This window comes from Notolepis coatsorum (assembly GCF_963971535.1).
Source record: "Notolepis coatsorum genome assembly, chromosome: 4".
Taxonomy (NCBI): Eukaryota; Metazoa; Chordata; class Actinopteri; order Aulopiformes; family Paralepididae; genus Notolepis; species Notolepis coatsorum.
This window is the reverse complement of record NC_140168.1, coordinates 48,461,559-48,573,494: the sequence shown is the minus strand read 5'-3', so window position 1 is coordinate 48,573,494 and position 111,936 is coordinate 48,461,559. Positions and strand designations below refer to the sequence as shown.

The window sequence follows — 111,936 nt, the reverse complement described above, 5'->3', positions numbered from 1 at the left end:
AACATAATTGCATTCGGAGGTCAAAGTGATTGCTGAGTAAACACACCACTTAATATGGCATAGACCTCTCACAGGTGACATTTCCAGCTGCTTTCTCTCCTGCAGCTATAAGAAAATGAATGGACTATAGTCGCTCCTATCTTCGTCTGTGGTCCTGTGAATGAGGCCTTCTAATATACATTTCTCTCTTCAACATCCGGTCATTTCGATATTCCATTTCTGTATTGTACTTAGGGTGACCAGGTGCGAAAAGTCCAAAAGCAGGACAACAGTACAATTTTGGCAGGACAGATGTCAAAAAAAATATTTTTTTAGTGTTGCCAACGCAAAAGATAAAATATCTTTGATATAATGAGTATCAGGCTTATCAAACACATATCGCGTCAGCAGTTTCCCACTAGTCGACGTACAGAGCTTGCTTGAATAACATTGCGGTTACAGTGTAGTCATTTAGCAGACGCTATTATACCAATGCGATTTAGATCAGTGCGATAGCCTGTGTGTGAGGGGGGGGGGGGTTGCATAATGCGAGTCTCTCTCGGAATGCAGTGGTCGCGTAATGAGTCTATCTCTCTCGGAACGCAGTGCAGATCTGCAATATGAGGTAGTGTCACGAGCAATGTGTGTGGACAAGAGGAGGGTTGCTAGGGTAACGTTTACTGTAGGGAGGGCTTTTAGACCAATGTTTTTTTTTGCTTCGAAAAGCTGGACATCATCTCAATATGCTGGACGCGGGACATTGGGTCAAATGGCTGTGCAGTACAACCAAAAGCGGGACACCTGGTCACCCTAATTGTACTGTTTAAAGAATTGAAATTAAAAAAATTAAATAAAATTAAAGATCCGGCCATTTAGTTTGTAATTGTAATTTGGACATAAAATAAAAATCCTTTTGATGAGACGGAATTTTCCCATTAAAACCCAACATGCAACATCAAGGACAACATGACTGGTGAACGGGAAAGGAAAAGACTTAATATGCAGGGGGGAAAAGGCACAGCAGCTGGTCAAGATTACAAAAGGTCTATTAGACGCCAAACGGTTTGCACTGAAGAGGTCTTCTCGAATACACCCTTCCTAACTACAAACTGTAGCCATCTTTAATAATGAAGCATAGCTGTCCGGTATAAACATTGCTGTTTTATTGTATTACCAGAATTAATCATGCCAGTGGTTAGAATGCCATGCTGTGGTCACTTTCAGGACAAAAGGTGGTTAAAACTATCATCGCTCACTCCCAAAATATCTTCAGCTCATTCCTCCTGGCCATGGTTGTCCTGCCCTGCCTTCAACATCATAGCATCATCATCAGCACTGGTTCCCAAACTTTTAAACTAATTGAGAAATAGTGAACATTGTCATCGTCATGTACAACTGATCCTCAGGTCTCCACTGAGCTACAATTGGATTGGTGAGCTGAGAAAGATTCCCAAGACATGAGATGACTGAACTTGTTGAAATATAGAAACATTCTATACTGCACTTTCAGTGTATTCATACATTGACCTAGAACAATGAGCAGATATACAAACAAAACCACATGATTTAATGCCCGATAAAAACCATTCAAATATTGAGAATATATTTGTTTAATCTAAGCTCTGTCTATATATATATATATATAGACTGAAATGAGTTTGGGAACCACTGCTAGTGCGCTATCCCAATTACCTGAGCTATGTTAATCCCCTACTGTCCAACAGGCTGCTGTTAAGACTTGGCGCTAATAATGAAATCCTCCCTCTGTCCGTTCTACTGAAGACCCTTCCCAATTGACCCATCTCAAGTCCCGCCCTCTTTTCTTGATCATCCAAATCAAACAAACATTGTCCGATGGAAAGAGACAGTTGCGAAAGGAGGTTTGAGAAAAGAGGGCAGGGTTTGAGATCTACTCCATCAACTTCCAGTAGACCAAGAGCATAAAACAGCCCCCTTGGATGATGTTATTCAGCTTTCCTGCTCCTATCCCACAGGGAGCCAACACACACCGTGCAACATTACTCACCCAATAATATCAGGGATATATTGTAAATTTCGACGACGGGTCTGAATTAGCAAATGGTGTATTTTGGTGCCAGTGGAGGCTCTGGCACTTGGGGAGTGCCAAGGGATAGGTATATATATATATATAAAAGAAAAGGCTAATGACATCAAACTAGAGTTATTGATGACAGTATATGACTCACACGGTGCATAGGCAGTTAAAACTAGCCTTAGTAATGGTAATAACCATGGAGGAAGGTACCTGATTTGTCTCTTATTTGTTCGTTATCTATTAACAAGGGGGGGGGGGGGGGGGGTTAATGGCACAGCAAAATTCTGCCTGATATTTTTGTACTATGATCTCTACCGCAACTGTCTTTTCTTTCTGTATACATGTTCAAAGGAGACTAATAAATTAAAACAACAAAAAGGAGTTTTCGTTCCCCGTCACACATACTGTAGTAGCTTCAAAACACAACAAATGCTGTAGAAAGCAAAAAAAAAAAAAAAAGGGAAAACTGTAGTAAGTTTAAAAAGAAGGAAAAAAAAAGACTTCCGAAGGACATTTTTTTTGTCAAGGTGATTCTCAATAGTAAAGTTCATCATTTAAACTTAACAGTTTGGTGAAAAGCGTGGCGATTTGAAGAGGCCGCTTTCCTTTCAGCAGAGGTGCGACATTCAGTCAGCTACAAAGTCATGAATCTCAGCTTTCAGCCTGGGAAGGACAGTTAGAAGAGGTTTGCTTTGCCAACATGTCTGCAGTCCGTCGATACCGTGTAGATTTGTGTTCCGATTCTGGAGGATACATGCTTGTGGAGCATGTGCACTTTCAGCGGTTTCCTTTTCGGATGACTTCCTAGCATTTTTAGAGTGTGTGAAAAGTATGTGGAGTTGTGTGCAATGTGAGAGGCGTGTGTGTGTGCACGTGTGTGTGTGTTGAGTCCGTATCACTGTGGTGTTGCGTCTCCATTGACCTCTATGCCATGTTGTTGTAGCTGCGCTCGAAGCAGTGCATTATCGTTCTTCAGCTCCTCGATCTGGAACATATAACAAGACATATATTAGATATAGTGTGGATAGGAACACACAGATACAAATAAAATACTTTTAAAACTAACGTAGTCTTGCTATGTTCTGAACACAACCCGGGGAGGCAGGTGACGAGCTCAGTGGCGATGATAGAGGTTTATGATTGTGGTTGCTCAACCATCCAACCCACGGTGTTGCGAACAGCCTTTAACACATTGGTTGCCAACAACGAGATTTCTCGTTATTGGCCGCCATGCGTTGGTTGCCAATAACGAGAATCGTTATTTCTTTTATTAGCGATATCCATTCATTTTTCATCCGTCCAGCCTGACATTATCATTGGGAATGGCTCTGAGCTTGAAAAGGGCAAATACCGCCCCCTATCGTCTCCCGGATGGTAATGCACATCATTGGATTGGATTGAGTGAAAGTGCATCAGAGAAAAACTCCGGTCCAGGGTTTTCCCATCTCTGGCAAGCAGTGTCGTGTTACCAGATTCACTGGCGAGGCTGGGAGCAGCTTGGATTATGTGTTTTCGGACTATAAAGTTGGATCAATAAACGCGATCAATATTTGGAATGGCAATCAGGAATTGGATTCATCTTTTTGCAGAACATCTGATCTGAGGTAAGGAATCTATGTTACCAGTTTTGGGTTAATCAGAGTCGTTTTCACAGATTTCACAACGTGTGTGTGCGTGGCGTTAGGCGCGCCACGAATAAATGATTTTTCAGCCCGCTTTTGTATCATGCATAAGAACACAAATACTCTCGATAATCTAGCGTTTATTTTAAAACGATTCATAAATCAGCCGGAAAATGACACTGCGTTTTGTGTATTCCAGTAAATGGCTATTTTCGCGGAATTTCTCTGAAATTACTAGAACTCTCCGAAACTATACTCTTAATCAAAACGGTATAAAACGGAAATGTACTGATGAAAAAACAATCCGTTTCGTACATGTTGACTGCAAGCAAGTCGTTGATAAGCGACGGTGTATTAGACACATAGCCATAATTTAAGATATAGTTTATGCATTCGCAAATGTGCTCATCCTCCCATTGATTAACGTGGTGGCATCCAAGCGATAAATCGGCATATACGGCTGGCAACCAATGTGTTAAACAGCTAATCACAATGTTCTGAAACGGCACGCTAGCAGCACAACTGCTGCCGCTTAGACAATTGATCCATTTTCAATCATTACTTAGTTAAAATACTATTTAATTAGCAGTAGGGGTGTCACAATTTCGATTTGAAAATGTAAATGACAGTTGTCAGGGCATAAAACCAATTACAAAAAAGAAAATTAAGACTCAATACTTAATCCAACAATGGCATAGTGGTCAGTGCTGAAAAAAGATTGGGACGTTAAAATCAAAAGTCAAATCAAATCATGACACCCCTAAATTTAGATCCGCGGGAACACCACGTAATACATGCTAGTCTCTCATCAAGCAGAAGTTAAACCTAGCGTTACAGAACATACTTAAACCAAGTAATTTCCCACCATTTCTCGTAGGTTCCTGGTGCATGCAAGTATTTTTTTTTTGTAAAATGTTACCTAAAAATCTAGTTTTCATGTGGACAGGAGACAGAGAAAATACTATGTTTTAAAAAATATACATATATGTGTGAACATGGCCAGGGTTAGCATAAAATTCTCTGAAGGTCATGGTCAGCATACCTGTTGTCTCAGGTTAAAGGAAAACTCCAACATTTTGGGAAATTAGCTTATTTAACATCTTCCTTGGAGTTAGACAAGAAGATACATACCTTTTTTGTCTCTGTGCATGCATTTAGCTTAGGGAACAGTCGCTCCGTTAGCGTAGCTTAGCTTAATCACTGGAAGTGGGGCAGAGTTAGAGCCTGACGTTTCCTACAGTCACGAAATACACTACAAAACGTTCCTGTAAACATGTTGTGACCTGTGTATTTACCACGTGGAGAAATAAAAAATAATTGAATTCGACAATTACGTTTTCTAAGCAAATATACTCTGAACTATTTTTTGCCTAACGACTCCTCTCTGAGTGCAGTCAGTGATTTCAACGTGTCGTCGTGATTGTTGACACTCATTCATTCAAAGGATCCGAACCGATTGAAGTTTATGGATACCATGACTTAAAATCATCTTACCTTGACGATTAAAAGCCTCCCCAATTTAGAAAACAGTAATCCAATGGCTGGTATTGATATACTGCACGCTAACGGAGCTAACCAACAACCAACCGGGCACTCAAGCAGATAACGAGGGTAACTTCCGGTCAGGGGGGTTTCAAAATAAAAGAGCGACGTCTATAGCAGCGGAATACGTTTATTTTGTACATTATCTAACGTTAACACAAACCTAAACTAACTTTAGGTTAGTTGTAACATTAGTCAATACCAGCCATTGGATTACCGTTTTCTAAATTGGAGAGGCTTTTAATCGTCAAGGTAAGAGGATTTTAAGTCATGGTATCCATAAACTTCAATCGGTTCGGATCCTTTGAATGAATGAGAATGTCAACAATCACGACGACACGTTGAAATCACTGACTGCGCTCAGAGGAGTCGAGGCAAAAAATAGTTCCCGAGTATATTTGCTTAGAAAACACAATTGTCAAATTCAATTATTTTTTATTTCTCCACGTGGTAAATACACAGGTCACAACATGTTTACAGGAACGTTTGAGTTGTATTTGGAGTGTATTTCGTGACTGTAGGGCACTGTAGGGAACGTCAGGCTCTAACTCCGCCCCACTTCCAGTGATGAAGCTAAGCTACGCTAACGGAGCGACTGTTCCCTAAGCTAAATGCACGCAAAAAAGGTATGCATCTTCTTGTCTAACTCCAGGGAAGATGTTAAATAAGCTAATTTCTAGGGATGCCCCGATCACGTTTTTTGCCACCGATACCGATCACCGATCGTCGTGAGCCATATCGGCCGATACTGATCCGATACCGATCGTTTTTGATTAAAAAGAAATTAAAAATTATTTTATATAATTTTTTTTTAAATAAAATATATATATTATATAATTAGACTTGTACTTGTATTATCTGCGAGACATCGCCACCCCGCAACAAGTCAAAATGCTCGCTATCTGCAAACAGCTCCACTGTCTGTGTGTACTCTAGTAGCCCTAGCTCCAAAAAGGATTCTCCGGCGCTGCAGCGGGACCCTATTGGTAACGTTATGCTTTGATCATTTCACATTCAGCAAGCCCTCAGCTCGAATACGCATTCAATCAATGTTATAAGACATTGATATCAGGAGCTATCTGTAGCTACTGCTAGCCGGCTAGATGACGTTAAGACAACTATTTAGTTCAATCGGACATTTAGTTTTGAACCGTGAACTAACGTCAGCTAACGCAAGCTAACGCAAGCTAACGCAAGCTAACGGAGATATCAACATGGGCTACTAGACTTCCTGGGGCATTTGTTGATATCCGGAGCTATCAGTAGCTAGCCGGCTAAATACCGTTAGACAATGCCTACTAAAAGTGAATAGTTGACTGGGTAATTTTGTTTAAACAGTAACGATAGCTAGGTAGCTAACGTTAGCTCAGGTCGAATGCACTATCTAGACTCAGCAGAGAAGGTCCGCCTCCTCTGTGTTTACAAACTCTACACGGGTACGGGCGGGGCTAGGGAGGAGGAGCAGTTTGCAGGTCCTGTGCGTCTGAGACAAGCGAGTGAGATATCCACTTGATCAGTTTCCGCGATCGGCGAATATGACTAATTATCGGAATTCCCCGATCGCATATTTATACTGATTATCGGCCGATAACGATCGGTGGCCGATCGATCGGGGCATCCCTACTAATTTCCCAAAATGTTGGAGTTTTCCTTTAAGGTTCCGGTTGTCCCAGGTTAAGGTACTGGTCATCTCAGGTTAAGGTACTGGTCGTCTCAGGTTATGGTACTGGTCGTCTCAGGTTAAGGTACTGGTAGTCTCAGGTTAAGGTTAGGGTAAACGTACCTGTTGTCTAAGCAACTCGTTGTCCACCTGGACTCGCTCCACCTCTTTGTAACTATCCTGCAGTCGCTGGTTGTTCTGACGAAGCTCCCGAATGTAGTCGCAGGCTTTGGACAGGATGCCTCCTTTACTCTGACCAATAGAACACAAAAGAGGGTTCAGGGCACTCTGAAGGACCAACATTCACTGTTCAACAACAGTCCTTTCTCAGCGCAATCCATGCTGTTCCTCATACTAGCTCCGGATAGTTAGCTACAAACCAATGCAAAGTCAATGAGGTTGAGCTCCTGTCTGTACAAGATGACTTGAGGCTCACTGAAGTTTACTCCACTGTTGCACACAAAGCATAGTTCAGTGAGTCTCAGCGTGACCCCATTGACTTTGCATTAGTTTGTAGCCAACTATCCGGAGCCAGTATGAAGAACTAGATTACACTGAGAAAGGACTCTTATCGATCAACATCATCATTAGTAAGTAAGAAATATGGCTAGAGGTCCAAAAGGGGTCATAACTATACTTTTAAGTAGGGCTGGGACTTTATCGCGTTAATTTCTATTAATTAACTGCAAAAAAAATTAAACGCTAAAAAAAGATTACGCATTTTATCGTACATCGCTGCACTTTGCTCTTGTCTGTCGGCTCCGGGCTGCATTTTCGCCGATCAACCAATACATTGTTGGAAAGTTGAATTTGCCGCCTTTCGATCGTCACCCCACTCAATCTATTGCGTGCTTCTGGTCTCGAGTTAGAAGACGAAACATCCCTCAAGCGTCATTGGACAAGCCGTTCGGACGAGGAAGTCCTTTGTTTTGACTCGAGGGGCTAAATAAAAGGCCATTTTGGATTATCACGCTGAATTATTGCGGTACACATTACAAAAACCTTTGAAATACTAATTTTCCGTGGGATTTTTATAAACTTTGGACCTGTATGACTATAAGACTTCAGGCTATGGAACAATTATGTTTTCCAGCTCCTACCTCTCAGCTGGAACTTAAAAACAGGCATCTGGCAACCACTAAACAGAAATGTGAGTACACACAACTTTTACTTCAGTGTGTTCAAACCGCTGTTACTCTATTTCATTAGCACTCAAAGTGATTTTTCTTTATGTGTAAGAAACTTCAGAATGTTACCTTTCAAAAGAGAAAAGGTCATTTGCGCTATATATATATATATTATTCCTAAAGTTTTTTGTTAAAAATTGCATTGATCTGACTGTTGGTCTGTGTAGTAGCTAATAAACAAGATTTTGCTGCTTAAACTTATGTATATTCATTGATTCACCCATATACCAAAATCCATTTTAATTGAACATTTTTGCTTTTCGCATCAAATATTGATATGCGTTTAAAATTAGATTAATTTCTATTAATTAACTATAAAGTCTTGAATTAATTCGATAATTTTTTAAAATAATTTGTATTACTTTTTAATACAAAATGTCTGTATTCAGACCTTTGCTGCAGGTACTCATCTCTGAATTGGGCAACATACCAAAACTATGTACCGGTAGTCGTCTTAAAGCACCCGCTGATTTGCCAGGTATGTTTCTTGGGAGGTTTTGGACAATAGCGTTTTCAGTGGATAATAAGCTAAAGTAAATCCGCTATGAGCAGTAAATTACCGTATGTCATAAGAGGTATTTTAGCGCAAGTGATTCAACACACTCATTCATAAAGACTGATAGCATGTAAAGTCAGATGTGTCCTACATTAGGGACAGTGTTGCCGATATAAAAACAAACATTAATTTCATTGGCTTTTTTCCATCAGACACAGATATGAACCCATTGGTTTATAGCGGATTTTAAGCTTATCAGTTAATTGTTAATAACCGGTTAAAAAAGGATCATGCGCTCGGGCCTTCAAAACAAGGTCTTTACACAGCTGGGCAGCTGACGTCTGATCACACAGAATGACCCTACCTATCGTCAACATCCACTGCAACCTAGCTTGGCCTTGCACACATTACTAAACACAAATATCAGACCAAAAGGACAGGTTGGCAAGACAATCAAAACAACATTAACTGTAGCAATCGGTTTTACTTTCACAGTAGCACTCTCATTGAACTTCAGCTGGTCATCAATCTCTCTATCCCCAAGTATTTGTAAGTATTAACTCTTCCAATGTATTCGTTGTTGACAATGGTGAGTTGGACTTCTCTACCGAGTCTAAAAACCATGTTAGGGTCTTAGTAGTTTTCCTGGCATTTCCATGCCGAATGAGTTATTTCTTGGGAAATGATAAACACACCTCTAACATCAGAATAACATTAGGACAGAGGCGGTCAACCATGTCTTTCAGATCAACCGGGTGAGCGCACAGGACCCGAGTAGATCTCCAGAGGATTTGGAAATCCCAGATAAAAGACATCCAATCATACTCGCTTTCCTTTTTAAATGTGAATCTCAACAAATCCCTGTCCTGTGTGGCTCTTTGGCCCACCTTCTTCTTTCACTGGCTTTTCCAGGGCTCCGGCCTCTGGGATGAATTTGGAGTGTTTCGTAATTACATAGCCCTGCTGGGATTAAGAATACACAGCTTTCAGCCGCTGTATTGAAAATGAATCTTGCCTTATATTAGACTACTGCGTGGCGCAGAAAGAAAAAATAAAAATACAGAAAACGCCATTTCCTCACTCACAAACCACAAAGACAGCAAACGGTGAAGTAGGAAATAACTGAAATCACAACTAGCAACAAGACCAGTTTTTACTATGCTGGGTGTGAAAGTAAAAGCTACAGCCTCCTAAGGCATAAGCCACGTTCTTCAGCCAAACACAATAACTCGTTCCAGGACAGCAGGATATTCAAGGAGGCATTTCTTTCAAGGTGCCGGCGAGTTGCGATTTTAAAAACAAGACTGACTTCTGGTGTCCAGGAGAACAGTGGTGTGCAGGTGTGAGGGGATTTCAGAGGACTTGTAAGGTGCAAATGACAGACATGAAATCCTGTGTGCGTTTTTCTCTTCAGCTCGACGAGTCAAATCTAGCACAACTGTGTATTTTAAATCAGAACGGTGTTCGCTGATGTGAGTGCAGATCCAGTGACAGAACACCACCTTGTGGCCGCTTTAAGAATTGCAACCAGCAGCTACAGCCCAGCGGCCCAGACATACATGGACTTGCTGGTAGGTCCCAGTGCCAACTGTTGCACTAAAGGAGAGCTACAAAAGACAAGATTGGACAGTAGGTTTGTGGTACTGCAATAGACCAGGCATGAGTATGGATTTCATGGCCTCTTTTTTCATACAGTCAAGATTTTTGTGCAGTCTTCATTTTATATTAAAGTGAAAATTATATATTTTTTGCCTCTGAAATAAGAAAGAATGATGTTGCTACAATATATTCATTATTTTGTGTTGTGCAATACTTGAGTTCTCAAATAAACATCTTGAAGTGAGAAATGAGTCTTCTTTCTTTCTCAATATGGAATTTTAAAGCAAAGTAGGCAAGACTGGAATATTTTGAATGCAATCAGTCATAGAATGGGGGTAATTATTAATTGTTATAATGAGCATGTGCTGTCAACAGCATTTTAAATGTATTTTATTGTAGTTTAATAATATCAATGTTTATAATACTTCTCCCCAGGTAGTCAGAACATAACAGAGTATAGACAGAATATATTTATATTGTATATTAAATTATATGTTTGCATTATTGTACATATATATGTAGATATGTTTGCATTATTCTGATTAGCAGCCTACAATAACACCTAAAAGCAGTCGTCATTCTCACTGTCTGCTTGGCAGGCGATAGTAGATCTAGAAAAAGGGCAAAGTAGATCTTGTGCCAAAAAAAAGGTTGCCCGCCACTGGATTAGGATTTTAATAGGGACTAGGGATGTTAGCAATTAATTGAAGATCGATTGATTGATCGTTAACACTTTGATCGCCATGGTTAAATTCATAATTTACCATCCCTAGCCAGCTCTATTTGTCTATGGAGAAGTTCCCCTTCTTTGCAGGGCTATAACTTTTTAAATTCTATTGCTAAATTGACATTATTATGGCCCATTCAATGTCCTATATCCATTGTTCAGGGTGTAGCAACGTTATACTTTTTCATTCACATATTCATACTAAAATATGGTCTAAAGTATAAGTATGTTTTTATCGTTTTCTGCAGCTTTCTCCAGAACTTGATTTATAGCCCCAAATGCATTATATTGATGATCAAATACAGTTTGGTAGCGATCGGTGCCAGATAAAAAATTTCAACTGGAGGTGGTTCTAGAAGTTACTACGTATCATCTGATGTTGACCGGATGGGCGGGGGGTCGTTTATAATTCCGTGGGCAACGTTATATCATTCGTCTAGTGTGGGTCATATGATCATCAGAGCAGTTTATATGGAACACGTTAGAAAATAACGCTGGATCTTACGTATCTTCCTCGCGCCGTTGGACGATCAGCTTGGAGTAGACAGTTTTCGATTATGGGATGTTGATCTAGATGAACCATTTCCAGGTTGTATAATACTATATACGTCCAAATAACGTTGTTTATTGAGTTAGGGTGAGCGATTGATTATCCAGTGTGTCGAGATGGAGTCCGGCTAACGATCGCGAGTGCCCGGACGAAATATGGATGAGCACTTCCTGTTTGGCGCGTCACTTCCTGTTGGCCGATCGGCCACCAGATGGCGCTCTTGAACCGTTAGAGAGTTGAGTGGAGATCAGCAGTATATCTCAGAGCAGTATATCTCAGGTCCCCGGAGGAGAAATATGATTTCGATCACAGATTTTTGAAATATTGATATCAAAGACGTGTTACGCCGTCTTCGGCAGAATGAGCATGGCGGGCAATGACGAATTACGGCGTTTCCGGCGATTAAAGTGTTAAGGATTTACTCGAACACATGACATTTACTCGATCAAACAATGATGTTACAATGTTGTCCGTCTCTTATTACATTGTAGCAGTCAGTAGAATGGTGTATTTTCAAAGCATGTTTCAATGAACAGATAGAGGGCGCAATATATCTATGATGAGGAGGCAACTACCCCTTTGTCTGGAAAATAAGCGAGGGAAAACGACACGAGCGACAGCAACTTGAAAAATTAAGCAGGCTAAGAGAAGCGTCGATTCTGAAAAAATAACCCAAGCCAGTCTGCGCATTTATCAAAAACGGCATGATTGATATGGTTGACGGCGAAGGATTTCGGCATTTAGTGCTTGAGCCAGCGTGCCATATCCCATCCTGAGGCACAACCACCTCGCACATCGAGGAGCACTACACCGGTGCAAAGTTCGAGTTGCTCGCGCAGCTAGCTAACGTTACAGGTGATTGCAAGGTTGCATTGACGACAGACCACCACTGCTGCTGTGTTGCCAACTAGAAGTGTGCTGGGTTTTCAGTGTTTATGCATGTTATTTAGTTAGGCCTATTGGAAATTTTTCATCGACATAAGTAGATTTTTCATTTATTTATTAAGTTAATATAAAACCGTGTTTAGAACATTGTTAAATACATGCTTTTGATTTCTTTAACCACTTAACGTTCCGATGGCCCGCCCTTGGACGGCGTCCCGCTGTTGGCTTCGTTAGTACAGTTGGTAATTTTCAGCGTTTTATGGGCGTAATCTGTTATTTAGTTAGGCCTATTGGACAAAAGTAGATTTTTTGTTTGTTTATTTATTAAGTTAATATAAAACAATGTTTAGAAATTTTTAGAATTTGTTAAATACATGCCTTTGATTTTTTCAAGTGGCGACTGGCGAGTGACATATGCAGCTCGCCCGCTTAAAGTCGACACAAATGCGTTTTAATATGTCTAGGCCTCTACGTTTCTACGTTTCATATGCCATGCACTGTTGCGAGAATGCACTATGTCGCTGCTGCGGAAATAAACGTATTGTTGGTAAATTGGGTATTTTTTGTTACAATTAATCGATTGAGATCATTAACGCTATCAATGATCGAGTAAGGAACGTGCTTACAATTTGCAACCCTAATAGGGACTTGATTTAATGAGGTCCTTCTACATGACATTGTGGGAAACACAATTTTACAGATGTCAAATAAAATCAACGATTTAAGTTGAGAGAACTTAAAGAGAGTAATAGTGGACTAAGAATAAAGAATATACCCCATTTACATCACCCACCGCTCCAGTTTTACTGCTGTCTATGTTGCAGTCAGGGATGATTTTTGACAGAGTAACGATCCAGTTGTTGATCTTGTCTCTTCTTCTTCTCTCCACTGCAAATTTATGAGGAATGGGGGTTATTGTCAAAACTATGGTATATCCTTTGTGAGAAAAACCTAAACGGTGACATTCATCTTTTTGTATAAACTGAAAAGAAATGTTATGTGTACCAATTGCTTTCCTAGCTTAACGTTTTCATGACCCTTTTTATGCATAAATGTTTATATATAGTTATAATACTAATAAGCATGCGGTCTACCTTCATTGTGCTGTGCTCGTCTCCTCTCATCCCTGGGTGCCCGTGGACCATCCATTTTCCTGTAGCCACAAAAAGACAAAGATTGAATAGGTTGACTCTCCCTTTACCTGTGGTGAGGCCCCCCACTCAAAGAGACAGTGTAAAAAAAAGAAAAGAAACGCCATTAAAAACTACAGTTATTGGTCAAGACTAGGGATGCTCGATATTGGCTTTTTTACAGATACCGATATACCGATATTGTCCAACTCTTAATTTCCGATACCGATATCAACCGATACCGATATATGCAGGGTTTCCCCCCCCCCCAAAAAACTGAATAATTTCAGGTAATTAACCTGTTAAGCTGTAGGAATATTTCACCTAAAGGTTACATACGGTATGTCTTGTTGTGGAATTAACATAACATTATGCATACTTTTGACAATAAATAAATCAGAATTTGTTCTTACTTGCTTGCCTGGGTAAATAAAGGTTATAGAAATGTAAAAATTAAATTAAAAAAAATTAAAAAATAAATATCCGATATCACATTTTAATGCCAATATCGGTAGGCCGATAATATCGGACATCCCTAGTCAAGACCGATTCTAAATGTGATAGATATTAGCATATGCTATTCAACACACCTCATGGTCTGGCACTAGTACACTTAAAACTAAGATCAGATAAAAAATAAAGTGTGTTATGGAGTTGCCCCACTCTGGTCATGGCACTGGTGAGATGCACCGACCGACAGGGCTGACCAGTCTGGAATCTTTCGACCCTCTAAATCACCACACAAGAGGATGCTAAAACACGGTTAACACTGATAACAACTAGTAGCGAGCCACCACAAGTCTGTCTCTACCACACATGATGGAAGGAGGGGGGGTGGGGTGGGGGGGGGGGGGTGAAAATTAGATCCTCACCAGTTTGAACTGCCATGCTGCAACATCTCGCTCTCACCAAGGTCTCTGGGGATGGCAGGTAAGTGGGACAGATTTGGTTTCTCAAATTCTTTTTGGTATCTTTTCGAATAAAGAATATTGTCGTCCTTTTTTTCTCTTCCTCTCTTTCTTCTCATTAAATTTTTCTCTACTGTACACACAATCACAAACCAATCATGCCAAAACAGGGGCGAGGAAGAGGCAAGGAGTATATATCCAATCCAATGTGGAGTTTTTGTGGAGGGAGGAAGGATGTAGGGTGAGAAAAGTGGGCCACATTGAGTAGTCATCTCTGATGATGATGATAATGTTGAAATGGATTGGGACTGTGTGGCCAAGTTCCATCATACTTACGCGGTGTATGTGTGTGTGCGCGGTGCGATGGTACGGGGGGTGCCGGTCTGGAGGACATCAGGTGGACTCATCATCACATAAAATTGACCTGGATGTGGGTAAAAGAAATTTACGAAAAAATTTATATATGATAGTTGTGTTTGAAGCATTCAAGCGTCTGCTCGACAATTCATTTGTAATGGGGATGATATTATTGCCGTTGATATTTGGGATGCATGATGTAAGCTGGTGTGTCTGTTGATGGTTCATGTATAGGACTCTTGGAGGACTAACTCACTGAGGGTCAGAGATCCAAATAAACTACCTCTTAACACTTTCCATGCCAGCCATGCGGTGCCTAGGAACCCTGTTGCGTGCCACCGCTATATTCAATGACAGAGCTCTCATATTTGCGAACGCATAAACTATATCTTAAATTATGTGTCTAATTTGGCCGTCGCTTATCAATGACTTGTTTGCAGTCAACATTGATGAAACGAATTTATTTTATTTTATAAATCGGTTCATTTCAGTTTTCTACCATTTTGAAAAACGCTCGTTTTTTGAAAGTTTCAGAAAAAAATAAAGATTCTGTGATAAACGCCCTTTACTGGAATACACTGGAATACACAAAACACGTTGTCATTTTTCGGCCTATTTATTAATCGTTTTCAAATAAATGCTAGATTATCGATAGTATATGTGTACTTATGCACGCTATAGAAGCGGGCTGAAAAATCTATTATCTTATTTCCTGATCGCACACACTGATATATAGGTGAAAATAGCTCCGATTATCCCAAGACTGGTAAAATAGATTCCTTACCTCAGATCAGATGTTCTCCAAAAAGATTATTCCAATTCCTGATCGCCATTCCAAATATCGATTGCGTTTATTGATCCAACGCTGGGTACTGGAAACACATATTCTCCGCTGTTCTGATGGTGGGCGATGACTCCAGTATGCTCGGATTACATGCCTGACAAGTAAAATGTGGAAGCAGGACTTTTTTTTCTCCATGCGTTACATTCAATCCAATGGGGTGCAATACCATCCGGAGAGACGATAGGGGGCGGTATTTTCCCTGTTCGAGTTCAGACAGATCCACACTGGTAAGGTGGGGCTAGATTGATGAAAAATTAATGGAAATCGATAATAAAAAAAATAACGATTAAAAACGAGATCTCTCGTCGGCTGGCACTCAACGGTTGGCATGAACTAACGAGAAATCTCATCGTTGGCACTGAAAGTGTTAACTAAAACCTGCAATGGCCATTTTAGTTTTCGTTTTTGAGGACTGCATACTTTTTTTGCAAACCAAAACAACATACTTTATACTTATAGCACATGCATGAGCCTGGTCACTTTTGAAATATGACATTCTGAAGTTTCTGATTCCAGAAAAATAATTCACTTTTAGTGCTAACGTAATAGAGTAACATAGGTCTGAACTTGAGTAGTTTTCTGTAGTAGTTAGTAGTCCAGAGGTAGTATTTCCCCAGAATGTGGTATGGCTTACAAATCTAGACGGAGCCATAGCCTGAAGCCGTATGTAGTACATATCCAAATTTCATAAAGATCCATTCAGGAATTAGTGATTGGGAGTGATGGTAAACTGTGTACAAAGAAAAACTCAGTTTTCTCATAGACTTCAATTAATTTGGCGTCCTGTTAACACTTTGAGTGCCACTCACGGCTTTTCTCTGGTTTACGACCAGACCGTTGAATGCCACGCCCCGAGTATTCTCGGGTATTTTATTTTTATTTTTTATTAGCGATCTGAAATCATATTGCATCACGCGAGCCTACCGTTGGAGATCCAGGGACCGCCGGCGCTCAGATGTGAAAAAAGCGCCCCCTATCGTCTCCCAGATGGTAAATCACCCTTTTGGAATAGACTCAATGAAAGTGAATGGGAGAACGGATTTCTGACTCCACATTTTACTTCTCACTGATGCAGCCGGGGTCATTCTGGAGCCTCTGAGCCACGGCGAATATGGGTTATACTGTACACACGATTAGGGATGGTACCGAATTCGGTACTTTTGAGGTACCGAACCGAAACACGTCAATACTACAGAGTATGGAATCAAGTGAGATACCGAGAGAGATTTTTTTTTTTTTTGTCAACGTTCACACGCACAATATATGCTTACCTAGGATTTGACTTGATTCAACAACAAAGCAGTCGGAGCAATGGCAAGCCGAAAACTGTTGAAATTGTAGTTATTTGAAGTTTGGATTCTTTTTTTTCACGACTCAGGTAAGTAAATTAAATTTCTTGAGATTAAAGTACCGAAAAAAGGTACCGTTGGGTACCGGTATCGATTCACAGGTACCGGTATCGGTTCAAATGTGAAAGGTACCCATCCCTACACACGATGGATAAATACATTTATCGATTTTTTCCAATGGCGATCGGAAATTGGAATAAACCATTTGGATACTATCCGACCTCAGGTAAGGAATCTATGTTATCAGTGTTAGGATAATCAGACTTGTTTTCACTGATATATAAGCGTTTATGTGATATGGCTGTTTTGACTGAGGAAATAAGAGCAGCGATTATCAGCGCACGGCACGAGCGTGCGCACACATATACTATCGATCATCTAGCATTTATTTGAAAACGATTGATAAATAGGCCGACAAATGACAACGTACTGGAATATTCCAGTAAAAAGGCGATTATCATAGGCATGGGTTGTTTTTCCCCGGAAAACGGGTGATTTTCAAAATGCTATCAAACGGAAATGAAGCGATAAAAATACAATCTGCCTTGCCAATGTTGACTGGAAAATGAGTCTTTGATAAGCGACGGGCAGATCAGACACATAGCCATAATTTAAAACATAGATTAGGCGATATTAACGTTAACACTTTGGCTGCCGGGAACCGTCTTTAGACGTCTTTGCTGGCCATGCTAAAGTTGCCGGAGGACGCGTTACGTCGTCCTTATATCAATATTTCAAAAATCTGCGATCGGATTCATATGTCCCCTCCGCTGGCCTGAGATCCACCAGCAGGACCCACTGAGCTCTCTGGCGGTTCAGGAGCGCCATCTGGTGGCCGATCGGCGCAATCGCCAAACAGGATGTGGCATAGAGGTTGTGCTAGACGTCCGTAGTACTTCCGGGCGCTCGCTATAGGTCATGGGACTCTGGCTCGTCACGCTACACGGTGATCGATTGGCAATAACTCGATAAACAACATGATTTGGACGTATATACCATTATACAAGCTGGAGATGGACCGGGTAAAAATATATCCCATAATGATAAGATTTCTACTCTACGATGATCGCCCAACGGCGCGCGGAGACTGGGGTGAGTTTCAGCGTGTAACGTTACCGTCTTCGATACTAACGGCTATTATCAACATTTGACCCACATTAGATGATTGGTATAACGCTGCCCACGGAATTATAAACGCCCCCTCGCCCATCCGGTCAACATCAGATGACGTGTAGTAACTTCTAGAAGTACGTCTAGTTGGAATTTTTTATATCGCGCTGATTGCCATCAAACTGTATTTCATCATCAATATAATGCATTTGGGGCTATATATCACGTTCTGGAGAAAGCTGCAGAAAGAGATGAAAACATACTTATACATTAGACCATACTTTACTATGAATATGTGAATGAAAAAGTTTAACGTTGCTACACAATGAACAATACATATAGGACTTTGAATGGGCCCTAATAATGGCAATGTAGCAATAGAATTTAAAAAGTTATAGCCCTGCAAAGAAGGGGACTTTCTCCATAGACAAATAGCGCTGGCAATCTATGGTATATCATGAATTTAACCTTAGGCAGCCAAAGTGTTAACATTGGCCGTGGATGGTGGCATTCAACGGGATAAAAAGGAAAACACGGCCCGGCACTGAAAGGTATCATTGGAAGCCACACTCATTGGCTACAGCGATCCACAATCATTTTCGATCCACAATCATTTTCGAGATCGGATCTAGATTGACGGAACTACTGCAGCTAGGGCTGGGCGATTAATAGATTGTATTTACAATACAGAACTTTGAAGGCGTTTTCCCAAAAATGAGTTTTAAGAGTTTTTCCTCATACTCTGAGCCAGAAATCTCCACTTCAGTAACACTCGCATACACCAAACCTCCCAGTTCTATTCATATCTATGTTCTGAAGGTATTTACAGAAGGGTTTGTTGATATCGCATTCATACCCTGATTTATATCACATTTTATTCCTAAAAACATGGCGAAATATGGAATTTTACCATAGAAATGGACTGAATGGAGTATTTTCTGATTTATGGAGTGATAAAAAGATATCCAAAATCCCCTCTGTAATAACCTTTGGCTCTAATATGTCAACAAAATGAAACTATAATTTTGAAAATGGCTTTATCCAATGTTCAGATTTCTGTCCCGGAATTATATGCAAATTATTGCATATTTAAGTAGATCATGCTTCATTTGCATATTTAAACATACAATTTCAGAAAACTTGTAATACAAAAAAGTCTTAAAAAAGTCTTGTCTTAATATAAGTAATCAACTGGGGAAGTTTCATTATGATATCTATTAGTTAAATGTTTTACCCTATTCACCTGTAGTGTCTCGCCTTAATTCAGTATCTATATTGTATTACAAAATATGCACACCCGAGTCACTAGGGGTCGCCAAAGTGCCGGTGGGCAAAGCGTCCCAAAAAGGTCCCCGATATGGGCTGTCGCAGGCTAAGAGGTACACTAATCAAGATACAAAGTGTAAAGTATGTATAGGGGTGCATAGGAATTAGGGCTGCAACTAACAACAATTTTTTTTATTATCATCATCTTTTTCCCCCTCCTCTGTTAGTCGTTATGCCAATTCCCAACTCCCTTCCTGGTTGTTGCGCACCCCCCCTACTATTGGTCCGAGAGGCCGGAGACTATCACATGCTATCCTCCGACACATGCGCAGCCAGCCGGCAGCCAGCCTGGCAGCTCAGATTCTCACTGGGAGAGTGTAACGTGTGGAAGGTCACACTACCTCCCTCCAGATCCTTCCTTCGCTGAGCAGGCACCCCGACCGAACTGTAGGAGTATTTTTCTATTTACAACGCCCAGGACCCACCCATCAGCTTTCCCACCCTCTAATACTGCCAATTGTATTAGTACGGACGACCAGCCAAACTGAAAACAATGTGGAGAGCTGGATTCGAACACGCGAACCCAGCCAGCATTGGTGGCGAGTGCCTTGCCCACTGCACCACCTAGCCGCCCCAACAACAATTTTGATAATCAATTAATCGGACGATTATTATTTTGATTAATTCGATAAAAAGAAAACCCCATATCCTCACCTCCGGCCTGCGTGAGTGTTGGATCTGTGGTGGCCTGCACCGAGACTGCCGTGGCCGTCCCATCGCCAACAGTGGTTGCAGGGAAGTACGCAAAGCGTGTCTCCCCTCCCACGGTCTCCCCCGCCGGACTGCCCCCATTGCTGAAGGGGTTCTGAATAACCGCCTGGCAAACGAGGACCAGAGGAAAAACAAAAACAAGAGAGCGGAAAGGATGACAGCAGGAGTCAGTGGAAACGTAGGACTGTGTCAGCATCCTCTCCATATGGTACTGTTAAGGTCTGTTTGTAGTCAAGCCATAGCCCAACCGGAACAAGGTCCATGCAGGCGCAAATGAGGTAACAGTGGACCACAGCTGGTGTCCACATAGACATGTCCACGCTCCATGGTGTAACTGGCACCTGCCGACTTGCATACCAGTGTCTTTAAAAAATATGTCTCTGCACGAATTCTGGAATACAGTTGGAGTATGAAAGGCAAATGGCAGAAGACCCATTGGCAAGTGTACGTCAAGACTATGTTAGTGCCTTTACCAGTTTAGAAGTTTAAAAACAAACAAACAAAAAAAGAATTTAGTGTGTACCTGTGCCACCGTTTGTTGGGCTCCTGTGAACGCCGTGGAGACCACACTGACCGCTCCGGTTCCATCCTGCGCCGCCTCTATCTGCTCATCTGTCACCTGAACAACACGATAGGTCACCTGGGGAGAGTAAAAAACATTTTGTTTTTATATCCAGTAGGGACACCTGTGGTTCGAAAAGCGGGGGTTCCCCAACCAGTACACCATCTCTGGGCACAAAAATAATTAAGACTAGGGAGTTATCCCGCGGGTGTGAAAACATGCCCTCACCTGTCCGCCACTGTTCTCTGTACGGAACTGGTACTGGACATTGTGGTCTGCAAACGTGGCCTGCTGGACGCTGGCAATGGTGACTGCAGTCGGCTCCTCCGTCCCCACCCCTTCTGACAAAAACATAGCTGAAGGTTTCAGAGGCTGTGCTTAAACACAGTTACTTGCAAGCATAACAAAAGAAAGTGCACACACAAACATTCATAAAGCGTTCTCCCGTGTATGAATTGGATAATATTGTGATAGGAGAAACGATAACAAAAATAATGTTTTTATTTGGATGAATGACGGCAGATGTTGGGAGTGGACGGAATCAAGATTCATACATACCTTCCTGTAACTGGACAACTTCTTCGGTTTCCTGTTTCTCGTGACTGAAAAACATTAGGAATATAAGTCAGTTTCATGTTGTCCCAAATGTAAGACATTCCTCACAACGCCTCAAACAGCCATGAAAACATTGACTGCCTACAAAGCCCCGATGATGGATCAAGAGTGCCCCCATGCGCTGGGATGAAGGGATCATCTCAGGAGTAGTATAGTAATAATAACCAATGACATAAACATGTCACATAATTTATGTTTGCCTGTGAAACGGTCAGGGAAAGTTTTATTTTAACTTTTTCAATAATTAATGCATGTTTACTTACATATATATACAATATAAATGCACACCGAGAGACAACTTTACCAAAAGCCGAACACTTTTAAATATAGCCCAGCAGGAACGCCTATTATATACGGTTATTTAGCAAACAAGCAAACCATCTTCAAGTCCAGTAAAAACCTGTAACGTTATGGGATCAGGACACTCAAATGTCCCCATTCTAAATCGATCAAATGAAATGAGTACTAATAATATGCTTCTACCCTGCAAAAGCCAAACGCCCCAGTAGTAATATTACAACTCTGCAAAAAAGGCGCCCGCTTCTGACAGCAAGCATTTGCTAGAAATATATAAAGTCCATATAAAAAAATAAATAAACATACCCATGTAATATGTGACACAAATGTTTTATAATTATGGCACGCCGCCATAGCGACTGCATTACATGTAAATAATGTAACGGAAAACAAGGTATTTTAATCATCTGCTAAACATTGCATTGCGTTGCAAAGAGAAAATGGTGACTTCGGGGCTGTAGGCCTGGTGGGAAGCCATTAGCGAGCCGCGAGCTGGGGACACATTATCTTACCTCGTAGCGCTGTCCAAACTCTGTTCAAGCATATCCATGAAGGTTGCAGTTTAAAATGTGATATTCAGCAGCGACACTGATACACGGAGATGGAAGTACTGATCACGGGGACAAACACACGGGTCATGTGAGAAAGACAGTCCAGGACACGTGAGGTACCGAGCGGGCGAGGAGTTAAAATGGAGACCGCTGCAGAACTGAGGGGGGATGTGTTTGCGACGTCTGCTCTCTAGTCGCGACCTTGTGCGATAAACCTCTCGCCTTGTTTCCCCCTTCGATTAATTCGAGGCGCTCGTTAATGTTCGACGCTTTAGTTTCAAATTTTATTCTAATTTCTATTTTCGTTGGATCTGTGTAAATCTGTAAATGTAGCTAATTCGGTTGCAGTAACGCTTTCCTCGTTGTTGTTGCTCGGCTTCTTGTATTGTTCCGCGCTCGGCCTCGGCGCACAGCTGCTATTCATCCGCGCGAGGCTGTTAACGGCTGCACGTATCAAGATATGGAGTGGAATCTATTTAATACCCGTGAAAATGTTTTGTTTTCGACGTGAAGTTTGATATTTTGTGTGTAACAAGTCCATGACTTTGCCGTGTACTCTATGCACTTATTGGTAACTGGATTTAGTTGTCGTGTTACTGTTGTTATATTGTATCAGTCTTTGCTATATACATAAACTAAATAATAAAAACAAAAAAAATCAACGTGTTCACTATTGGCCGTTTGAAGTGTTATTATTATCGGTCGTGGCAATGCATTTGGGATGGGTAACATATTTGCTAGTCACATTCCCAGCCCTCAAATAGTGCTGTCTTCAAGTCCTTCACCCAGGTGACCAAAGAGATCCAATCCGGGTTTTCCCACAAACCACATGACAATAATTGCCTTTAATGTACCAGATGCCAACCAACCAACACACAAATGGCTCACAAACAGTCCACACATAATTCATCGTTTTATCGACATATTCATAAGGTGACGTTAAAGCTCAAGCTCGCACTATAGTGTCATTTATAAGCTACCCGTGACGTGTTGTGCAGCCGATTTGCGAATAGAGGCGTTTCAAACCGTCACCGTCAATAATGTAATGGCTCACACACGCTTCAATCACACAGTACACCGTATTATCCCCCTTACAACTAGGAAGTGCCCGTACGGGCCTACCCCCAATGGCATCAACAATTTTTGTAATAGGCGATAACCTATACCATTTTAATTCTCGACATATGTCTCTTTGATAGCCCTTGGTTGTGCTTGCAGTGTACTATAACTGTAACATGTCACTTTCCACTGTAGTGGATGAGTCAGTCTCTCCACATTCTGTACCTTGGTGTTCTCAAGAAGGCTGCACACTGAGATTACTTTGTCCAAGAAAGTAGACAATGAGCACCCAATTCACGTTTAGGCTATTTTGCAATACAAAAAAAATCAATTAATCTCATTATAAAATGTAATTAGTTCAAGTTTCAATAATAATTTATTTGTTTTAAAATATCCTATTAAACATTCAGTCTGTAGGCAATGCACCGTAGCCTATAGGTAACAAATAAATATATATACGATTTTTGGGTTATATTTCTTGGGTACAGCACCATTAATTATATTTAATTTTTCAATACCACCAATTACACACACACACACACATACAGTACAGAGGAACTACAACATAGCAGTGCCCAAACTTCAGGCCAACCTCTCCCTGCTCTCCTCCCATTTCACTCCTTCCTTTGGCATAGATTCATTCTCAGACAACAGTAAGAGGGTGAACAGTGAGAGGACAGGACAGTGAGCGTGAAGACCACAGACAATTGGAATTATCTGACAGATTGTCTATTATCCCCAGACCCTACCTTTTTTAATCTGAGCATATTTTTAAAAAGGTAAATATTTCTTTCCCCTTCAATGGATCTCCTAAGGAATAGGACGTTGCTTTACATTTTTGTGGAGTTGATTGTCCCTCCCTTGTCTTTTGGTTATTGATGTATTTTACTTTTGTATTATGTCATTCCAATTGAGGAAGGTTACACTTACAAACTAATGTTGAATGTTTTTGCATATCACAGCAATAGATGTAATACTCATCCTCTTTCACTGGCCTATGTCTTTTCAATTACTGATATTATGTTATGTTACCAATATTTTATTATGCATACTCAAACATTTAGTTGTTCTCTTTATGTTATGTTACCATGTTAGGGTTCAATGGTCCTTTCTGCAAAAGTATGACACTGTTTAATCTTTACAGGTTTATGGTTTTGGAATTCTATAACTTTCAGTGTTCAGTGCATGGTTACAGCATCATTAGAAAGTTCACTTTTCACTTGAGACCTCACACCTTAAAGGGGTAAAGGACCAGTTATCTGAAGTGACAACTTTTAAAATAATTGTTTTCTGTATTATTTTATTGTTACCATGGCAGTGAAAACAAAGTTGATTATCATGTTTATGTTCCCACAAAGATAACTATTACAGGCGACATGGCGACACCCAGTCAGAAGAATGCTCCGCGGGGTGCAAGCACGCCGCTCTCCCCCAACCGTATCACTCGGTTGCAAGAGAAAGAGGACCTGTGCAACCTCAACGACCGCCTTGCCACCTACATCGACAAGGTCCGATCGCTGGAGGTTGAGAATGCAGGCCTGCGGCTTCGCATCACCGAGTCTGATACCGAGGTCACCCGCGAGCTGACTGGTATGAAAGCCGCCTACGAGGCAGAGCTGGCTGACGCCCGTCAGACCCTGGACTCGGTGGCCAAGGAGCGCGCCCGGCTGCAGCTGGAGCTGGGCAAGGTGCGAGAGGACTACAAGGAGCTCAAAGCCAGGTAGAGACCACACTGCACCACTCCTCCATGTTTCTGTTGTAGGCTCTTAACCCTTTCACTGCCACACTACCAAATGGTTTAACCCTTTCACTGCGACAATACGGAAGGTTAACCCTTTCACTGCCACACTACAGAAGGTTAACCCTTTACTATCACACTACAGACGGTTCGTAAAGGGTTAAGACATGCATGCATGGCATTTGCCACATGGTTTATTCAACACTGCATTCAGATTTTCCATGCTTCCTACCAGCCAAGTGCTGGTGGTTTGACTGTAAGACATCAAATGCTAATCAGAGAACAAACATATTGGATTGCAGAGATCATTTCCCTATACATAAACAGTTTCAGTTTCAGTTAATTTGTGGCCTGGCTCACTTTGTCTAAACAAACGGAACAGTTCTCAAAGATCCAGATGTTTTGCATCTTTGATGATATTCATGTAGGGCAAAATCTGGAAGCATTTGCAATCTCCCTTTCATTGACTAGAAATTCAATTAAACCCAAACACAATATGGTAGTTTGTATGTTCATTATTCATGAGGCCTGTCGAATGGAGGTATGATTGCACTACCTAGAGTAGCCTTGTACCATGCAAACATACTTAGTAATACACCTGATTCAGCAGAACACCATTAACACAAGCCATCCCTTCAAAAATCACAGTACATATCTGACTCTATTAAAAGTACATTTGAAAATGTGGATCCCAATATACATCAAGCTGGTGTTGAATATACTATTTTAAAGAGTGCAATATACACTGTGATTTAACAAAATTATAGCAACCTTTGCCTATACTTTCTCGGCCCCAGAGCCCTGCCCAGGCCACTCCCTTGCAACAGTCACATATTCTCCCCATTGCTCACAGCAGTTGGGACATTCAGCTTCCATCTCGACCTCTCCCTCCCAACGCTGCTCCATCTAGAGCTCGGTGACTAAGTCTTTCCCCGTTCCTCCACCTCCTCCCTCACCACCACACAACTCATTATGCACAATACGTGGCAGTGTTTAGCGAGTTCCACTCTTGCTTCCATTCTTTTTCCATAAAATATTGAGACAGCGGGGCGGCCTTGTGTTTGGCAAAAGCCAGGTCGTTGCCATGGCAGTGTCTCAGTCAAACACCAACGTCTGTGGCTTGTGGCTACCACAAGCACATCACGCTGGATAAAGAAGATTGGGGCCTATGAGTCATAGGACTGGAAAAACTGGTCTTTCCCCCTTTCTACCTCATCCAGGCTTCCCTCTTCCTAAAATAGCCCACATATGTATTTCACATGACCACGTAAAGGAAACTGCCGTGATCCAATTCCCGCTTGGTTATAATTGAGGACGTACAACTTAAATTCCACCATATCATTATCATACTGTATCCATGTACTTTTCCAGTGTTTCGTGTCCTCTAAAATTACCCTTTGATACCCAGACAGATTTGTCAATACTAGACACACAACAGCAAATAATATCCATGTACCATACTAGTGTTTGGTGTTGTCTAAAATACCCTGCGATACAGGACACACCACTAACCATGGGGGCGATAGTGGCTCAGGAGGTAGAGCGGTTGTCTGGACATCGGAAGGTTCCCAGTTAAATTCCGGCATCTCTCGGCAGCATGACAAAGTGTCCTTGAGCAAGATACTTAACTGCTCCCCTGCTCCCGATGAGCTGGTTGCCATCTTGCATGGTTGCCTCCACCGTTGATGGGTGAATGGGAGGCATAAGTTGTAAAGCGCTTTGGATAAAATTGCTATATAAATGCAGTCCATTTACCATTATGTGAACTCCTCGTCAGGAACACAAAGAAGGAGTCAGACTTGGCAACGGCATTGCTAAGGCTCAAAGATCTGGAGGCCTTGCTGAACTCTAAGGATGCTTCACTGACTACAGCCCTGGGAGAGAAACGTAACCTGGAGATGGAGATCAGGGAACTGAAGGCCCAGGTGGCGAAGGTAAATTCAACTCTCACAAGCTGAAAGTTTGAAAGAAACACATCTGATCGTATCCCTCCTATGGGTCAGCAACAAGAATGTCCTTCTATTGCTTCCTTTTTGTGATTTGATATACTTCCTTTCCTTTTGTGTATGTGTATGCCATGTTTGTTTATTTGTTTGTGTGTGTGTCTGTGTGTGTGGGTGTGTGTGTGTGTGTGTGTGTGTGCATGTATGCATTAAGTAAATGTTTGTGTGTGTATGTGTGTATGAGAGAGAGAAATAGAGAGAGAGGGAGAGAGAGAGAATAGGTATGGATGTGTGTTTGCCAAGTGTGTTTTTGTATTGTTATACACTAATAGTTACCTCCTCCTGGCTTTGTCAGCTGGAGACCGGTTTGAGTGATGCCAAGAAGCAGCTGCAGGATGAGATGCTGAGGAGAGTGGATGGAGAGAATCGCATCCAGACTCTCAAAGAAGAGCTGGAGTTCCAGAAGAGCCTCTCCTCTGAGGTCAGACCCCTTGATAGACACAAGCTCTTGTTTCTATCTTTATCATATGAAAATGAACCCATGAGTATGAGTAATCAGGAAAAGGTCGATCTCACTTGTTTTGTACTGATCACAACCCTGAATTAACCTGTTATGATCTAGGTCAGGGGTTCTCAAACTTTTTTATACTACGACCCCATTTTATAAAAAAATTAATAAAAAATGTACTTGCCAATGCGCTGTCACCTACCCACGACCCCACTTTGGGTCGTGACCCATAGTTTGAGAACCGCTGATATAGGTAGTGGTGGTGGCGGTAGTTGAATGACAATTTGTTTGCTGGTAATTGCTGCTAATAGGAACTGAGGGAGACAAAGCGACGACACGAGTCTCGTATGGTGGAGTTTGACAACGGCAACCAGCAGGACTTTGAGAGCAAGCTGGCCGAGGCCCTGATAGAGATGCGTTCCCAGCATGAACTTCAGATCAAGATGTACAAGGATGAGATCGAGAAGACCTACAATTCCAAGGTACTGTAGCCCATTCCTTTCACCCATCCATATATAAGGAACAGATAAATCAAGATTATCTGCAAAGGGGCATGGTACTGAAATATAATAAATCTTGGTTTCGCAGATCTACTCTCAGTTACTACTTAACTGACTACTTTTCAGAAAACACCTGAAAATTGCATACCCAAAGTAATCTGCAATTTATTATACTTTATACGTATAGCACATGCATGAGTCTGGTCTCTTTTGAAAGGAAACATTCAGAATTTTCATCCACAACAGGAAAAATCACTTTGAGCGCTTTTAAAAATTTGAAGTTAAGTTTTTAATTTCTTTTTTTTAACTTCCATTTGAATGATCTTGCCAACAGAGGCCTCTTACAGGTTCCAGCTGATAGGTATGACCTGGAAACCACAATGGGTCCATAGCCTAAAGCCGTACAGGTCCAAAGTTGATAACAATACCACAGAAAATGTGTGTTTTACACAACTTTCTATAATGGTATGTCTATGCGTTCTTCCAAAATGGCCACTTGGAGTCTCCAAATACAAGACACAAGATACAAGATACAAGATTAATTTATTGCCACACAACCAGGTTGGTGGTATTTGTGATCGGTGCAGAGTGTATTGAAGCTCTACATAAAACTGGAACATTTCCCCCCCCTTCCCAGAATAAAAAAGAAAGTGGCCACTTGGAGACCCTATGTCTCCAAACGTTATAACTCTTGAACGCTTCAACGTACAGTCAAAATCTCGGGCTCTAATGAAAGGTTACACATAGTTACACATTATTTATAAAAAAAGAAAAAAATAATAATATTAATTATAAAAAAATATATATAATAAAAACATATATTATTAAAATTATTTATTTTATGCAAGCACCTAATACCTTGAGTAGGGTATCAATTGAACGGTGACAATCTTAGCTTTCAAGTAATGTATTGGTTCATTGGCATAAAATGATAAAATTATTGGATCGCCTTAAAAACCACAATTCCACGTGTCCTCATAAAGGGATATTTCACTTTAGTAGAACTTGTCAAGTTTCAGCAGTCTTACCTCTATGTAAGTGGACCTACAAGTAAGCTAGTGACAACTGCTGCCTACACCACCATTCCTCCCAGGTGCTCCTCATTCACTTCCATTAATTTTGGGGACCTAGTCTAAATATCATACTTGATCTAGGTAGTAGTGGTGGTGGTTGAATGACAATGAGACATCAGTGGTCGCTAGCTTACTTGTAAATTATTATAGATTTTTGACCATTTCTAAGTGAAATATCCCTTCTTTTTATTATTGTCTATTTTTAAAACTGAATCAAACCATAAACACATAAACAAGGTGGCCTATTGGGATGCAATGTGAAACATTTATTTTATTTCAAATCTGCACTTTATGTGCTCATTTTATGCCTGTCTTTTTCTGTTGTAAAGCACTTTGAGCTGCAAATGTTGTATGAAAGGTGCTATACAAATAAAGTGTATTATTATTATTATTATTATTATTATTATTATTATTATTATTATTATTATACAAAATTATTTTCCTCTTCTGTGTCCTGAGCTTTTTTTGCATGAAGTATCTTAGTGGTGTTGAGCTTTACCGAAATGACTTTCACGCGACGTGACAAGTGATGGTGGACAAGACTCCTATAGAGGTTTTGTGTCTGTCTCTGTTGGTCCTTCCTCTCAGTTGGAGAATGCTCGCCAGTCGGCCGACAGGAGCGGTCACCTAGTGGGAGCCGCTCACGAGGAACTCCAGCAGACACGGATCCGCCTGGAGTCCATGTCTTCCCAACTCAGCCAGCTGCAGAAACAGGTACAGTATGCAGGGTTCGCACAAGGTCCTTGAAGTGCTTAACGTGCTTGATTTCTTTACAGAATTCTTTTCAAGGTCTGGAATTCCTTGAAAACAGCCAATTTTTTAACAAGGTGCTTAAAAAATAATTGAAATTCAAATCAACCACTCGCATTAAAAGTTTTTTTCATCCATGATAGAATTGTTCTTATTAAAGAAATTTAATATTTTAATTTAAAGTGTAACTAATTGTCGGAAATTGGTTTTAAGCCATACATATTGGATCAGATGTTTCTTTCCTATAAAAAACAGCATTTAAAAGTGAATTGTATCCTTTTAAATGCCCTTTTAAAATGAAAAATAGTGCTTAGGCTCATTTTGCAATGTCTGTGGGAACCCTGAGTATGACAGATAAGCAAGTTATGATATAGTATGTGTTATGGTTTGTAACCGACCCCAATCGCACAACACAAGACAGGTATGAGAGTAAGCCAAAACAGGGCAAATCTTTATTATAGAACAAAGGTGGAACAGTCCCTTTATGGGAGAACACAAAAAACACTAGAGTCAAGGAAAACTGGAAAATGCGGCACTGTGCCTTTAAGAGGCGAACAGGCTAAGAGACTAGGGCTAAGGGACAGGGCCAGGGCTAAATGTCAAGGACCAGGACCAGGGGCACTGGAGAGGGGAACAGGGGAGAACACAAAACACTAGAGTCAAGGAAAACTGGAAAATGCGGCACTGTGCCTTTAAGAGGCGAACAGGCTAAGGGACTAGGGCTAAAGGACAGGGCCAGGGCTAAATGTCAAGGACTAGGACCAGGGGCACTGGAGAGGGGAACAGGGGAGAACACAAAACACTAGAGTCAAGGAAATAAGGAAAATGCGGCACTGTGCCTTTAAGAGGCGAACAGGCTAAGGGACTAGGGCTAAAGGACAGGGCCAGGGCTAAATGTCAAGGACTAGGACCAGGGGCACTGGAGAGGGGAACAGGGGAGAACACAAAACACTAGAGTCAAGGAAATAAGGAAAATGCGGCACTGTGCCTTTAAGAGGCGAACAGGCTAAGGGACAGGGCTAAGTGTCAGGGACAAAGGCTAAGGGCCAGGGCTGCTTACAGGGATGAGGACAGGGTTCCGACGGCGGAGGCCTGGCAAGGGGACAGGGGCCCGACGGCGGGGGCCGGGCACGGAGACAGGGGCCCGACAGCGGAGGCCTGTCACGGGGACAGGGGCCTGACGGCGGAGGCGTGGTACGGAGACAGGGGCCCGACAGCGGGGGCCGGGCACGGAGACAGGGGCCCGACGGCGGAGGCCTGTCACGGGGACAGGGGCCCGACGGCGGAGGCCTGGTACGGAGACAGGGGCCCGACAGCGGAGACCGGGGGGAAGAGGCGCCATCCTCCCGTGGAAATAGGGAGCGATGACGCGCCGGCTTGACGTCTGGAGTGGGAACACTGGCAACCTCCCGTAGAGAATTAGAGAGCGAAGGCGGTGTCCCACTCCAGGCACGGAGATCCTCTTCCTCCTCCTCGGGGGGGGGCACAGAGACTTGACTTGACTTGACTTGAGACAGGGGCCCGACAGTGGAGGCCGGGGGGAAGAGGCGCCATCCTCCCGTGGAAATAGGGAGCGATGACGCGCCGGCTTGACGTCTGGAGTGGGAACACTGGCAACCTCCCGTAGAGAATTAGAGAGCGAAGGCGGTGTCCCACTCCAGGCACGGAGATCCTCTTCCTCCTCCTCGGGGGGGCCGGGCACGGAGACTTGACTTGACTTGAGACAGGGGCCCGACGCATGTTGCTTTTTCACAAGCCAGTAGTGCAAGAATGTGACAATTTGACCATGTGACCGCGGCAACGCGGGAGAGCGGCAGTGCGGAAATAGGCTGTCTCTAAGACAAACTCTAACCTTAACCAGCTCCTTAACAGCGCCTAAACTTAACCGTTCTAACCTTAACCAACTCCGAAACAATGCCTAACCTTAACCTTAACCATGCCTAACCTTAACCATAGAAAGAATATTGCCATTCTCTAAGACAAACTCTAACCTTAACCAGCTCCTTAACAGCGCCTAAACTTAACCGTTCTAACCTTAACCAACTCCGAAACAATGTCTAACCTTAACCATGCCTAACCTTAACCGGCGAAAGAATACACGTTAAAAAAAAAAGCATGTTAAAAAAAAAAATTTGATGGGATTCGAACTTGTCAACAACGGACCGCAGGACCGCAGGACCGCTGCTCTGCCAGGTGAGCTGAAGCGCAGAATGAAAATCATGGCGGATTACTAGGGCGGTTACATAATTCCGCTCGCGCTCTGCCGCTCCGCTCGCTCTGCCGCTCCGCTCGCTCTGCCGCTCTGCTCTGCGGTTGCCGCGCCTGCCGCGGGGCATGGCGCAGCCAATCAGGGAAAACGCGGAAGCAAAAGCAGCACTACTGACTTGGCATTAAGCAATAGGCGGGCCCGACAGCGGAGGCCGGGGGGAAGAGGCGCCATCCTCCCGTAGAGAATTAGGGAGCGATGACGCGCCGGCTTGACGTCTGGAGTGGGAACACTGGCAACCTCCCGTAGAGAATTAGAGAGCGAAGGCGGTGTCCCACTCCAGGCACGGAGATCCTCTTCCTCCTCCTCGGGGGGGGGGGGGGGGGGGGGGGGGGGGGCCGGGCAACGCAGAACAAAGGGGTCCCAGGGGACCGGGGCGAAGAGATGCCATCCTCTCGTGGAAAATAGGGAGCGATGACGCGCCGGCTTGACGTCTGGAGTGGGAACACTGGAAAACCTCCCGTAGAGAATTAGAGAGCGAAGACGGTGTCCCACTCCAGGCAAACGGCGACAGGTGGTGATGGCTGGCACGTCGTCTCACGCCGGAGACGCGGCAGGTGATGGTAACGTACAGGATGGTAACGTACAGAACTCCATGAACACAGAGTGAACACAGATACAGAACGACCCGACCAGGACTGGAAGGGAGGTCCAGGTATATAAAGCCCTCTGGGGCGCTAATCATAAACTATGACAGCTGCGTGAAGGTAGTCCAAGGGTGGGGGCTGGTGAAGAGTAGAGGAGAGTAAATCATCGCAAGGGTGGGGGCTGGTGAGGGAGAGTAGACAGGGAAAAGTTCAGGGAACAGGCGAACCACGAAAGCCTCAGGGGGTGATTCCAACCACACAACACGAGTGAAAGTCAGTGGGAACCTACCATGCTATGATGACCCCTTTTAATGATCTTTTCTCCACCTATCTATCATGTCATCTTCCTCACACAACCAATTTGGCGCTCATCTCCAAACCTTCCCTACATCTGTCTCTGGTTCATTACATGTAAACTCTAACTCCAACCCATATGATCAAGTAAATGAACTTTTGAAGGACCCGCCCACTACGTTGCTTCAGTCAGAAAGTGAATCTCGGGACTCATCAACATCAAACCTTTTATTCAATAATGACCCTGACACACATTGTTTTGCTCAAATGAAACAAGTCTCTGGAATATCTGATTACTTCAGTGTGAACGAATTCAATTCCACTGTTGACCCTCAAAATACTAGGAGTGACTTTCCCCTCATTCATATCAATGTCCGCAGCCTGCCAAAAAACTATGATACTTTATGCCTTTGTTTGACTAACCTTGACTTCTCTTTTAGTGTAATGGGGCTTACTGAAACATGGCTGTCTAAAGACAATGCTGATTTGTATGAATTCAATAACTATAAGCATATTCATAGATGCAGAGAAGGCCAAAAGGGTGGGGGTGTTTCTCTATATCTCAATCCGAACATGGTGTATAAAGAAAGGCATGACATCGAAAAGTATTTAACCCTTTCTGCTGAGGCTGTGTTTGTTGAAACCCACCAGGCCATTATTGCATGTATTTATAGACCTCCCAGCTTTAGCTTGTCTGCATTCAATGCTGATCTAACAAATGTTCTGGATGTCATTTCCAAAGAAGGGAAAAAATGCTATTTAATGGGTGACCTAAATATCAATTTTATAAACCATAAGAATGATAACTCAACTAAGGAGTTTATTGACACAATGTATTCCCACTACTTTCATCCTATGATTGCAGTACCAACCAGAGTGACGGAGACATCTGCCACTCTGATTGACAATATCTTTACTAATGTGTTGGATAAGAGCATGAAATCAGGAGTTCTGTGCATGGATATTGCTGATCATTGTCCAATCTTTCTCATATTATATAGGGAACATGAAAAGTCTCCAACTATGCTATATCCTAAATATAAGAGACGCTTTAATGAAGCTAGTTTGACCAGGTTTGGACTAGTGGTCGGCGAGTATCCATGGACAGATATCCTCCACTCTGTTGATGCACAAAAGTCTTTTACTTTGTTTTCTGAACGTATCTCCCAGGCCTATGACCTATGTTTTCCCCTTGTACAGGCATCTCCCAAGCCTCATCATAAACTGATCAAACCATGGATAACCCCAGCTATTATCAAATCCCTAAATACTAAACGTAGATTGTATAAAAAATATCTTCTCAATCCCACTCCATTTTATCTTGCTCAATTTAGGAACTATAGAAATAAATTAAACCACATTATCAGAGGAGCTAAAAAGCATTACTACAATATGGAATTATCTAAAAACAAAAATAACATGACTCTCTTATGGAGAACAATTAACTCTATCCTCAACAAAAAAAATAAACGTAATCAGTTGCCTAATGAATTTAAGGTTGATGGGGTTATTATCACTGACCCGCAATTAATTGCCAATAACTTTAATAACTTTTTCTCAGAAGTTGGTCCAACACTGGCTGCAAAGATTCCATTTAGTAACCATAGTCCCCTTCAGTTTATGAATCCTCCAATCAATGACAGTTTTAACTTCTTGCCGGTTACAGAGGATGAGGTTCGGGAGATCTTGATCAACCTGGGGGACTCTTCTCCGGGTTATGATGGTATTGGAGGCAGATTACTGATATCCATTCAAGAATCCATTGTGAAGCCATTATGTCATATTTTTAATACATCACTGGAGAAGGGAATCGTCCCACTGGAACTTAAAATAGCTAAGATCATCCCTATTTATAAAGATGATGACCCAGCCGTCTTCAACCATTACAGACCTATATCCATCCTTCCTACCTTGTCAAACATCTTAATAAGCACAATATTATTTACACTCACCAGTACGGGTTCAGAAAGAAACATGCAACATATATGGCAATAACACATCTAATTAATGAAATATACAAAGCTAAAGACAGAAAGGAAAACACTATAGGTATTTTTTTAGACTTATCAAAGGCATTTGATACAGTCAATCACAATATCCTCCTGCAGAAGCTCTCACATCTTGGAATAAAAAACAATGCACTGCTATGGTTCACCAGTTACCTTAAAGATAGACGTCAGTCTGTATCCTATAATGGGATAAATTCTCCTTTTCTTCCTTTACTTTGCGGTCTGCCCCAAGGTTCAATTATTGGGCCTTTGTTATTTTTGTTATATATCAATGACCTCCCTAACGTCTCAGACAGGCTGTTGAAAATTTTATTTGCAGATGACACGTGTGTATTCTATTCACATAAAGATCCTGATACCATCATTAGGGTCATAAATGAAGAACTTAACAAACTATCAATTTGGTTTAAATGCAACAAATTATCACTAAACATTAAAAAAACGAATTTCATTTTTTTTGGTCTCAAATCTGTGATTTTTAACTCTTCATCTAAAGTAGTGATCAATGACATCCCCATAGCTAGGGTGTGTTTTACACGATTCCTTGGTGTTCTGCTTGATGAATCCCTATCATGGAAACCTCATATCACAGCCATAACTACAAAAATGGCCAAGAGTATTGGTATTCTTGGAAAAACACGTCACTTGCTGAGCACCGAGGTTGCCACAATGTTATATTACTCTATGGTTTACCCATATATCAATTACTGTAATTTAGTTTGGGGTAGTACGCATCAGACCAAACTTGAGCCCATATACCGTCTGCAGAAACGAGCTCTAAAAATAATCAGCTGTGTACATCGAAGTCATTCTTCTCAGCCTCTATTCCATAAGTTAGGTATCCTCAGTGTTTATCAAGTGAATCATCTTCAGACTGGTTTATTTGTGCATAGTTCTTTAAACAGAGCCCTTCCCCCTTTTTTTCATGACATGTTTGCCCACAATCACCAAATTCATAATTACCCCACACGTAGTTCCTGTTTGCTTAGACCACCCTTTTCCCGCACTTCCCAATCTCAGTTTTGTTTGCTCTACCGAGGGTCAAAGTTGTGGAACTCTTTGCCTCCACATATTTTGGAATTTTCTTTTCTGAAATTCAAAAGAGCACTGAAATCTCATCTCCTAGATCACCAATATTTCCCATATGGACTTCCTTTACAAACTGTAGTCTGATGGCTTGATGTATTGTGTTATTGTATTTTCGTTTTATTATATATTCTTACTGTCATTGATTGTTTTCTCTATACCAGAAATCGTATGGCATGGGGTGCCTACTTCGGTGTCTATGTAGGCCTGCTTGTGTGTGTTTGTTTGTTCAGAGGGGGGGGGGGGGGGGGGGGGGGGGGATTTTATTTTATATTTTATATTTATCTTGATATAATGTAATTTTGCTTCCTGGTGAATGCCACATGCAAGCCCCTTGAGGGTTTTTAGGCAATTCTCCTACACATCCCTTGTGGACTATATTGTATTATATATGTAACTGTTTTTATATGTGTAAATAAACAAACAAACAAACAAACAAACATGACGGGGCAGAACACTAACATGACGGGGCAGAACACTAACATGACGGGGCAGAACACTAACATGACGGTCAGAACACTAACATGACGGTCAGAACACTACCATGACGGGTCAGAACACTACGGAATCAGACAGCGGGGCAGGGGACAAGACAAGACAACAAACAAAAAAAAACTGGGCCATGCTAGCAGGGGAAGCTACACCTAAAGTGGGGCTAGCAGAGGGACTGGGTAGCTCCCAGAGCATTGCTAGCTACAGGGCCTATGCTAGCTGTACTGCTACATTAGCATAGAGGCTGCGCTAGCTGCCGGAGCTAGGCTAGCAGACAGGGCTGGACTAGCAAAGGAGAACAAGCTAGCTGGAAGGACAGTCCTAGCTGTGGGGAACAGGGTAGCTAACAGGGGAGCTAACGAGGCTAACAGGGGAGCTAACAGGGGAGTCAACAGGGGAGTCAACAGGGGAACTAACAGGGGAACTAACAGGGGAACTAACAGGGGAACTAGAGGGAGCTAGAGGGAACTAGAGGGAGCTAGAGTGGGTTAGAGGGAACTAGAGGGAACTAACAGGGGCTAACTCACATACACTGTCTGTGCTGGCTGGGGTCGTCGACTGGTCGGGTCGTACTGTTATGGTTTGTAACCGACCCCAATCGCACAACACAAGACAGGTATGAGAGTAAGCCAAAACAGGGCAAATCTTTATTATAGAACAAAGGTGGAACAGTCCCTTTATGGGAGAACACAAAAAACACTAGAGTCAAGGAAAACTGGAAAATGCGGCACTGTGCCTTTTAAGAGGCGAACAGGCAGGGGAGCTCCAGTAGCTCACCGCGTATCTCGGCGCTATTTCTGCGTCGGGAGGAGCCGTGCTGCGTCACGGTTCTGGTTGACTCCGAGTTCGATTCCCGGACCCGCCGTCATTTGCCGAATGTCTTCCCCTGTTCTCCCTCCCGTTTCACTCTACAACTGTCGGTCATGCTTGACCAGAAAAGCGATAAACGCTAAAAAATAAAGTAAAAAAAAAAAAAAAAAAAAAAGAGGCGAACAGGCTAAGGGACTAGGGCTAAGGGACAGGGCCAGGGCTAAATGTCAAGGACCAGGACCAGGGGCACTGGAGAGGGGAACAGGGGAGAACACAAAACACTAGAGTCAAGGAAAACTGGAAAATGCGGCACTGTGCCTTTAAGAGGCGAACAGGCTAAGGGACTAGGGCTAAAGGACAGGGCCAGGGCTAAATGTCAAGGACTAGGACCAGGGGCACTGGAGAGGGGAACAGGGGAGAACACAAAACACTAGAGTCAAGGAAATAAGGAAAATGCGGCACTGTGCCTTTAAGAGGCGAACAGGCTAAGGGACAGGGCTAAGTGTCAGGGACAAAGGCTAAGGGCCAGGGCTACGGACCAGGGCTGCTTACAGGGATGAGGACAGGGTTCCGACGGCAGAGGCCTGGCAAGGGGACAGGGGCCCGACGGCGGGGGCCGGGCACGGAGACAGGGGCCCGACAGCGGAGGCCGGGCACGGAGGCAGGGGCCCGACGGCGGAGGCCTGTCACGGAGACAGGGGCCCGACAGCGGCTTGACGTCTGGAGTGTGAACACTGGCAACCTCCCGTAGAGAATTAGAGAGCGAAGGCGGTGTCCCACTCCAGGCACGGAGATCCTCTTCCTCCTCCTCGGGGGGGGGGCACAGAGACTTGACTTGACTTGAGACAGGGGCCCGACAGCGGAGGCCGGGGGGAAGAGGCGCCATCCTCCCGTGGAAATAGGGAGCGATGACGCGCCGGCTTGACGTCTGGAGTGGGAACACTGGCAACCTCCCGTAGAGAATTAGAGAGCGAAGGCGGTGTCCCACTCCAGGCACGGAGATCCTCTTCCTCCTCCTCGGGGGGGCCGGGCACGGAGACTTGACTTGACTTGACTTGAGACAGGGGCCCGACAGCGGAGGCCGGAGGGAAGAGGCGCCATCCTCCCGTAGAGAATTAGGGAGCGATGACGCGCCGGCTTGACGTCTGGAGTGGGAACACTGGCAACCTCCCATAGAGAATTAGAGAGCGAAGGCGGTGTCCCACTCCAGGCACGGAGATCCTCTTCCTCCTCCTCGGGGGGGGGCACAGAGACTTGACTTGACTTGAGACAGGGGCCCGACAGCGGAGGCCGGGGGGAAGAGGCGCCATCCTCCCGTGGAAATAGGGAGCGATGGCGCGCCGGCTTGACGTCTGGAGTGGGAACACTGGAAAACCTCCCGTAGAGAATTAGAGAGCGAAGACGGTGTCCCACTCCAGGCAAACGGCGACAGGTGGTGATGGCTGGCACGTCGTCTCACGCCGGAGACGCGGCAGGTGATGGTAACGTACAGGATGGTAACGTACAGAACTCCATGAACACAGAGTGAACACAGATACAGAACGACCCGACCAGGACTGGAAGGGAGGTCCAAGTATATAAAGCCCTCTGGGGCGCTAATCATAAACTATGACAGCTGCATGAAGGTAGTCCAAGGGTGGGGGCTGGTGAAGAGTAGAGGAGAGTAAATCATCGCAAGGGTGGGGGCTGGTGAGGGAGAGTAGACAGGGAAAAGTTCAGGGAACAGGCGAATCCTCACAGTATGGTTCCTTTTAGAAGAGTGAAATCTAGTTATAATAGAATAGAAGAGAATATAATAGAAATATTTTATTCATCCCGAGGGAAATTTGGCACTACAAATCGCTCACAGTAAACAGTAAACATTTAGGTAGACAAAAACAAAAGTCACGAATAAGAATAAAGATAATTACTAAGAATAAAATACAGTCTGGGATATACATTTTCTATGTTATGTATATACATTCTAATATAAAATATACAATATAGAATATAATATAGTATGGTTCCAAACATCCAGTCGATCAAGATTCAAGAGTCAAGATGACTTTATTTGTCCCTAGGGAAATTTGTCTTGGTCATAAATGCTGCCACAAAAAAAGAAGAAGAAAAAAACAGTTATAGTGCAGTAACAGTAAAAGACAGTTTAATTAATAACAAATAATGTGATCCTTCCATCTATCCCAGTTGGCGGCCTGTGAGGCGAAGGTGAGGGACCTGGAGGAGGCATTGTCTCGCCAGCGGGAGACATCGCGCCGTATGCTGGGAGAGAAGGAAAGAGAGATGGCTGAGATGAGACAGCGAATGCAGCAGCAGCTAGATGAATACCAGGAGCTCCTGGATGTCAAGCTGGCCCTGGATATGGAGATATGTGCCTACAGGAAACTCCTGGAGGGAGAGGAGGAGAGGTATAGAAATAGAAAAGACCTTTTTTATATACAAAAATTATATTTATATAATATATATGATATACAGTATATGTGTATACATTTTACATATATATATATATACAGCTATATATGTGTGTGTATAAATGTTTTGTTAGTCCCATTGCGAGTACATTTTATACTATACAATACAAAACACAAAATGGGTTATGTTAGACACATAAGACCGCATAACTAATGGTTACAATTATATCCCTGATCGACAGTGTCATTAATTTGCTGCTTTCATTCAAATCTTTTTAAATTTGCAGTGCACATTTATGACCTCTAGAGGAGGAACTCTATTGATTCTGGTGACCCCATGACCTTTCCTCTAATGTGTATGACACTAAGGAACATCTGGAAGCTGAATGGGCAGAGCATGGCACCAACAATTATACACTGCGAGTTCAACACGGGAACTCCCACAGGGTCCACTGAAATGATTATAAATGCATGCACTTAGGGTTTTGGAAAGCACTTTGGATAAGAGCATGCACTAAATGGTATGTTATGTCATACTGTATATCTATAGTATCAACAGAAGAAATAAAACAAATACAAATAAAAAGGAAGCAGGGTGCTCTCCAATTGTTTACCAAAAAATAAACAAAAACAAAAGCAACAGGATCGGTAGCTTAACTCTTTGGACACCACGGACTTGAGCATCGTTTGTTCCTACCATGCCAACACTCTAAGAGATAGGAATAAGTGTTTGCAGGGCTATATCTATATTCTATATTATAGCTATGGATACAATACTATGGCCCATTTGACATCAACTATCTATCGTTCAATATGTGAAAAAGAATATTTTTTTTCATCCATACGTTCGCGTGTTATACCGTGGTGAATATAAGTATAGTTTTAGAGTGATCCTGTCTAATCCCAGAAAACGATGATATGCAGCAATACGTGAATTTCACTAAAAGCGTTGGCGTTTCTTGCCTGGACACACTACTATTTCCAAATCAAATGGGTATTATGTTTTATCATAAATGCATGAAGGGGGGTAATTTTTTGATGCTTTGATCGTCACCAACGGCATACGTTGTGGAGTAACGTTACACACACGTTGCGATCGAGGTGAAATCATGGTTGGATCAAAGCAGGATTGATGTCATATAGTCCTTACCTTCACTAGGAGGTACCCCAAAAGGAATATTCCAATTGTCTGATTGTGAGTCCCAGTATTGGTGTCCATTGTGTCGCCAACATAATCCACCACAACAGATGCATCGGGGGCATTTGACGCTTCTCAATGCGATCGGGATAACCTCGCGACTCGCCTGACAAAAAAAAAATGCGCCGGGGGGCATTTGAACGTAACACAGGCCAAGATATAAGGTTTCAAAGGGTGCTCGATACTGCTACCTGGTAGGAGGCGGCCGGTATTGCACTTTGGCGATCTCAGGATGATTCCCCATGTTAACCCCGATGTCCGTGTGCCTGTAATGAATAGAAATATCGAATAAAAGAAATAACGATGAAAACCCGACTATACTCTGGTCTGGCGCTGAGCGGTTGGCGAGATAACCCGACTATCCTCGGGTCTGGCGCTGATTGAGTTAAAAGAAAAGAGTCAGGGGGGAAGGGGGTGAAGGGTGTGGGCTACATTTTTGTATAATAATAATAAATGGGAATATATAGGGCATTTCTAGAACTCAACGTCACCTTACAATAAGGGGAGGGAGGGGGGAATGGTTGTATACAAAATTCACATACGCAAAAAGCTGCCAATTGTCTGTATGCCAAACAGTCACACTGAAATGCTCCCCCCCTGCCTCCTAATCTACCCCTCCCCTCAATAAATCAACACCATCCCTCTCTCATGGGTCACTTGTGTCCCTGCAGGCTTCGTCTCTCCCCCAGCCCTCCCCCAACCAGAGTGTCAGGAAGCCGGTCCTCTGGTTCGATGGCACAGTCTCGTACAGTCCACTGCAGTGCTCAGAGTTCCTCCAGCAAGAGGCGTCGGCCCAATGACACGGACAGTGAAGCCTCTAGCTTCGCAGGGGGCGCTGTGGCCCGTATGCGCATATCCCAGCAGGCCTCAGCCAGCGGACGGGTCACTGTGGACGAGGTAGACCTGGAAGGGAAATATGTCAGGCTCAGCAACAAAGCAGACGAGGTGAGAGAATGTAGTGTATACGGTGGCACTGTAGACAAAAAGCAATTGTGCATCAGAGACCCAGGCTTTTTAAAGTCTTTGTTAAGACTGGGTAGGATGACAAAGCTCACACGTTAAACACATTTACACCTAGGAGCCTGTCCAGTACAAACAACAAGGCCATCTTTTTTACCATATTCACACGGTGGCCATTTTGCTCTTATGTCATGCTCAGGTTGGTATTCTTTGAAAGTGGTCACTCCCACTTTAAATCATACGTGCGTCGTTATTCTCTCCCAGTGTTTTTACGTGTCTGGGTGGTGTGTCGCATGATATTAGACTAGGTCTAGTTTCCCATTTCCCAAAATCACTGGCTGAAGAAGTCTGTTCATCAGTAACAGACCCGGAAATTGAATTGGAGAACTATTCTTTAGTCCGCAATGACAGGAACAGGCATGGAGGAGGTGTCTGCATGTACATTCATAAAGACACCAAATTTATTAACCGTACAGACCTAGATCATGAGGCTATTGAAACTGTTTTTGTAGAAATTCTATTTGAAAGGGCTAAATCTGTTCTAGTCGGCACAATTTACAGACCGCCAGACCAAAATGCCTTTTATGATGTGTTGGATGCGTGCTTAGCTGGAGCTGAGGATGCAGAACTTATTCTTATTGGGGATTGGAACACGGATATGCAACAAAAAGATGCACCCGTCTTCAAATCCTACAATAGGTTTTGTGATCTGCACGGCCTCAGCCAGCTAATCACACAACCCACACGTGTATGTGAGTCAACTCAGACTACCATTGACCTCATCCTGACCTCTGACAAGTCCAAGATCGCCAATAAAGGGGTTATAGCATGCGGGTTAAGTGATCATTATATGATATTCTGCACCCGCAAAAAGCTAAAACAAAAGGCTGGCTGTCACAAAACAGTCACATCTAGAGACCTCAAAACCTACTCTAGCGAGGCCTTTAACCTTGAACTGGAGAGTCTGGACTGGTCAGATGAGCTCAATGGTACACTGGTTGAAGAAACATGGCTTGGCTTCAAAACCAAATTTTCAACGATACTAAACAACATGGCCCCCCTAAGAACCACCAGGGTAAAAAATCGCGCGGAGCCGTGGATGCACGCTGAAATACTGACCGCTATGAAAACCAGAGACAAAAAATGCTCTGAGTTTCGTAAAAGTCAGTCAAAGCTTACCATAACCACGAGCAGTGAACTCCAAGCCCACGTGACTGAACTCAAACTGGAAAGAAACAGACTAAGAAATGACGTAAACTCCATGATCAAAACAGCACAAAAAAAATTCATCAATGACAAAACCGAGGAAAACTAAAACAAACCATGTGAACTTTGGAAATTACTCAATAACCAACTAGGCTGCAGTAAAAAACTTAAAACCAGATTCTCAAACATAAACATAAAGACGGACAACACGCTCATCACAGACAAGCTGGATGTAGCCAATTACTTAAATAGTTTCTTCACAAACATAGCCACAACACTGGTAAACAAACTACCCTCCCACTCAGGGCATTATGGGGTAGAACACATAGTAGCATACTACAAGAACCTAGGGGTCCACAAAGATGACTTCAAACTGGAAATGGTAACAACAGATGAGGTACTCAAAAAACTGAGCGCCCTCCAACCTAACAAGGCCACTGGCCATGACAACATCCCCTCCAAATTCCTCAGAGACTCAGCAGCCGCCATCACCCCAGTCATCACACACATAATAAACCTCTCCATAAAACAGGGACACGTCCCCAAGGACTTCAAAATTGCGAGAGTAACACCCCTGCACAAAAAAGGCAGTAAATTAGACCCAGGCAACTACCGCCCTGTTTCTATCCTTACCTCCATCTCGAAAGTCATGGAAAAAATTGTATACGAACAGGTCGAAAAATATCTCGCGGAAAAAAATCTAATCTACGAATTCCAATCTGGCTTCAGAACATCCCACTCCACTGACACATGCCTTCTCTATTTAAACGACCACATCAAACAAGAGGCAAATACTGCGGCAAATCATGCTGGACCTACAAAAGGCCTTCGACACTGTCAATCACACCATTTTGATTGACAAGCTAAAAGCAATTGGTTTTGATAGTCTATCAGTGAGCTGGATGCAATCCTACCTGGAGGGGAGAGAGCAGATGGTGGAGGTAAACGGTACCCTATCCCCCCCCCTCACAGTAAGCTGTGGTGTTCCACAAGGAAGCATACTAGGTCCGCTACTGTTCCTAATTTATGCAAATGACATGTCGTCAGCTTGTGACTGCAACTTGTTCCTATTTGCGGACGACTCAGCCCTGCTGGTCTCTGACAAGAACAAGTTACAGGTTGAAAAAACCCTCAGCTCGGAACTAGGCAAAATCTGCATATGGCTCGCTGATAACAAACTATCATTACACATGGTCAAAACAGAGTCCATTCTCTTCAGTTCAAATAACAAACTCAGCAAGACCGACGGCTTCTCAGTTACAGTGGGTGACAATATTGTCACAAGGAAAGAAGATATTACCTACCTGGGTTCAATCCTAGAGGCAAATCTTTCCTGTGACAAAATGGCATCCAATGTAATAAAAAAAGTCAACCAACGAACTCGATTCTTGTACCGGATATCCTCACTGGTAAACAAGAATACCCTGAAGACTCTGGCAGGAGCACTCATTCAAGGGTACTACGACTATGCTTGCACCTCATGGTACCAAAGCACCTCAAAGGCGCTAAAAACAAAATTACAAACATCTCAAAACAAACTGGTCAGACTACTGCTTGACCTTACTCCTAGAACCCACCTCACCCCTGCCCACTTTGACAACCTAGGATGGCTTAGAGTAGACGACAGAGTACAGCAATGCAAACATACACTTGCAATGGGCCTGGTCTACAAGATACACTACACGACCAAGGTACCCATGTACATGTCAAAATACTTCCCAAAGGTCAGTGAATACCACGATCACAACACCAGAGGGAGCTCCACAAATCATGTTAAACCCAGATTCGACTAAAACAAGGGACTAAACACGTTTCACAATTATGCCACATCAATGTGGAACGCACTACCCAAAGCTGTAAAGGAATGTGAATCACTACCCACTTTCAAAAACACTCTCAAAAAACACCTACGGGAGACTGCAATTCGAAACTGGCCCCTGTAAATGTCCTAACACAACCCCCTCCAATGTACAGTAAAAATGACCAAGTATGGTCTTGTCAATATTCCAATGTACAGTGTTGCTTGTACAGTTGTACAGTGTCCCCCACCCACCCCTCCTACCCAACCTCCCCCCACCCACCCAACCACCTCCAATGTACAGTACCCCCCCACCTACCCAACCTCCTCCAATGTATAGTTTCTACGTCAAATGTATATACTTCTTTTCTGGACTCTTTTCGTATCACAAACAGTACTGTATTTGCAAATCTGGTATGTCATAAATGTATAGATGTAGCAGTACTGTCTATCTGTATGTCATATATGTTACGATGAATTGAAAATGGGGGACCCTGATGTAAACAAGACGAAAGTCTTTCTCTGGTCTGCATCCCCTTAACAATTGTATGTATTGAGCTGTACTGTACTGTACCCATTCTGCAATCTGTTAATAAAGTTTTCAATCAATCAATCAATCAATCAACCCTTTCACTACCACACCACAGACGGCTAAACGCCATCGTTTTGTTTTTAACCCTTTCACTACCACACTACAAAGGGTTAACAATCTGTAGTGCGGTAGCGAAAGCGTTAACCTTCTGTAGTGTGGTAGCGAAAGCGTTAACCCTTTGCAGTGTGGTAGTGAAAGTGTTAAGAGCCCTTTATCTATCTGACCGTCACGTTGCTCCCACAGGATCAGAACTTGGGGAGCTGGCAGTTGAAGCGGCAGGTTGGATCTGGAACACCGACCACCTTCAAGTTCCCCACCAAGTTCACCCTGAAGGCAGGCCAGAGGGTCACGGTAACTATATACTGTATATAAACCTACTAACATCCATATCACTACCTCACATGGCGAGGAACACCCTCATGGATACCTTATATCCCTCTTCATGGTGGCCAAAGATCTGGGCGTCTGCTGGCGGTGGAAGCCACAGCCCTCCTTCTGACCTGGTGTGGAAGACCCAGGCCTCATGGGGCACCGGTGATCTGTTCCAGACCACCCTCATCAGTGCCAGTGGAGAGGTGGGTACAATATGTTTTTATTTATATATAAACAAATATTTAACTTGTTTTTTTTGTTCTTGTTCTTGCCTTTCTTATGTTTTCTCTGAATTCTATGTTGGAATTCTTGTGACATCATTGAATTTGAATGTTCAGTTCTCTAAATTTGAATCCCTCATGTGAGATCCTCATACTAGAAAGGGTTAGATATATGATTTTGAATCTCACAAAATAACAGTACGGTGACATCCCGTGTTGCATTGTCAGCTTGTGATGAATGTCTTGTTTTGTCATCATCCAGGAAATGGCAATGAGGAAGGTCACACGCACACAGTTTGATGATGATGATGAGGACATGGTGAGAAATTCAAATTCCTTACTGTGTTCACTGTATAAAATGTTGCATGCTGCCAAGTACTGTCATCCAAATGTCACAATAAGGGCTCTCTCCACACACTCACACGATGCCAAAGTCAAAGTGGAAGACTTAGTGGAACACCAATCGACTCTGGGAGAGACTTTTAGCGAGTCCACAATAATGACATGTACTGTATACACAGATTCATTATGAATTGAAAATGGGGGTCCCTGATGTAAACAAGACGAAAGTCTTTCTCTGGTCTGCATCCCCTTAACAATTGTGTGTATTGAGCCGTACTGTATTGTACCCATTCTGCAATCTGTTAATAAAATCTTCAATCAATCAATCAATCAATGGTAAACGGACAGAAAGCACTCTTCCCAGTGTGTCGTGGTAATTGACCAATCTCAAACCCCACCCTCTTTTCTTGATCCTCCAATCACAACTGTTACTTTCCGTTTGCTCGAGGGAAGCAGCAGTTGTGATTGGGCTTGAGTTAGGTAAATTTCCTGAGATACTGAGGATAACTTGTATAATGTTCTCATTGAAATGAGCATTGTTTTCTGTGTGTTACGGTGCTTGAGACTCACAAGAGAGTCACAGAAGTTGAATCGATAGAATGGTCGTTCTAGTTGTGTGGTGTGAATGTTCGTCATAACTATCACTGGAATGTTCATTCAACTAATGCCTTTGCTGTGCAAATATACCAACCCTCAGTCCTGTGCGCCAAACCAACGGCGACTCCCACGACGACATTACCAAATGTAATGTAAATGACTGTTCTATCAACTCCAACCCTGTGACTTAATACCTCTCTCTCTGCCCCTCCAGGTGGCTCACAGCACGTGCGGGGACAGTGAGTACAATCTGCGGAGCCGGACGGTGATGTGTGGCTCTTGTGGACTGCCCTCAGATAAATCCAGCAGCTGCTCCGTCACCTCTCCTTCCCGCTCCTTCCGCAGTGGGGGGATCGCTGAGGGTCTGCTCCCACACTCCTATGTGATCAGCAGCAGTACACCTCGCAAGGTGGGCAGCGCATGTGGTGCAATCAGATCAATAAACCACACACACTTCTTCAATCAATATCTGAAAGAAGAAAGGAAAAAAAAAACCTTCTTACTGTCTTCTACTATCATGCACTCTTCCACTAAATAATCGTCCTTCTTACTACCTACTATACTAATATGTCTCTACTACTGTGCACTCAACACTGCAGCACCCAAGTTTCAACACTGTTTGATGAACATTGTTACTCAGCTGAAATAGTTGTACTCTTCCTGCTGACTTGTCGTACAGAACTTGTAAGTCGCTTTGGATCAAATGACTAAATGTAAATGTGAACCAAAATTTTAATAATTGATGCTGTAAATATTACAATGCAGTAACGGTGAAGTTGTGTTGATGTCTTTTCTCTTAGAGTGGATCGAGAGTGGAGACGTGTCCGATCATGTGAGGCTGTGGCTCCATGTTGCAGCGCCTTCATTCAGTTACAATTCAATGATATTCATATACTTTTGATCATTATCAAGACAATGTATGCAATAAAGATGTATACTATTTAGTTTTATGTACATAAGCATGCTGAATATTTTCAGGTGTCAGTCAAATTGAATGTTGACTGACACATTCAAGCATTGATTTATTTGTTAGTTATATAAGGGTTCTGTGATTTATTTTCATTATCCTCCATAGATATTATCCTTTAGGCAGGCAGCCATTCCTATATGAAATTATACAGACAGTTTGTACTTGATTCATGTATTTTACAAAAATAATTAAACTTTTTTTTTTTTTTCATAAATCTGTCTGGTCTTGTCTGGATTAAAAACTGTTGTCCATGAGAAAGCACTATAATAATAATAATAATAATAATAATAATAATAATAATAATAATAATAATAATAATAATAATAATAATAATAATAATAATAATAATAATAAATTTAATTGAATGGCAATTACTGTAAATGACTGAACATGATGAGATTTCAGCACCACTCCACTGTCCACACATAACCATTGCTGCTGTTCTCTAATGCAGCCATAACGTTTAAATACTCTAGACCAGTGGTAGTCAGACTTCAGGAGCCACATTGACAAAAAATATTTTTGGAAAGAGCTATATTTGATATTGTGCCTGTCTGTAGCCTACTACAGTATTATATTTGGTTATGGACAGTTGTTTTGGAGACGTAACATTATATACATGGACTTTGTGCTTGGCTGTCTGTAGCCTAAGCTACTACATGACACTTGAGGCATTTAAATTGTCAGGGGAAACCATTATGACAATAATTATGTGATCTCCACCTTGGCTTATTGCACAAATGTTATGAAATAAAGGCTACTATACGTTTTCCAATTCACTGGCAGTGGTTAATTATGCGCCATTATGCTACTGTCACCTGAATTATACTTGTAGCAGGGTGGATTATCCCTGCTTTATGGGAGTGGTTGTACACAGCCACCTGGTAGCGAGAACGCAGCAGAGCTGAGTCCAGCTGGGTCCCCGACTGTAGGCCAGGAATGTTGAAGTGGAGGTCGAGCAGCAGGAGTGGATGGGGCCTAGGATTCACTGACCTAGGAATGGTACTCTGGTCCTTCTTGCCCTCCAGGGTGATCAGCAGTAGCTCCCCACACTTCCCCCAATACTTCCTGAGCCCTCCCACACCCAATGGCAGTAAGATGGATGATATATTCGCTCCCCAAAGAGGTACTCTTCCTTAATGATGAGTGGAGACCTTTCACAATGTACTATAGGCAGGGGGTGGGGAAAGGGTTAAACAATAATGAGCATTACCCGGAGAGAAAAGGGTTAGACAAAATGCACATTAAAGACACACACAGTGCTCCCATTTACGTCTCCTTTACTGAAGCTTATTCACGTTACACGTTATCACATACCTATCAAGAGTTCAATGGGAATTTTTATAAAGAACCACACGTTATTAGTACACTCAAAAGAAATTGACAGTGGGCCCACCGCGTTAGCAAATAAAAGTCCTATCTACAGCCGGCTTTTCCCCAAAACAATAAATGGTTGGGGCGCCCCTAGACACTGCTGCCAGCGTTAGTTCAAAGCACTGTTTATCTTCGCCCTTAGAGAGCCTGCGCCACACAGTGGAAATGTCTACCGATAAACTTTCAGCACTCTGAGCGCCGCTGTACTTATCCAAGATGGCGGGCCTGCTCTCACCACCAACCGTCAGTGTGGTAAGATGGCCGTCGGGAGATCCCGCGATAACAGGCAGCGGGGCGGGGTAGACGCTGGGCAGGTGACTGCTGGGGTAACGGCTTGGAGGGGCTGGAGGAGCGTGCAGTGTAGTGACGTCCGCTGCTGGGCTGAAGAGGTGGCCGACACGCGGGCTAAACTGTGGTGCTAGCCTATAACTGAAGCTAAGCTGTTGGTCGTGGTGAACCCCCTGTCATGACGCCTATACACAGCTAACGCAAGGTGGACAATATCTACCACCTGGTCTTCGGCAGTCGCTCGTCTGCTGGTTCATTCACAATGTCTCTTCCGCATTAACCAAACGCTAAACTATTGCATACTTCTATAATAACCCGCTTTGTAACTGAGTTTATCTCTCGCATGCTGAATCTCCGGAGCTCCCGTTCCGTGCGTCCTCCTCACTCTGTGGAAAACGATGAAGAGGAAGCCCCTCCCTCGGCACCGCGCTCTGAACCCATCCTTCTTCACCTGTGTCTCCCTGCCCAACGTGACCACCAGTGCCCCTGGCGGCACCTGTATCCTGTCCCACTATGAAGTGTCAATGTTAGGATAGGGAGAATCAAAGAGATCAGCCAGTTAAGTGTCACTGTCAGGATAGGGATGATCAAGAGCGGTCGGCCGGTTACACAACGTCCCCGCGAACACAGGGAATGCAAAGAATTAGTGTTAGACACATTGAATAATAGTCAGTCATTTTCAGGTGTCTACATACTGAAGGTAACTTTTCCTGCTTTTGGTTTGGTTTGCATACAAACCACTTGGAGTTCACTTGGAGGCGGGCAGAGACCACCTCAAACCAGCCTCAAACAGGCGGACCAGGGTGCGGTTGTTCGGTGCGGACCGGAGTTACATGTGTTCACACGGGAGCATGTCTATGTTCCCCGGGTCCTATGTTCCCCGGGTCCTATGTTCCCCGGGTTCTATGTTCCCCGCTTTGATTGATTGATTAATTGAAAATTTTAGACCACCAGCCCTGATTCCAAACTCTAACCTTAACCAGTTCGAAAGAGGGCCTAAGCTTAACCGTTCGAAACAAGGCGGACATTATAATTAATAAAATAATAAAAATTAATAAAATGTTCAATCTATTAATCAATCAAAGCGGGGAACATAGAACCCGGGGAACATAGGACCCGGGGAACATAGGGATGATCCCGTTCACACCAGCCTAAACGAACCGCGCACGGGGATAAACCTTCCAGGGTTCGATTCAACCGGACTCAAAAAGCTGGTGGGAAGTTCTGGGAACATGCACTATGATGATGATTTCATACAAATAGTCAAACAATACCAACTTTATTAAAAACTCAAAGTAACTGTTGGCAGCACAGACGGACATTTATTTTTAAAAACGACCCGTCTTTTACTTTGAAGTTAACCTTTTTTCAAACCAGGAAGTACTTGTAATAGGAAACAGTCGGAGCTCTCCTGCTGCACAGCTTCTGAAAGCCTGAATTCATTGTAGCATTCGATTTGTAAGTTACATTATTGCATTGTTTATATGGGATAAAGTGCATACAAGTTCTAATCAGGACAATCTGATTAGTGAGTGTTAGTACTAATGTTACAATTGGTGAGTGTTACTGTTATCATTTCTACAATGTCAATATGGAGCATTACGTGCAGCTGTTTTAAACTCTAGTTTAAGTAGCTACAGTACACTTTTCTGTTCTGTAACTGACCAAACAACATCCTCCCTCCCCAAAACATTGTGCATATCCACAATATCACTATGTATGTCAAAAGTGTATTCGTTTACATACCTGTCATTCTACCTGTTCTGTTCCAGGGGTTAGAGCCAACTGGATGTTAAGTGTGCGGGCTCTGTTTGGGATTGGGTTCCTAGTGACGTCAAGGGTAACCTCAGTCCTTGCCCAGGGGGGGGCATGTCCGTTGGCAAGTGCAGCGAATAAACACATGGAGTGTTTCAGTCGACAAGCCTCTAACATGGCCCAGTCGATCAAATACCTTGGGTAAAGGGCTACTGCACAAAAGTGTTATGTATTGTTTGTCCCTCACAGACACTGTTGGCTGTATTGAACATAAGATAAACAAGTGCATGTCTGAAAGCCAAATGAGTCATTAAAAAGTGAAAGTAAAGAGCATGTGGATGTAATATTGAGATACACAAATTGTATGAGGGAGAGAGAGAGAGACAGACAGAGACATGTAAATGTGCATAATATGTAAATGCATACTATGTTAGTGTGTGGCCCGGCTGTACTGATTGATTGATTGATTGATTGATTGATTGATTGATTGATTGATTGAAAATTGTATGAACAGATTGCAGAATGGGTACAATACAGTACGGCTCCACACAATTCACACAATTGTTAAGGGGATACAGACCAGAGAAAGACTTTCGCCTTGTTTACATCAGGGTCCCCCATTTTCAATTCATCATAAACTGCGTTTGTTCTCATTCCATAGACAAGAGGAGGCCCAGCATATCGACGAAGAGCTCTTCAGTGAGTACGGCTTCAGTGTTGACCAGCTGATGGAGCTGGCTGGCCTCAGCTGTGCCACTGCTATCACTAGAGTGAGTTCTCAGTAAGCCCTGGTGTGTCGGACTGAACCAGTCTTCCTGTAGGGTTTGTTCAGGGCCACATTACGATTGAATGATGTGCTTGTGTATTCTGAGAGCACATCGAGAAGATGCTTTGTTTGACGTTTCTCTTCTCTGTCCAGGCCTACCCGACCGGCTCTCTGGTCAAAGCCAGGCCTTCGTTGCTCGTGATCTGTGGGCCAGGTAACAATGGAGGCGACGGCCTGGTCTGCGCTAGACATCTGAAACTCTTTGTGAGTGTTTCTCTTTTTATTGCACTTCAATTTCTGGCATTTCTATGACAGGTGTCACTATCAAAAGACAGTAAGGCTTCCCATAAGCAAACTTAATAAACTTAGTTTACAGCTTAACACTGGAATTGGTCATATGTAGTGGCTGATAGAATGTGATATTGGAATGCTATGTGATGAAGAGGGATTACTCTTTAGGTGTGAATAACATTTTCTAATAATGTTTTATGTTATATTTATAGTTACAGAAATAACCAGCAATCAATGAAGGCTTATATCTGAAATGCGTACATTGTACTCAATAAACATACCTAATGGACAGTTCAGTGAGTGCTTGTTATTTCTGTAACTATGTAAGAGCCTGTCTGGACCGTGTACCTGGTAAGAAACTATTGGAAGAAGTTTGAGTTGTGCTCGCATCCTCTTTAATTTATGTAAAATCTTTATAACATATGAATTTTCTTTTTCACAGGGATATGAGCCCTCTATATTGTACCCAAAGAGGCCAAACAAACCCCTCTTCCAGGGCCTGACAACACAGTGTGAGAAAATGGAGATCCCCTTCTTGACAGAGATGCCTGAGGTGTAAAGCATTACCTTTCACAAAGTTGATCAATCAACACATTTTTACGTGTTTTATGGTCTTGTAATGCTGAATAAATTATTTCCTAGAAAATGATGAGCACGTCACAGTAATATTCACAAATAAGATTTGGCTTTTTATGAGCTCTAGATTTTTAAGCAGATGCTTGCAGTATAAGTTAAAATGAAAAAGGAAACAAACTTTAGTCATATTAATTTAGTTATTTATGTAATATATATTTATGTATTTATTAACATTGTTTAACATTTAAAAATGTTTAACTTTTTAAACAGAATTTTCGATTAAATGGACTATTCCAGTAGTCAACAGAATCGTATGACTTGTTGCCAAATAATTTCTTTAGTCAAGCACAGCCCTGCTCTGAAAATGTCTCTCCAGGCTAAAGTGATCAACGAGGCTTACAACCTGGTGGTAGATGCCATCTTTGGCTTCAGCTTCAAGGGGGCTGTAAGAGAGCCTTTTGGTTCCATCCTGGACGTCCTGAAGAAGACCACTGTGCCTGTAGCTAGCATCGACATCCCCTCAGGTGGGTCCCTGAACTGTACTTTAATATTTTCAGAGGGAATAAGGCAGATTCTTTATTATTATTAATATTACTACTCTGGATATGGTTCATACAAAGAACCATATAATTCTGTCAAAATACAGTATTTGGTATATGCATTCATTGTCATTTGGATTGGATCCCTGAAGCTAGAAAGACCTTTGCTGTCGTTAACATAGGCAGGGTCTGCAATTTTGTTAACAAACATATTCTAGGCTTGCATTTGGTTCACAGTGCCTAAATATTATTCTGTTTTCATTTATGATAACATAAGATACAATAATTATTGTAAAGAATTACAATAAATGTCTTTTGCATGCTCTGCAAACAAATCCCCCTCCTCCAAAACTGCATAGTGCACCTTTAAACAGTTCTTCGTCTTTGTAACTCATTTGTCCGAGGAGAGCAACAGTTGCGATTGGAGGATCAAGAAAAGAGGGCAGGGCTTGAGATAGGTCCATTACTATTTTGATTTAACAACTGTTCCCTTCCTCACTCTGTGCCATTATGATGTCTCACCCTGTGTCTTCTCCAGGTTGGGACGTGGAACAGGGCAGTCTAGACGGACTCCAGCCTGACATGCTCATCTCGCTCACGGCACCCAAGAAGTCGGCCTCCTTATTCAGAGGTCGCTACCACTACCTCGGAGGACGATTTGTGCCCCCCGGCTTGGAGAAGAAATACCAGCTGAACTTGCCTGCGTACCCTGGCACAGACTGTGTGTTACAGCTGTAGCAGGGGTGGCAGCTGGTGTAGAACGATGTTTCTTAAACTATGGGTCGGGACCCAAAGCAGGTTGTGGGCTTGTTATTTTGTTTGGCGGGGGGGGTCCCCCACATATGAGAATACTAGTATGTGTTAATGAGTCTGGGTCACTTACATTTACTCAATTGACCTATCTCAAACCCACCCTATTTTCTCGATCGTCCAATCACAACTGTCGCTTCCCTCTGACAAACTTGGTGTGGTAAGTCAATTTGAGTCCCAGGCTGAATAGTTTTAAGAAAGCATGGTTTAGAAAATCTTATAAAATTATTCAATGACTATACAGTTTCAATGTAAAAGTAATCACATTAGCCTCGATAGAATTGGTCATTTTTGTGTGAGGTTTCCTTGGATGCAGGAGAGGTACCTACCATCTTTAAATCTGGCCCTTTGGACTGTTGTGACTCGACGGTTGTAGCCTTGAGTCTGGGATTTAAACCTGTATTTGTGTTTTCAATGAACAGCGGCTTTCATGTGATACGGAACATACTGAATGGGCTCCATCACAGGGCGGTGCAAATTCTATTTAAGCAACATCCTATGAGAGGGAGTGATATATGGTGGTAATTGGCAGTGGTGTACTGCGGTCGTTCACTCTGGCCTGTAGACATTGTATCTGAACATTTCCACTCAGTGTGCAAAGCAACAAATCAATGGCCACAGCTGAGGAGAGGGTGTGCGCATGGTGGTGTTTGAGTGGACTAGCTTACCTCGTAGGGAATGAAAAATGTCTAGCGGTCACAATGTCATGAATTCTAAATGCAATCAAGGCAGAGTGATAACACTCAAATTGTAAGGTTTGTGTCTCCGTGGTTGTAAGCACTTGTAAGCCTCCCATCCAGTCACACTATGTGGTCAGAAATAAACAATGTTTAATTGCAGAGTTTTGTGTGTTGGAAAAACCATTATCTTTTTTTTCATGGCATCTTTCCCAAAGCAACTGTTCAACATGTTTTGAAAATATATAAATAAATAATAATAGAAAACAGCAAAAAAAAAAAAAAAAAAAGGTAAAGCTAATGCATCACAAGAACACATCTCCATCACATAATATTGTATCTTCTCAGTTTTTATTCATCATATACATAGTACATAGTAAGACTTCATTGAATTTACAACTAGCTAAGACTAATCAAACTGGAAAGACAGCCTATCATAGTCTAGAATATTATATGTCATTGATAACCTTACAATACATAATGTTTGTGCATTGTATTATTCATAGATTAGAGGGTGTTGATGGATTAGTAAAAAGTCTTCTTTCTCTCGCTCTCCCCCCCCCCCCCCACATGTTATCGTGGTACCACATTACGTTTCATATAAACGCAGTACCACATACACTTAAAGGGAGACATACTGCATATACTTTTAACAACAATACTTATCAACGATTAATGTGTTAAATAATATAAATGCAGTGCATGCTTTTGCGTGTCGGTATGTATACAGTGCTGGTGCCATGCTCTCTTCATATGTCAACCATTCATATTGTGTTGAAAAGGTAATAGGGACTTTCAGAGAAAGATGGTTGTCTTTTTTTCTCCTCGGGATGTCTTCATGCGGTCCAAAAGTTGGGATGGTTTTGTCATCCATCCATAGATGGCCTTGAAAACAATTAGCACGTTATTACGTTTCACGGCACACTCTTCAAACCACTATCAAATACGGAGATACAACGATAGAGATACTCTTATGGAATATCAGGTGGATAACGTGCTGAAATAACATATCTGTATCTGAGAATTTCCACGACACTCAAATCCAATACCAAGCGGCTCGTGCAACATCTCCGAAATCAAAGCAAAGCGACTTGATTTTCTCCCTTAATCACACGTAGAATGACGGTCATCTAGGACAATGGATTTACATCTCATCATTTTCATCCCAATGACCCAAATAAAGGGAGTCCGTGCTGTTCAGTAAAAATAATGGACCAGATCGGTAGCCGGTATCAGGACATCCCTAATAAAATAATTATTTCTTTCTGTTTGTACTCAGTCAGAGTTGGCCCCTGGGCACTGTCACAGCCCACCGCTCCTAAGTGGTTCAGATGGGTCAAATGCAGAGGAATCATTTCCCCACAGGGATTAACTTCAAATATGCATACATTTGATTGGATTTCAACTAGCTATAATCTCAAACCTGCCCTCTTTTCTTGACCCTACAATCATAACTGTTGCTTTCCTGTTTGTACGAGGGAAGCAAGTGGTGATTGGAGGATCAAGAAAAGACGGCAGGGTTTGAGATAGGCCAATTAGTTAGATATGAGTCCATGTGTATATACGCTTGTGACATAACAGTCGTACCTGTGTTATTCTAACTATGACATCACAACAGTCATAACTGTTATTATGACATCACGGCAGTTGTACATACATGTGCTATTATGACATCACGACAGTCATCCCCTGTGTTATTCTAACTGACATCACAAAAGTCATACCTGTGTTATGACATCACGACAGTCGTAGTACCTGTGTTATTCTAACTATGACATCACGAAAGTCATACCTGTGTTATGACATCACAACAGTCGTACTGGTATTATGACATCACAACAGTCATACCTGTTTTAATCGAACTGACATCACGACAGTCGTACCTGTGTTATTATGACATCACAACAGTCATACCTGTGTTATTATGACATCACAACAGTCATACCTGTGTTATTCTAACTATGACATCACAACAGTCATAACTGTTATTATGACATCACGGCAGTTGTACATGTGCTATTATGACATCACGACAGCCATCCCCTGTGTTATTCTAACTGATATCACAAAAGTCATACCTGTGTTATGACATCACAACAGTCGTAGTACCTGTGTTATTCTAACTATGACATCACGAAAGTCATACCTGTGTTATGACATCACAACAGTCGTACTGGTATTATGACATCACAACAGTCATACCTGTTTTAATCGAACTGACATCACGACAGTCGTACCTGTGTTATTATGACATCACAACAGTCATACCTGTGTTATTATTATGACATCACAACAGTCATACCTGTGTTATTCTCCGACCTGCACCCCGGCACAGTTGTCTTTACTTTCCGACGCTACCGCTAAATATTCAGCATTTCTGGAAGGTAGAAGAAGAAGAAAAAAAATATTCAACAATTTGAAATTTTTAAATCAACACAATAGTGACAATGATAATGGAATAAAGTAAGAAATAGTTATATAGCCATTAGGGTAATGGCCATCAAGACCAACCAGTCTTTATTTCCTGTTTGACTTACGGGAGGGAGGTTTTGGTTTTGACTAAGGAGGACAGAGGAGGACAGGTTGACAAGAAGGATGGGATGGAGGACACCCGAGTAGAGAGAAAGGGAGGCGTGCGACGTTAATAGACACAGGTGACAGGAACACATGAAAAGAATGGTCACACAACAGTGATAAGATTAGAAACTTAAGTGGGTTACGAGGACGGTGAAGAGAGAAAGAGAAGACAGAAACTATCGGTAGGAATTCATGTGTGTGCATGGTTGTGTGTGTGTGTACAACCTAATGTACAGCTGTGTGTGTGTATGGGTATACAGAATGTAATTAATATTTACGCGGCCTCTCGTAGGGCTTCCTCTCCTGCAGTAGATATCTTCCTGTAACAGTAGATCATCTCGATGAGCAGCCAGAGCTGAAGGCCAATGATCGACACATACATCATCACCTCAGACACGATGGAGGCCGTCCCTCTGGTAGCTGCACAGAGCAGAAGGAGGGTGGGCAGGAGTTACGCGGCCGGGCTACACCACAGGCTCTCTTGCACTTACTATAAGCACTTACTAAGCAGAAACCATTTGGCCCCTTCAGTCAGCACCATTTGCTCCTCAGTAGGTAACGGCCACGCAGAGTGGAATTTTAGCCCATGTTCTCGGCAACGTCAGACTGCCTCTTTCTTTTCTTTGACAGTACCTCCGAAGAGGTACTCTGACATCGCTGATTGGGGTGGGGCAGGGTGAAAGATAAGATAAGATAAGATATTCCTTTATTGATCCCCTTGGGGAAATTCAGGCATCATAGCAGCATGGGGGAAGGGGGGGGGGGGGGTACAGGTAGTAAAAACAACACAAGCAGTGTAAACAAATAGGTCAATATAATTTACTATCTAACTAACTGAAAAATATATTCACAAAATGCACAGTGTCACATAAGGTGCAGTATGCATAAGGTAGTGTTATAATTTACTATCTACTGAAATATACATTGTTCACAGTATCACAGTATCCACTGAAATATACATTATTCACAGTATCACAGTATCCACATAAGGTGCAGTATGCCTAAGGTAGTGTTATTGTCCTCCTTGGGTTCCTATTAGTCCTAGGTCAATGTCTGGCAGCAGTCGCTGCCCCCTGTTGTGGAGCCTGGAGGCCGCTAGTCGCTGCCCACTGTTGTGGAGCCTGATGGCCGCTGGTATGAAGGACTGTCCGAGGCGGTTAGTTGAGTATCGGGGGGGTATGAGTCTGTGGCTGAACGTGCTTCTCATCTTGACTAGCTCGTCGTAGAGGGGGTGGTAGGGGTTCTCCATGATGGCAGCCAGCTTCCTTCTCATCCCCCTCTCTGCCATCACCTCTAGTCTAGGTAGCTCGACTCCCACCATGGAGCTAGCCTTCCTCACCAGCTTGTTGAGCTTGTTGGTGTCCCTTGAGTTGATGTAGCCTCCCCAGCATGCCACAGCATAGAAGAGGACGCTGGCCACTACAGACTGGTAAAATGACTGCAGCAGTCTATTGCACACATTGAAGGACCTGAGTCTCCTCAGGAAGAACAGCCTGCTCTGTCCCTTCCTGTAGAGGGCCTCTGTGTTATCCGACCAGTCCAGTTTATTGTTCAGGTGTACCCCAAGGAACTTATATGAGTCCACCACCTCCACCTCCACCCCTCGGATGGTGATGGGAATCGGGGGGGGGCTCTTCTTGCCCCTCCGGAAGTCCACCACCAGCTCCTTGGTCTTACTGGTGTTGTGTTGGAGGTGGTTGCTGTCGCTCCACCCCACAAAGCTCTCCACCAGGGCTCTGTACTCCTCCTCATCATCGTCGGTGATGTAGCTTACGATGGAGGAGTCATCTGAGAACTTCTGCAGGTGGCACCCGCTTGAGTTGCGGCAGAAGTCTGAGGTATAGAGGGTGAAGAGGAAGGGTGACAGCACAGTTCCTTGGGGGGCACCGGTGTTGCTCACCAGTACGTCAGACTGGCTGTCCTTTAGTCTGACGTACTGCGGTCAGTGAGGTAGTCCTTGATCCAGGCCACCAAGCCGTGCTCCAGCTGCATCGCAGAGAGCTTCTCTGCTAGCAGTGACGGCTGGATGGTGTTGAAGGCGCTGGAGAAATCAAAGAACATAATCCTCACTGAGCTGCGCGGCTTCTCCAGGTGCGTGTACGCTCTGTGGAGCATGTAGATGATGGCGTCCTCCACCCCGATGTTTGCCTGGTATGCAAACTGCAGGGGGTCGAGGGAGTCTTGCACCAGGGGCTTGAGGTGTTGCAGGACCAGTCTCTCAAACGTCTTCATGATGTGTGACGTCAGAGCGACTGGCCTGTAGTCATTGAGGGTGCTGGGTCGTCCCTTCTTGGGCACCGGGACAATGCAGGAGGTCTTCCATAGCTGGGGCACCCTCTCCAGCCTCAGGGAGAGGTTGAAGAGATGTTGGAGCGGTGCTGCCAGCTGCTCCGCACATGCTTTGAGCACCCTGGGATTGGTGTTGTCCGGTCCCCTGGCCTTGTTCACACTAATCCTGGAGAGATGCCTACTAACCTGGTTGTTAGTGATGGTCAGGGTTGGGGGTGGTGGGCAGTCTGCTGCTGCTGTTGGGGGTGGGGTGCCGGTGCTGATGGGTGTGGGTGGGTGGGGGGGGTGCTTGGTAGGTGTGAACTGGTGCTGGTGTCGATGGGTGGGGGAGGGGTGTGGGGAGGCCACTCTGGTCGAATCGGTTGAAGAACATGTTGAACTCGTTTGCACGCTCTTGGGGGCCCTCAACAGCTGTGCCCTGCTGTTTGAACCCAGTAATCTTCCGGACACCCGCCCACACCTCCCTGGTGTTGTTGGCCTGTAGTCTGCCCTCCAGCCTGTCCTTGTAGCTGTCCTTGGCTGCCCTTAGCTCTTTTTTGAGCTCCCTTTGGACAGCCCTGGCCTGCTCAGTGTCCCCTGCCATGAAGGCCCTCTTTTTCCTGTTTAGCAGGTGTTTAATGTCCTTGCTAATCCAGGGTTTATTGTTTGAAAAGCAGCGTACCTTCTTTGTGGGTACGATGCTCTCCTCACAGAACCTGATGTAATCTGTGATGCAGTGGGATGTCAACCACCAATGTCAACCACTAGGGCAGCAAAAGCTTGTGTTTCATTAGCAGTGTTTAATTATTCTTTAAAGTGAACACGAAATATTTCATCTCATTACCTCATGTCTATATAGACGTATTACGCATATTTTAAGTTTTAAGCTAGGCTAGTGTTCCTTTAAGCACTTTGTAGTGCTGTTTTTAAAAGTGCAATATAAATAAAGTTGTTTATTATTATTATTATTATTATTAGTAGTAGTAGTAGTATCAGTAGTAGTAGTATTATTGTGCAGCTAATCATACCTTTCGCCACTACCGTGAGGTGTACAATTTTGCTGACGATGGTGGAGTATTCGTACACAGGCGGGTAGGAGAGGATGCGGTTGAAGAAGCAGCGGTAGGTGCCAGAGTCATTGAAGGTGACGTTGAAGAGGTAGATGGAAGCATCTTGTATGTCGTGGCTCCTCTTGCTGCCGTTCCAATCCACGCGATCCTCAAAGCGATCGTCCAGAGTGGACGGACCCTCGTCATCGTATTTGTATATCTGATGGATGATAACACGGTGCCATTAGGGCTTATTCAGGAGGCTGTGGTAAGAGGCGTGTCCCAAGATTCATTCACTTCATACTTAATGGGGGTGGGAGCATAAGGGGCAATTGACTATATTCACTCTGTGGCCATTTTGCTCAGGTTGGGATTCCTTTCCACCCGGAGCATGACATAAGAGCAAAATGACCACTGTGTGAATATGAACAATAAATGATTTTTACTGACAAGAAGGGATTCTACCAATGAACTGGTGCTGACTATATAAGCCAGGGTGGGACATTAATACCAGCCTCCAGCCAAATGCTGAAATTCTATTTGTCTGGAGATAAAAAAGTAATATCATTCTGATGTGTTGGTCTAAATGAATTGTCATGCACTTGTCCTAATAAACTAATCTACACTGTAGCACTCAACACTTTGATGAACATTGTTACTCAGCGGATAGAGTTGTGCCCTTCCTGATGACTTGTCGTACAGAACTTGTAAGTCGCTTTGGATAAAAGCGTCAGCTAAATGACTAAATGTAAATGTATAAATCTAAGTGAATGTATCAGTCTAAGTGAATTCATAAATCCACCAGCCGCTGTGGATGAAACGGTTAGATTCCCTGGCATCATATAAAGTGCTTTGGGAAACAATATAAAGTGTTTATCTACTATGTGTACTGTTTGTATGTTTTTTTTTTTTATATTTTCCCCCAAATGTGGGATTAATCAAGTAGCCTACAGCTACAAAGCTAAATATGTAATCAGTTATTTTTTATGCAGTAGAGTTGCTCAGAGAATGTCTGGTACAAAGGCTGCTATGTCATCCCCCAGTGGTCTCCAAAGCCTAAAATGTCACAATTGATTCCATTTAACCCTCTCACTGGCCTCAGCATTCGACCCATATCATGTCTATGTGTATGTGTGTGAGAGAGAGAGAGAGAGAGAGAGAGAGAGAGAGAGAGAGAGAGAGAGAGAGAGAGAGAGAGACCCCAAAAACCCTCTTCTCAACAGATTTTCCATTAGCGTGTGTGTTTTGTAATGTCCATCACACAGAGCACACAGGCCCACCTCGGGGCAACAGTGGGGAATGCCTGGTACTCACATGAACAAATTCCACCTCTCCTTTGCCCCTGAAGTACCAGTCCACCGTGGCGCTGCCCTCCACCTCGCTCCTCGTCTTGCAGGAGATGCATCCCAGTTTGAACCCTTTGCCCGCCACTGCCTCCGTGTCGGAGTCCACCTCGGCACAGGCCCCGCGGCACTGGTACACGTCTTACCAGTGGGGGGCAGCGACGGAAATAGACAGACAGACAGAGAGGGAGAGAGAGCGCAGCAGGGCTATAGAATTGCTTTAGGTTCAATATATAGAACATTAGAGCGCATGCTTTTCCACTAACGATTAGTTGGGATGCTGTTTGGGGACATGGCCTCTATGTGTTATATGGGTGATAAAAAAATATATATACTAAAACTAAACTAACTAAATAAATGTTAATTGACCCTTATACCACAAATTCTATGGAGGAAGAAAATATGTGAGGGTTCTTAAGTTTTTATAGTCCAACTCACCGAACAGGCTGCTCAGCAGTGACAGGAGCAGGAGGAGGTGCACAGCTCCCATCTCTTCAGACGTGATGGTGGTTGATGGTTTATGAGGAGGAACTGGAGCTCACCAAGTATCACAATGCAACACTGCGAGGAGGGCGGGGCGGGACTCCCCTTGGGACGATGCTTGGGGGCACTATATCCCCTTCAATCTCTATCATAAACGGGGAAAGTAATTATACTAATTAGCAATTGCAAGTAATTACTCATCAATATAATCATAATCATGTGCTAAGTTTTTATTTATTTGTTTGTTTTTGTCTTTTTACGGAAGACTGCGGTGTGTGCGCCTTTAGTGTTTAAACGTCAGCATGTTAAAGTACAGCTCATATCATTGATTGATTGATTGAAAACTTTATTAACAGATTGCAGAATGGGTACAATACAGTTCAATACATACAATTGTTAAGGGGATGCAGACCAGAGAAAGACTTTCGTCTTGTTTACATCAGGGTCCCCCATTTTCATAAGCTGCTTAGACGTATCTAAACATGCATGAAGTGCAAAACGTCTCGAAAAGCTTCCCATACAACCTAAATCAATGGGAAATACCCTAATCCCTAAGAGCATCACTGAAAGGGCCTCTGTGCTATGGTTCTAGCCAGTAGCCAGTAATAATTTCTAATTGATTGCAGGTATTGCAATACTGAAATGATTATTGCTGCTTTGAGAAAGGCCTGCAATCTATGGAGGCAATTGCGTTGGGGTGGTTATACTGTCTTTGCGAATAGAAAAGTAGGATCTCTGGATTCTGGAACAAACTCGGCAATAGTGTTTCCAAATCTACACCCCGATATTTGATTATCATTTCCCTGAGGTCCTGTCAAATGTGCCGATCAATCGTTAGATCTATACCGAGGTGCTTTAGATGTGGTCGAATTTGAGAATATTTCATTATACCAAAATGACGACGGCAGCAAAATCGCAGAGGCTTAGATTTGTAAATGTGTTTGTAATCGTAATTTGTAACGCGCTATACGAGCCTGTTTATACGCGTCACTGAAGTTGTATACTTACATGCCATTGCGTAATTCATTTCACACAAATAATAGAATGCCATACCTCGTGTAGACTATGCTACCAAGATGTACTAGAGACCAGTCCAATGACCTTAAGATGATTCGCCTGAAATCAATATCAATATCTGGAATCAAATGATAACGAAGCACTGTCCTGGTGTTACCCCATCCAAAAACAAAGGCCCCCGACGAGGTCCTCTCTCCGAGAAAAAAAAAAGCTGTATTCTCCTCTGATCAACAGATGATTTACTTGGCGATGAATAAGTCTTCTTGGTGTGGAAACATATATGTTAAATTCTTCCTATCTTAAAAACGCAGACTCGTAGACTTCGGCCGTGCATTTATGATAAAACTGCTTGAGCGCACACGGGCCCATCATAACAGTGTGAAATCGGCCCCAAAAAAGGTTTAAGTCCTGTTGTCAATTTAAAGAATATCCATTCTTTGATAACAACGTTATCCTACGCAGGGAGACGGTGATGGTTGCTACAGCAGCATCTGTATGATCGTTCAGTGGCTGCTGCTGCAGATGCACTGCGGTAAAAACGCCTGTGAGGGAGCAATGGACGTGCGCTCCTATTCAGCGTCCATCCGTTGGTTGTTAATTACGTTGGTAAATGTCGAACGGACAAGGCTACATTTGGCTACAGTAGATAGTCAAATATTTTGAGACTGCCAAGAGGCCGTGTGTCTAAAAAAGTTATAAAAACGATTCAGTGAAGAAGAAGAGGGGGCTATAATTTAATTGTAACAAAAGTAGGTGCATTGTCCCTTTACGCTATCTGAATAGTACCAATGGGCGGGGCGATCAAGTGAAATGTCATCTTGTTGAGCAATAAGATAGTTGTACAATATTGTGGATATACATTCTAAGGCATAAATTAATACCACCACCAGGTACATGTGGTAGTAGTATGATATTTTAAGGATGTAGCAGGTCTGTGGCTATATTGTTCACACCCAACACTCACAGATGCATTGCACACCCCCATTACAGATGGGGGACCCTGATGTAAACAAAACGAAAGTATTTCTCTGGTCTGCATCCCCTTAACAATTGTGTGTATTGAGCTGTACTGTACCCATTCTGCAATCTGTTAATAAAGTTTTCAATCAATCAATCAAACAAACCCAACACTCCCAGATGCTGCTGATGCTGCGGACGAGCTAGCTGCTGCAGGCGGGTACATACTGTAGATGCTAGATCCCACAGCCCGGAAGAAAATGTTTACATTTATTTTGTATTTGTAGATAATTGGAGTAGTTAAGTTTAGGGATATGTTTATAAACCACTTTTAAGGTTAAATTATATAACAACTTGCGGCTTTGCAGCTTGGGCCAAAAACTGACGACACCTCACCTCACACCCCAATAAAACAACGCCGATGACCCCGTGTGATCTAGCATCAACAACCTGCATAGATACGCCGACTGACTCGAGCTGGCCCCCTCTTATAGTTCCGCGAGTTGAACGAAGTTATTCACAAGTTTATATGATGTTATGTGTTGCTACTACTATTGTCGCAGTCTACAGAAAAACGTTCGCCTTATTATCAGCATAACAAAGGTAAAGTAGCGAGTTGTTGGCTAGCAACTGTGGTGACTGAGGGAGGCTAACGTGATCAAGCTAGAAGCTAACGCTAGTTAGCCACAACGTTAGCTTCCAGGGTTAGGAGGAAAACATAGCAAGTTAATGTGAACCAGGATACGTTTATCATGTCTTTCTGTGCATTAGCTGCACAATCAGAGTTAAGGATTTATAACATAGCGTTACATTTGAACTGCTGGCTCATCGGGCTACAGCGGGTTAACCTGTGTTAGTTAACGTTAGCAGCTGGTTCTACAAGTGCACACAGGCCAACTCGTCAAGGCTAGTAGGTCAACCTAGTTAACTTGTAATACTACTTGTAGCGCTGTGCACTGGCTACGCTGCACTTGTGTGTGGAACGTGCTGTGTTGCTGACTCCGTGTTGGCTGCGCATCATTAACAACGATCAAGCATTTTCCTAATCAAAGTAATCACTTTAGCACTTCATTAGCAATGACTTCCTCTTTCCTACTATTACAGGGGTCCATGACCATGGATCAGACGTGTAGCGCCTCTAGCGGACCGGCTGGGTTGGTTGTCCAGGTGTGTTTCCCCGGTGTGCGCGCAGCCGTGATGGACAACCTGAACCGCCAGAGGCTGGAGGGGAGGCTGTGTGACCTCTCCATCCAGGTGCAGGGTCAAGTGTTTAGGGCTCATCGCTGTGTGCTAGCTGCCTCCTCGCCTTACTTCCATGACCAGGTGAGGTTACAAGGGTGTTGTATCATATTGGCTGCATGATTATATCTGTGTACTATATACAGACAAAATCATGTGATTTGAGAATATTATAAAATGTATTCTCTGATTCTATGCTTTAGATATAGCTATTTTGTGTATTGCTCATATTTTTTATACTTACCTCTATGGGTGTAACGGTACACAAAATCCACGGTTCGGTATGTACCTCGGTTTTGAAGTCACGGTTCGGTATTATTTTCGGTACAAACAATATTAAACAATATAAAACGAATTGGCCATAATTGACTGAGCAAACTAATGCTTACTGCTGTAACCTACTAATAACACTTAAGTAAATCTGAAGATTATTATATAGCAGATGCCTTGGAGGATAAGTCGTGGACAACTGTAGCGTGTGCTTGTTTATACATAACCCCTTTCATGACTGATGCTTGAATACAGGGGCAGGGCTTGCATCACAGTCATGAAAGTCTAGTTTATACAGAGCTGGTGGTATGACTTGCTGGCTGAAATACGGACGAGGGAACTAGGTAGCGGGGCTATATTACTTTTAACATGTGCTTAAACCCAGTGTTCTCGACAACCGAGTATGGTCGCAGATCTGCTGCTATAAAAACACCTATGGCGTTTGTTATTGCTTTGGCCCGGTCTGCATTAATAGCGAGATGCTGCTTGAATGCAACGGGGACAACGGAGTATGGTCGCAGATATGCTGCTATAAAAACACCTATGGCGTTTGTTATTGCGACCGGGCAAAAGCAATAACAAACGCCATAGGTGTTTTTATAGCAGCAGATCTGCGACCATACTCCGTTGTCCCTGTTGCATTCAAGCAGCATCTTGCACTAGGATCTGTTTCTTCCGTGTACCAGTGATATTCACATTCGGGTGATGCCGTTTCAAATGCGTGATAAAGTTCGCAATAAAGTTGAACAATGACATGGCTCTGCCATAGCTAATATGCTATGCTGAATTACAGCTCTCGTTCAGTGTAGCTGCGCGCTGCGTGGAATGAACAAACAACATCCGGTTAGTTGTGCACGTTATATTAGGGCCGGGGGGATTTAAGTTCCGCAAAAAAAGGTTCCATACCGTTGCAATCGCTCGGTGCACAGCGCATACTGTACCGGAGGACCACATTGAGGCGGTACAGTACGTATCCGCATACCGTTACACCCCTACTTTTTTTTTTTTTTTTTTTTACTTTTTTTTTTAGTGTTTATAGCTTTTTCTGGTCAAGCATGACCGACAGAAACAGGTTGAAAATGGGATGTAGAGCAGGGGAAGACACTCTGAGAAAATACGGCGGGTCCGGGAATCGAACTCGTGTACCCCAGATCCGTGACGAGCACGGTTTTCCCCGACGCAGAAATAGCGCAGAGATATGCGGTGAGCTACGGGAGCTCCCCCGTTACACCCCTACTTACCTCACAACAGGGTTAGAAATTAACATTTTTTTTCAAGGGCTTTTTTTGCCCCCCTTAATTGCTTTTCGGGGGCTTTTTTTTGTATTTCGGGGGCACAACATTTTTATAATGAAAATTAACATAAAGATTATAAAACATTGTTGACACTTTTTTTTACAGTCTTCGTCCCTATGTTTGATAACGTAATGTTAATGTCTCCATATATAGGGCTCTACGCTAACCTTTTTCCCAAGGAGCACATGTGCTCCTAAATAAAATGTTAATAAATAAAATCTAAATAAAAATTTAGGAGCACACAGAAATTTAGGAGCACAGTGACAATTGGTCAAGTAACACACACACACACACACACACACACACGATGTGTGACATCATGGCTTGGTTTCATGTTTTGAGGTACCTTCAATTATCTGTAAATAATACATACATACTCTATCTAAATAGATTAAATATTATTGTCCCTGAGGGCAAGTTGTGTTGTTGTCTTGATATATCTACGAATAACCGGTTGCCTCTGGATCAATGAATCAAGTATATCAATGAATGTCTAATATTGAATAATATTATTAGCTATTTTATTTTTAACATCCCTAATTCCAACAGTCAAGAGGCTTGTTTCAAATTGATACATGAAAAACCCCACACACGCAACGTTTGTGAGTATAGGCTCTGGCCAGATCGATCAATGAAATACGTTGCACGCTCAGCGCTATGGAATGAAGGAAATGCGCATCGGGATCGGATTTGGATGTTATTCTTTGGAGTTGTGTTACAAATGGAACGGTCTTTCCCCGCCGAACACAAGTTACTTAACGTTACACAGGTCGCGCTATGCAGATGCTTAGCTTGCTAACGTTAAGATAGCAGTGTAATGCTTGATGAAAGCAGAGCGCTCTGTCTGTGTTCGCATCCTCTCAAGTGCCTGTAACACGCAGCGGGCCCCGCCTCCCTCCCTCCTTGGAACAAACATTCCACCCAAAAACTGAATTTCAGTCCAGTTTCAATCTGAACTATTAACAGCGGAGCTGTTTTGTAATCTTCACTTGTCTGTCTCGCACACTGCAAGTAAATGATTTTTCCGGTTCGCACACATACATATTATTAGGGGCAAATACGAGGGAAATGCTTGCACTGTAGAGCATATATATAATTATATATATAATTAGTAAACTGTCGGGGGCTTTTCTTGCCCCCCTTAACTGATTTTCGAGGGCATTTGGTCAATTTTCGAGGGCATTTTGCCCCAAGCCCCCGTTAATTTCGAACCCTGCCTCACAATCTACGACAGCCTATTATCTACATTGATTTCTCAGTGAACAGATAGAAATTTGATGGAAGGCTTCAATTTGAGGGTATTTAAATACAAATCAGGTGAACAGTGTAGGAATGACTATTTCTATAGTGCCTCACTCTTTTTAAGGGACCAAAAGTAATTGGGCAATTGGTTGCTTAGCTGTTCCATGGCCAGGCGTGGGGTATTTCCTCATTATTCACAGGGAGCAGATAAAAGGTCTAGAGTTAATTTCAAGTGTGGTATTTGCATTTGGAATCTGACTGTTGCTGTCAACTCTCAATACGAGGTCCAAAGAGCTGTCACTATCAGTTAAGCAAGCTTCATTAGGCTCAATAATCTAAACAAACCCATCAGAGAGATGGCAAAAACATTAGTTGTGGCCAAATCAACTGTTTGGTACATTCTTAAAAAAACAAAAAAAAAAACTGGTGAGCTCAGCAACACAAAAAGCCCAGAAAGACCATGGAAAACAACTGTGGTGGATGACAGAATAATTATTTCCCTGGTGAAGAAAAACCCCTTCACAACAGTTCGCCAGATCAAGAACACTCTCCAGGGCCCCGTTCCATGTACCGGGATAACCGAGTTAGCCGGATAAAGTTATCCGGCTAACTCGGTTATCCCGACTTTCCGATTTCATGTACCTGGATTTCCCAAATCACCATGACAACATATCCAAAAGTTTGAGCCTGCTCGAAAGCAGAGTTCAAGTTCAAGTTAGCCTGAACTATCGCCACGCCCCCGCAAAGAAGTGACAGCCCGTTTCCTGAAACTATTCCCACAGTCTACGATCTGCATTATACCATTCTGAATTACGTTTTTGTGCTCCATTCTTCCAGAGGGGGCTTTTGAAATGTAAAATAGACCCAAAATGCTGATATTAAATTCACTTTGTCCTAAATAATGCACGTTATATATACCGTGGCGACGGTGGCGCTCGCTCGTGCGACGTACACATGATGTGGTTATTTTAATTGTAACTGGGATTAAGATGTCTGATGAGATGCGCTGTTTGACGGATTTGAGAAATTGAATGAGCCGTTGACGTCACATGAATGAATGAGGACCAAGAAATAAAACTTCATTCAAAATAAGGGATATTCTAAACACGGGTCTCTCGTTCATTAATGTATAAACAATGAATCTATCCCATCTGGCACAGTGGCCCAGCGGTAGCGCTCATGTCTCCCAACCTAGCGATCCGGGTTCAAATCCCCGTGTTTCCAATATGATTTTTTTGAATATAATATTAATGATTATACGCCAAAGTAGCCTGGTTTTAAGTTAAAATGTTATAAATCTACATGCATTGAGGATGTCATTCTTTATATAGCTCTCAACGTGCACCAAATTGAATTATTCCTATATTGCAAAAAGAAGGAAAAGACTAGGCGGGTATTGAACCCCGGTCGTCCGTGTGGAAGTCAAAAGAACAACCCGTTGGACCACATAGGAGATAAGTTAAACATTGACTATACATCAATCAATGGGCAAGAAAGCCGTCTCGTAATTCTGTATAACAGTTAACTAGTTATTTTCGCTAGCAAGATCTCATTTGATTATTCAATCCAGCAGGCAAGTTTAAAGAAATATAATCTGATTGATTGAGGTAATGAGGGACTTAGAATTAGCCTATAGATAACGCATTTAACTTGTCGGCGAGGCGATTGAGCCTATTGCAATCTGTCAATAAAGTCTTAAATCAATTAATCAATCAATGCCGTTGAGAATCAGGGTCTCTGCCATCGATACGTGCTGGCTTTCCACCTAAAACGGGAGCGCGCATCTAGCCTGACTTGAGCCTGACTCTCAAGTCTGGCTTGAGTTAACGAGACTGAATCCTGCTTTGTGAAACAGGAAAATCCCGGCTTTGAACATCGGGTTAACTGAAGCTGGATAATGGACATGTTGATCGACTTAGTTGAACCACGTACATGGAACGGGGCCCAGGAGGAAGGTGTATCTGTGTCAAAGTCAACAATCAAGAAAATACTTCACCAGAGTGAATACAGATGGTTCACCACAACATGTAAACCATTGGTGAGCCTCAAAAACAGGAAGACCAGATTAGAGTTTGCCAAAAAACATCTAAAAAAAAGCCTGTACAGTTCTGAAACAACATCCTATGGACAGATGAGACAAATATCAACTTGTACCAGAATTATGGGAAGAGAAGAGTATGAAAGGAACTGCTCATGATCCAAAGCATACCACCTCATCAGTGAAGCATGGTGGTGGTAGTGTTATGGCATGGGCATGTATGGCTGCCAATGGAACTTGTTCCCTTGTTTCTGGAAATATCATTGCTTATATTCAGTGAATTGCTTCAGAACTAATTGGACGGCGCTTCACAGTGCAGATGGACAATGACTCCAAGCATACTGCGAAAGCAACTAAGCAAAGATCATTTTTATGGCAAAGATGTGGAATGTTATGCAATGGCCAAGTCTGCCCAGATATTCTAAAGTCACTACAAATGTCTTGTGTTCACCTCAACAGGTCCTACTGAAGAACGTTACGACCGTGTCCCTACCCTCGGTCATGGACCCGGTGGCCTTTGAGAGTGTCCTGAGTTCTGCCTACACGGGTCAGCTGAGCATTTTGCACGATGACATTGTCAACTATGTCACTGTGGCGAGCTTCCTGCAGATGTGGCACATTGTGGACAAGTGCACCGAGATCCTGAAGAGGCCCCGGCCTCCGACGGAGAGCAACACCGTCGACGCTGCCGGGACACACCATGGCGCCTCCTCTCGGCAACAGTCGCCCAGCAGCACCGACTGCCTGTACGTGGAGAGGGAGGGGAGGAGGAAGGAGAGGAAGCCTGACGCCCTGCCTCCCTTGGCCACATGGAGACGGCCGCAGGAGTTCCCCAGGTGGAGTCGCCCGAGGCCCTCGCCGGCCCCCCAGCACTTGGCCGACTCTCAGCTGGACGCTCTCCCTGGGTGCGGAGAGAGCGACTACTCCAGCTGTGAAGAGGTGTGGCAGTCCAGCCACGTCAAAGGAAGCCCCTTTGGTCACGACGTTCACGGCCACAACAGCGGCAGGCCTCACGGGGGCCTCTCCGTCGGCGAGGCGTTAAGGCAAAGAGCCAGATATCATCACCGCGGACCAGGACCGAGCTCGGAGAGACCGCTTGGTAAGGACCGAGAGAGTGCAGAGAGTGATGAGACTCGAGAGAAGAGGAGGAATGAAAAAAGGGGGATCGAAGCTGATGAAGGCATAGGAGAGGAGGTTTCGGAGAAGAGGGAAGGATTGGTACAAACTGGACCATCCGGTAAGAAACATGCCTTGTTTCATTAATATTTCCCACACATAAGGGCTAGGGGTGGGACGATACATCCATCCATCCAGATCGATCCAGATCGATACATCAATCTAATTATCAATGATCCAATAGGATCGATGCAACATAAAAAGATCGGTTCATATCGATACTCTTATTTTGAAAATCCTGTGGCGAGCCCAAGTGCAGCTCTATTTGCACAAGTCAAGATCATCACGTGAGATGTGAAAACAAACTATCTGGCAGAGTCAACAACAGCAGTAGCACGTGAAACGGCAGTGTGTGAAGACGTTACAGCAGGGTTCCAGAGTGCGCCTATTTGGTCGCATTTTGCGACCCGAAATAAGTCTGCTTTTCCCCCCAGCAACGGGTCAAATGCATCCAACATGCTTTGCATCCTCGCCCATTCCTTTATGCCCACGTTAAAGACCTAAACTAACGTTAGCTGCTTACGCTAACTAAGCTAAGCTAACCCTGCTCAGAGGCATAGAGAAAACAAGCAGTATTAGTGAGGAATGGGGGTGGGGGAGACTAAATCTCTCTCTCTCTCTCTCTCTCTTAGCTGAACTATTCTAAAATCATTAAGTCTGCTTTAAGCCATTCTCCCTTTCTGTGTGTGTGTGTTCGCGTCCCATATCTGGTCTTTGGAAAGTATTTACTGAGGATGGACAGATAATGTTGATATTTAAACATAAAAAAATAGAATTTATAATAAATGTATACATGATCATGCAACATAAAAAAATTGTTGTAGGAACAGTTTGGGAGAGGGAGGTAGGGAGGGGTTTTAGGGGTTGTGAGTTCCAAAAAATTGAACTTTAAGTTTAAAGCTCAATATATCTCTCCTTATGTACAAATGGGGACGAGGGGACATTTATGCACATGTACTGGGACTGCCCACCAGTTAAGATATTCTGGAAAGAGGTGACCCAGCAATTATCAAATCTCTTAATTGGAATATACCTGTACACCCCTCTGTATTACTGCTGAATGATGTTTTTGAGTGTGCAGTACATCCACAGCTAAAGAGATTGGTTTTATCGGGTATCACAGTGGCTAAAAAGCTGATGGCATCACCATCAATTCACGATGGTTCCAACCGGAAAAAATGTGCCGAAAGGTCTGGATTATTACATATCTCGATGTGATCTATCAAGAAATATCTACAGCAAGAATTTTGGGTCTCAATGAATCCAAAATGACATTGTGGTTAGAAGTGGTGGAGAAAATAAAAGCTAGCATATAATGGTAATGTCTGGTTAGGAGCGAGGGAAAATGGATGGATTATCCAATGGGGGGTCCGGGAGGGGGGGGGTACGAGCTGGAGCATATGTGTGTAGGTTTTTAGATAACGGGTATTAAGGGTAGGGCTGTCTTAAATGCTTCGAAGCTTCGAACGCTCGATTCGATGGCACAAGCTTCAAACATTAAAAAAAATCGAAGTTTAAAAAAAAAAAAAATCTTTTTCAAATTTTTTTTTCAGTTTTTTTTTTTTTTTACTTCGATGTGTGTGTGTGTGTGAACTACCCATCCCAGTTAGGACAGCCGAATCCCGTCCAATCTTTCGCCGTCGACTAAAGACTCACTTCTTCAACCATTATCTGAAATGAAAAAAAAAAAAAAAAAAAATCTAACCGTGACTAACCTTACTGTCATGCACTTGTCCTAATAAACTAACCTACACTGTAACACGCAACACTTTGATGAACATTGTTACTCAGCTGATAGAGTTGTACCCTTCTTGCTGTCTTGTCGTACAGAACTTGTAAGTCGCTTTGGATAAAAGCGTCAGCTAAATGACTAAATGTAAGTGTGTGTGTGTGTTTGTGTGTGTGTGTGTGTGTGTGTGTGCGCGCACCTTGTAGAATTCCACACATAAGAAAGAAAGATACTGGGATGAATAAACAAAATAGGAAATAAAATGTAGAAATGCATGCAATACATAAATAAATATGAATCTCCATATATGAAATATAACATTTAGATAAGGTGCTACTGAGATGTTTTGGTGAGTTCTTTGTTTTTTTGTGGAATTGCCCTTCTTAAAAATGCATGAACATTCACTGATAATTGGTCTGTAGTGGAGTCTACAAGGTCTACATTGCCGGACCATGTAGAATCCGGACCTTGTAGACTGACATAATAATTCTGTGCATAGTTTAGTCTACACAGGCCATATTTCAAATAATCAAAATATTACTTCATTCATCTTAAACATTCTTGATTTGGGGGATTGGTAGTTCCCATGAAATCTGAAGTTGTTCAAACGACAACAGCGATCCACCTTGAATTAAATCACACAGCCGAGTGAAACCTTGTTGGATGCGTCAGTCACGAAAGGGGCTACTTAATTAATTAATCCAACCCACTTTATTTATAGAGCACATTTAAAAACAACAACGTTTACGAAAGTGCTGTACAAGTCCCACAACATAAGTTAAAAAAAAATATTAAAAAAAAAATTTAAAAAAACGTTTTTTTTTTTTTTTTTTTTTTCTCTCTCGAAGCTTCGAATTAAAATCGAAGCTCGGCCCCGAAGCTTCGATTGCCAAAAAAAGCTTCGAAGGTCAGCCCTAATTAAGGGTATATCCTATATAAGACAATTAACTAAAATGTGATTTCATTGGATGTGCACTGTCAACTAATGCTTGTATATCTTATCGTGTGTTGTCATGTTTGTTTGTGTTTGTTTAAAAAATAATAAAAAAATAAAATGCAAAAAAAAAGCTCAATATATCAAAACGTGGCACTTTATAGTGAACAGAAGGTCTAAAAAAAGATTGTTTTTCATTTAAATGTCTGGAAGAGCTCAAAACGTTTTATATTTTCGTTGCCTCTTTTGAGTTGATCTAAATGTTACTGATTAAATGGGCATATGCTATCGTCTCATCGATCGCAGGCACCTGAATTTTAATCGAATTGTATCATATCGTGGCAGACTTTGTCATATCGGCAAATATCGCATAGTTGTCCAAAGAATCTGTATCGTATCATGATGAAACTGGTGATTCCCACTCCAGGGGCTATATTTCCTCCCTGTTATCTTTAAGCATTACATCACGCGCAGGAGTGGTTTGTGAACAATAAACCATGCCTAATGTCAAATCACGACTGCAAGTGGTGTAATGCTTTTATACAACTGCCACATTCATCCAACCTTATTGCTATACAATAAACACACATTAATCGAAGATTTATTGAGAACCATCCGCCAGAAAATGTAGTTCCCACAACTACAAAAAAGACAAGTTGCCTCCATGTGGAAGCAGCTCGGAAGTGCATCCAACCAACTAACGCATCCAACTGTGTGTTATTAGAACTAACACATCCAACTGCCTTTCAACTAAGGCATCCAACCAACTAACACATCCAACTGCCTTTCAACTAAGACATCGAACCAACTAACACATCCAACTGCCTTTCAACTAAGACATCCAACTAACTAACACATCCAACTTTTCTTTAGTTTTTAATTATGAAGTTAGTGGTTATTGGAATGATTGATTGATTGAAAATTGTATTACCAGATGCAGAATTGGTACAATACAGTACGGCTCAATACACACAATTGTTAAGGGGATGCAGACCTACTTTCTATAGAACTGCATTCTTAGATGCTTCTATAGAAAGTAGGTAAAACAAATTAAAAAGTTTTCTTTGTCCTATAAGAAATTTTTTTTTGTCTTCGCCCTATTTTTTTATTTATTTTTTTAGCCTAAACATAACCAGTTGGAAACCAGGCGTACAGTAATAAAATTAGCAATCAACCAATCAATTCAATAGACCATTCTCACTTAAAACAGCGCTGCTTCTCTCTCAGTCTGACTCCCCTGCTGTTGCAGACAGGAGTGTGTGTGGGGGTGGGGGTGGGTGGGTACGCCAGCGTCGGACAGTGTGAGAGTGAACGCTGCAGTCAGGGGGAAGGAAGTAGAAATTTAAAATAAAATTGAAAATAATCAATCGATCCGCGATTTTTCTTTTGTTCTAAAATGCCTCATGACCCATCAATTACATCATCCAACATTGTTTAAAGGACTAAGACATTCGCCTTGACAGAATCGCTTTATATTTAGTCGTTATGACGCTATCAACATATCCATTTGTTAAAGATTATTGTCCGCCATCTTGTTTTTGCCGACGGAGTGATCCTGGCGGAGTGATGTGATTCGGTTGTGGGCGGGTCCTGGGACCAGGACCGTAGAATGGTCCCTATACATACGTGTAAATGGACTGTTTCAGCCAATCAGAATCGAGAAATTTGCATGCCGTTGTATAATCCTGTATATATGACGCATGTAGCCAACTGCATGAATTGACCTGCATGAATGGGTTTATCTCTCTGCGTTTCTCCAGGACACTTCCATCCCGGGGGAGGAAATCCAAGTGAAGAAGCGGCAGAGGCCGCGGGGAAGATGCGTGCGGAGGACATGACGGAGAAAGCGGAGAGGGAGACAGGAGGTGTAGTGCCCACCTCGGACGTGACCGTGCTCCACGCTTGTGAAACGGATGACCGCAGTGTTCCTGGCCCCTCCTGCCCCGTTCCCGCGTCATCGACTCGAACACAGTGGCAGGCCGGTCCCTGGTCTCAGCAGGGAGCCCGGTCGCAAGACAGAGCGGAGGTCAACTACAGAAAGGATGAATGCGAGGAAGAGGAGGAGGATGTAGACTTTGGACGGTTTGCGGATGGGCCGTTCGGTGGAGACACCTACGATGAGATCGAAGACGGCACGGGACAGGTTTCCCAGAGGCCTCTAGTGCCTGCGTCTCCCGACGAGAGTGACTTCTCAATGGGGGTGTCCGAGATAAGCTGGCCCTCCACCAGCATGGGACAGGCCCGTGCCCCGACTCCCTCCTCCAGTCGCCACCTGTCCCCCCCCTCTGCCCCTTTCCCACCCCCGCCCCCTTCCTCCTCGCCCCCCACCCCATCCTCGTCGTCCTCGCTCTCCCTGGCTGGGACCCCCTACACCGGCAAAGTGCACTTCTGCCACTGCGGCAAAGCCTACACCCTCAAGAGCATGCGCGACCGGCACGTGAAGATGCAGCACCTGAACCTGCGGCCGTTCGGCTGCCCCGTGTGCGCCAAGTCGTTCAAGATGAAGCACCACCTGACCAAGCACCTCAAGACCCACGGAGGCCTGCGGCCCTACGAGTGTGGCCTGTGTGGGAAGAAGGTGGTCTGGAGGGACAGCTTCCTGAGGCACCAGGCGCGGTGTGAACGCCTGGCGGCCACCTCCTCTGCGAACTCCGGCACCGCGGCCACGGACGTGGGCGACGGTTACGGTTATGGATTTGACGGGGGGGCGTTCCTCGCAGCAGGCGGACAGGTGAAAGTGGAGCAAGTCGACTTTCACAGGGATATGGAAGATGAAATGGGTGGGCTGTTGGGCGGCGTGCCCGGGATTGTAGACCAGTTGGGAACTCAGTCGAGGAGTCTAAATTGTCAAGTGTTTAAACAGGAGGCGAGTGAAAGTTTTAGCTGAAAATGGTGGTGTGTGTGAGTAGAGCTTTACAACACTTGGCATACATTTTGTAAGTAAAATGTGAATAGGATCCCTGTCTTAACTGCTTATTTAAATGGTGAAGGGACACAAACCGCTGCACACCTAATGAGCGTACCATGGTCTTTAGGACATATTGTTTTGATTCCCTTTTTTAAAAGAGCATTTTAAATGTTGGGCACAAAAAAGGAACAATCATCCTGGTATATGCTTTATGTGAACCATGTGGTTATTAACAGTTTGTGATACTGTACGTCATGTAGGTTCAATGGGGCCGATATTTAAATGATCCTCCTGTACATCTGTAAGGAACAGTGTTGTGAATCTACTTCTTGAGTTTAAATAAAATGAAGTTGCACTTTGAAAACCTGATTTTAAGAAATCGTCATAGTACAATACTGGTTTCTTATAGATTTAGTGATATAGGAATTATTTCTGATATATTTTAGAGTTGATGATCTTATGCACATTTGTTCTTGCACACTAGGAGTTTTTTATCCCTCAATTTAGTCTCGGACAGGAAGCAACGTTAACATTAATGTCTGCAAGCCTTGGTGATGATGTCGGACTAGATTGAGGGCTAAGAACTCCTAGACCTATAGTGTGTAAGAACAGATTTGTGGTTCATGAATTGGGCACATTGTGTTTTGCAGAACTGTTAAGAGCACAAGAGGTCTTTTGTCTCTTACTCAACATTGCAACATTCTTTTCATTTTACATGACATTTCATTAAAGCCTCCATCATAGATTCTGAATAGTAAAGAGCCTGAAAGAAGAGTTACTGAACTGTATTTTGATGTATTCAGCAGTTGGCCTGTATAGATTTCCATTTCAAAGGGAAATAGAGGAACATGGCCATCAAAGAGCAGGTACAAAGGTTACATTGGATGCATATAAGGAAGGAGGTGGTGTAAGCTTTGTAAATAGTATTATACAGTATTATGAGGGGGGTTGGGATACATGGGGTGATAAAGCATTAATCTTTATTATTCCAGGTCAATATTATGCAGGTTGGCTGGCAGAATGTTCTCAACTAGAAAAAAAAAGTGAATACAAATCTTGTAAATGGATTGGTGAATTTGGGATGATACTTAATTTGTAAGGATGAGGCAGTAAAGGCCCATTGCACTCCACTGGGACTTTCCCTAGCAATGGTGTGTTCTTATCTGGCTTGTGTCTGAAACTATATTGGAGAACCAAGAGATCAACTGTGTATGTATATTTAGCCCTTCAGCATAGTAGCGCTATAATATACTTATGTTAAGAAAGTATACGTTTGGCTTTTACCTCCTTGTTATCTTTGTCGTGGGTTTCAGGCAACAAGACAATTATTTCAGAAACATTGAATGCAGGGGAGGCGGTTGTTTTAATTGCAGTTTTAGGCCCAATAGTCCTTGATTTTTCTTTCCTTTCTGAGAAAGTGTGAACGTTGTTTTTATCATGATCAGAACTAGCAAGGGAATCCATGAAGGATGACTTATTCTAGCTGACCTTTACGGTGGGGAACCTGAGATTTATCTTGAGACTTGTATTCTTATTTCTTTGAATTGTGAGCAAAATCACCTAATATTTTCTCAATTTTATATTGGAAGTTGGAATGACGGGTACAAAAATAAAACATGCTAAAACAGGAGTTTTATAATAAAATATTTTCTCTGGCCACAGCAAGATGTACATTTAGAGGAGACTAAATATATTTGTATTAAAAGTTTGGCTCAACATTACAAAACATTGGTACATTATGCAGAAGCACAGCACTAACAACTGTACCTGTAGCACCACCAAACATCAGCCATCTAAAAAAAACATTGGTATCTTAATGCTTTTTATTGAACACTCAATTACAGTGAGCATACAGTACACAGCCCATGTATACACAAAGGAGACAATATTATGCACAAAATAACATTGAAAATAAGTTTGAACAGAATTTGCAGAATTACGCTCTTTCAATCCCCAAGTCCTGATGCCACTTTGCCAATACCACTAACCTTTAAACGACTTACCACCTGACCCAACATGTTAAACAACCTGTTCCTACTTTGTCTTTTCTTAATAAAATGTGAATGCTTTTAAAACTACGAAATAACACATAATTAAAAACAAATACGTGTGATCTTAAGTTGACTTTTAAACATGTTTAAAACATGTTTTACAAGAAAGACCACTTGTTTTAGGACTTTACGTAACAGTGCACTTCAAAAGGGCATTTTATTCTACTGAGTTGATTGGCTTAAGTAACACGAGACTGTACACGTTCACAAGTTAAATGATGGGATAACTAAACATTTATTTTAATTTAATTACAACAAACCTTTGCTCTGTACAACAAAGACAATGACCACAAATACACTTGACTCGGACTTCACACATATGCTGACACACACAACAGGACACGGGTGTGGGTGTGTGAGCGGTGAGCGCTGGTCCCAAAAAGCAGCAAGATATATAAAGCCACATTTGTATATAAAATTCAGACAATAGGAAAACGGATATAAAAACAAACAACACCTGCCCACAAACAAACCTTTGACAATAGACAGCAGACACTAAGCACCATCAGACCAAGACTCCAGGATGAACGAGGTGTGAAGAGCTCGCTGAGACAGATTTTTACAGTAGAAGAAGACTTTGCCATTGCATTACCACACCTCTGACAACTGTACAAAGCCAAATGTTGAGCAAATCTAGAGAACTAACCCTCAAGAATTGGGATTAAAAGGCAACTACTGACGCACACACACATCCACTGTTCTCCATGCCAGTGACCAACATACAGTACATCCAGTAGACATAGGATATTGTTGTAGGTGCTAAAATCACGTCACTATGGTGAAAATAAAGGAGACTGGGTGTTAGTGGGTTAACGTTTCTTGGGGCTGTGAGTCTGCCAAATGTAGATCTCCTTTTTTCTCCTCTTGTCCCGTCTCTGTTGGATTTGAGGTCTGCTCCTCAGCGGAGAACTCAGAAGATGGTGCTCCAGCGTTTAGGGGGTGGGCGGGGCTTGGTTTCTCCCTGGACAGGTATATAAGAGAGGGCGAAAGATCAGGTGATTGACACAACAAGACACCCTTTTACATCCAAATATGGCGTCCGACGGGACTACTGGAGTATTGTATATGTTTCGGTGCAAAGCATTATGTCACAAGTGATTGTCACAGTCACACGGTTCACATTCATTGGGATTCAGGAAGAGCATCGATACGTTTTGAGGGTTGAGGTAGACCACATACACATAATACAAAATCAAAGAAAATACAAATGAGAAACTGAAAATAATATAAATAATATCAAGATGTCTTAAAGGTTTTGTTTTACGTGGTGCATCGTCTCGGGTGTTACATGTTGTAGAGCTCATAACGCCTGTTAGTTTATTATGATGACGTGTCGCTATTAAAAGCATGTCCATGCTGTAAAACCAAATGGCAAAATAATTGAATGGAGACTGAGGGAACTAATCATGAATGATGAGAGGTATGGCTACAGTACATCACACTACTCACTGATCTCTGATGATATCACTGTTGCGTTGAAGCAAAGGGACAAAAACAGTGTTTATCAGGGTGCACTCTTGACAAGAGGGGAAAAAACAATATCCGTGCTGCAATAACGGGAGACAAAGAGTGAGAGAGCTCACCAGGTTGAAGATTCTGGACAGCGTGCTTTGGTCTCTGCGACGTCTGAGGGGCGACTTCGTGCTCTCAACACGCGGCGACGCGGCCTAGAAAGAGATTCTATGTAAGCACAGGTGGAGACTGGCTGGACCTGAAATCAGGACCTGGAAACCATGTTGATGTTCATCATATAAGCCTTATTAAAATGGATGGTTGGTTGAGGATCGCATCATTTACAAACCCCCCCTTTGGCTCATTATGGTGCACTGCCAACATGACAGACCAAAGGATATCACAGAGCTTTTAGACTAATGGAACCAAATCATGAATACAGCATAATGGATTTTAAATGTGCACATGCGTCATTCAGGAAAGGAACGTATGCTATGGGAGAAACAGGTGGCTTCATTCAACCCCGTGATCTATTACTGTGAGAGAGAGAGAGAGAGAGAGAGAGAGAGGAGGGACAATGTGAAATAACCAAATACAACAACCACCTTTAGGGGGAGAGAAGATGGATTACAGACACATGCCACACTGATGGAGGGACATGAAAGGATAACTGTCAAATCTCAACACACACACACACACACACACACACACACACACACACACACACACACACACACACACACACACACACACACACACACACACACACACACACACACGCACACATCCAGCGGGACAGCTCACCACTCTGGATGAGTGAGAAGGTCAGACAAAGGTGAACAAGGGAGGAAACCAGAACAGGTGGATTAGTGAGTCATTGTGGACATAGATGGATGGAGAGGTTAAAGTAAACCTGAGAGAGGAGAGGAGGAGAAGGAGGAAGAGGAGGAAAGGGGTGCAGGCCAGGAGCTCCTGAGGTAGAATCTTTACCGGCTGCAGTTCATAAATAGGCGAGCAGTTTCAAAGTCATCCAGAAGCAGCGAGTCGCTCTGGATTGAAGCAGAGGGGGGAGGGGATTATATAATAATAAGTAAATTGATGTCTACATACAGTATATATTTAAATTTTGATTTGATGTCCAATAACATTGAGAAATGCAACTTTAGTTGGGGTCAATCAATCAATTAGAGAGAGAGAGATATCCACCCATCAAATACTTGCATCAAGAGGACCAGGATTACTGAGCCTGAATTAGCACCCATGTTCTGGTAAAAGATTTAATCTACAGTACGTATGTCACTGGCTCAGACAAATTGGAAAGACAATCTCTATTTCTTTCTTTCTTTTTTGTCTTTTTCTCGCATCCCCCAAATTAGTCGTTATGCCAATTCCCCTCCTGGTCGTTGCGCTGCCCTACTGTCGGTCTGGGGAGGGTATAGACTACCACATGCCTCCTCCAATATATGTGGAGTCGCCAGCCGCTTCTTTTCACCTGACAGCTAGGAGTTTCACTGGGAGAGCGTAACAGAGCTTATGGTTCACACTATCAGCCCCAGATCCTCTCCCTGCTGAACAGATGCCTGACCGACCAGTAGGAGTCACTATTGCAACAACCAGGACTCATACCCCACCGGCTTCCCACCCACGAACACTGCCAGGTTCGTAGGGATGACTGACCAAGCCGGAGGTACCACTGCCAGGAATTGAACCTGGATCTCTGCTGTGGTAGGGGAGTGCTTAGACCTCTAACTCGTGGTATTTCTCTTTGAGAGAAGAGAGAAGTACTGCAACACACAAAAGCTATAGGGGAAGCAGCAGAGGTTTCAGAGTGTATATAGGTTAGGTAAGAGGTTGGACACACAGGAGACATTCTTTAAAAAGACAGCTTTTACACACAGCGATGTGAAGTCAGCAGTGACGTCTGGTTCAATCTAAAGATGGAAGATTGAGTGAGTGACCTACCATAGTCAAGGTATTCCTCCACTGGACATGAAAGAGAAAGAAAGAGGATCATGAAGATCCATGGGGGGAAAAAATCTATTGGTACTGGTAACACCTGATCTCCTGGCAAACTGAAAGTGTAGCTGCCAACACTTCAGATAAGCCTTGAATAGGAATTAGAAGGCAATATAATGATGAATGATGTGAAAAGGTGTTTCTGGGCAATCATAATTGAAAGCATTAGTTCTGTATATGCACAGCATTTTAAAATTACATGTAGGGGTGGCACATGTACAAGCGCTGGCGAATCAGCTGAAAGTTTGAATGATGATATAGTACAAACACTTTCAGTGATAATTACCATACGTCTCTTAATCAACACCTCAACAATTATTGATAAAACAATGGTTTTTGTAGTATATTCTTTTGTTGTTGCCTTTCTACCTTTTTCTCCCATCCCCCAATTTAGTCGTTATGCCAATTCCCTTCCTGGTCGTTGCACTGTCCTACTGTCGGTCTGGGGAGGGTGTAGACTACCACATGCTGCCCTACTGTCGGTCTGGGGAGGGTGTAGACTACCACATGCTGTCCTACTGTCGGTCTGGGGAGGGTGTAGACTACCACATGCTGCCCTACTGTCGGTCTGGGGAGGGTGTAGACTACCACATGCTGCCATACTGTCGGTCTGGGGAGGGTGTAGACTACCACTTGCCTCCTCCAATACATGTGGAGTCACCAGCCACTTCTTTTCACCTGACAGCTAGGAGGTTCACTTGGAGAGTGCATCGCACGCAGAGGTTCACGTTATCTCCCCCAGATCCCCTCCCTGCTGAACAGGCGCCTCAACCGACCAGTAGGAGTCGCTATTGCAACAACCAGGACTCCGCTACCAATTGTGTTCATAGGGACGACTGACCGAGCCGGAGGTACCGCTGACACCAGGATTTGTTCTCTCAATGTAATAAACCAAATGTTGTGAAAAATGTGACTCACCTTGGACTTGGGACGAGGAGATGATGATGGTGACACCTGAGAGACGTAAGACAAGAAGAACAGGATGGTTGAGTCAACAAAGTCACTTTACTTTTTGAAATACAAATAACTCATACAAGTGAGTGTCTGATTTGCTGAATATGTAACTAAGATAATTATGCAGTGTTCTAATCAGAAACTAAGCTACGCAAAGTAATTCATCAGTCTGAGCATTTTTCAGATGAATGTCACTGAATTCGCTGGTGATGGAAATGTGTGGAAAGAGGTTTTGATATGTTCTGAGAGGGGTGTTGCCCTCACTTCAATTTATACACAAGTAATACACCAAAATCCACCAAAGTCCAAACTTAGTAAAACACAGTATGTTAAAGTCACACCTACCGACAATGATTACTTTGAAAGTTGAAGCGAGATGATATGATATGAATTCTGTACAATGTGAGACCAGATCGTGGTGATGTGTTGAATTAACGGTACTTACAATGCTCCTGAAGAAATGCATTACAGCATTTTCGTTGGCCCGGCGACGGGTGGAGGATTGCTGGGGTGACGCAGCCAGGTGACCACGGAATGACCCCTGGAACAGAGGTCAGACAACCAACAAGTATAATTGACCTATTCACACAGTGGCCATTTTGCTCTTATATTTTGCTCAGGTTGAGATTCCTTTCCACCCTGTGAATATGGTCAATGTATAATGGGAACAAAATGTTATGGAGCCTACATAATGTACAATCTATTGAATTGAAAACCTTTATTTATCCCCGAGGGGAGATTCAGATGTCCTTTACAGCATAACAGCAATTTAAAACAGTAAAAACAGTTAATACATAACATACACTTATTAGTATGTGAAACAAGATGGACAAATACATAGGGATAAAAATAGCTAAAATAGGGCTAAAATAGAGCTAAAAGTGGTGGAAAAAAAGAAATAATAAATCTTGAGCTATTTCTCAATTGAGCATAGCTACCTCGTGCTAGGTGTGATGTGGTGACACATTTTGACACTGTGAGATGGCTATATGTAACCAATTAATCACTGCCGTGTGAACTGTATTCTTCTTTTTGCTCTCTCAAGTGTATTAATCAGCTTAATTTGTGAAGCAGCTAGTATGTAGATCCCCGAATTGTATACCAGGCCTGCCAGAAGTAACATTGAACAAGCAATTATAAAATGGTCTTTAAAGTTGGTCCCAGCGCTATAAACAGACAAGTGAAATCCTAAGAACGAGAGATATGTGGATAGAAACCGCAAATAACAAGTCCAAGGCTCACATACTACACCCTCCGATAAGTGTTTCGTTTAGCATTTTTAGTGTTGAAAGGTAGCACTGGAGTGGGATGCTGCCAATAATTAATTACTTCAACATTTTCACATATAGGGTTGATTTCAAATAATTAACTAATTTAAATTATTTCAAAACAACATTAAGAGATTAAAGAAGTGGGTCATTTGGCCAGTGGTATAATAAATACTAGAGAACCACGTAAGCATGTAAATAGAATGGCCGACACGTCTGTCACTCTGTGTGATGCCAGGCCTTTGTAAACCCCCCCCCCCTTCGTGGGTGTATCATTAAAATCACTGCTAACTCAGCCCACAACTTCTATTCAATAAGATTCCCATCTCACTAATGGCAGTCTACATCACAAATGCTGTAGCAGATATTAAGCATTAAAATTAACTTGACTTATAAAACTGAATTTGACTTATGCCTCAAATAGATCCGCTATCAGTTCTATCTTTAATCTTTTAAAATGTTCACTTGCTATCACTATCAGCTCTATATTACATTTTTCAAAATGTTCAGTTTCTATCACATGCACCCATCTGTGTTTCACTACACACATGGGTGCATGCTTACCAACTGTTCACCTGTTTTTAATGCAACATGCAACACTACTATCACCGACATCTAAGAAGGGAGATCCCCCCTTGAATGGCCCTTCTAAGGTTTCTCTCCTCCACATTGCCTGTGGTGCATTTTTTCCTATTGCTAGGTTTTAGTGAGTTTTTCCTTACCTTCACGTGGGGTATGTCTGGGAGTGTTGCATTGATTTATTTTTCATTTATAATTTTTTTTTGGACCTTATGGTATACTTTTTTTTTCTTTTTCTTGGCTTATTGTGTTGTTTCTTCTTGACTTGTTTAAAGAAGACGTGTCTCTGTTAAGCACTTTGAGCTGCATTCTGTGTATGAAAGGTGCTATATAAATTAAGATAATAATAATAATAATTATTATTATAATCACATGGCACAACCCGTCATGACTGCACATACACTATGGCATTGCAATGTATTTCACCAGTTGACTAGAAATTCAGTATGTGTGAGAACATAAACAAAATAAATACTGTAACAGCTTTAATAAAGTGACTGTATAACAACCAGTTGCCTCTGGAGAGCCTGAGAAACAGCATGGGCCAATGGCGACACACAATGCTGTTTGATTGGAGTTTGAAAATGACAGGTTTGCTGAGAGTCACACTGTTTTAAAAAGAAAAAGACACTCTGAATTTAGGATGATGTGGAGCTCAGAGAGACAAGAGAGGTGTTTTTGGCCAACGCCTAGGCTAGCTGACATATCCGCTTCTATTCATTTGCGCTAAGCTAGGCTAGCTTGCAGCCGGATAGCTTTCTACTGAATGCACAGAGAGGTCATTGGTATATCTGATATTGGTATATAAATCCCTGACATCAGCAGCAATGCAGGAATCCATGTAATATCTCCATAACTGGATCTCTGGATTAACGTAAAAGCCAGAAAAATGGGCCTCTACTCTTTTTTTGGCCTCTAATTGTGAGCAAAACAGTACAGACTGAACAATACAGTCTGTTAGCGTCAGTAACCCAGCGGCTATAGAAGCAGGCTTGTGACTATAAGGTCGCTGGTTCAAAGCCCTGAGAAAATATGGGTGGCGGAGCAAGGCACTTTTAGGAAGAAAAAAAATTATGTGGATGTATGTAATGTAATGTTATTCCTACGATCTTGGAGCCGGGAACAAGGGAGGCAAGACCCCCTCTTGACAGGCAGATTCTGCCCCCAATTGTCCCTTTAATCTGCTACAGCTCAGGTGGAACTGTTAAATGGACTATGGTTGTACCTGGTTCCCTGGTGTCAGTGTGTGTGTGTGTGTGTGTGTGTGTGTGTGTGTGTGTGTGTGTGTGTGTGTGTGTGTGTGTGTGTGTGTGTGTGTGTGTGTGTGTGTGTGTGTGTGTGTGTGTGTGTGTGTGTGTGTGTGTGTGTGTGTGTGTGTGTGTGTGTGTGTGCGTGTGTGTGTGGTGTGTAGGTGTGCGTGTGTGTGTGTGTGCATGCGTGTGCATGCGTGTGTGCGTGCGTGTGAGTATATACCTCTCAACTTGCCTGGTTAAATAATAGGTAGGAAAGAAAATACTATGATTTGGAAAAAACAATAAAAGAATCCTCACCTTGCTCCTCTTCTTCTTGTCTCCTCCAAAGAACTTGCTAATCTGATCCATCAGGCCGGCGGGGTCTTTCTTTTTCCTTCCCAGTCCAAAGGCGCTTTGCCCTGAGGTGCTTGCCGTGGCCATGCTAGGAGCTGCTTGTGGTTGTGTGTGGTGGAGCGCTCAGTATCTGCTCTGCCACAGTGTTGTGTAGTTCCTCGTCCAAGCAATCCAAAGCCCGGTATGCCAACACCCAACTGTGCGTCTTTGGGGTAGTTTGCTTGCTCTGTCTGACGTGGACGGGCCGCCTTTGTAGGTGTCGTCTCCCGGCCGAGGGGCACCATGGGAGATGATGAGGCAGGCCAGGTGGGGGTAGGCAGCGGCGGCGGTAGCAGCGGCAGTGGCGTCCGTGGCCCTGGCGTGACTCCAGGCATTCTTTGGACCTTCAGTGCCTGTGGAGTCAGTCACTGCCGCCCTCTGCATGGGCCAAGCCATTGTCTTTCATCCCATCTGCCTCACCCTGGCCAGAGGGACAACAAGGGTCATCTATGAGCCTGAACTCAGGCCCCCGATGCAAAACAGACCGCAGCACCATGGGACCATTGTTGAAATGGCCCCCCGTATATCTTTTTAATGGATTATATATTTAAATAGGGTGTACCGTCGGTCGGCCCACCGTGCGGAATAGACTGAAGGAGAGGAAATGCATATTGTGTGAGAGATTGCAAAGCCTGTGTTGCCATCCGTCAAATAACCCATCATCTGTGCGAGTGGTGGGGGAAAGAAAACGGTACATTAATGATCAACTTTAGAACGCCTGCGTTTCTGTGACATTTACATTCTACATTTTGTCATTTAGCTGACACTTTTATCCAAACACAAGTCAGCAGGAAGGGTACAACTTTTTCAGCTCTTTCAGAGTAACAATATTCATCAAACAGTGTTGAACTTGGGTGCTGCAGTGTTGAGTGCATAGTAGTGGTGACATAGTATAGTAGGTAGTAATATAGGCAAGGAAGATTATTTAGTGGAAAAGTGCATGTTTCCGTGTATGATTACACACATCTTATAAACTTAAATTTTTATTAACATTTATAGACAAACAACACTTACACAAAAATGGAACCCATAATACAACATTGTTAAACAGACATAATAATAAAGTACAAAAAATATAATACAATTGTAATACCCAAAAAAATAAAAAATAAAATCAGAAAATGCTAACTAAGTCAAAAGTGTGTGACATGGGTTCAGAGACCCTCCTTGGACCTCTTTCCTCCTTTACCCTTCGCCCTCTTGTGATGCATTTGGTTCTTCCTCTGTGATGTCGTTTTCGTTCCCCTTGTGGTCCTCCCACTTTCCCCATCTTTCTCCAAATTTCTTTTCCTGTAACCTCAGCATGTGTGTTATCCTCTCCATATCCTGTATCTCCTCCACTATTCCTACCCATTGTGCTATTGTCGGTGGGTCTTCTTTGTACCACAGTCTTGTTATTGCTTTTCTGGCCGCTATCAACATTATCTTTATTAAATATTTGTCCCCCCCTTGTATTCCCTCGTGTGTCAGGTCTCCTAAGTAAAGCACCAGTCCTGTTTGTGGTAACCCGTATCCTAATATTCTGATCATTGCCTCTCCTATCTCCTCCCAATACCCCTTCAGCTTCTGACATCCCCAGAATATGTGTGTGTGATTTGCCCCCTCCTTCCCACACATCCTCCAGCATGCTCTTTGTGTTGGTGCATATTTTCCCTTCAGCTCTGGGGTTATAAAGAATCTGATTATGTTTTTCCATCCAAACTCTTTCCATATCCTCGATCCTGTTGTTGAATGTTGCACCTCGCATATGTTCCCCCATTCCTTCCCTGTTATTCCTATCTCTAGTTCTCTCTCCCATTTCTCCCTTATATAATCGGTCGTGTGTCCCTTGCTGGTCATTATAGCCCGGTACAGTGCTGATATTACCCTTCCTTTCCCTCCTTCGTATGCCCTTACTATCATCCTAATTATTCCATTCTGTTCTTCTTCCTTGTCCCCTCTTATTTCTTTATTATAGTAATCTCTAATCTGTAGATATCTGAAGTGGTCCCTGTTTTATAGTCCAAAGTTCTCCTTTAATTTTTGTAGTGTTTGCATTTCCCCCTTCTCTATCATTTTGCATATCGCTGTTGCCCCCCCCCCCCCTCTCCCACCTCCTGAATCCATGGTCCAGCCTCCCTGGTTTGAATCTCTTGTCATGTGCTATCCATCTCAGAACCCCTGACTGCTTCTCTAATTTGTGTGTTTTTACTACTCTGTTCCATATGGTCAAGGTGCATTTGGTGATAGGATCTAACAGTCCCTCTTTTTCTTTGAACAGTTCCCTATCTCCCACCAGAGCTTGTACCTTGTATCCCTCCCCTTCTTTTTCAATGTCTTTCCATCTTGCCTCATATTTGTCGTTACACCAGCACGTCACTGCTCTCAGTTGCGCTGCATAATAATAATCTTGTAGGCTGGGTACTGCCATCCCTCCCTCTTCCTTTGGTAGTTGTAGTGTTTTATATCTGACCCGTGGTCTTCTCCCCGCCCATATGAACCTCGATATCAGTCTGTCCCACTCCCTGAATTGATTCTGTGGTATTTGTATCGGTAGTGATTGGAACAGGTACAGTAACCTTGCTAGTATGTTCATTTTAATGACCTCTATTCTTGAATTGAAGTCCAAGGGCATTACTGTCCATCTCTCCAAGTCTCTCTTGATGTTCTGATTTATCTGTGTATAGTTTGCCTCAAACAGTTTCCCCACCCCTCTCGTGATGTTCACCCCTAAGTATTTAATCTTGTCCATGTCCCATCTTATCCCGTACTGTTTCCTAATTTCCGTCGTTGGGGTATAGTTCCATGCTAAGGTCTGTGTCTTTGTCACGTTTAGTTTGTATCCTGAGTAGTGGCCATATTCCTTCAGTAGATCCATCAGTGCCGGGAAGATGATTACACACATCTTACGATTACAGCTGTTATGGCAAGTTCGTGACTCAAGAACGTTCCTAATATATTGCACCAATATATGTATATGTGGTGTGTGTGTATATATTTATATATATATATATCAATGTTGTCCTTATGTCACGTAGAGAGCAGTTTATGACTTGTTGTTTTATCCACAGTGGCTTTCAGCAGCCAAGGAACAAAACTGAATCTGTTGCACACCCATTCATTAGCATAGTAATATTCTGGAACAGAAGTCTTTTGTTATAGCTGCCTCTTATTTCAGGTCACAAACGAACTTCTAGAGGAATGAACAACTATTCGACTTAATTTGACTGAAATGCAGAGGGTCTGCTATTTAATCTAATTTCAAAGTTAAACATATCCCAAATGAAGACAAATAGACAGAAGAGGGGCCTAACCAGACATTTACCATCATCATCATCATCATCATCATCATCATCATCATCATCATCATCATCATCATCATCATCATCATCATCATCATCACCATCATCAAACCCTTATTTAAAACACAAACCATTTACAATGATGTTGAGTAAATTATGTATACAATTCTATTTATAATGCATTGTTTGTGGAGGGAATTCAAGTTTTTGTTGCTTTAACTTTTGGTACATAACATTTCATTGCTCATGTTATGAGACATTGCTTGATATTAGTAATGAAATAAGGCCCTTTGCATACAAAACAAAAGGTACAAATAAAAAAGTCAGTATTAACATACTGTAACAAGCCTGGTGGTGTTCAAACTCGTCACGGTTCAAAAACAAACAAATTCAACTGCCCACACAAGTGCAATTTTAATCAATAAAGAATATTTATTGAATAGGGCAGAATATAGTCCGATGGGCAATTAGAATGGGCGTAATACAGTCCAAGGTCAAAAACACAAAAAAATACAAAACAGGCTCTCGTACAAAAAAAAAGGGATTGTTCAATAGAGTTGTCTTCCGGTCCAGGGTCAGTACACAAGGGGGTTTCTCAGCCAGTCTAGGGTCCAGTACACAATGAACACCTTCCGCCTTCACCTCTCCTCTCCACTACCTCTCACCTCACAAAACTCCGTAATAACAATCTCTCTCTCTCTCTGTACGTCGCTCCTACCTCACCTCCTCTCAACTATACTCTGTCTGTGCTTTTTTTTTTTTTTTTATCTTTTTCCCCCTCCTTTTTCCTCCGATTTTCTCCCATCCCAATGTTAGTCGTTATGCCAATTCCCAATCCCCTTCCTGGTCGCTGCGCACTTACCCCCCACAGTCGGTCTGGGAGAGTGGAGGCTATCACGTGCTTCCTCCGACACACGTCTAGCCAATCAACCGCTTCTTTTCACCTGGCAGCGCGGACTCTCACTGAGAGGGTGTAACGTGTGGAAGGATCACACTACCCCCCTTAGATCCTATCCGTGCTGAGCAGGCGCCCCGACCGAACTGTAAGAGTCGCTGTTTACAACGACCCGGACCCACCCCGCCAGCTTTCCCACCCTCTAATACAGCCAATTGTATTAGTGTGAACGGCCAGCCAAGCTGGTGACAACGCCGGAGCTGTGAGCTGGATTCGAACAGGCGAATCCAGCGTCTCCGGTGTTGGTGACGAACGCAATCTCCGCTACGCCACCTGACCGCCTATACTCTGTCTGTCCTAGTGTTTTATGTTATGTGTGTCTGGTGTGTGTGGGATGTGGGTGATCTAATGGTGCACAGGTGTGTTCTATCAGTCCTAATCAACTGCCTAATTTCTTCTTCTCCTCCCGTGGCAGTAGTATCTCCTATCCTGCACGTAGCCATGGGATGGGGGATGATATCTGCCACATACCCCCCCCCCCCCTAGCTCCAAGCTTCTCGGGGTGGACCACGTTCCCAGCGCTTCCCTCCTGGACAACACATCCGCATTCCCGTGCGCTGCGCCAGACCTATATAACTGAGAAAACAAAAGGCTGTAAGGACAGGAACCAGCGGGTGACCCGAGCATTGGTGTCTTTGTTACGTGATAGCCATACGAGGGGTGCATGGCCCGTGACTAGGGTGAAGCGCCGTCCCAGCAGATAGTACTTTAACTCCTCGAGGGCCCATTTAATCGCCAGGCACTCCTTCTCAATCGTGGAGTAATTCTTCTCCCGGGGTAGTATCTTGCGACTGATAAATATCACTGGGTGTTCCTCACCTTCTCTCAGTTGCGACAGTACGGCACCCACCCCAGTCTCCGATGCATCCGTTTGCACCAACAGAGGTTGGCTGAAGTCGGGGGTCACCAACACTGGTTCCGAACACAGCTTGTCCTTTAGCTGCTGAAAGGCCTTCTCCATCTCCTCGGTCCACAGGACCTGGTCTGGCAATTTATTCTTCGTTAGGTTGGTCAGGGGTGCTGCTAGGGCAGAGAAGTTGGGGACAAAACGGCAGTAATAGCTGGCTAGGCCTATGAATGTTCGTACCTGCTTTTTGGTTTTGGGGGCGGGGCCAGCTATTTGGGTTGGTGGTTAGCCCCGCCCCTCTCAAAGCTTGTAGAACAGCCGTGACCTGTCGTAGATGTGTTCCCCACTCCTCGCCGTGAATGATGATGTCATCGATGTAGGCTGCTGCATACTCTCGGTGGGGTCGGAGGACCTGGTCCATCAGCCTCTGAAACGTGGCGGATGCGCCATGTAGACCAAAGGGGAGAACAACATAGTGGAACAACCCATCTGGGGTGGCAAACGCTGTTTTCTCCCTATCTTCGGGAGCTAGGGGAACCTGCCAGTAGCCTTTGGTGAGGTCTAGCGTGGTTATGAACCTCGCCTTTCCTAGCCTTTCAATTAGTTCATCCACTCGGGGCATAGGGTAGGCGTCAAATTTGGAGATGGCGTTTAACTGGCGGAAATCGTTACAGAACCAATGGTCGTAATACAGTCCAAGGTCAAAACACAAAAAACTCAAAACAGGCTCTCGTACAAAAAAAAAGTGATTGAGGGTTCCGTCTGGCTTAGGGATCAGTACAATGGGGCTACACCACCCACTATTGGATTCCACTATTACTCCCGGCTGTAACATGTCCTGTACTTCTTTCCTCACTGCTTCTCCTCTGGCCTCCGGGAGTCAGTAGGGATGAAGTTTCACCTTTTCCCCTATGACAGTAGGGATGTGGTGGTGTATTACTTCGGTTCTCCCCGGTTCAGAGGAAAACACATCCCGATGGCGTACCAGCTCTCTTAGGTCGTTCTCCTGGGGAAGGCTGAGTTGGTCTCCCATGGGGACTTCAAGCGGTTGGGTCCGGAATGGTATCTGTGGTGGGGTGAAAGAATACAGAGCCTCCCGGGCCGCCCATTTAAAAAAAAGGTTGATATGGTATATTTTCACTGGCGGACGCCTCCCCGGCTGTCGCACTCTATAATTCACCGGACCCACTTTTTCCATAATTTCATATGGTCCGTGCCACTTGGCTAGAAATGTACACTGCGAAGTGGGCACCAACACTAACACTCTATCCCCTGACTGAAATTCCCGGGGTTGAGTGCCCTGGTTATAGACCCTGGCTTGGGCCTGCTGGGCTTTGGTCATGTGGTCTCTTACCAGGGGCCACAAGGTGGCCATCCGCTCCTGTATCACCCATTGTATCTCCCCTACATGATCCACCAAACTCCTGTGCTGTGACGGCTGGTGTTCCCAGGCCTCCTTGGCTATATCCAGCATCCCTCTAGGCCTTCTCCCATACAAAAGTTTGAAGGGGGAGAAACCTGTGGAGGCCTGGGGAACTTCCCTGATGGAGAACATCAAGTACGGGAGGAGCTGGTCCCAGTTCCTCCCATCGGCTTCCATTACTTTTTTAAGCATGCTTTTCAGAGTATGGTTAAATCGCTTGACTAACCCATCCGTTTCGGGATGATATACTGAAGTGGGCAGTTTGGTGATTTTCAATAATCCGGCCAAATCCTTCATTATTTTAGACATGAACGGAGTGCCTTGGTCTGTCAAAATTTCGTCCAGGATTCCCACTCTAGTGATTAGTAACATGAGCTCCCGGGCTATACCTTTTGAGGCCATGGTGCGGAGTGGGATGGCCTCGGGGTACCGGGTGGCATAGTCCATAATCACCAGGATGTATTGATGGCCCCTGGTGCTGCGGGGTAGGGGTCTCACAAGGTCCATCCCAATCCTGCTAAAGGGAACAGAGATGATAGGCAAGGATATCAATGGGTTACGCACAGTCGGTCGTGGAGCTACCATCTGACATTCGGGGCAGGACCAACAATAATCCTCCACAGCTCTTTTCACCCTGGCCAGGAAAATCTGGCCTTGATCCGGTCTAGGGTCTTCTCGATCCTCAAGTGAGCCCCTAGCAAGTGAGAGTGGGCTAGACTTAGCACCGTATTTATATGTGGTCGGGGTACCAACAACAATTCTAGAATCATCTCCCCTTTTTTCAGTACCTGATACAACAACGTTTTCTTGATGGCAAAATGTGGAAATATTAACTCTCCTACCCCATCCATCTTCTTACCGTCGACCACGACTACCTGTCGTAGTGCTGGGGCCAGGTTCTCATCCTCCAGCTGGGCCAAATCGTCCCATCAGTTGTGGTGGTAAGGGTTGAGGTTACATTTTAAGGATTGTTTGTTCTGATAATGTGTTGAAAGAACAGAGGAGAGGTCCACCTTCCTGACCCAGGAAGGTGAAAGGAATTTGAATGCCCAAACCATGGATTAACGTAATAAAAATATACCTATAGTCTTAATAAGAATGAATAATGTAATTTATATGTCTTCACAGTATATCTTTTAACTTAAGTGAAAATGGGTTATTGATACTATGGTCTATAACATTTCAACACTTATATTATTAAGTATTGCTTGTACTTCAAAGATCAGTCTCATCTTGGCTTACATAGGGCAAAATACACCTCTCTCCTTCTAATTGTATAGTCAACCGTAACACTTATCAAGTTTGATCTTTTTCTAATTCCCTAATCCATACAAGTTCCACCTCTAATATCACATCACATTCTACTTAAGCATGACACAATTAATTACATTAAACTCACTCCCGGTGTCCTCTCTCAAGAGTCAAGGAATGTCTTTGATCAGCCCACAGTAATATTAGCCTTCTAATTCATATTGATTTCATATGGTACACAAAGTCTAAGTCAATCAACGTCAGGGTGGAGTGTCATCGTTCGGGTTGCCGGGGAACAGATCTCCCCAGACTGGCTCGTCCTCGTCATGGAGTGGTGACCTCTCTCCTCTGCTGTCGACCGGTGGAACGTTGTTCTCTGCTGGGCCAGCGGTGGGATCCCCCTCGTCATTGTCCTCGCTGACAGGGCTGGAGTCTTCCTCTGGTAGGGGGTCGGTAGAAGCCTGGGGGTCCACCTTGTGTAACCCGCACATCCGGGTCCTTCGTGCCCGGGCTCTGGTCGGCGTGGTGGTGGTCACTTTTCTGGGGGGAAAGCGCCGTTCGGCCGTCAAACTCTCCCATAGCAGTCAGAACAATGTCAGTCCCGATTAATACTGCCACTGGTAGGTTTTCTACTATGCCCACGGTCGTCGTACATTTTCCCCGGGTGGAGGTTAGTTCGATGGTGGCGGTTGGATATTGTCTAGTCCAGTGGTTCTCACACTATGGGTCGCGACCCACATTGGGGTCGCGGGTAGGTGGCAGTGGGGTTGCGCATTGGCAAGTAAATAGTTTTTTAATTAAACATTTTTTTAATAATTTTTTGTTCTGGCAACATATTCTGGCAAAATATGCCTCGTTTTATAAATGTGTATTGATAACATAGTGCTGTAATTACATTTTTTTTTATTTTTTTTATTTCTTTATTGCAGGAAAAACATATTGAACATTTACAGTTATAGGTATTGTACATTTTCCATCTTTTTAATTTTTTTCCCCATAATTACATTTTCTAATAAATATTCATGATCAAGTTCAACAACGTGTGCTTTTATTTTGATATTCCTTAATTCCATGTTGAAATGATGCAATACATTAAGTATGGGGTCCCCAAAAAAAATCCTAAATAAAATGGGGTCACGGTATGAAAAAGTCTGGTCTAGTCTCACCATGTACACATGTGACGTGTCGTGGTGATTAGCTCTTACTGGTGTGAGAGTGGACACATTTGTGTCCTCCGCCCAACAGATGCACACGGTCGGGGTGGTGTGGTTCAGCTGCAGAGGGCATTGATGTCATTCCTATATGGACAGTCTCTGGAAATATGGCCCTCCTCGCCACAATTGAAACACCTTCTTCTGGCATTATACATTAAAGGTTGTCGGATGTGTGGTGCTGGGTTGAGGTAGCGGGGTGATTCAAGTCTCTTACCCTTCTCCTTCAGCCGGTTGGGGGGTCCGGTTTTCAGGCTGCTACTCCTCCGGTATAGCGTTTCCGCCGCTTGATAAACCTCCATTCCCTCTACGACCTCGTCAAAACATGTGGGTTTTGTTATAATGCATTATTTACAAAAGAAATATCATGGTAGTATGATGGTAATTTCAATTTTACCATGGTTACCGGCCATTGTAAAAATACTTAACCCTGATACCACCATGGTAGAAATGATGTATCACGATGGTACCACTTTTGTACATACTGCAATTTATAATGCCAAACCGTGATACTGATGGTAATATGATGGGAAAATTATGGAAATACCGTGATCCTTTTGTGGAAACACTGTGCTACTTTTTCGTCACTTTAGTGAGAGAGAGGCATTTAAAGCGTAACACCTCCCAAATTAAGAGTTAAAATGTTATTCCCACGGTCATGAGGAAACTTCGATCTTACTGAACATGAGCTACTCTCTCCCAAAGCCAGAAACCGGAAAAGTAAGTTTGTGACGTCATCAGGTATGACGTCTGGAGCTGCTCCAGAGACGAGAGACTGATTTTGTGGATCCATGGAATGTTCTTCCCACTTCTGACACAGAAAATGTACCCATACACTCCCCGGGGTGCTCTCAGTGTCACCTTCCCCATCTTTCACAATTCCCGGTCTATGTATTTTTCATCTTTGGATTTGGGAGAGAATTGTTCATGTTCACTTATGAATTCTTAAATTTGGTGGTGTTCCCCTTTTAAAAGGTACATGAAAAATTATAAAATTAAATATAATTTTTTTCCTGTCACAAGCTCAGAGTGATTTGACAGCATGCTTAAGAGGCATGATTAAGAACTTAAATTATTTTTTATTCTATTTATTTTTGGGCTTTGCGTATTTTTCACCCATCTCAATTTAGTCGTTATGCCAATTCCCTTCCTGGCCGCGTCAATATTTTAGGTAACCAACTTGTGTTCAGCGTTTCTCTGATTGGCCACGACGCCCATGTGACCGCGGCAGTGCGAGAGAGCGGCAGTGCGGAAATAGGCTGCATTCTATTGCCATGCTCTGCGACAAACTCTAACCTTAACCAACTCCGAAACAATGCCTAAACTTAACCCTAACCTTAACCAACTCCGAAACAATGCCTAAACTTAACCCTAACCTTAACCAACTCCGAAACAATGCCTAAACTTAACCATAACCTTAACCAACTCCGAAAGAATATTGCCATGCTCTAAGACAAACTCTAACCTTAACCAACTCCGAAATAATGCCTAAACTTAACCCTAACCTTAACCAACTCCGAAACAATGCCTAAACTTAACCGGCGAAATAATGCATGTTAAAAAAAAAAAAAAAAAAAAAAATTGAAGGGATTCAAACGTATCACCAACGCACCGCAGGATCCACAGCAAGGCAGCGAACCAGTTGAGCTAACCGTCGATGTTAAAAGAGGGGGAATTACGGCTGGATAATGCCGCGGCAGGGGGAATTACGGCTGCATAATGGAAAGAGAGCGGCAGTGCGGAAATAGGCTGCATTCTATTGCCATGCTCTGCGACAAACTCTAACCTTAACCAACTCCGAAACAATGCCTAAACTTAACCCTAACCTTAACCAACTCCGAAACAATGCCTAAACTTAACCCTAACCTTAACCAACTCCGAAACAATGCCTAAACTTAACCATAACCTTAACCAACTCCGAAAGAATATTGCCATGCTCTAAGACAAACTCTAACCTTAACCAACTCCGAAATAATGCCTAAACTTAACCCTAACCTTAACCAACTCCGAAACAATGCCTAAACTTAACCGGCGAAATAATGCATGTTAAAAAAAAAAAAAAAAAAAAAAATTGAAGGGATTCAAACGTATCACCAACGCACCGCAGGATCCACAGCAAGGCAGCGAACCAGTTGAGCTAACCGTCGATGTTAAAAGAGGGGGAATTACGGCTGGATAATGCCGCGGCAGGGGGAATTACGGCTGCATAATGGAAAGAGAGGAAGTGGAAGACCAAGAAGAGGCTGGGTAGACGACGTCTGTGATTGGAGTGGAGTGAGAGGCGGAGTCACGGAGTTGGAGAGAAGAAGTGGGGACAGGATGGGTTGGAGATCGAGTGATAGGCAACCTTCGGAACGAAGAAGCCACCTAATGATGATGAATGCCGCGGCAGAGCTCTGCCGCTCCGCTCTGCCGCTGCCGCGTCGCCGCGGGGTGTGGCTAGACGCAAGTTGGTTACCTTTAATGATTAAGCTTCCTGGCTATTGTGCGCATTGCCCCACTGTCGGCCTGGGGAGGGTGTAGAACTACCACATGCCTCCTGCGATACATGTGGAGTCGCCAGCCGCTTCTTTTCACCTGACAGCGAGGAGTTTCACTGGGGGAATGTAACGCGTGCAGAGGTTTACGCTATTTCCGTGAACACCCTCCTATGCTCATCCACTGGTCTATCCCCTTTTCAGTGCCAATGTGGCTATCAACCCCCCCTTTTCCAGAGCAGGAGAAGAAGGCAGAGGTGCCCTCCATCCAGGCTCACGTCGGTCGCTGTAGTCGGACCTGGAGGCAGGTTCGGGCGGCGCTTCAGAAGGCTTTGGCCAGGTCCCAGCATCAGGCCAACCGCAAGCGTCGTCCGGCTCTGATCTTCCGTCCGGGGCAGAAGGTATGGCTCTCGACCCGGGACCTCCCCCTCCGGGTCGAATCCAGAAAACTGGCTTCAAGGTTTGTGGGTCCATTTAAGGTAGTGCGGCGGGTGAACCCGGTGGTGTACAGGCTGCTACTCCCGACCTCCATGCGGGTTCATCTGACCTTCCACGTATCACTCCTCAAACCCTTCCTTACCTCGCCCATGTCCCCGCTGGTCTCCCCTGTCCCTCCGCCCGCATCATCGATGGACAAACGGTCTATATGGTACAGAGGATCGTGGGTTTAAACTTAAAATTTTTAGTGGACTGGGAGGGGTACGGACTGGAGGAACAATCCTGGGTGCCGCAGAGCGACATATTAGACCATAGTCATATTAGTGACTTCCGCCGACCACACACTGATGAGACACCCAGGTGAACGTCAGCGTTATCTGGTGGGTAATTGACCTGTCTCCATGTCCTAATTACATTGATTCGTACCTGGTGTGACTCGTTAAATGTCTCGTTATATTCTCTTCCTGGTCACACCGCCAGTGTCAGTCCATCAGCAAACTGTCCATGAGTAATACCTACAGCTCTAGTCTCATCGTTCCTTGTCACGGAAGATGAGTATGTAGCTACTGTATGTGTTTGTATCATCAGTGATTACCGTGTGTATCCGCTATTGGAACATTATCGTATTGTGTGTAATGTGTATATGCACCTCCGTCGTTTGACGGGTGTACCAAGTAACGTGTTATGGAGACAGTGCTCTCTCCACTTTGTTTTCCCCCGTTTATCGTATTGTGTGTATATGCAACTCCGTCGTTTGACGTGTGTACCAAGTAACGTGTTTTGGAGACAGTGCTCTCTCCACTTTGTTTTCCCCGTTTATCGTGTGAGTATCCTATGTATTGGGGATTCATATATAACGTGTTTTTGAGACGGAGATTCATCTCCCTTTTCATTTATACGCCATCGTCTGCGTGTGCCGTTCGTTACACAATTAAAGTAACAGTGCCTTGTTTGAAAACCAACATCTGCCATTGTTGTACAGTATCTGTTCTGTACTGCACCTGGGTCCAACACACCTACCAAATAGTAACAAATAACTGTACGCTACTCATTGACTGCACAATATATTCATATTCCTTTACACAATCACTAATTTGAATAGCTACTTCTTTACTGTTTTGTCACATATTACATTGTAAATAGCTCTGAACCCCTAAATGCTCCCGATGAGCAGGTTGGCACCTTGCATGGTTGGACATCGGTGTATGAATGTGTGGCACACGTTGTAAAGTGCTTTGGATAAAAGTGATATATAAATGCAGTCCATTTACCAAGTAGAATTTATTTATTACGAACCAGCCTCTCTGACATGAGAGAGGGGGTAAAACCGCATCCCGAAAGTGATAGTGAGGAAACTCTAGGCCTATTCAGCTCAGTTCTGCTCCTCCATAGAGCACTGCCAAATGGATGGAAGAATACCATCACGTCCACATGTGCCTCCTTACTATAGAATGCGGCGCCCAGGTGGTTTGTCCTGATCTATAAATGGAGTACGATGGAGGAGCACACAGGGACACGTGTTTGTACAGTTCTGCGATGTTTGACACAGTAGTCAATCTGTTTGGCCTATGGGGAAGGATCTCAGCGCAGCCCACAGACCTGACAGAGATAGGGGGCAGGAATGCACGGCGTGGGCTCTACCACACTGCCCGTGCCCTCGTGTGCAGAAGACTCTTGGCTTTGTTCCTAGGGCTCGGGGGTCGGGAGAGAGGACGGTGGAAACAATGGCAGCCATTGGACGAGAGCTGTGGGACCGAAACACGGGAGATATCCTTGAGCCATGAGAGGAATGTTGATGTAGACCAAGGCACCCACCTACAGAGGCAGCTGAATATCTGCTGCTACTTCTCTGGGCATTGTGGGGAGAGGAGCCCACCACAGGCCGGCAGAACGAGAGAGAGGGGAAGAAAGCCTTCCTCTGTTCCGTCACATGTGGAGAAACACAACACAGGAGATTAAAACGCCTCTAACCACAACAGCCACTAGAAGTATTATAGCCGCAGGGGGCCATAAGCATCAGATAGGACGTGAATGCATATGGATTCGGTACTCTCCAATTTTGATACACACCCCTGAATATCAGACTTTTGATCGTAATTTTGTCGAAAGTGCCTCGAGTTGAATTGAATCGAAGCTGAGCACATATGAAGAATAAAAGCCCCCCCTTCATTTCTTAATTGATTTCTTAATTATTAGTTCCGGTTCAAGAGCAGGAAATAAAGTGGCATCTCAAGAGTCTTCAAAACTGTGATTGAAACTTTCAGAATGGATTCTTAACAGATTAGAATGTGAATTGGTCAATGATCATTAGTGTGTGCCTTTAAATAATGAATAAATAAAAAGACAATTGTGATATGCCCAATCAGGAAACACGTCAGGAATTTGTTTACCGGTATCTCCTTTTTGCATAGGTCCTTTATCTCAGTGGTTCTCAAAGTGGGGTCTGGGGACCCCCCCAGGGGTCCTTGAAAGGGTTCTAGGCGGTCCCCAGGAGAATGGGGAATAGTTTAATTTGACTATTATTTCATTCAGTAGAAGTTATCCCAATGAGAGAATGTATAAGAATGAATATTGTGAACATAGGCTCTCCACTCCTAAAACTACAGTTATGGAAATCTGGAATAACATCTAATCTAATCTAACAATATAATATACACATACATTTTTAATGTATAATAACTTCTCAGATGGGGGTCCCAAAGACAAGATTGGGGTCCCTGACCTTTTACGTGTCTATTTGGGGGTCGTTGACATGAAACAGTTTGAGAACCACTGCTTTATCCAAAAATATCTCTGCCCTTGGTTTGAGATAAGAGACCATGAGATTGTTGGGACACTAGACAAGTGGCAGCATTATGCTCCGAGCCTTGTGCCTCCTGCCAAATGCTGATGGAATCGCTGGCTTTCTACCACTGAGGCATTTGCATTGAATTGTTTACCAGCTAAAAGGATCAATCTGAGGACACTCTGTGTGGGCAAAGAAATTCAGAGTTCAGAGATCCGCAGAATTTAAGTTTTACAGCTGATTCTGTGAGTTCAGAGATCCCCAGAATTCATGTCTCACAGCTGATCCTGTGAGTTCAGAGATCCGCAGAATTCATGTCTCACAGCTGATCCTGTGAGTTCAGAGATCCGCAGAATTCACGTCTCACAGCTGATCCTGTGAGTTCAGAGACCCGCATGAATTCATGTCTCACAGCTGATCCTGTGAGTTCAGAGACCCGCAGAATTCATGTCTCACAGCTGATCCCAGATCAGACACTAAAGACTCACTAGACAAACAAGCTCCAACGACAAAATCTGACTTCAAGATGCAACAAAATGATCCTGCGTGTTTATTACCATCAATCAAATCTCAATGAATGGAATTAACAACCAACCACATGTGTTTCCTAAGAGGGAGGAAGCAGGGAGCCATATTCTCGGCCTGCACGTTCTTTTGAATGGTGTCATCAGCGACTGCAGTACATCTGCAGTACAGGTTACAAGGAGAGGTCACCAATATAGTTAAAACAATAGAGTCACACAAATAAACTTCATAAGGTAGAAGTCAATGGGCGAAGCATCGTCAGATTTTTAAAACAGATGATCGGCACCAGCGTTTTATCTATAGACAAGAGAATCTTATTGCTGATGGGTTCCATGGCCGGTATCAGTGAGAAACACTGATCAACTGAGTAGATGACCTTGTTGTAATATGACACCTCAATGATTCGATGATGATGATTGATGTGATGTCATCACTGTTATGTTTGCCCATGACATACAGGACCAGCGGTTAGCCTGTATTCTCAGATACCCTCTGTTAAAGAGGAAGCAAGGAATTAATCATAGCAGTTGGATCTCCCATCGGAAGTATATCCTTCATCCTTAATCACCAACCATACCACCATAATCTGCAGTTGTTTTAATTGATTGTACATACTCTATTATGTTTAGTATTTATTGTATTCGTTATGTATTTATTATGACCTCAATGAATTCTCGAGTTGAAATAAAGATTGAATAAATAAATTAATATCTCCCCCAATATACACCACATACAATCCCATCTTCAAAAACCCCATAGTCCCCAAGCAATGCTTATATCTCAAGTAATGGTGGGCGAAACAGTCCAGTCTGAAGAGAGATCATTAGAACTCAAACTCTTTATGCTGAGGAACCATACCTCCTTCACTCCCTCTACTGTCGGGTTTAGGTACTGTACTGTGGTCACTCATTCAGCATTCTCAGCCCTGTTGCCCACTGGTTTATGACAGCAAAGCTGAAAGAGAGACAAAAGATGAAAAAGAATGTAGTTAGTCAAAAATGAATCTCCCAAATGGCAAGGAGCCATTCAAATTACATGGGAAGTTATAGAACACTTAGTTCCAACCAAGTAATTTGATTGGACAAGAGTGCTGCTATTGAGTATAACAGCACTGGGACTTTCAACTATATGCATATCACTCTGCCGCACAGGTGTTCTATTAATAACCATAAATTAGGTAACGGTCCAAGTTCAAGATCACAGTTGTGGAACTATTTGTTGGCGGAGCTAAATAAATGATTAAATAAACAAACAAATCATAATCTTACTTATTACTGTTAATTAATAAATGGTTATTGTAGAACTGTTGTATAAAAGCAATATCACACTCCAGGTTGTGCTGAATATCAGCACGGCTGTGATTCGGTCGTAGGTATGAGGCCGCAGGCCTGAAGTACTGATATTCAGTATTCATTTATTTACATTTTATTTAATCTCGATGGATCATTGATAGCAAGCTCTCATTTACCATGACGTCAATAAATAAAGAACATAATAAAGATAGCAGACTGTGGTGAAGTGGTTTGCTATTAATGTTTTAAATAAGACCAATAGATAATGAATTGAGTTTTAAAGTGCATTGCAAAACTTTCCATGTTTCTGGGGCACAGAAGCTAAAAGCAGATTTTCCTACAGTAAATCAGTGCAAACTCTGTATAACTGTTACGATTGCAGGTCGGTTTTAGAGTTCCAATAGTCGAGGAAGAAGGAGACGGAGAAGTGGTTGCTCTTCAAAACAAGTATGTCCTCTTTATTGCGAGATAGAGCAGGATAGCAGTATACACGAAGGACGCCAGGCGTCAACAGAAAACAGAACTAAATAGGATCAGCACTCGTTCTGGAAGACTGCACGTAGGGATATCTGAAGCTCCAGCAGGGAACAAGAGAACAGGAGTCATTATATGGCCACATTCCTGACATACCAATGTATCAATTAGTGACAGCCAGAATGACAGCCAGTGACAGCATCCAGAGGTGACAGTCAATCAGTGCGGGACAGCAAACCAGAGGTGACATACAATTAGTGCAAAACCCAACAACAGTGTGTAGTACTCCAGACAGACAGTAGGATTCCTAGTCCCAAGGTAGGACAGAACCCCGAACGTTACAATAACAGAACAACCCTGAGTGCTTCTATTGACTCCCTTTCGTGTGATATTGCTTAAATAGGCCGTTCCTGTGACCATGTTCTAAAAGCTTGGTGCCATGGCAACAAGAGGTCTGAGGAGCAAGAACAAAGTGATGTGTGCTTTAACCACCTGAGGGAAAAAGCAGCAGAGCCCAGTACACGTTATGTCCTCATGGCTCTGAAATGAAATATATTCTCTAATAAAAAGTTAAGGAATTCTTGGAAAAACACCATTTCTTTTAACCCTGGTGTTCATTTTTTTTGTTACACACCCAATGTTTGCAGGTCTGGTAGACCCACAACATTATTGGGATTTTAAAACAATACAGCCACAAAAATGTATGTGTTAAAGGTCCCGTGTCTTATAAATGGCCTTTTCCAGTGTTTAGCATTGTTTTATAGCAATGGGGGTTAGTATCAATGGGTCTGTGTCTCTAATTACCATATTGGCGGATTGCTCTAATTCAGTTGAGACAATCTCTTCCCCCAGTGAATTAGGTCATTCTGATTTGACTGTTTTGCTGACGTGAATAAGGCACTGATCTGCATAACTAACGCCCCCTCTATGGTTGTAGCGCAACCATTCGCTCAACAACAGCAGAGCGAGTGGAAATACCTGCACTTCCTCAAGCGGGTTTTGACAGAGAGGCAGAGAACGAGCGAGGGAGAGAGAGGGAGAGAGAGAGAGATAGAGAGATAGAGAGAGAGAGAGAGAGGAGCTTCTGTCGGGGAAACAAACACACACGCATTTTACACACAACCTGACCGACCCTGGTAGAGAGAGAGAGGGACCATTGTAGTCCATTGTAGAAATCCATTGTAGTCAAGACATGATTACATGAGTGGAATAAATCATGTTTATCTTGAACAAATATAAATGATAAATTATATAAATGTTTTATTATCCTCTGGTCCAGTGGACATAATGTGCACACAATGGAAATGTCTCATCACAGTAAATGAGCCATGGCCAATGAGTCTCATCATCCAGAATCATCCAACCCTGCTCAAAAACAGATGTAGCCCATCCCATCTCTGTCCTCTGCATGACCATTGTGTTGAAAAGGGAAATGTTTACTTCAAATGCACATTAGAGCATTTTTATTATTTTCTGAATAATCACATATTGGTGTAGTACATTCCAAAGTGTTTCCTAATTGAGCCTCTGGGTTGAAAAAACATATAAGTGTTTTGAAAATCTTTGAACCACCAATATACATATAGTGGTGCAGGTACGTACGCACACGTGGGTGCTGCTGACAACTATGGAGTCATAATATTCAAAGAGAGAACATTCCCTAACCCTTACACCTGAAGCATTTAATGTCAATACCCAGTGTGCATGTGCATCAAGGAGGCAAAAAGGAACGTATCCTGGTCAGAACAACGGGGCAGACTACAATGTATTTGTATTTGTTTACCATGCTTGGGATCTAAACAATCAATGCATGCCAAAGCTAGATATATAAAAAGTCACACTCACAGCCATGCTGATTTGGCTAAATGACATCCAGCCGTTTTCATTTTAAACTACTTTTAGTCAGGGGAGTGCCATGAATTTTCCATGGAGCCCTTTTTTAGTGCCACAGCTCAGTGCAGGTAGGAGGCAACTCAGTTACGTAATTCAGCAGGTATTGCTCATTGGTTCAAAGACTATTGTGTTTACAAACAAGAAACCCATCTATACTGAAGGGCACAGACCACACAAACACACAATGAACAAGGCCATTTCGAGCACAGATTGAGGCCGTATGTACTCCTTCCAGGGTCTCTCCCCATTGCTCTTCAGTCAAAGCCACTCCCAAATCCACCTCCTGTGCAGATTGTATAATCTCCAGCGATGGGTTGTGTAAATTAGACAGTAAATTATAGGTAAAGGGTATTACACCCCTCCTAGAGTGTGGATGACTCACAAAGCATGCCAGCCACAGTCCATAATGACATTCATGCTCCTTCCTTTCAGACACTAAATATAATTTTGCATTACAGTAAATAACCCCCAAAATGCTGTCTGTACAAAACTGTTTCTTTGGCCCAGACACATGTTTAATGGAAAGTTATCTGACAGAGAGGGAAACCATGATGTTCAATTCTCTATTCTCTAACAGCTCCCTTGAGAAGCACAAATAAATCATAAAGACTGTAAAAGACCACAATCTAGGCTATAGGGAGATTTCCAAGCTGTAACGGTTAACGATGTGAGAAAATGTCCCTTTCAAGCAAGGTGAAAAAAGTATCTCACCCATTTGTCACTGACTGGACCTAACAGGTTGACAGGGGAGCTATCCAGGGTGCTGAAGACACTCAAACTCCTGGAAAATTAAATGTGACAATGTCTGCCTCTCTGTTAATTAACTTACAACTGAAGAACTTCACAGTTTAAAATGTTCAATGTCAAGATGCAAAGACGATGACTGACAAAAAAAACATTAAAGGGGAATGCCAACCAGTCTCAGTATTTGTGAACAAGCCTCACTCTCCTTTAAGCAAGAAATCAGAGAGAGAGAACCATCCAATGGGTGATGTTACTGGGATGTAAAATCTGAGGCTACTCCATAGACCAAATTAATGGGGCCCTGACTTTATGAGGCCAACCCTAATTTGGGTGTAAGAGTTCAAAAATGTTATGGCCTAATAAAGTGAGTGAATTCTTAAAAAGGGTGGCATTCCCCTTTAACCTGTCAATACCAAATAATTAGATGGTATAAACCTGGAAAATTAGATGTTAAACTTTTGGAGCTGCAATGAAGGACATGTGGCTGCTGGACACAATCACAAGGGTATATCAGTGTAGTAACCAGTTACCATGGAAACGCAAGCGTACAAAACAACTACATAAGACTATAATAGGCTAGTAATGGAAATTACATAATTTACCTATATTTCAAGCCCTGACCTCTTTTCTTGGTCCACCAATCACACTGCCTCCCTCAGTCAGACGCAACAGTGATGGTGATATTGTTGACAGGTAGACTAGAGTCTACAATCCACACTGTATAGTAGCTCTGGCTAGTTAGCCAGACACGTACATGTGTACCGACAGGAACTTGACCCCACTGGTTTTACATTGGTTTGTGGAGGAACAGCATGGATTGTGCTGAGAACCAATCAACAAAAGTAGCAATGGCTAGGGTTAAAAAAATATCTGAAATATCCCTTTATTAATTTATTAATTTATTAATTAATTAATCATCCATGTATTAATTTGGCCAGCTTATCAACCTTGCTGTGAAATACATGTTGTACTACGAATGGGGCCACTGTAACATGCAGCTTGAGGAATCCCACCTCTACGTTTTCTTGTTCACTTCATACTACAACTGTCACCTGTCATTTCCGATGTAGAGGCGCGTATGCAGCCGCGAGGTACCGTACCGCATACGCTCCTCACTCGGCTGCTCCCGGCTGGGAAGCGACTTGCTACGGTCGCGCAAAGCGCCTATTGGCTCAGAAAAGTTGTCAGTCACCAGCCATGTGACAGCCAGGGAGTTATGAGACGTTTGATTGATTGAAGACTTTATTATGTTATGCGTTATCAACTTATCATCATATCATCATGATAAACTTCAAGCTGTCAGACACACACACACACACAGCAGTGTGTTGTGTGTGCGTGCGGCCAGGAGCGCACAACAAGATGGTATACATTATGGTATATCATATGAATAGTATATTCCACTGTAGCAGTATATGGTGTGCTGTACATTTGAATCTGATCTAATTTTGCACACGGCCATCGCATTATAATGAGCTGGACAGGTGTGTAATGTGTGTGTGGTGACGTGAAAGCGTATCTGCCGCGCGAGACTAGGCGAGGGGCTCTCGTGAAATCGGCAGTGTCCGCCCTCTTAACTCCTCCCCCGGCTTCACTCGGCTACTCTCGTCTACTAATCGAGGCAAACCGAAATCCATCTTGAACAAGCCAGCAAGCAAGTTAAAACCAAGTCCAAAGTGGACCTCGCGAGCAATGGTTATGGGTTATGGCGCGTCTATACTTTCCGTAGCCGCATTTCTGGCAGACGCTCTCTGATTGGCCACTGTTGCCCAAATGCGTGACGAGCTGTGTCTTTGCCCATTTCCGGAGTAGGGGGTATCTGCAGAGCCGCAGAGCCAGGCTGGACGGGTTGGAGGCGGGGCTTCGTGGTCTGGACAAGTATTAGTGGTCTGGACAAGTATTGCGGATGAGGGGGGGGGGGGCTCTCTCGCTATGTGTTGGAGTGCGCAATGTGTATGCGCATGCGTGTGGACTGGAGCATGTGAGAGTATAAAGAGTCCATTTTTTGAAACCCGTCCAATCTTTCGCGGTTGACTAAAGACTCACTACTTCAACCATTATCTAAATAAAAAAAATCTAACCCTAACTAACCTTACTGTCATGCACTTGTCCTAATAAACAAACCTACACTGTAGCACTCAACACTTTATGAACATTGTTACTCAGCTGATAGAGTTGTGCCCTTCCTGATGGCTTGTCGTACAGAACTTGTAAGTCGCTTTGGATAAAAGCGTCGGCTAATCATAAATGTCTAGATGTAACATTACTGTCTATGTACCTATGTAAACGAGACAAAAGTTAAGTTTACTCTATTATTTCGCCGTCGACTAAAGACTCACTTCTTCAACCTTCTTAATGTACAGTTTCTATGCCAAATGTATATACACTCCTTTTCTGGACACTTTTGTATCACAAACAGTACTGTATTTGCAAATCTGATATGTCATAAATGTATAGATGTAGCAGTACTGTCTATCTGTATGTCATGTATGTCATATATGTTATGATGAATTGAAAATGGGGGACCCTGATGTAAACAAGTCGAAAGTCTTTCTCTGGTCTGCATCCCCTTAACAATTGTATGTATTGAGCTGTACTGTACTGTACCCATTCTGCAATCTGTTAATAAACTTTTCAATTCAATCAATCAAAACCATTATCTGAATAAAAAAAATCTAACCCTAACTAACCTTACTGTCATGCACTTGTCCTAATAAACTAACCTACACTGTAGCACTCAACACTTTATGAACATTGTTACTGAGACGAAAGTTAAGTTTACTCTATTATTACTAGATCTGGTATGTCATAAATGTCTAGATGTAACATTACTGTCTATGTACCTATGTAAACGAGACGAAAGTTAAGTTGAAAATGGGGGAAGGTAAGTTGAAAATGGGGGATCTATGTAAACTAGCATGGCTTTGTCATTATTCCAATGTGCCCAACCCCCCCTCCCCCCACCTCCAATGTACAGCCCCACCCAACCCCACACCCCTACCCCCCTACCCCCCCCCCCCCCACACCTCCAATGTACAGCCCCACCCCACCTACCCAACCTCCTCCAATGCACAGTTTCTATGTCAAATGTATATACACTCTTTTTCTGGATTTTTTTAGTATCACAAACAGTACTGTATTTGAAAATCTGGTATGTCATAAATGTATAGATGTAGCAGTACTGTCTATCTGTATGTCGTGTGTGATGAATTGAAAATGGGGGACCCTGATGGAAACAAGACGAAAGTCTTTCTCAGGTCTGCATCCTCTTAACAATTGTATGTATTGAGCTGTACTGTACTGTACCCATTCTGCAATCTGTTAATAAACTTTTCAATCAATCAATCAATCAACGAGACGAAAGTGAAGTTGAAAATGGTGCGCACAGTAGTGCAAATACTTGTCCAGACAACTAATACTTGTCCAGACCACGAAGCCCCGCCTCCAACCCGTCCAGCCTGGCTCTGCGGCTCTGCAGATACCCCCTATTGCATTTCCGCGTCGAACAGCCTGCAAACTACCTGGCGTTCTATCGCCATGCTCTAAGTCTTAGACAAACTCTAACCTTAACCAACTTCGAAAGAGTGCCTAAGCTTAACCGTCGAAAGAACTTGTCGTCACGCTCTAAGACAAACTAACCTTAACCAACTTCGAAAGAGTGCCTAAGCTTAACCAGTGTAGAAACAGGCGTCGGCCAATCAGAGACCAGGAATTAAGTTGTTATTATATGAGCCCTTGTCTGAAAGCTCGTCGACAAGAGGGAAAAGGTAAGAACCGTCTCTCATTTTCAACAACAATAGTAACCAGTTTCGAAACTGGTCCCTACAAATGTCCTAATCCAGTTGTACAGTAAATTACCAAGTATGGCTTTGTCAGTATTCCAATGTACAGTGTACAGTGTGTCCCCCTACAGAACCCCCCCCCCCACCTACCCAACCTCCTCCAATGTACAGTTTCTACGTCAAATGTATATACACTCTTTTTCTGGACACTTTTTGTATCACAAACAGTACTGCAAATCTGGTATGTCATAAATGTATAGATGTAGCAGTACTGTCTATCTGTATGTCGTGTGGGTCATATATGTTATGATGAATTGAAAATGGGGGACCCTGATGTAAACGAGACGAAAGTCTTTCTCTGGTCTGCATCCCCTTAACAATTGTGTGTATTGAGCTGTACTGTATTGTACCCATTCTGCAATCTGTTAATAAACTTTTCAATCAATCAATCAATCAATCAATCAATCAATCAAATAATCCACATCTATCCAGCACAGCGGCATGACTGTCAGTTCTTGAAATTCACAGCAGGTGTACATCTGATATATGTCATAAATGTATAGATGTAGCAGTACTGTCTATCTGTATGTGTATGTCATATGTTATGATGAATTGAAAATGGGGGACCCTGATGTAAACAAGACGAAAGTCTGCAATTGTGTGTATTGAGCTGTACTGTATTGTACCCATTCTGCAATCATCTTGTCAATTTCCATGCGGCAGAATTGTTACAATAGCCGATAATCCATTTTCCCAATGATGAATCCCTATACGAGTGGAACAACCAGTGACGTCAGACTAACACCTCCCTATTGACGCTCGCTTAAAGGAAAACTCCAACATTTTGGGAAATTAGCTTATTTGCCATCTACCCTGGAGTTAGACAAGGCGAGACATACCTTTTTCTTCTCTGTGCATGCAGTAGGCAGGGGCGTAGCTGGGGGGGGGGGGGGGGGGGTAGCTTAGGATGATTTCAAGGGCCCAGCACTGGAAGGGGCCCCCAACATTTTTTTTTTTTTTTTTTTACTAGACATCACTCGGGTGTATTATTGATGCTCTCATTGATACTATGTTTGTTTCTGAAGTGTGTGTGTGTGTGTGTGTGTGTGTGTGTGTGAGATATATAGAGAGAGAGGGGGGGCTTTGGTAGACTATTGCATTGGTCCATTC

At 43.2% G+C, this 111,936-nt stretch overlaps 6 protein-coding genes across 12 annotated transcripts; 3 read left to right on the top strand and 3 right to left on the bottom strand.

Moving 5' to 3' along the window:
- Positions 1-1,120: 1,120 nt before the first annotated feature.
- usf2 (upstream transcription factor 2, c-fos interacting) lies at positions 1,121-22,461 on the bottom strand. Of its 5 annotated transcripts, none has more exons than XM_084313609.1 (11): positions 22,025-22,461; positions 21,159-21,202; positions 20,829-20,941; positions 20,562-20,678; positions 19,982-20,144; positions 14,678-14,765; positions 14,306-14,350; positions 13,398-13,456; positions 13,088-13,191; positions 6,983-7,111; positions 1,121-3,020 (listed from the first exon to the last, which is right to left on the bottom strand). In XM_084313609.1, exons 1-11 carry the CDS (start codon positions 22,060-22,062, stop codon positions 2,931-2,933), a joined length of 990 nt encoding a protein of 329 aa, XP_084169735.1. In that variant the 5' UTR covers positions 22,063-22,461; the 3' UTR covers positions 1,121-2,930. The 5 variants fall into 5 exon arrangements, with proteins under 5 accessions (XP_084169735.1, XP_084169736.1, XP_084169737.1 ...); XM_084313610.1 differs by having other exon boundaries at positions 13,097-13,191; positions 22,025-22,459; XM_084313611.1 differs by having other exon boundaries at positions 13,097-13,191; positions 20,829-20,938; positions 22,025-22,458.
- Positions 22,462-23,749: 1,288 nt separating this feature from the next.
- On the top strand, positions 23,750-48,589 carry LOC311227793 (lamin-A-like). Its single transcript, XM_084313606.1, has 13 exons — positions 23,750-23,901; positions 24,481-24,842; positions 26,638-26,794; positions 27,159-27,284; positions 27,623-27,793; positions 29,473-29,598; positions 39,363-39,583; positions 41,456-41,729; positions 45,584-45,691; positions 45,796-45,915; positions 46,196-46,252; positions 47,087-47,281; positions 47,673-48,589. The coding sequence occupies exons 2-13, from the start codon at positions 24,499-24,501 to the stop codon at positions 47,706-47,708; spliced, it is 1,935 nt and encodes a 644-aa protein (XP_084169732.1). The 5' UTR covers positions 23,750-23,901; positions 24,481-24,498; the 3' UTR covers positions 47,709-48,589.
- Positions 48,590-50,881: 2,292 nt separating this feature from the next.
- naxe (NAD(P)HX epimerase) lies at positions 50,882-55,107 on the top strand. 2 transcript variants are annotated; one of them, XM_084313612.1, is made up of 7 exons: positions 50,882-50,962; positions 51,277-51,460; positions 51,921-52,029; positions 52,179-52,289; positions 52,759-52,869; positions 53,269-53,416; positions 53,970-55,107. In XM_084313612.1, the coding sequence occupies exons 2-7, from the start codon at positions 51,294-51,296 to the stop codon at positions 54,167-54,169; spliced, it is 846 nt and encodes a 281-aa protein (XP_084169738.1). In that variant the 5' UTR covers positions 50,882-50,962; positions 51,277-51,293; the 3' UTR covers positions 54,170-55,107. The 2 variants fall into 2 exon arrangements, with proteins under 2 accessions (XP_084169738.1, XP_084169739.1); XM_084313613.1 differs by having other exon boundaries at positions 50,930-51,060.
- A 248-nt stretch (positions 55,108-55,355) lies between these two features.
- scn1bb (sodium channel, voltage-gated, type I, beta b) lies at positions 55,356-64,166 on the bottom strand. Its single transcript, XM_084311700.1, has 7 exons — positions 63,692-64,166; positions 62,594-62,783; positions 62,127-62,296; positions 60,792-61,032; positions 57,774-57,915; positions 57,221-57,295; positions 55,356-55,803 (listed from the first exon to the last, which is right to left on the bottom strand). Exons 2-6 carry the CDS (start codon positions 62,643-62,645, stop codon positions 57,226-57,228), a joined length of 675 nt encoding a protein of 224 aa, XP_084167826.1. The 5' UTR covers positions 62,646-62,783; positions 63,692-64,166; the 3' UTR covers positions 55,356-55,803; positions 57,221-57,225.
- A 912-nt stretch (positions 64,167-65,078) lies between these two features.
- zbtb22a (zinc finger and BTB domain containing 22a) lies at positions 65,079-77,978 on the top strand. Of its 2 annotated transcripts, none has more exons than XM_084313709.1 (4): positions 65,079-65,215; positions 65,717-65,935; positions 71,156-71,795; positions 76,296-77,978. In XM_084313709.1, the coding sequence occupies exons 1-4, from the start codon at positions 65,150-65,152 to the stop codon at positions 77,420-77,422; spliced, it is 2,052 nt and encodes a 683-aa protein (XP_084169835.1). In that variant the 5' UTR covers positions 65,079-65,149; the 3' UTR covers positions 77,423-77,978. The 2 variants fall into 2 exon arrangements, with proteins under 2 accessions (XP_084169835.1, XP_084169834.1); XM_084313708.1 differs by having other exon boundaries at positions 71,156-71,933; positions 76,296-77,976.
- Positions 77,979-79,254: 1,276 nt separating this feature from the next.
- Positions 79,255-87,556, bottom strand: mbpa (myelin basic protein a). The gene is made up of 6 exons (XM_084312272.1): positions 87,314-87,556; positions 84,362-84,457; positions 83,881-83,916; positions 82,909-82,929; positions 81,078-81,161; positions 79,255-80,455 (listed from the first exon to the last, which is right to left on the bottom strand). Exons 1-6 carry the CDS (start codon positions 87,434-87,436, stop codon positions 80,405-80,407), a joined length of 411 nt encoding a protein of 136 aa, XP_084168398.1. The 5' UTR covers positions 87,437-87,556; the 3' UTR covers positions 79,255-80,404.
- Positions 87,557-111,936: the final 24,380 nt, after the last annotated feature.

What these genes read in the sequence shown, in the direction of transcription:
- zbtb22a (XM_084313708.1), top strand. Translation starts at nt 65,150, where the DNA reads ATGTGTTGCTACTACTATTGTCGCAGTCTACAGAAAAACGTTCGCCTT. An exon ending in TTATTATCAGCATAACAAAG is followed by an intron (nt 65,216 to 65,716) that starts GTAAAGTAGCGA and finishes CTACTATTACAG; the next exon opens with GGGTCCATGACCATGGATCA. An exon ending in CGCCTTACTTCCATGACCAG is followed by an intron (nt 65,936 to 71,155) that starts GTGAGGTTACAA and finishes TCACCTCAACAG; the next exon opens with GTCCTACTGAAGAACGTTAC.
- naxe (XM_084313612.1), top strand. Translation starts at nt 51,294, where the DNA reads ATGTTAAGTGTGCGGGCTCTGTTTGGGATTGGGTTCCTAGTGACGTCA. An exon ending in CTAGACATCTGAAACTCTTT is followed by an intron (nt 52,290 to 52,758) that starts GTGAGTGTTTCT and finishes TCTTTTTCACAG; the next exon opens with GGATATGAGCCCTCTATATT. An exon ending in TAGCATCGACATCCCCTCAG is followed by an intron (nt 53,417 to 53,969) that starts GTGGGTCCCTGA and finishes TGTCTTCTCCAG; the next exon opens with GTTGGGACGTGGAACAGGGC.
- scn1bb (XM_084311700.1), bottom strand. Translation starts at nt 62,645, where the DNA reads ATGGGAGCTGTGCACCTCCTCCTGCTCCTGTCACTGCTGAGCAGCCTG. An exon ending in ACTGCTGAGCAGCCTGTTCG is followed by an intron (nt 62,297 to 62,593) that starts GTGAGTTGGACT and finishes CCCACTGGTAAG; the next exon opens with ACGTGTACCAGTGCCGCGGG. An exon ending in GAAGCCCTACGAGAGGCCGC is followed by an intron (nt 57,296 to 57,773) that starts GTAAATATTAAT and finishes TCTACCTTCCAG; the next exon opens with AAATGCTGAATATTTAGCGG.
- usf2 (XM_084313607.1), bottom strand. Translation starts at nt 22,062, where the DNA reads ATGGATATGCTTGAACAGAGTTTGGACAGCGCTACGAG. An exon ending in CAGAGAACAGTGGCGGACAG is followed by an intron (nt 20,679 to 20,828) that starts GTGAGGGCATGT and finishes TACTCTCCCCAG; the next exon opens with GTGACCTATCGTGTTGTTCA. An exon ending in ACGAGTTGCTTAGACAACAG is followed by an intron (nt 3,021 to 6,982) that starts GTACGTTTACCC and finishes TATATGTTCCAG; the next exon opens with ATCGAGGAGCTGAAGAACGA.
- LOC311227793 (XM_084313606.1), top strand. Translation starts at nt 24,499, where the DNA reads ATGGCGACACCCAGTCAGAAGAATGCTCCGCGGGGTGCAAGCACGCCG. An exon ending in TCAGCAACAAAGCAGACGAG is followed by an intron (nt 41,730 to 45,583) that starts GTGAGAGAATGT and finishes TTGCTCCCACAG; the next exon opens with GATCAGAACTTGGGGAGCTG. An exon ending in GCAGCAGTACACCTCGCAAG is followed by an intron (nt 47,282 to 47,672) that starts GTGGGCAGCGCA and finishes CTTTTCTCTTAG; the next exon opens with AGTGGATCGAGAGTGGAGAC.
- mbpa (XM_084312272.1), bottom strand. Translation starts at nt 87,436, where the DNA reads ATGGCCACGGCAAGCACCTCAGGGCAAAGCGCCTTTGGACTGGGAAGG. An exon ending in TGCATTTCTTCAGGAGCATT is followed by an intron (nt 83,917 to 84,361) that starts GTAAGTACCGTT and finishes TACGTCTCTCAG; the next exon opens with GTGTCACCATCATCATCTCC. An exon ending in TGTCCAGAATCTTCAACCTG is followed by an intron (nt 80,456 to 81,077) that starts GTGAGCTCTCTC and finishes ATACCTGTCCAG; the next exon opens with GGAGAAACCAAGCCCCGCCC.